The 140,943-nt window shown below is 48.9% G+C and overlaps 2 protein-coding genes across 4 annotated transcripts; both read left to right on the top strand.

The window, feature by feature from the left end:
- Positions 1-26,688: 26,688 nt before the first annotated feature.
- On the top strand, positions 26,689-114,668 carry ARFGEF2 (ADP ribosylation factor guanine nucleotide exchange factor 2). 3 transcript variants are annotated; one of them, XM_040981351.1, is made up of 40 exons: positions 26,820-26,965; positions 38,143-38,173; positions 39,025-39,148; positions 46,273-46,419; positions 47,590-47,769; positions 48,496-48,740; positions 50,765-50,775; positions 58,203-58,271; positions 60,145-60,296; positions 62,831-62,961; positions 63,943-64,177; positions 64,691-64,790; positions 65,475-65,614; positions 66,786-66,894; positions 68,500-68,683; positions 70,884-70,995; positions 71,493-71,698; positions 73,594-73,678; positions 73,778-73,949; positions 74,562-74,713; positions 75,895-76,023; positions 77,820-77,978; positions 78,869-79,016; positions 80,004-80,103; positions 83,601-83,641; positions 83,736-83,905; positions 88,160-88,311; positions 92,450-92,622; positions 94,125-94,285; positions 96,435-96,565; positions 96,684-96,813; positions 99,406-99,541; positions 101,173-101,311; positions 101,419-101,473; positions 103,707-103,821; positions 105,768-105,898; positions 107,868-108,036; positions 109,974-110,112; positions 110,922-111,039; positions 112,032-114,668. In XM_040981351.1, exons 1-40 carry the CDS (start codon positions 26,845-26,847, stop codon positions 112,206-112,208), a joined length of 5,379 nt encoding a protein of 1,792 aa, XP_040837285.1. In that variant the 5' UTR covers positions 26,820-26,844; the 3' UTR covers positions 112,209-114,668. The 3 variants fall into 3 exon arrangements, with proteins under 3 accessions (XP_040837284.1, XP_040837285.1, XP_040837283.1); XM_040981350.1 differs by lacking the exon at positions 50,765-50,775 and having other exon boundaries at positions 26,689-26,965; positions 48,496-48,738; positions 58,211-58,271; XM_040981349.1 differs by lacking the exon at positions 50,765-50,775 and having other exon boundaries at positions 48,496-48,730.
- Positions 114,669-117,746: 3,078 nt separating this feature from the next.
- Positions 117,747-140,658, top strand: CSE1L (chromosome segregation 1 like). Its single transcript, XM_040981339.1, has 25 exons — positions 117,747-117,864; positions 122,237-122,332; positions 122,796-122,938; positions 123,556-123,657; positions 123,816-123,961; positions 124,280-124,370; positions 125,072-125,179; positions 126,367-126,459; positions 127,427-127,594; positions 127,697-127,826; positions 128,627-128,692; positions 129,016-129,218; positions 129,890-129,974; positions 130,393-130,454; positions 132,443-132,579; positions 133,233-133,336; positions 134,769-134,866; positions 136,048-136,198; positions 136,278-136,486; positions 136,742-136,839; positions 136,922-137,007; positions 137,971-138,052; positions 138,776-138,922; positions 139,249-139,480; positions 140,283-140,658. The coding sequence occupies exons 2-25, from the start codon at positions 122,248-122,250 to the stop codon at positions 140,370-140,372; spliced, it is 2,916 nt and encodes a 971-aa protein (XP_040837273.1). The 5' UTR covers positions 117,747-117,864; positions 122,237-122,247; the 3' UTR covers positions 140,373-140,658.
- Positions 140,659-140,943: the final 285 nt, after the last annotated feature.

Here is a 140,943-nt window from a genome sequence, read left to right as displayed (position 1 = left end):
AGCAAATGGCAAGGAACATTAGGTCTTGGAATTAGGGGATACCAGAGACTACTGAGGACTGTGACAAACTGGAAAGCCCAAATTCTCCCATGAGGCAGCTGGGTCACCTTTTCCCCCACTGCCATCAGTACAGGGGTTTTATTTAACATCAGGAGATCTTACATGTATTTTCATGTAGTAGTTGCTAAGTACTTAGTCATTTAGTTCTTACATTGATTTGATGATCAGGTTTTTCGGGTCTCTGTTCCATAAATGAGTAATCTGGGGTTAAGATGCTTACCCAAGCTGGGAGTGGGCCTCATAGGGGATTTATGGACACTCCCCTGCTGGTGATCAGGAGAGCTAGGGCTGGGAGAGGACCAAGTTGGTCAAGCTATAACCATTGGCATATGTGTGGGCTGGGTCTGAGAGTGGGTTGGGCTGAGTTAAGCTAAACTGCAGCACCTATGGATGTGCACAAGAGCTGAATAGGATGTGGGCTGGGCTGGGCTTGGCCAGAACACATGTGGGCACACACAAGCACCGAGGCTTGGGACAGGCCTGGTGGGAGTTATTGGAGACTGCTCTAACTAGTATGCCTAAGGACCAGGCTTATGGAAGGCTGGGCTGAGTAAGACAGCAGCACCTGTCAGTTCACGTGAGAGATGGGGCTGGGGTACAGTGGACCAGGCAGTTGGCTGGTGCGGATGATGCACTGTACCTGACCCTGAACTAGCTAAAAGCTGACCATGGGGGCAGCAGTTAAGAGGCTATCTGGGGTATCTGCATCTTACACTGCAATGCCTAGTTCAAGTTCTGGTCCTGTTCCCAACCCTAGCTTCCTGCTAAGCCACACCCTGAGGAGTAGCAGGTGATGGCTCAAGTATTCAGGTTCTTGCCCCCCTGGGTGAGAGATCCAGATTGAGTTCCTGGCTCCTGTCTTCAGCCCTGCCCAGTTCTAACCACTTCAGGCATTTATGGAATAAACCAATGGAGAAGGAGCTTGCTCTCTCTCTCTCTCTGCCTTTTTAATAAGTGAAAATAATTTTAAAGTAATAATAAAAGCAAAAGCAATTCCCCAAAGACTGTAGTCAGAGAACACAGAGCTTAGAGATGGGTGGGATTTAGGGAAAGGAGAGCAAGGTGGTCAGCTTGATGGGCATCAGGAGGTAACAGAACACTTCTCTTTCCAGTACTGGGGGCAATGTGTGTGTGTGTCCGGGGAAGAAATGCTGGCAGCGTGCAAAAAGCTAGAGAGCAGGAAAGAGAGGTGCTGGAGGTTAGGGGAGGAAGAAGTGGGGTGCTGCAGCTGAGCTACTGTTGGGAGGCCAGGCAAAGGCAGAGAGGTACAGCGTGGGCACAGTGGGGGCCAGCACACCACAGTGCATCCCGCCCACCTGGGAGGATGACTTCTGGAGCATGTAAGAGGTCCAACCAGGGTAGCCCAGGGTCGGTCCCCAGGAAGGGCCTGAGTGGGTCCCGTGTAAGCCAGGGCATGATTCTGGATATGATTGCTCAGATCTGCGGGTCTCAAAGATGCTTCTGAGGAGTGAAAGCCACTTTCTTTCCATGGGGTTTGAGCAGAGCACAGAAGACAAGCTAGGTGAACTTGGGGTGAGGGACGAGGAGGAAATAGGGGAGCTGGTGGCTGAGCAAGGACAGGAGGGACAGGACCCGCGATGGGCATAACCACGGTCCAGGCAGGGCATTTGGAAAGTGCCCAAGGCCAGGATGGGGGTTGGAGAGGAAGGCTCCAGGGAAAGCCGATGGTTCACCTGGGGACAGAGCCTCTGCCTCCAGACACAGGAACTGGGGAGCAGATGGCGGCCTCACCTCCTGTACCCTCTTACCCCAGGGACCAGGGCATGGCATCTGAGCCCTTCCCCCTCTTCCTCCTTACAAAGAGACACCTTTTGGGGAGGTCCCAGTGGCAGATGGGGGTGATGGATCCTGTAACTCTATCTCAGCCTCAGAGTCAGGGAGCCTTTTTCCTTAGTGGGCACCAACCCAGGCCCGCTGTGAACACCAAGGTTGGAAAACTGTTTTCTCGTCCACCTGCTCTCAGGTGGGAGGGAGGGCAGCCAACCGGAGTCCTGTGTGGACGGGGCTGGCTGTGGGATCGGCCCCTTGTAGGATGTGAATGAAACCCAATGCGGCATCAAAGATGGCAGGAGGCAGCCAAGCCCTTATCTGCCCGGCCAGCTCCTGTGTGGCATCATAGAGAGGGGATCGAGCTTGTTTTGCTTTCTCTCCTTTTACTTCCTGCGTAGTTGCTGGCCACAGCGCTGCCGTGGGGTGACGAGCCTGGGGAAGCGAGCAGCTATCTCAGACACCTAAGGTAAAGCATCAAGCACTGTTCAGGGAGCAATCACCCAACAGCTCCACAAGGGACTCAGAGAGGCTTAATGCTCTTGCTGGGGACAGGAAAGGGAAATGGGCATAGTTGCTATAAAGGAGTCTGTAATCTGGTTGGAAGCAGGATCTTTCCCTGATGTGTTTCCCATGTTTTATTTATAGTTTGTTTTGTCCATCTCTTTCACTTGTCTGGGAGCTTGCTGGGAACCAGAATCCAAGCAGAGCCATCTCAGTAGCTGTCTCTGGAACCCAGGACCAAGCAGGGCTCCACTTGCATGTCACTTCCTGCAGGACTCTCCTGATTTTGATATTAGGAATAAGCCATCTCAGAGGGCTTAACTGCAAAGTGAAACACATTGACTTACGGCACTGAGACATGACTTGAGGAACAGGTGGATCTGTGGTCCACCAACGTTGTCAGGGTGAGACTTTACTTTCTTCCTATTCTGTATCCCTATTTTCTTGGCATTGACCTCCTACCCAGATGGATTCTGTGGTGGCACTTGGTGGAAAATGTCTCAGCCACACTTGTAGAGTTTCTCTCCTAATAGTTCCAGTTCAAGTGCTGGGACTGGCCCTGCTGGCTAGTTGTGGGTCCTGTGTCAATCATCCCTGGTCCAATCACTGGCCATTGGTCACTCTGGGTCCCTTGTCCATTTTTGTGTTTATCACAAAGATTAGAGAGAGCCAAGCTGTACCTCAGACCTGAGTGAGCCTTTCTGGCACACACATCAAACCCTCCAGCCCACCACCCCCACCGACCTCCCACACCCTCAGGGCAGAAGCCCGGGTCCCTACAATGGCCCTCAAGCTCCTCTACAATCGGCCCCCAACCCACCCCTTATTCCCCACGGAGGTCTCCTCCCTGTGCCCCCACCAGGCTATTCTGGCAGGCACACAGGAATGCTGGAATGAGTTCACATGAGGCACATATCTGAGGTTCTTGCTTCCCCCTTTTCCTGACAACTCAGTGGCATCTCCCCCCATGCATTTTAGGATGTGTTGGCCCTCCCCAGCTCATCCAGAGTTGGACATGTGACCTAGGCCTGGGCGATGGAAGCATCTAGAAGCATATAGAACTTTCACATGGTTAAGTTCAGGGACAGATATACACAACCCAAGACAATTCAGTGACATATAATCCTAACTTCCTTTGTTAAAGAATTAATTTTTTTTAAATTGGAAAGTCAGATTTACAGAGAGAAAAAGAAATAGAGAGGAAGATCTTTCATCTGCTTGTTCACCCCTTGAGTAGGCACAATGGCTGGAGCTGAACTGATCCTAAACCAGGAGTCAGGAGCCTCCTCTGAATCTGCCATGTGAGTGTAGGGTCCTAAGGCTTTGGCCCATCCTCTACTGCTTTCCCAGGCTACAAGCAGTGAGCTGGATGAGAAGTGGGGCAGTCAGGACACAAACTGTAGCCCATATGGAATCCCAGAGCGTGCAAGCCAAGGACTTTAATCACTAAGCTACCATAATCCTAACTTGCACTGAAACTATTATAACTAACAGCTCTTCTTGAAATTATCAGAAATATAAGATAAGCCTTGAGCCTCTAGAGCGACCACATGGAGAGTACATGCATACTGTGAGTGAAAGCATAGGCAGAGAGAGCAGAGCAGGGCAGGAAGGGGAGATCTGGGTCCTACTGTGAGCACTGCACTGCTGGATTCCGCTATGCCCGAATCCCATCGGCCAGCCCAGGTACCCATCTTGGAGGGGTCCCTTCCTTGCTCAAGCCGGTTTGAGCCGAATTTCAGTCACTTGTCATCAGAGAAATGACGCCGAAAGCTGCTGGGTTGTAGGAATTAGATAAGACGAGGAGAATAAAGTGGTAGCAGAGAAAGCACTTCCTCCCCAAAAAGGCGTCATCATTGTTATTACTGTTTCATGATTCCATCTTTCACCCATTTATGCTTAAATCTGTTCCTGCCTTAAAAATCTACATACGAAAGTGTTAAAACTTGTGTATAATCTGGGCTGATCTTTGCTGGATTCCAACATAACCCTGGAGGTTATCTAAATCCGGAAGCACCTCCATTGGGAGTTGCTAAAGAGCTCGCACATTCTCTGTCTCCCACGAGCTCCCTGGCTTTCTGCACCCATCTCCTCCCTTGGAAGCTTCTGGTCCATTCTGCAGTCCAGCACCTACAGGGTTAACACCAGGCTCCGCAGTGGCCTCTGGGACCTTGTCTGTGAGTGTGGCCTCATCCATGCTACATGCTTTTCATATCACCTCTGGTGACATTATCAGCTCTTCACTCTGCATGCGTTAGATGATCAACAGCTCCATGACGTCACCACCTCAGCCTCTGCCAAATCGCCAATTATTGTGCCTCTTCTGACCTCAGGGATAGCAGAGAAAGAATTTTGTGCAGTGGTGACGAAGCAGGTGCGTGCGACACAAGGTCATATCCGTCTCTCCCCACCAGCCTGTTACCCATGTGGTGCCCCTTGCCTTGTTTCTGCTGCCTGGTCATCTTTGTCATCCCCATGGCAACCCCATGGCCCTTTGTCGTAATGCCCTGTGGCTGGCCCGCTCTTCCCCTGCCCTGGGACATATGTTCCGTTTTTGTTCAGCTTTTCAAATTTTAAAGACTTGCTGTGTTGCAAATTGCATTTCCATGTGGTACCCATCTTTCTGGTAATAAGCAACGTATTTCCTTCCTGACTCAAACTTCAGTTTTGCAAATCACAAGACACAGCTTAACGTTTTCATCTGCAAATGTTTTTGTTGCTCTTTGAAATAGGAATCCGTGGGCTTGATTGTGTAATGCTTTCGTTTAATAAATTATTTATTTTGACTCTAAATCCATAAGGGATTCAAAGTGTTTTATAAAATATATACAAAAATGAATCAATACACAAGGGAATCAGAGGGAAGGAAAAATAAGGAATGAGCTGATTGGTAATGGATTCAACCACTGCTGAGGCAGACCAAGAATAGCAGGGGCCAAACAGCATCAACATTTATCTTCAGTTACCTACGTGGGATCTGGAGGGAGGAAGTCCTGGCTGTTGGGGTACTGACACAAAATTAAAGAGACAGGCTCCTAGTGGTGTCCCACTTCACTATCCTGACAGACTTCTCCCATCTGCTCACTCACTCTCCAAATGCCTGCAGTAGCTGCGCTGGGCCAGGCCAAAGCTAGACGTGAGGAACTCAATCCAGGGTCTCCCAAGTACTTCACCCATCACTGCTGCCTTCCGGGTGTGCATTTGTACGAAGCTGGAATTGGATGTGGAGCCGCACTCAAACCCAGGCATTCCCATATGAGTGTCTTAACTGCTCAGCAATAGTCCTGCCCCATTATTATTATTATTATTATTATTATTATTATTATTATTACTTAAATGTGAGAGGCAAAAAGAGAGGGAGAGGGAGCTCCTTTCCGTTGCTTTGCCCTGCAGAAGCTGGGGCTGGGCTTGGGGATGGTAACTCAACTCCGGTCTTGCACATGAAATTCAACTCCTTGAGCTGTCAGCGGCTCTGTCTCTCCCCAGATGTGCCTTAACAGGAAACCAGAAACAAGAGTTTAAACCAGGCATGGAACTCATAGGATGTAGGACACAGGTGTCCAAATAGCATCTTTTTTTAAGATTTATTTTTATTAGAAAGTCAGATATACAAAAAGGAAGAGAGATAGAGAGGAAAATCTTCCATCCAATGATTCACTCCCCAAGCAACAATAATGGCCAATGCTGCACCGATCCAAAGCCAGGAGCCTGGAGATTCTTCCCAGTCTCCCACGCAGGTGCAGGGTCCAAAGGCTTTGGGCTGTCCTTCACTGTTTTTCCAGGTCACAAGCAGGGAGCTGGATGGGAAGTGGGACTGCAAACCAGTGCCCATATGAGATCCTGGTGCATGCAAGACGAGAACTTTAGCCACTAGGCTACCATGCCGGGCCCTCCAAATAGCATCTTAATCACTAGGTCAAACACTCACTCCTCTAAGGGCTTTAAGGTGTCCTGTTGCCAACTTATCTCTGAACTTCTCAGCAGCGATGGCAGAGGCAAACCTTGACTGAATACAAAGTGCATTTTCTTAGCAGAGAAGGTAAGCCCTGGGCAGGTGTTCAGGCTGGTGAAGATGCCAGTTAGGGTGTTCACATCGCCTCTGAAGTGCTTGGTTTCAAACCCCATCCCTGCTTTCAGTACCAGAGGCCTGCTCATGCACATCCAGTGCTTGGTTACTGCCACCTACTTGGGAGACCCAGAAGGAGCTCTGGGGCTTTTGGCTTCCTCCTGCATGGCCCCACCCCCTCTGCCTTGTGGACCTTTGGAGAGAGAACCACCAGAAGATCTCTCTCTCTGCCTTTCAAATAAAAATAAATAAAAGTGAGAGAGAAACAAACCCGTAGCTCAGAGGAAGCAAAATCCAGCTTTAAAAAGAAAGTTTGGAGGCTAATGTTGTGGCCCAAAATAGTTTTCTTCCACCTTCAAGAGTCAGCATCTCATATGGGCACTGCTTCGTGTCCCGGCTGCTCCGCTTCCCATCCAGCTCCCTGCTTGTGGCCTGGGAAAGCAGTTAAGTTTGGCCCAAAGCCTTGGGACCCTGCACCCGTGTGGGAGACCCGGAAGAAGCTCCTGGCTCCTGGCTTCAGATTGGCTTAGCTCCAACCATGTGGCCACTTGGGGAGTGAATCAGTGGACAGATCTTCCCCTCTGTCTTTCCTCTTTTCTGTACACCTGACTTTCTGCCGGAGACCAGCTCTAAACGAGTTCAGAGCCCAGGAAAGGTACATGAATCAGTGGGAAAGAAGAAGACACTCGGACCACTACGGCTTGATGCTCATAATGGACAACTCAAAACAACTATCTTCTTTATTTATGCAGAAATCATCGCAATTTTTTGCACAACATCCCATTGTTTCATTTTTACTTCATGGTTAAAAGAATGGTTACAAAAATAATTCTAAAAACACTATAATTATTTTACTTTAAAGAGAACATTTTCAGCAAGTCATTACTCATTCAAACCTGCAGTGACCCGGCTGAAGCCAGGAGCTCCACGTTGGCAGCACATTGCGGTTACATAGCGACAGGTGGTTTATTTATATCCAAAATCAATTTCCACTAAACCTAAACTAATGTTACTTAAAATATCAAGAATACAGAATTTAAAAAGAAAGCTCATAAATGAAAGGAATTTTTAAAGGCATATATCCTAGATTCTTTAGTAAATCTTATAATCAGTCCTATGTTAATTACCATCACCTTCACCTACTACTGATTCAATTGTTTTTTGTTCTTTTGTTTAAGGGCAGTGAAAAGGATCAGGGCAACTCAGCCTTTCTACGAATGAAGGGCCTTTACAAAAAAACTTCTTTTTATCTTTTCAAACTATTTTCTTTCCCTAAATGTTAAGTGCCGACATAAAGTGAAAGTTTCAAACCATTTTCCTCTAGAGGCTCACAGCATTTGTCTCCCTTTAGAACATGCCCCATATTCTTTCTGCTTTACGTGGTGGGAAGCCAAAATGCGTCATCTCATGTGTTGTAACAGTTCGAGGCTGCACGGTAAACAAACTCTTTGTACCTCCATGATTGCCGTCTATTCCAAGATGTTATCAAGCCATTTCTTACAGAGAACATCACAGGTCAAAAGTAGACACACAATAAGGCATTGGGAACAATATAGGCTCAATCGTGTGACTGTATGCTTTTAGCTGTGCTTCATTGTCTTAAGCTGCTAAAGACCCTTTTACCAAAACATGATTGATAAAAATCAGTTTCTGGCATTAAACCGGTTACAGAAATCATTTCACATTTGCAGAAAAAAACAACCACACCCTCGGGAGAATTCCATGAAATACCAGAGGGGTGATTGAGTGTCGATACGATGAATGGGGTGAGGCAGCAATGAGGTGACCGGAGACCGTCTGCCGGTCCTTGGCTTGTAGCCGGAAACTCCTCGTAGCCTTGCTATCCGAGGAGCTATGCTCATCACGCTCCCATTCCATCTGACCCAACTGCTTGGCCCCCCACAACCTTCCAATAAAAATAAATAAATACATACATAAGTAAGCTTCTAAGTTCAATTGACAGGCATTTTCTCTCATCATTTCATCCTCACATTTTGGGACCACAATAATCTACATTCCTTATGTATTAATATCAGTGTAACTCCCTCATGGAGCTCTAACTCCTGTGTCATACAGTTCACCGTGCTGAAGTGTGCCATGCGATGATGTGCCAGCTGTGCATCCATCGTCGCAATCTAAATTAAAGCAGAAACTTCACAGCCATGGGCACTCCCACCGCGCCTCTGGGTGACAAGGCATCCTCTCCTTGTCTCTAAGCATGTCTATACTTTATATGCCTTCGAAGCGGTATCAAATCATGCTGGGGTTTGTTTTGTTTTGTGATTCACTTCTACCACTAAACGCCTTGACTTTCAGGCTTTTCCTGGCTGCCACATTGGTCAGTGCTTCATACCCTTCTACAGCCAAAGAAAATCTCGTTAAATTGATGGGTACCCTGCATGGTCCCTGTCAGTCTTGGGGCATCAATTTTGGCTTCTGTGAATAACATCACAATAAGCCTTCATACACAATTTTCCGTGTGGATGCACCTTTTCATTTTTCTGGGCACAGGGTGGTATGTTTACCTAGGAGTGGATTTCTGGGTTACTCTGCATTTAATCGCGGGAGGGGTTGCCACACTGTGTTCCAAAGTGGACTGCACCAGCTTGTATTCCTACACAGCAGTAGAGTCTAGCCAACACTTACTGTTCTCTATCTTTTCTTTCAGCTAGTGGGGGTGAGGTGGTATCCCACTGTGGTTTTGATTGGCATTTCTCCAATGACTAAGGCTAAGGATTTCTGCCATCTTTTAATGTGCCTATTGGCCATTTGGATAGCAACTCTAGAGAAACATATGTTTAGGTTCTTTGTCCACTATTCAGCTGAGCTGTCTTTTTATTATTGGATTATACATGGTTATGAGATATTTTGATCATAATTCTCTCTCTCTCTCCCTCCCTTTTAAGGATTTATTTATTTTTATCAGAAAGGCAAAGAAGGAGATACAGAGAAAAGATCTATCTGCTGGCTTACTCCCCAAATGGCTGCAATGGTTGTGGCTGAGCCAATCCAAACCCAGGAGCCAGGAGCTTCTTCTGGGTCTCCCATATAGATACAGGGTTCCAAGGACTTGAGTCACCCTCCATTGCTTTCTCAGGCCACAAGCAGGGAGCTGGATGGAAAGTGGAACAGCTGGGACATGAACTGGCACCTGTGTGGGATTCCAGCCCTTGAAGAGGTTGGATTAGCTGACTGAGCCATTGCATCAAGCCCTGAACACGGTTCTCTTGCAAATATTTTCTCCTATTCTGTATAACTTGTCTTTTGACTTTCTGGTTGATATCTTTTGACACACAAAAAAAATTCATTTTGGTGAACTCCAGGTTATTTATTTTTTTTCCTTTATCACTTGTGTTTTTTAGCTTCATATCTGTGAAGGCTTTATTCTACCCAACATCACCAAGATTTGTCCCAGTGTTTTCCTCGAAGAAACCATACAATTCTTTAGGTCTGTGATTCATTTTTAGATATTCTTTGTGTGATGAAGGACTCTAAACCATCTTTTGGCATGTGAATCCATTTGCCCCAGCACCATTTGTTGAAAAGATTATGTTTCTATATAGAATTGTCTTGATGCTCTTGCAATGAATCAACTGAATATAAATTACAGTTTCATCAGCTCTCTAACTGTTCGATTAACTTGTATGCCATTCTACACTATCATCAGTCCTGAAATCAATAGTCATGAGTCTTACAGCTTGATTGTTTCTCAAGATTTTGCTTTGGAAAGTCCCTTGCATTTTCACATAAATGTTAGGGTCATTCAACATTTTTTAAAAAGCCAGCTGGGAACCATATTCATATATTAAGTCTGTGAGACTTAATGCTATCAGTGTGGTAACACTCCCCAAATTGGTCTACAGATTCAAAGATACTTCGGGTGCAGTTTTCTGCCTTTGTTGTATCTTTGGCCTTAGTATCAGTTTAAACCTGGCCTTATAGAATGTGTTGGAAGATGTTCCTTCCCCTTCTAATTTACAGAAGAGTTTGTAAATAATTGGTATTAATTCTTCCCAGAACACGTATTCGTTTGAGAGTCAGAGTGATGAGAGAGTGAGAAGCAGAGACAAGATTGGCCCTCATGGGTTCCCCAAAGGGCAACGACAGCCAGGGCTGGTCCAGGCCCAAACCACGAGCCCAGAACTCTATCTGGGTCCTTCACATGACTAGCAGGGGCTCAAGAACCTGCACCATCACCTGCTGCCTTCCCAGGAGCATCAGCCGGGAGCTGGATCGGAAGCAGAGCAGCCAATACGCAAACTGGCGGTCCAATATGGAATGCTGGTGGTGGCTTTACCTGCTGTATTGCAGTGACACAGAAACATTTGTTTAAAGATTTGTTTTAATTGGAAAGTCAGATTTACACAGAGAGAGGGAGAAACAGAGAGGAAGATCTTCTGTTCACTGATTCACTCCCCAAGTGGCTGCAATGGATAGAGCTGATCTGCTCCAAAACGAGGAGCCAGGAGCTTCCTCCAGGTATCCCACGCAGGGGCAGGGTTCTAAGGCTTTGGGCCATCCTCAACTGCCTTCCCAGGCCATAAGCAGGGAGCTAGATGGGAAGTGGAGCTGCTGGGACATGAATTGGTGCCTATATGGGATCTCAGTGTTTGCAAGGCAAGGACTTTCACCACTAGGCTACTTTGCCAGACCCTACAGAGAGAATTTTTAAAACAGTGAAACTATTTTGTATAAGACTACAATGCATATCCTTATATAACTGTCCAAACTCATAGAATGCAACAGCCACAATGATTCCCAACATGAGCTATAGACCTTGGGTAACAGCAATGTGTCACCTCACCAGTTCTAGCAAACATACCACTGTGGTCCAAAATGCCCATGGAGTGGAAACTGTGTGTATAGGGACAGGAATATGTGGGAACTCTCTGATCTTAATGTTCAATTTTGCTTTGAGCCTACAAAAGTCCTCAAGGTAAAGTGTATTAATTTAAAGATATACATTGAGAGGAAACTTTGGAGAAGCTGTTAAGATGCTACTTGGAAGGCCTACATCTCCAATCAGAGTTCCTGGGTTCAAGTCTCAGCTCTTCTGATTGCATCTTCCTGCTAATGTCCAACCTGGTAGGCAGCAGCTGATGGTTCAGGTACTTGGGTCCTTGTCATCCTGTGGCAAACCTGAATTAACTTCCGGGCTCCGGGGCCAACTCAGTGGCTCAATAGGCTAACCCTCTACCTTGAAGCTTTGGTATCCTATATGAACATTGGTTCAAGTCCTGGCTGCTGCATTTCCAAACTGCTTCCCTGCTTAGTGGTCTGGAGAAGCAGTGAAGGCTGGCTTAAGTCGTTGGGCACCTGCACCCATGTGAAAGACCTAGAAGAAACTCCTGGCTCCTGGCTTCAGATTGGCTCAGCTCTGGGTCATTGTGACCAGGTAGTTTTTTTTTTTTTTTCCATAGGAAAGTCAGATTTATAGAGAGAAGGAAAAATAAGAGAGAAAGATCTTTTATCTGCTGGTTCACTCCCCAAGTGACTGCAACAGCCAGAGCTGAGCTGATATCAAACCAGGAACAAGGAGCTTTTTGGGGGTCTCCCATGCAGGTGCAGGGTCCCAAGGCTTTGGGACGTCCTCTACCGTTTTCCCATGCCACGAGCAGGGAGCTGGATGGGAAGTGGAGCAGTTGGGACATGAACAGAGCCCATATGGGATTTTGGCTCATGCATGGTGAGGATTTAACCACTGAGCCATCGCACCAGGCCCCAGGTAGTTCTTTCTCTCTCTTGGTCTTATCTTCTCTGTGTAAATATGCCTTTCTAATAAAAAAGAATCTTTATAAAAAATGATACCAAGCTGCATGGTGATACATAAATGGCCCCCAAACCTTGAAACCTCTCCCTGCCTTCCACCTTGTAGGAGGCCACTCTCCCAACAGGGCGAAGAACATGGCCTGGCGTTTTTCCTGCTCCATCCCAGCCTGTGTGCTCAGGAACGGGCTTGGGTGAGCCCTGTGCCACCCTCCCCAAGCCACTGCTCAGCTGGAGCCCATGCCCAGGAAAACTCCCCAAATTCTGACTGGGTGTGAGCTAGCCCTCATCTCTCCAGGTCCTGCTGTGACTCTGCCTAGGGAAGGACCAGGTGCTAGGCCCTGGCAAAATCAGTGCCCATGGTGCCAGAAAACATGGCTGGCATTGATAATGAGCTAGCCCCTGGTTCCAGCTGCTCTGGGCCAGCTACTTGTAATGGCAGGGCAGAAACAGGAATGGCTGTTCTAAAGCCCTCAGCCAGTGCAGCACCTTGCAAAGTTTTATAAACAGAAACTCATTTGCTTCTCACCACAGTCCCATGAGGTTGGTGCTATTTACAGATGAGACAACTTTCTTTTATGTTTATTTATTTATTTTCATCCCTTGAAAGGCAGATTGATGGAGAGGGAGGGAGACAGATATTCCATCTGCTGGTTCACCCTCCACATCTCTGCAAAAGCTGAGGCTGGACCTAGCTGGAGCCAGGAGCCTGCACTCCATCTAAGTGTGTCACATGGGTGGCAGGGACCCAATTCCTGGGCCATCGCCTGCTGTTGTCCTGATGCATTGGCAGGGTTAGCTGGACCCAGAGCTGGATAAGAAGTAGAGCAGCTGCGATTTTGTCCCTATTGTATATGGGATGCCGATAGCCAAAAAGTCAGAGCTCCATCATGAATTAACAGCCTTGCCCTGTGCTTTCCAGCCCCTAGCATCTTATTGAAGCATGTATAAAGCCACAGCCATCTGAGGTAGATAGGATGAGTATTCCTGATCTGTGGGCAGTGGCAGTGAGGAAGCTGAGGCCCAGACAGAGTCAGTGATTGGCCCAAAGTCACATGACAGACAGCAGAAGATCTGAGGCAGCCACAAGACCCCAAAGCTCGGCTCCGTTGACATCTAGTCACATGACCTTGAACAAGGAAATACATACCTCTGTGCCCCAGTTTCCCCACTTTTTTGGAGTTCTTACGAAGCATCAGTAAACAATATATGGAGAACACTTCATTTTAAATATTGGTATTTTTCATTATGAATTATCTGTGTTTAGATTTTTAAAAATGATTTATTTTTATTTGAAATGCAGACTTACAGAGAGAAAAGAGATGGAAAGAAAGGTCTTTCGTTCACTGGTCCACTCCTAAAATAGCCACAATGGCCAGAGCTGAGCTGAGCTGAAGCCATGAGCCAGGAGCTTCTTCTGGATCTCCCACTTAGGTATAGGGTCCCAACACTTTGGGCCATTCTTTGCTTCTTTCTCAGGGTACAAACAGGGAGCTGGATTTAAGTAGAGCAGCCAGAACTTGAACCAGTGCAGGGGCTTAATTTACTACCCCAAGGCACTAACCCTGTTAATTTTTATTTTCATAAACATTGGATTACAAAGATTATCTTGATTCTCTTGTCTTGCTTGCCTCACCCTCATCCAGGGCCTGATTTGCATACAGGAAGTGCCCAATACATGTTAGCTATGCTGATTGCCACTGTTTATTGAATGCTACCTGCCTACAAGGAATCATTAAGAGTTTTATAAAAATGCACACATCACCTCAACAATAGCAAGAAGAAAAATTGGAAACTAACTTGAAAGGCAAGTGACAGGATGGGAGAAAATATCTGAAACTCCTCCAGGCAGAAGATGGGTGTCCAGAGTATGGAAAGACCTTTGGGTTTGTCTTCCAGAAGACAAGCGCAGCAGGCAAGGGATGCAAGGATAGCTCCCCTAGGTGGAGAAGCAGCTGGCCAGCAAGCATGACAACACATCAACCCCGCTGGTTATCAGATACAAATGTTGATGTGTGATATTATTGGGTTTTGGCGAGAGTGTAGGGAAACAGGATTATGAAGTGGTGAGAAACCGATACAGCCTTTTGAAGGGCAATTTGGCAGATCTACTCAATTAAAATTGTGTATGTTCTCCCGCTGAGCTCTTCCACTCTTGTCTACCCCTGGGGAAGGGACACATGGACACGTGGCTCTTTGCTGGGAATGGCATCATATGTTGGAAACAACCAAAATACCCCTGAGAAGGGAACTGATGAATAAACCCAGGATGAGCCACACCGGGGCAATGGCAGCTGTGGGGCTGCGGCAGATCTGTGGAGTTGACTCTGGTGGGGAGGGGAGCCACGGAGCCTTATGTTCAGTATGTCACCCCTGGTACTGCCTCAATGAAGCAGGGAACATGGTTTTCTGCAGAAGTGCCTGTGGCCTCACCACCCAGTGGCCAATGCTGTTTCTCTTTTCTGACCATGCCCATGCCTGGTCTGGGATACATTGAGCCCATGCCATGGAAGAAACCACGTTGGTTCTCAGCCAGCCGTGGCAAGCCCATGCCTCCTGGGGAGTCTTTCATCAGCCCCGGTCCATATAGAGCCAGCCATCCCTGAAGCTGTCTCCCACACATCGCTTGAGAATGTGGTAAGGGCCAGAGTTGTGGTCCGTGACACTGGCACCCCATATGACTACCTGTTCTGGTTCTGGCTGCTCCACTTTCCACCCCTCTGTGCCCTCTGCTCCCAGATCATGGTGGCACCTTTGAAACTGATCCTGTGGCCCCCCCTCTGCTCGGCAGTCCTGGACATCCCTGAGCCGCTGCACTGACATCACTCCTGTTATTGGTCTGCAGTCCAGTGAGGTGCCTGGCGGTGGGTCCCGCCCATGAGTCTCTATCTTCTGCCCAGAGATTGAAACGGTCTTTGGCAAAGCGGGTTTTGACTCTAGCCTCTGGAACCCTGAAGCCCTGGAGTCAAGTCACTGCTGCAGCTAGCTTGCTGGCATTGTCCTCCATGGGCTTCTGCCTATGAATGACAGTACCTGCATGGTGGTCAGACAAGGTGGGAGGGACTGGAGGGGTGGCACCTGGGCAGGGTGTGGCCAGGATTGACATTGTGCCCTGAAAGCTCCTCAACAGAGAGCCCTGCTGGCTGGGCCAGGCCACTCAGAGGGCTCTTTCCCAACCTGGGATTCTATAAACAGAAAGAAAGCCTTCTCAGAAACCAGAGGGGAATTGAAAATAGGGCTCAGAGGGGGGCGGGTAAGGGAAGCACAGTGCCCAAGGGGGAGAGGAAATAAACTGAGTGCAGCTGTGCAAGGGTGCACAGGGTGCCCCCAGGGAGAGTGCCCGCCTCCATGGGAAAGCAAGGTGCTGGTGTGCACAGTGGGGCAGTATAGTGGGACGGGCATGAGCTGCGATGCAGGCAGAGCCGAGCCGGCTCAGCCCCTTAGGAACATGGAGTTTTATGAGAATCTCTACAGCAGAGCTACTCAGGTATCTCGCTCTCTCTCTTTTAACAATTAAGTAATTTATTTGAAAGGCAGGGTGACAGAGAGGAGAGACAGTGGGGGAAAGAAGAGATCTCTGTCCTTTGGTTTATTTCCCAAAGGGCTGCAACAGCCTGGGGCTGGCTGACGGCAGGAGCCTGCAACTCCATCGGGATCCACAGTGCTGGCCCTGTGCCATGGCAGAGCCAGAGAAGTCTTCCCTGGGAGTTTTGTCCTGGGCATTGGGGAATGTTTAGTAGCTTCCTGATCTCTGCCTATTGGATGCCAGGAGCAGCCTCTCCTGGCTGCAGAGTATCCCCAGGCACTGTCCCCTGGCCTGGGAGACCAAGATTTCTCCCAAGTTGACAGTCACTACTGGAAAACCCACTAGGATTACCACTAGAACTGGGATGATGGTGGTTATAATCTCACCTTATTGCCTGCAGCAAAGATTGTTGCTACTTTAAAAAAAATTTTTTTTATTCCTTTTTTTTGGAAAGGCAGGTTTATAGAGAGAAATTGAAAGAGAAAGAAATATTTTCCATCTGCTGGTTTACTGCCCAAATGACTGCAAAGGCCAGAGTCTAGTCAGTCTGAAGTCAGGAACCTGGAGCTTCATCCGGGCCTCCACGCAGGTCAGGGTCCCAAGGCTTTGGGTCGTCTTTGACTGCCTTCCCAGGCCACAAGCAGGGAGCTGGATGGGAAGTGGAGCAGCCGGGATTGGACCGGTGCCCATATGGGATCCTGGTGCATTCAAGGTAAGGATTTAGTACTCTGCAGGGTCGTTCCTTCAGAACATGACTGACTGCAGGGGCAGGATGAGCCTTTGCTGTGAGGCCGTCCTGTGGCTCGTGGGATGTCTAGCAACATCCCTGCCATCTGCTCATGAGATGCTCGCTGCTCTCACCTCCCCCTATTCTTACAGCCCCCACTGATTGCCCTCTGGGGCATGGGAGCCCTCCCCCTTACTGGAGTACCAGGGCAGAGCTAGAAAATGAACTCCAAGAGAGCAGAGCCTGTTTGTTGTCTCACTGCTGCATCCCCAGCACATTGTACCTGCTCAGTGAAGAGTTCTTGAGTTGCAAGCATGACTGAATACCTGCCTTCCAGGACATTTAGAGTGTGTGCTGGCAGGTGTAGCTCCTATTGTGAGGCTCATGGCCCACACTGGAGTGTCTGTGTTTGTGTTCCAGCTCTGATCCCGACTCGGCCCCAGGAGGCAGCCTGTAAGAGCTCCAGCACCTGCAGGATCCCTGGCACCTGCATGGGAAGTCTGGATCAAGTTCCCAATTCCTTGCTACATCTTGGCCCATCCCTAGCTATTGCTGGTATGAGTGTGACCCAGATGCGGGAGCATGCTCTCTGTCTCTCCAATAAACTAAAAGCTTGAGGTCTAATAATGGAAGCCCCCAGATCTTAAAAAAAAAAAAAAAAAAAAAGGAACCTTAGGCTGCTCCACAGCATCAAGTGCCAGGAACTCACAAGTCATCAAGCCAGAGGTCATGCTGCTAAACTATGGTATGTCTGACAGAGAGACTAGCCACTGTGGAGGGTGACAGTCATAGAGGGAACCAGGCCGTAAGGCCAGCTCCATGGCGAAACCACTGGGAAAAATTATTTCAGTAACTCAAAGGCAATAATGCAATGTTTGTGGGTTGTTTTTGAGATATCATTAAAATGTTTAAATTCACCTTTTTGGGGGCCCAGCATGATGGCTCAACAGTTAAATCTTCACCCTGCAATTCACCTTGCAAGAACTGCTAGGATCTCAGATGGGCACCAGTTCTAATCCCAGCAGCCCTGCTTCCCATCCAGCTCCCTGCCTGGGACCTGGGAAAGCAGTCAAAGATGGCCCAAATTTCAGAACCCTGCACTCACATGGGATACCTAGAGGAAGCTCCTGGCTTCTGGCTTTGGATCAGCTCAGCTCTGGCCATTGAGACCATTTGAAGAGTAAACCAGTGGATGGAAGAGTTTTCCTCTGTCTCTCCTCTCTGTAAATCTGACTTTCATTTCTGATAAAAATAATAAATCTTTTCTTAAATCACCTTTTATTTATTTGGGGTTTTTCAAGATTGATTTATTATTTTTATTGGAAAGGCAGAGGTACAGAAAGGAGAGACAGAAAGATCCGTTGTCCTCTGGTTCATTTCCCAATTGACTGCAATGGCCAGAACTGAGCTTATATGAAGCCAAGAGCCAGGAGCCTGGAGGGAGCCTCTTCTTCTAAGTGTCACATGTGGAAGAGAGTCCCAAGACTTTGGGCCATCCTGTTCTGCTTTCCCAGGTCATAAGCAGGGAACTGGATAGGAGTTGCTAGGACATGAACCCAGTGCCCATATGGCCCATATGGGATCCTGGCACACGCAGGGTGAGGATTTAGCACTGAGCCATCATACTGGATCCCTATTTAGTTATTTGAAAGGCAGAGTTACAGAGATAGAGAGAGAGGGAGGGAATGGTCAAGACAGACACACACACACACACACACACACACACACACACACAGACACACTTTTATCTGCTGGTTCACTCCCCAAATGATTGCAACAACCAGGGTTGGACCAGGACAAAACCAGCAGCCTGGAACTCTACCACAGTCTTGCATGTTGATGCAGGGGCTCCCAGGCACATTAGCAGGGAGCTGGATCAGAAGTGGAGAGATTGGACTCAAACCAATACCCATATGGTATCTCGGTGTTTGCAAGGCAAGGATCTAGTCAGTCGGCCACAGCATGAGTCCCGCCCCCCATCACCTTTGAAAATGTATCATTCATTGGTTTCTAGAATATTTACAGAACTGTGGCACCAGCACCACAGTCAATTTTGGAACATTTTCATCACCCCATGGACACCTGTGCCCATGAGCACTCACCTCCACTTTGCCCTGTCCCTTGGGCCCTGGCAACCACCATCGGGTTTTGTCATGGCAGAGCTGCCACTCTGGGCATTTAACACTAAGGAAATCATGCACCATGCAGTGTTTTTGTGAGTGAAAGACCATCCCTTTTTAGGGCCACGTACCATGTCATCGTGTGGATGGACCACATTTTGCCTCCCCATTGATGTGATGACTGACATCAGGGCTGTGGCTAGGGTGTGGCTTTGGTGAATACGGCTGCTGTGAACATGTAATTACAAGGTTTTTGAGTACCTTGGTTTCAGTTCTTTTGGTTATAGTCCTAGGACTGAAATTACTGTAGCATATGGAAATTCAGGGTTTTCTCCTATCTCTTCTGCTTTGGGGATGGTGCTAGGTTTCTAGCCTTTTGAACTTCTCAGGGCCAGAAAAATTTTTAAAAGTAAAATGGCACAACATTGTAACCCAGTAGGTAATGCCTGCAATGCTGGTTCATATGTCAGCTGCTCCACTTCCGATCCAGTTCCCTGCAAACAGCCTGGGAAAAGCAGCAAAAGATGGAGTGTTTGGGCCCCTGCCATCTATGTGAGAGACCACTGGAGCCATCAGACAGCAGGTGGAACAATCTCTCTTTGTCTCTCTGCCCCACCTCTATAACTCTGGCTTTCCAATAAGTCTTTAAAAACAAACAAACAAAGCCTACAAATATTGAACAACCAGCATACAACAGTCTGCTTTTGCTGTTGCCCAGCCAAGAGTTTTGGGTACTTCACAAAGCAAGAACATTTTAACCAACACCACTACCCCCTAAAGGGGAAGAGGAACAAAATATTAGAAGAAACAGCAGTTAAGTGTAATTTTATGGAAATTGGAGTACATGGCTGTGCTTTCCCCCAGTGTACCATGAATTGGGAGGGGAAAAAAAAAAGCAAAAACAACAAAAGACAAAATTTCTCTCTCCCACTTCTCCCCGAGCTCTGTGTGTGTTGGAGCGGTGGCGGTGGAGGGGTAATGCGACAATAACAGCGCCCTAAGGAGCTCCGGGAGGTGTACAGCACGATCTTGCTCTCTGGAGCCTGGCAGGATCTGAGAAGAATAAAAAGCAGGGCCGACTGCTTTAATCAAGGCCCAGGCAACAGGGAACCTAGAGACATAAATTAGGTCTGAGCGTGGGAAAGCCAGGTGGGGAGCACAGATCCAAACAGCCGGGAATGACTTCTTCTTGCCCACCAGTCTGGGAAATAATTCTTCCCAGACCAGAGGGCACCGGCGACTCCCAGTCCTGCTACCTTCAGGAACAGAGGAGAGATTTGCCAAATAATCTCTTCCAGTTGGGGCATTAACGCAAGCAATGGAGAGGTTGGAGGCCTCGGAGCTCTGGGAACCATCACCGTCCATGGCATCTGGTTTGGGAGGCGCCTCAAGGGCTGGCTTAGGATGTAAGGCAGGTGGAGGAGGGACCCCGAGGGTCAGGAAATGAGCCATCCTGAAGGCGTGGATGTGGTCAGTGGGGAGGAAACAAAGGGAGCTGTGCCACAGGCTGAAGACATCCAGCAAAAGGGTCTGAGAGGCCCTGAGACCCACCTCGCTCCACCTCACCCCCACCCTTGGAGGGTGAAAACCCTGGGAGGGCACACCCCATCCGGTCCCCCTCTTTCCGCTAGGTGTGGGAGCACGGTTAAGAGCGAGACTGCAGCTAACGGGGCTACAGGGAAGCCGAGGTGGAGGTGTGAGTGCGCGCGGCCCTGGCTGGGGCTGATCCGGCCAGCTGGGCTCTGTCAAGAACACCTGCGCAGTCGTTGCCGATCAGCTCTGGGGGGTTCCATGTGCTCCTAGCAAACCTGAGCTCACACAGGACACGGCTCTCAGATTTCACTCCAGGGACAAGGATTCCAGGCCAAGGTGAGGAAGCAAGCCTTCCCTCTGCCCCCACCTTACATTAAAAAAAAAAAAAAAAGACTAAATTCTGAACTACCTGCACATTAGTGCCCTCTGGTGGCTGATACATAGCAACATTAAGGTTGAGGGCCTGGGGCAGGCTCAAAGTCTTTCTAATTTGGGGGGCAAAGTCTTTCTAATTTTTTGGGAAAGAGAAAACTTGCGGGAGGGTGGTACTGAAGAGTTCCAGACCCCAGCCTTGCTAAAGAGGTGGGTGGGGAGAGGGCTGGTGTGGTGCACAGCTATGCCAGCATCCTGTATATAAAGTAGGGACCCTCTGCTTCCTATCTAGTTGAAGATAACCCAAAGACATGGGCCACTGCCATCCATGTGGGAGATCCAGACAGGGATCCCAGCTCCTGCTTCTGTCTGGCCCAGCTTTTGTGGCCACCTGGGGAGCAAATCAAGATGGAAGATTTCTGTTTATCCCTGTCTGCCATTCTGCCTTTCAAATAAATACAGTAAAAAAAACAAACCACGGGTCACAAACACTAGCAGGGAGCTCAGGCAGCCTGTGGGCAGGACCGGTGTAGGATTCCTGTTCCCTGCCACAACAGGCCTTATACAGTGACTGAGGAGAGCTCAGAGAAGGGACACATGGCAGCCTCGTCCCCTGCTGGGATCACAGTGAGGGATACGCACTGGCTCCCAGAAGCCCTCTCGGAGGTAGCTGGCCTTGGTCATGGCTTCCTGTCTGTGTGTCCAGTTGCCCTGGAAGAATGGCAATGAAAGGTCAGTTTGAGGGCTGCTGTTCGCCCTTACCATTGAAGACACTTAGGTCCCCAGTTGGGGTGCCTGGATTTGATCCCCGGCTCCAGCTTCCTGTTCATGCAGAGCCCGAGAGGCAGTAGTGATGGCTCAGGTACTTGGGTTCCTGCCAGCACCCAGGTGGCACACCGGGGCTGAGTCCTTAGCACTCAACTTTGTTGCAGACATTTGAGGAAGGTACCAGTGGAAAGGGGTAGGAGTCATTCATTCTCTCTCTTTCTCTCTTTCAAATAAAAAATAATCTTTAAAAGATTTATTTATTTTTATTGGAAAGGCAGATATATAGAGAGAAGGAGAGACAGAGAGAAAGATCTTCCATACACTGGTTTACTCCCCAAGTGGTCACAATGGCCAGAGCAGAACTGATCCAAAGCCAGGAGCCTCTTCTGGGTCTCCCACGTGGATACAGGCTCCTAAGATCTTGCACTGTCCTCAGCTGCTTTCCCAGGCCACAAGCAGGGAGCTGGATGGGAAGTGGAGCAGTTGGGACTAGAACCGGTGAGCACCATCTGGTGAACCCTCTTATTGAAGATAACATTCAGAGGAAAGCTGGGAGTTGGCAAGGCTATGGTGGGCTTCCAACTTTATCAGGACCAGGGTCCGCTGCAAAGGATGGAGAACCAGCAGTCAAAGGTATTTATTTCAACTTCACATTTAAGTTGATAGGCACAAGCCCCAAAATGGGCATGGCTGTTCAAGTGATTCCTCTTGTGTTACTCTGGGAAGAGCAATTTGTATTTTGTGGAGACCATCCCTAGTCTGGGACAGAGTTGAGAAAAGAGAAGAAGATGGCCTGAAGTTGGTGTTTGGGATAGCTGCATCCCATATCTAGCTTTGGCTACTCAGCTTCCAATCCAGCCTCCTGCTAACACACCTGGGAAGCAGCAAGTGGTGGTTAAAGTGGTTTGGGTCCCTGCCACCCCCAGTGGGAGTCCCAGATGAGGTTCCAGGTTCCTGCTCTCAGCTCGGAGCAGCCCTGTTTTAAGGTTTGGGGGCAGTGAGCCAGCAGATGGAAGATCTCTGTCTCTCTCTCTCTCTTTGCCTTTCCAATAAAAACAAGCAAATGTATAAAAAGTAAAGAGGAGATTGGGCCCAGGGCAGTAGCCTAGTGGGTAAAGTCCTGGCCTTGTCTGCACTGAAATCCCATATGAGTGCTGGTTCTAGTCCTGGCAGCCCCACTTCCCATCCAGCTCCCTGCTTGTGTCCTGGGAAAGCAGTTGAGGACAGCGCAAGGTCTTGGGAGCCTGCTCCCACGTGGGAGACCCAGAAGAGGCTCCTGCCTCCTGACTTTGGATCGGCTCAGCTCCAGCCATTGTGGCCACTTGGGGAGTGAATCATCGGATGGAAGATCTTTCTCTCTGTCTCTCCTCCTCTCTGTATATCTGACTCTGCAAAAATAAATAAATAAATCTTGAAAAAAGTAAAGAGAAGATAACAGGGTATCATCCAGGACAGAGTTGGAGCACATCCAGCCAAAATTCCAGCCCCTAGGTGAGCAACAGCAGAACACCTGAAGCATAGAGGTCATTGTCTACTCACAATCCAAAGTTGACCCCAAGCCAGGAAGGGGAGAATCAAGAGGAGGGCGAATGAAAAGGAAAAAATGCTGCTGGAGCTCCAGCCATTAAGTTCATGTCCCAGCCAACAGAACCCAGGGAGAACAAAAGAGAAGCATTATCTGAACGTCTCCAGTAGGCCAGAATTTATGAAGCTGTTAAAAAAAAATATGCAAGAGTGGTCAAGAAGTGTGGTTCGCGTAAGATCAAATACTGAGTTCCCATTATTCAGAAAGAGAATTGATACAGACCCTGTCACTTCATCCTGCTTGGTGATGGTGGCATGTTTCCCAGAACTATGACATCTTTTGGGACGCTTACTGTGCCTTTCATGGAAACACAGAAGTCCCTCCCTTCCAGGTATCACTGAGTGAATATTAAACGCTACAAAGCCCAACTGCGCCCTATCCACCCATCTCACAAGCAGTCACAGAGCACCAGCCATGGGTTCTGAGCTCAGAGCTGCGGAGGAGATGCACGCTGTTGGCGTGGGCGCCGTGGCATAATCGGTAGAGCAGTGGCATCTCACATGGGTGCCAGTTCAAATTCCGGCTGCTCCACTTTAACCACTGCAGTGAATTAGAAGATGGGAAATCTCTCTCTGTAACTTTATTTTCAGAAAGAGAGAGAGAGAGAAAACGCACATTTCTTCCCCTGTAAAATTCATGCTTCACTCGGGGGCTGAGGAAGGAAATGGCCAGACACGTGGCAAAAATGCACCTTTCCTCTTACAGGGGGAGCTTGGTTATTGTCCCCTGTGTGTGGGCTGGACTTGGTCCCTCATTTCTATTGCAACTGTTGATGAAATCAAGGGGAACATGCTTTTTGTTTGGAACTTGACCACACACTGCTCTCCTTACTAAGAACCCAGAGCCAGCACCTGTGTCTACCACAGTCTTCAGTCACCAGTGTCTTTGATCAGCTGGGCTCGTGAACCCCAAACTACACCTGCTCCCTAAAGATGCTCTCTCAGGCCCAGCCTATACAGGTGCCGATTCATGTCCTGGCTGCTCCACTTCCCACGCAGTTCTCTGCTTGCGGCCTGGGAAAGCAGTACAGGACGGCCCAAAGCCTTGGGAGGCTGCACCTGCGTGGGAGATCTCCACTGCTTGGCTGAGAGCTCATGACAGCTCCTGAGCCAGAATCTGGGAGATAATAAAGATGTATTTGTAGGCCACCCCATGCTGAGATGGACACTTCACCTAGCAGTTAACACAGCCACACCCCACATCAGAGGAACCGAGATCGACGGCCGGCTCCCGACTCCAGCTTCCTCCTGATGCACGTGAGAGGCCTCAAACAGTTGGGTTCCTGTGTCTGACTTGGGAGACTGGGATTGGGTTTCTGAATCTGGACTTGGGCCCAGCTCAGCCTCAGCTGTGCAGGCATTTGGTGAGTGAACCAGCAGATGACAGCTTGGACTCGCTCTCTGTCTCTAATAAATTAACCGCTGACCACTGAGTCATTTGTTTTGTAGCAACGGGTAACTAATGCACAGATAAGTAATCACAACCATTTCAAATTAAGCTGGGTACAATTAAGAAATAAATTAGAGGGGAAGGCATTGTGGCATCTTAAGCCACCACCCATGTGGACACTGGTTTGTGTTCTGGCTGCTCCGCTTCCGATCAGTTAGTCGTCTGCTAACGTGCCTGGGGAAAGCAGCAGAAGATGGCTCTGCCACTCACATAGGAGGCCCGGAAGGAGTTCCGGGCTCTTGGTTTCAGCCCTGCCCAGCCCTGGCTATTGTAGCCATTGGGGAAATGAGCCAGCAGGTAGAAGATACCCTTTTTCTGTAGTGTCCTCTCTCTGTAACTCTGCTTTTCAAACAAATAAATAAATAATCTTTAAGAAGGAAGAGCGAGAGGAGAGAGTAACTGGGATGACGTGGCAGCAACTGGTGGGGGGGTGGGACAGATCAGGAGGGCAGGTGAGGGCCTCCCCTGCAGGTGGCCTGGAACTGAGAAGTGGAAGCCAGGAGCGCTTGGCACCTCAGCAGGTGCTGCACAGTCTTCTGTAAGCAGGAAGGCTCCATGCGCTCTCCCGAAAGGAAACCTGTGCGAGGTAAAAATCCTCCTGCAGTCTTTTTTTTTTTGTCATACCTTTTCTCTTTCTCTTAAAGATTTATTTAGCTTTTTTCAAAAGGCACATTTACAGAGAGGACAGAGAGAGGAATCCTTCACCCGCTAGTTCACTCCCCAACTGTGACAGCCAGAGCTGAGCCAACCTGAAGCCAGGGGATTCTTCTGCGTCTCCCACATGGATGCAAGGGCCCAAGGAGGTGGGCTGTTCTCCCTTGCTTTCCCAGCCAGTCACAAATTGGCTCCCACATAGGATGTGAGTGCTGCGGGTGGAAACTTATTAGTCTGCAATGTCATCTTTTGATGTGGGGATGGAATGCAAACTGTCTTGGGGCCGGAGTGCCCGTTCTCTCACACTCAGTGCAGGCTGGGCAACTCTGGTCATCTCCCTTTCTCGCCTGCCCAGTGGCCCTGAAGTCCGCTTGTCTTGCTCCCTGCTCTGTGGCCAAGCAGAGTGGGTAAGCTCCAGAGGGAGGTGAGTTCCCTGGCAGGCAACACAGCACACTGCAACGGCACTCCACAGGGCGGCCAGCACCAGCTTCACTGCCGCGCGCCGGGGCTGTGTGGACGGGAGTGCTGTGGGTGGGAAGTGTCCTGGATGAGCTGCCCCCTCCTCTCTCTCAGCAACCTTTGGCCTCTGCTCTCTCCAGCTCCCACTTCCTCCCCCTCTTCTTCAACTGCCCCACCCCCGTCACACACCCGCCCCCCACACCATTGTTCCTCAGTCCTTCCTTCCTCCCTCTTTCTACCCCATCTTCTTGCTCTCCTTCTTAGCTCCCCTCTTCCCCCTTCCTCTCCCCTCTCCTTATCCCTAGCTCTTTTGTTCTCATCTTGATGACCCAACCCCCACATTATTCTATACCCCATCTACTCTTAAAAAGAAGAGAAAAGGCCTGGTGCAGTAGCCTCGTGGCTAACGTCCTCGCCTTGCATGCTCTGGAATCCCATACAGGTGCTGGTTCTAATCCCGGAGGACCCACTTCCCATCTGGCTCCCTGCTTGTGGCCTGGAAAGCAGTTGAGGATGGCCCAAAGCCTTGGGACCCTGCACCTGCGTGGGAGGCCCGGAAGAAGCTCTGGGCTCTTGGCTTCGGATTGGTTCAGCTCCAGCCATTGTGGCTATTTAGGGAGTGAATCAGCAGACAGAAGATCTTCCTCTCTGTATATCTGACTTTCCAATAAAAATAAATACTTAAAAAAAAGAAGAGAGAAATATTTATTTGAAAAGCAAAGACACACAGAGATCTTGCCCACAGCAGCCTAGGCTGAGGCAAGCCAAAGCCTGGAGGCAGAAACTCAACCCGGCTCTCCCACATGGGCGGCAGGAACTCCAAGCACCTCCCAACTGCATTAGACTGGCTGGATCAGAAAGGGGAGTCAGGACACGACCCCAGGCACCCGAACGCGGGGTGTGGGTGCCCCAGCACCAGCTTAGCCACTGAGCTACAACACGGCCGGAAGCTCCTCGTTGAAGCCCCTTGCTTCCTCATTTTACCCACACCCCCTTCTTCCTCGCATCTGTCATTCCCTCCCAATCTCCCCTTCGATCTGATCTCTCCGTTCCCTCCTGCTCTTGCTAGCCTACTCCCACTACTTCTTTTTCCCAATCCCCTGCTCCTCACCTCTCACCCCATCACCTCTATGCTCAGTCTGTTTCCTCCTAGCCTGTCTCTCTCCCTCACCTCTTCAGCTGTCACCTCCACCCTCGCCCCACCCCTCGCGTCCACCTGGCCCCGCCCCCCGGGGAGGTCACGGGGTCCACGGACGTGCGGCGGCCGTAGCGGCCCTGCCAGTCACGTGGTCACGTGACGCGCTCCAACATGGCGGCGCCGTGGAGCCGCGGCGTCGCTTCCTGACGGGGCGGCGCGCACGGACTCGGCCGGTGCCGGCCGGGACGCGGGGACCCTAGCCTCGCTCGCCCGTCCACTCGCTCGTGTCGCGCGCCCGCGGGGCTGCCAGCCCCCGCTGGGCCGGGGCCATGCAGGAGAGCCAGACCAAGAGCATGTTCGTGTCCCGGGCTCTGGAGAAGATCCTAGCCGACAAGGAGGTGAAGCGGCCCCAGCACTCGCAGCTGCGCAGGGCCTGCCAGGTGGCGCTCGGTGGGTGAGCCGCCCCGCGCCGGCCTCCCTACGCCGGCCGTTACCCTCCCCGGCCTCCCGGCCTCCGCTCCCCCTGACCCCGAATCCCACCTTTCCGGCCTACTGGGGATTATCCCCCCAGGGGAATGATGTCGGGCTGCTCCAGACTGGCCCAAGGTCACCTGGCAAGTTGGTGACAGCCGAGCCTGTTTGGCTTCCCTGCTGAAGGCCCTTGCCACGACTGCCTGCCCGTTTCCTGGTTCCTCCCCTCACCTACCTCCAAGCCCTCCATGGTCCTAGTCCCGAGTGTCCACATTACCTGGGCTCTGGCTGGTTGGGTTTTCCCCAGGTGAGCAGAGCAGGTGGAAAGAGCTGCTAACCTGGTGTAGGGAAACCGCTGAGGCTCGCTTTGGGGGTGTCTGACTGGACAATGTTCTTTTCGTGGGGGTGGGGATGGGGGTGGGGGAGTGTTCCCATAGCTGTTCCCTGCGAGGGTGAGCCTTATGTCCCAAGCATGGTAATGCTTTGGGGTGGGCGAGACATATTCTGGGTTGTCCACTAAAATGTGGGGGTCTGTGGAGCAGAAAGAGGCGTCCACTCTTATCCGTATCCCTTGTGACTGCAGCAGTGCCTGGCACATAGTAAGGCGCTCAGTGCATATTTGCTGGTTGCCTGGGCCCGCGGATTTCAGAAAGAGGAAGAGGAGTCTAGCTTATCGTTCGTTACAAGCTTGGTAGTTAATGCCAACAGCAGTGTCCAATCTTTCCGTTTTAATCATTCAACAAATATTTGTCAAACGGCCACCGCGTCTCAGGCACAAATCAGACAGACGAGGTCCTAGCCCCTGTCGAGTGTAAACTCTTAGTAGAAGAGACAGAATAGGTCAGTAAGCAATGAGGTGAGGCGTTTGTGAGCACTGACAAACCCCACGGTGAGAGCTGGAGGGGCAGGGGCTGATGGAGAGGCAATAAGGACCCACTGCTGTAGTTAGGGTGCTCCGGAAAGAATTCCTCCCCAAGGAGGGAGGAGGTATCCAGTGTGCGAAGTTTCTGGGCGAAGAGGATCAGTGTGTCAGACCAAAGCTGTCTCTAAGTTCATCCCACCCCAGGGCTTTGGGTTTGGTCTTGGGGAAAGGGCCAAGGGAGTGGGAGGCTCGGTTTGGTGCAAGGTTCCGCTGTGTCGGGATCCAGGAATCCGCCTGTGCCCTTCGCACTGGCTGTCATCACGTCGGTCAAAGGGCCGGAGGCTCCGTGGAGGGTCAAGAACTCGATAGGAACGTGGTTGTTGCCTAGATAATCCAGAAAGTGCTAGTTCGGTGAGATTCAGGATTAGTGGAAGGATTTTCCTGCGATTTAGATTTTTAAAGCTTCTCTAGGCAGAGAACTGAGGCCGACTGTGGAGTGTTGTTTTCACGGCAAAGCAGTTTGTTGTGGTGAGGCCAAAGTCTGCCGTTTGTAACTCCACGCTCAAATCTGCCTGGATTCTGTGCGCTCGGCATCGCCTCGAGGCCTGTTGTGGGAGCTTTCGAGTAGTTGTTTGCCCTTCAGGAATCTTCTGCACAGAACATATTTCACCAGATTGTATGAGTATTCTTCAAATAATTATTGGGTAATACCTATTATGCATGACTTTGAAAAAAAAAAATTTTAACGAAATAAGCTCAATTCCATTTTCTGTGACCACTATGAAGTATCTTGGTATTGTTAGAACCCTCTTAGAAAATTGGCGTGGCGGTTGTGAGGCGCCGTAAGATCAAGAGCTTATTAGATTAAATTTCTGCGTCATCTCTTTGTGTAGTTAAGATTGTCTAACGCACTGTGGGATTCACGTTTTAAGTGTTTAAAGAAATGGCCCATATAGGAAGTAACTTGACAACAGGCTATATGGCTCGTTCGGGAGGTGCCTGCCCCCTTCTCAACGTTATGACTCACCATTCCAGTGGTGTAACAGGGAATGCCACAAGGGACCCTGTCCAAGTGGCTGTCGTCATTAAGAAAGTCATTGGATGTTGTCGCTGTTTAACAGAGATGATGGCTTTTCTTGCGCACCAAGGAAACAGTTAAGTACCTGTTGATATTTTGTTATTTCCAGGGCCAGGTTATGTCCAGGAATCCAGTTGAAGAAGAGAATTTTAAGGAATCAGTATAGGTGAAGTGTTGCAGTGTGTTGCAAAGGTATCTTAGAGATTGCTCAGCGTGGGTTACCATTCATTCTGATAAAAGAAGCCATAAATGACTGCTCAGAGTTGCCATGCTTGTCTGCTGGAGCACTCTTAGAAGGAGCAGTCTCCGTGATAGGATTCTGCTGGTTGCAGCAGGCTAGGGAGTGGACCAGGGCTGCCAGGCTGTGCTGGATGCTCCTGGCTCTCAGAAGATAGGAATGTGACCTCTGGTACTTAAGCCTTCCAGTGTCCAAGTCCTCCGTCTCCCTCTTGCTATCTTTGTGACCCTGGATAGTTACTCAATCTTACATGTTCCTCATCAGGTTATTATAAAGATGTAGTCGACATTTCCAAGAACTCAGCACATGGCAGGTGCTCAGTAAACAGCTGAATAGATATAGATATATAGGTATAGATACATTTTTTTTTTTTACTCTGTAGCAACCAAATGCTCTGATTTGATATTTTTTATCTTTCTGGAATGACATTGTTGTGTTTGGTTTGTAGAAGCAATAAATACGACTATAACTACGTAACTGAAAGACTTTATTAGAGTGTGAACTTGACTAGGTGAAGACAGAGGCTGTCTCCTGTAAAGCAGTGATGATCAGAATGGAGCAGTTTGGGGTGATGTCAAGTGTAGGTAAGGATCGCGCAACCACAGGATGGTGTCATTCTACCCTCCTGTGGACAGTGCCCATGAGAGTGTTTGTTGCTCCAAGAACAGCACTGCTCTTTAACTTGTTAATGAAGCTATACTATTAATCATTTTCAATCCTTCAGTCCACTGTAGGGGACTATGTTTACATTCTCTCTCTCTTTTCTTTTTATTGGAAAGTCAGATTTACAGAGAGAAGGAGACACAAAGAGAAAGATCTTCCATTCATTTATTCACTCCCCAAGTGGCTGCAGCACCTGGAGCCGAGCTGGTCCGAAGCCAGGAGCTTCTGAGTCTCCCACGTGGGTGCAGGGTCCCAAGGCATTGGGCTGTCCTCAACTGCTTTCCCAGACCACAAGCAGGGAGCTGGATGGGAGGTGGAGCAGCTGGGTCACAAACCAACACCCATATGGGATCCTGGAGCATGCAAGGAGAACTTTTAGTGACTATACCTTCCTGCTTAGCCCTGTGATTACATTCTTAACCCTTCTCCTTTTTAAAGGTTTATTTATTTGAAAGCAAAGTTATTGAGAGAGGGAGATACAAAGGGAGAGACCTTCCATCTGCTGGTTCATTCCCCAGGCGCTTCACCCTGTGCAGGGGCCTGTGGACTTTCCCAGACGAATCAGCAGGGAGCTTGATTAAAGCAGAGCTGCCGCAACTCAAGCCATCACCAATTTAGGATTCTGGTATTGCAGGTGGCAGCTCAGCTGGTAATGCCATGACACCGGCACCAAAATCTGCCTTTTGTAATTGTTTGAAGACCCATCTCCTCAAACTATAATATAGCTTTAAATTATACTTTGGCGTGGAGACTTGACAAGATAATCTAAATGCTTTTAAATTGAATATGCAGAAATTTGTCTTTTCATGTATGTGTGAGATGTGACATCTTAATAATATGCACAAAGTCGTAAATATACTTTCATTGCTAGCTGTCATTTTCAAGGAAGTCCAAGAACAGGAAACATGTAAGTTTCTCACATGCCACTGAGTGACATTTAAAATCCTGTGTTGTGTGGTACCTGCCATGTACCATGCAGTTCCAAGTGCCTGGCGATGCCTTAGTGTAGTTCTTCATGTTAGTGTCACCATAGAGGTCGAGAGATGTGAAGCCTGAGGGCCTGGGCGCCTGAGTCAGGCATCTGATGGCGCCAGCGTGTGAGCTCGGGCAGTGGGGCTGCACTGGTCCAGCAGCCTCATGGGTATCGTTGTGCTCACTTGCTTCTCCATGCAAAAGGTCTTTCACCTGGTCACTGCACTGTGTGCTGCTTTGTTAGAAGCCGGCCTTTGCTTTGAGTCAGGAGATGTGTTTGGAAGCCTCCGGAGGCAAAGAACCTGCAGCCTTATGCTGGGTGTGTCCTCAGAGTACTTCAATTTAGAGACCTAGAAGGAAGACATGATGGTGAAGAGCTGGTGGGGCGTGAAGCCGTATTTGAGTTCAATTTTGCTAATTTGTGCCATCCCCTCTGCTGCAGTGACTCCGCTCAGAGTGCTCGAGTGGTGTCCATTAGGGAACAGCGGCAGTGGGAAGCCAAGGCTCGGAGAGCAGCTCCCCCACAGCCGCCCAGCCTGTTGGGGAGCCAGCTGCAACACGATGTGCAGATCTGCAAACCCAGCTCCAGCTCTCACGTTCATGGGGTCTTAAGACATTGCTGACCTTGGCTCGAACACGTTGGGTGGCATGAGGCAGGTGAAGTGAGGCTGAGTGGGCTGAAACAAGGGCGGGAGCGTGGACAGATAGACCGAAGCACAGACGAGGCTTCCTCCGGGGGTGGCTGCATCATGGACAGGAGCAGGTGCACATCTGTGGAGGAAGGAGGCTTGCCTGCTTGCTTCTTTGTGTAAGAAACCACTTTAACTTGTTTACCTATCATTGGGAGGGGAGCCAGTGAAGGGAATACATTCATAAATCTTGGTTGTACATTAAACTTTGTAAAACATTCCGACATTGGCACGTCCCCATGACATATGGCAAATTGTTTTTTGACATGATATTGTTCTAATGTTGATATTTTCAAAGACACTAGTCTTATTATTATGAAGAAACTTACATATAAAATTTGGAAAGTATTTAAAGAAAATATCTAAATTGATATAGCAAATAGAACAAGACTTTCAATTGGCATATGGAATAAAGCTTTTAATTTTAGAAAATTGGCCAGACATTTTGTTTACAAGTGCTGCATATCACGATAGTTTTGAAGACTCTGTTGAAAAAGTTCAGGATGATTCTTCAGGAAGAAGGTCAGCATTCTAGGAACAGCGTCTGAAGATTATCAGTTAATGGAAAGTGCTTATCAGGGCTGGCATCCTGTATGAGCCTGGTTTGAATCCCAGCTGCCGTACTTCTGGTCCAACTTCCTGCTTAGACCCTTGGGAATGCCAGGCAAGATGATCCAAGTCCTTGGGCCTGTGGGGAACCCAGGATGCAGCTCCTGGCTCCTGGCTTCAGCCTTGTGCAGACCTGATGTGGCCATTTGGAAAGTGGACTGCTAGATGGAAGAGTTACTCAGTTTCTCTCTCTCTGTAACAACCTTTCAAATCAATCAATCAATCCTTTTTTTTTTTTTGATGATGATTTAAAAAAAAAAAACAGGTGGGAAATTTGTTGAAAGCTGTTGAAATTTTGTTTCTTGAACGTCTTGTGATCCTGGACTGGTAATTCCTCATCTTTGAGTTTCAGTCTTTTGGGGTGGTAGTGGCTCTCACCCCCACGACACAGGCTCATGGTAAAGGTTCAGTGAAGAGCTGGCACCTCCTGGGTGACCTGGAGTCACCATGTTTGCAGAAGGGACCGAATGGTGCCCTTCATTGCCGCTGGGCAGCCTGGCAGGCCTGTGCTGTTTCCCTGCGGTGAAGGCAGCGGTGGGATGGAGGAGCTTAGAGCCCCATGCTGCGCTGGGCGCCTCTGGAAGCAGCGCCAGGGACAACAGGGAGTCCATTCTTGGTGGAGAGGCGTAAACTTGCAAAAATATGTCCTTAATCATCAGGAACATGGAGTCTCCTGTTTAAAAAAAAAATAGCTCACTGCTGTGTTTAGTTCTCACTGTTTCACCAGGCCCGGGGTGGGGCTGCCAGAAAAATCCCTGACTTTCTTTCCAGCTTGGCTGACTGAGAACAGTTTCACATTTGCTGATTCATTCCTGGAGTCTTCCTGTAGGAAGCATGTATGGCTTTACTGTCCTGGCTGACAGTAAGTCTTTGAGCTTGGGATTTTGATCGTTTTGGCAGGTTTCTGTGGGAGAAGAGCCTTCGTGTGCTGGAAGGGGAAATTTCCCTTGGTGGCTTCTGAGGAGTGGTCAGCGAGTGTGGGGTGACCCGGTGAGGAGGTGTTTGTTTGGGTATCACCCCCGCGTCCAAGTGCTAAGGGGAGCAGAGTTCACAAGGACCCTGTGGGCATTACTCAAGGGGAGACAGTGCTCTCTGGTCAGAGCAACCACCTGGGTGGTCCTAATGGAGGGACATCTGTCCCTGTGAGGGAGTGAAGGCAGGCTTCCCTGGGGGGGAAGAGTGTGTGTGTGTGTGTGTGTGTGTGAGAGAGAGAGAGAGAGAGAGAGAGAGAGAGAGAGAGAGATCTTTCATCTGCTGGTTCACTCCCCAAATGCTCCAGCAGCCGGGGCTGGGCCCTGCTGAAGCCAGAAGCTGGAAACTGGATTGACATCTCCGACATGGGTGTCAGGGCCCAGGCTTTTGGGCCATCACCTGTTTCCTTCCCAGCCACATTAGCAGGGAACTGGATTGGAAGTAGAAATAGCTGGAACACATAGCAGCATGCTGTATCACATGTGCCATCTTCACACGGCGGTGCCACAATGCCATCTCTTCTGTCTGCATGGAAATCTTCACATCTGAAGAGTAAGATCTGAGTAGGTGGGGGTGTGTGGTGGAGGGAGCCACCTAAGCATGGGCCCTGTGGCAGAGAGCAGCACCACTTGGAAGAAAACTGCAGGAGGCCACTGTGTGCTTGGATCATGGTAAATGGGAGGATCCAAAATCCCCTGAAGTGCAGGATCTTAGAAGTTATGATGGAAAGTTTGAATTTTTTTTAAAAGATTCATTTATTTTTATTGGAAAGGCAGATTTATAGAGAGAAATATCTTCCATCCACTGGTTCACTCCCCAAATGGCTGCAGTGGCTGAGGGTAAAGCTGATCCAAAGTCAGAGCCAGGAGTTTCTTCCAGGTCTCCCACATGGGTGCAGGCTCCCAAGGCTTTGGGTAGTCCTCTGCTGCCCTACCAGGCCACAAGCAGGGAGCTGGATGGGAAGCGGAGCAGCTGGAACATGAATGGTGCTTGTGTGGGATCCTGATATGTGCAAAGCGAGGATTCAGCCCCTGAGCCACCATGCCAGACCTGGAAAGTTTGATTTTTTTTTTTTTCAGTTTAAAAGCAAAAGGTGTGACACTAGAGGGGGGAAAGTTAATAGATTGACCAGCTTTTATTTTGGAAACACTTTAGACTGCCATGTTCAGAGTATTTTAGAGGAAGACCAAGGGGAATGCCTGGAAGAGAGAGTTACTGTCATGCAGGAAAGAATTCTGGGCTAGAAGAATTCTGGTGACAGTAGGAATAGAGTCAAAAGCAAAAATGCCCAGCTGGTTGGGAGGAAAAGCTGAGAACCTGGCGGTGCGTTAAGAGCGTGGGAAAGAGGATCGATGAGGTCTTCCATCCCCGGGTGACTGGGATGGCTAAAGCCAGGAGCCTGGAACTTCGTCCAGGTTTTCCATGTGGGTTGCAGAGGCTCCAGGTACTTGGACTATCTTGGATTGCATTTCCCAGCCCGTTAGCAGGGAACTAGATCAGAAGTCGAGCAGCCAGGACATGAATCGGCAGCTATCCAGGGTGTTGGTGTTGTAGGCGGTGGTTTCACCTGCTGTACCGCAAGGCTGGCCCCAGGCGCTTAGATTTTTTTCCCACTGGATGGGCCTGTGGGAAGAAGACCACATAATCTGAACTGGAACTGGCTTTGTCTTTCAGCACTCAAAGGACCCATGAAGTCAGCAGTGGCTGCATTGATAAGCCCAACAGTCCCAAGAGAAGCGGAAGCTGGCAATAGGAGGCCCTGAGGGTTTCTGTGGGAAGAGAGACTACAGAGAGGGAGAATCAGGGCCCAGGCCCGGGGCTGCCACCCTCCCTAGCTGGCCAGAGGAGAGTAAGTCTGCAAGGGAAAAGGCAGAGCCGGGCACAAAGCAAGCTGAGGAGGAAGTCCGAGTAGAGAACATTTCCAGGAGGGGTGAGGGGAAGTGCATGGCAGAGCAAGACTGGAAAAAGGCCCATCAGATTGAGACACAGTGGGTCATTGGTGGCCTTTGTCTGGGCAGCCGAGGTGACGTACTATAGCTGGCAAATGCCAGACTGGGCCGGGATAGGAGCCGGCTAAAAGAAACCAGACCTCAAACGGGGAACCTTCCCTGGTTTTTTTTTTTTTTTGTCTGCGCTGCATAGAGGAGAAGGCACTTGCGTCTTGTGCAAGTTTTGCATTTGCTTGAAGGTAGAAGTTTGAATTTGTGTCAGTGCCTTGAGGGAGAAGCCAGAGAATGCAAGGAAGACAAAGGGCAGAATGTTCATCCACTCAGCTACTATTGATTGCCTCCTGATTGGAGCTGAGCCTTCCCAGTGCCTTGGAACTCAGTAGAGAATCCACAGAGGAAGGCAGATAAATAAGGAGCTGCTAGATACTCGGAAAAAAGATTAGAAAAATAAATAGGGTGCCAGCTTTGTGGTGTAGTGGGTTAAGCCACCGCCTACAGCACCAGCATCCCATATGGACACCAGTTCAACTCCTGGCTACTCCATTTCTGATCCAAATGCCTGCTGTTCCTGGGAAAGCAGTAGAAGATTGCCCAAGTGCTCGGGCCCCTACCACCCATGTGGAGACTCAGAAGTAGTTCTTAACTCCTGGCTTTGGTCTAGACCAACCCTGTTTGTTGAGGGCTTTCTGGGGTGAGTCTGCTTAGGTAGACACAGGTGAGACGAGCATGGTGAGTTTGGTTTGGCCACCTCCAGTCATCTAAGCAGCCATCCTGGCAAGTGATTGATTGGCTGTGGGTCCGGTGTGTGTGGCATTCCAAATGAGATTATTTTAGAGCTCAGAGGCTAGCACGGGCCTGTTTCAGGGATATTAACACTGAAACTCAGCTGCAGTCAGGTGACGCTGGTGGAAAGGAAGATGTCCACGTGGGGGGATAGGCAGCATTGCCGCTGCAGTGTCATGGGGTAGCACCGCATCTTATCACGCAAGCAGGGCCTTGGTGTCACAGGCGTGGGTTCCTGTAGGTTTCTGCAGGCTTGACCAGCCCCGTAGGCCGAATCTTGTAAGCTGTTCCCACAGCTCTGTGGGCCTCTGCAGGGGTAGGGGGAGCTGCTGCTTGTCCCCAAGGGCAGGATGTGTGCCACGCGGCTGCCTTGACAGACCTGCTCCGTTCCTTATGGTCTAAGAGCCGAATGCTAGCTGTTAAGTCATCTGGGCACTTCTCTCCTGTTTGCTTACGCCTGTAATAAGATATTGACATACCAATGGGAAGTTAGAAACTGCCATTATTTACTTGATTTTTCACCTCCTCAAGATCAGTCCAGGATAAGATCACCAAAGAAAGGGAAATCTGTCATCCCCTGAACCGAGTCCTGGGCCTGCTGGGGTGCCTGAGGCCATGTCCACACCTCTGGCTCCCAGGAGGCCCAGGGAAGGAGGCAGTCCTGTGGGAGGTAAGCTGTGTGTGGTGTTCGTGCCCACGCCCTTCCCTTGCTGGTTCTGAGGGTGCCCGGAGCCCGTGGGCCTGCCAGGGGCACATTCAGCCAAGTGGGTGTAAGGGCCATGTGTTCAGACACTGAGGTCTGTTGCTCTAAGCACAAGCCATTTCTCCCAGGAGGAAGGCTGTGTCTGAGATGATGGGTTCTGAATAACACCATTTTATTTTCAGATCTTCGCCTGTGTAGTTATTGCAACTTTTATAGTGAAGATTTTTTAATTCATTTTAACTCATCATTACATATGCCTTAATATGCTTGCACTATACTTTTTATGATCAAAATGGTAAATGTTAGGTATGGATACTTTACCACAGTTGTTTTAAAAGTGTCATTAAATATATATAAATATATTTGTAATAGAAAATGTGAAAAAAAGATGAAAAGAATCAGCATCCCCACCACTTACATAGTTTTCTTCAATATTTTGTTACTTTTGTTTCACCATTTTGCTGTATTTATTCCCAGTCTTTTTATGCATATTTTTGCGCAGTAAAAAAATGCTACGGTTTTGCAAGTTAGCCATGGTTTTCCTGAGCTGTTTGGAACCAGAAATGTTTTTGAATTTGGTATTCTTTTCAGATTTTGAAATAGGACCCAAGTCTAAGCACACATTTCTCTGTGTGTGTGTGTGTGTGTGTGTGTGTGGTTGTTTTTGTTTTGTTTTGCTTAAGATTTATTTTATTTGGAAGTCAGAGCAGAGAAGAGAGAAAAAGAGAGCCTCCATCTGTTGGTTCACTCTCTAGATGGCTGCAATGGCCAGGTTGAAAGCAGGAGCCTCGTCTGAGTCTCCCATGGTTCTTCACCCGCTGTGCCACAGCACCGGCCCCCATTTGTGTCCATGTACACCTGTCACACAGGCTGAGCACAGTTTAAAGTGGTCATTTTCACGCACCTGTGTTTTGACTGTGTCATAAAGTCAGATGTGGAATTTGTCCCTCACTGCATCATGTTGGCACTCAGGAAGGCTTGAGTTTTGGAGCATTTGAGGGTTTTGTGTTAGGCGCACTCAGCCTGTGCCACGAGACCGTGGGCCAGGGGCTGCAGAACCCGGGGCCTAGGTCCACGTGGTGCCACGGCTCCTGCTGTAGGGCAGGGAGGGTTTCCTGACCCTCTGGGTCTGGGATTCCCCACAGAAACTGCTGGTTCTCACCAGGGACAGTTTTCCTCAGAGGACACCTAGCAGTGTCTGCAGGCATTCTTGGTTTCTCAGGACTTAAGGGGCATCAGGGCATCTGCTGATGTTCCGTGGGTAGAAGATGGGGTGCTGCTGAGCACCCCACAATGCATAGAAAGGCCCACGGCAGTTACCCCATAGTTCATGGTTGAAGTTAATAAGCAGCTGTGTTCTGATAAGATGGAAATAATAATAGTCTCCCCGTGTACCATTGTGGTGCAGGTCACATGAGTTAACACACGTTTGTAGCATCATGCCTGGCACGGAGTAACTACCCTGGAAGTTAGGTGATACTCCCCTTGATGCCATTATTTCTTTGAATTTCTACCAGCATTACTGTATTTAAAATTCATATCAACATTCTTCTTAATAATTTCAGGGTATCTTACAACTGAGTTTTCTTTTAGTAAATGTATCCTGCTTCTAATATGTTTTTCCTTCTTCCCTTCCAGATGAAATTAAAGCGGAAATAGAGAAGCAGAGGTGAGTGACAGCACTGTGTCCTTGTGGGAAGACAGCAGGCATGCGCAGGCATGCTCACACATGGCTAGGACCCCTCCTCTGTGAGTCCTGTTTCCCTGGGCAGCACCCTCCATACTGGGCACATGGCAGGACGTGCTGTGTTTGAACCAGTACGAGGTTAGCAGGTTACTGCTGCGACCCTGGGGGACTTGACAGAGGGAGTGTTAGTGAGTTTTACCTTTGGCTCAGGTGGTTGAGAGGAGCTCCTTGGAAGCAGGTGGGCTTGGTTTGGCGTCTGAATCCATGTGGGTGAAGGGCCGTGCGGAGAGTTGAAAGCATTCCGCTCTCCTGAGAGCCACCTTCAAGGGCGCACTCCAGGGACCCAAACACCCCCGTGGGCTTACCTCCCAGATGCTGTAGCCGGGTTGGCCTCTACCCTCAGTGCATCAACCATCACCATGTACCTGTTAACATAAGGCTTTGGGGTTTAAATGGGTTCGACATGAGTTCGGCTCTCTAGGAGTCAGAGCCTGTGCGTACGCTAACACAAGGGTCAAGAATATGAAGTGGGAGGGGTTGTATCGTCCCGACACTGTCTCTCGTGTGAGGGCCTCACCGTCGGAAAGCACGTGGGAGGTGCAGAAGTGAGGCTGTTGCATGGCTGGCAGCAACCTTCACCACACTGGGCAGAGACCTCTCTGTGTTGTGCCACTGTGGTGTTCCCTCTGACTGTGAATTGTCTGGCTTGGAGGTGCAGATGGCAGGCTGTTTCATTAAATGGTTGCTTTTGGGAAGGTGAGTGAATCAGGTACAGAAAAAGCAGCCTCTTGTTTTTATTTCCCCTTTCTCGGCCCTCTCCTGCTTTGTCTTAGGCTCGGCGCTGCCGCACCACCGAAAGCAAACTTCATTGAAGCTGACAAGTATTTCCTTCCATTTGAGCTGGCTTGCCAGTCCAAGTCCCCCCGGGTGGTCAGCACGTCCCTCGACTGCTTGCAGGTAACGCATCCTCACTGGATCCGTGCTGGGGCCTGCCCGGCGCTCCGTGTGCTCAGAGTTCGCAGTGAGAGGAGCCGTTTAGCTGACTCTGCTTGGTCTCATGAGGCAGGATAAGGAGAGGGACTAAGCTTAATGAAGCAAGAATTAGTTTCCCTGGAAATATATTCATTGATCTGTTTCTGTGTTTTTCTAAATGAAGCTCAGCATTAATTGCACTTTTTGGTCTATGTGGGCACACAAAGCCTTTGTTTTGTTTTTTTAAAGGTTTATTTGTTTGAAGGAGTGTGTCAGGGAGAGAGAGTTCATCTACTGGTTCATTGCCGAGTGACTCTAACAGCCGGGGCTGGGGAGGGACCAGGTTGGAGCTGGGAGTCTGGAACTCCATCCACTTCTTCCCCCTGGGGGCTGTAGGACCCACACACAGCAGACTGTCATCCGCTGCCAGATGCACGAGCAGGGGCCTGGACTGGAAGCTGAGCAATTGGCACGCAAATCGATGCTTGACATTGTTAGGTAGTGGCTTTTTTTCAGCCTCCTCTTTTTTTTTTCTTCTAAATATTTATTTTTTATTGGAAAGTCAGATTTACAGAGAGAAGGAGAGATAGAAAGATCCTCCATCTGCTGGTTCACTCCCCAAGTGCCCACAATGGTCGGAGCTGGGATGATCCAAAGCCAGGAGCCAAGAGCTTCTTCCAGGTCTCCTATGTGAACACAGGGTCTCAATGCTTTGGGCCATCCTTGACTGTTTCCCCAGGCCACAAGCACGATGCTGAATGGGAAATGGAGCATCCGGGACATGAACTGGCACCCACATGGGATCTTCGTGCGTGCGAGGCAAGGACTTTATCCACTAGGCTGCTGCACTGGGCCTGCAGCCTCCATAAAGACCCTCACAATATTATCTAGTCAGTTATCTCCCAGGGCCCAGTTCCTCGTGTGTACACCATGGGTGTTAGAGTGAATGTCAGGCCAGGAACATGGAGCCATGTGTATAGTCAGTCCCTAGCAGCTGTTGTGCTGTTGGCTGGCAGGTCCCTGTGGCTGAGTTGAGCAGTGCCATAGAGACCCTGTCATCCCAGCACCCTAAGTATTGAGAGTGTGTTCCTTTGTGGAAGGAAGTCGCTGGCCCCTAATGTCAATTCTGAACCCATACTTTGGGCCCCTGGTCCATTGCTGGAGCCATGCATGTGCCAGAGTTTTATAAGGGCGACACCATTGTGCTGCTTTTATGGTAAGTCCATGGCAAGTTTATGGCCCGTGGCTGTTTTTAGAATGAAGTTCTGTGGAGTTGAGCCTACAAAATTCAAAATGTATCCTTTTCATGACATCAAGAAGTGACAGGGTGCTCCCTGAACTAGTGAAGGAAGAACTTGCCCTTGGTTGCTGTCCTGGCCAAGCCTGCTGGACTGGCTTTTCCCAGAGCCAGCCAAGAAGCTTCTGTCTCAGAAACAGGGCAGACACCTTGGAGTCAAGTCTGGTTTTGTGAGAGTTGGAGCCAGCTGCACACATGCTCTGGGCACTCGGCCTGTCTGCTGGAGCTTGGGGAGGAGCTAGGGGCAAAGGTGCTTTGGGGAGCTGGGTTGGTCTTGAGCCCAGCTGCCCAGGCTGCTTTCCCCCCTGGGGAGAAGCTGCAGCCTCCCAGCTGCTCCCTGTGTCAGGAGAACCCTGGGTAGTCTCACACTTCCTCAGGGCAGCTTAAGGGAGGAGAGTCTGATTGTCTTCTCTAGGCTAATGAATGGTTTTCTTTCTCTGATATATTTGAATGATAGAAAGACAGAGACACTGAGAGCTTCCATCCTCTGATTCACTCCCCAAAGAGGTGCAATGATCAGATCTGAGCCAGGGGCCTGGAACTCCATCTGGGTCTCCCATGTGAGTGTGAGGCCCAAGCATGTGGGTCATCCTCCACTGCCTTCCCAGGCTGTAAGCGGGGAGTTGGCTCAGAAGTGGGACAGCTGGGACTCGAAATAGCTCTCTGATACAGTAAGCCAACATTGTAGGCTGCGTGGCTTAACCTGTTAGGTCACCACACTGGCTCCTAAGGAGTGTTTTTTTTTTATTTTATGATTTTATGATTAGTTTTTTTTAATATTGACGATGCTTGCATAGTTGATTAGGTTGGGAAGGGTTGCGGGTTAGAGAGCATAAAGTGAGTGAGACCATTGTTTCCACATTTTCTTCTTCCTGTATGTGGTAGAGGGGGCAGACAAGGGAAGTAGTTGCATCCAGCCTCCCAAATGCCTCAGTACGCAGGGATGGGGCATGGCCACCCATGGTCATCTCAGGGTCCCTGGTATAGAACATGCTTGGAGGGTTCTGCCCAGGAGGTTCCAGTAGTTCTGAAATGCTGCCGATCTCGCCACTCCAAGGATGATGAAATCCGTTGGCTGACATAGTCGACCTTAGAGTCTCCATTCACCCAAGTATTTGCTGCCAACGCTTCTCTGGGGGTAGCTGGCCAATTTGTTCTGCCCTCCTTCCTCTGTTATGGTACCAGATGTCTTCTGTAGGCTCCAGTGGATTGCCATATCCTCCATGTGCATTTGGGTATGTCATCCACTGCTCCACCCAAACCACTGAGAAGGACTAGCACTACACATGCACTATAGTAAATAGTTTTAAATAGTAAAACTAATTTAAACAGACGTTAATTTAAATTTTGCAGACATTTGCCCAATATATGTAAATTTTTTCATTTTGAAATTATATACTTGTACTACTCTTACTGAAGTGCATACATTATGAAACATACACAATAGAACTCTAAATGAACGAACACAAAATAGAGGTAAATGTAACATTTCGTTCCTGCCTCCCAGTGGAGGCTGCAGGAAGTTATTGGTCTGACCCGTCCTGGTCATATCACCAGCATCAGCTTTAGTACTTATTACTAGAAAACTAGATTTTTACCACACATTTTAAAGTTAATTTGTAGTTGTATGAGTTGTGCACACCTGTGTTATTTGTTAAACTCTACCTGAATAGAGGTGTTCTGTTCTCTAGCTCCTTCCCCTAAACGGCCAGAATGACAGGTCAAAGCCAAAAGCCAGGGACTCCATCCAGGTCTCCCACAAGAGTGGCAGGGGCCAAGTGCAGGAGCCATTTCCTGCTGCTTTCCCAGGCACTGTAGCAGGGAGCTCATTTGCAAATGGGGCAACCAGCACTTGAACCAGCACTCATATGTAGGATGCCAGTGTCATGGGCTGTGGCTTAACCTACCATGCCACCATGCTGGGTCCTGTCAAAAACATTTTTAAAGCTCTACTGAGAGCCCAGCATGGTAGCTTAGTGGCTAAAGTCTTTGCCTTGGATCCCATATGGATGCCGGTTTTAATTCTGGCGGCACTGCTTCCCATCCAGCTCCCTGCCTGTGGCCTGGGAAAGCAGTTGAGGATGGCTCAAAGCCTTGAGACCCTGCACCTGCGTGGGAGATGGAAGAAGCTCCTGGCTCTTGGATTCAGATCAGCTCAGCTCTGGCTGTTATGGCCACTTGGGGAATGAATCAGAGAATCAAAGATCTTCCTCTCTAAATCTGACTTTCCAGTAAAAATAGATAAAATCTTAAGAAAGAAAGAAGGAAGGAAGAAAGAACGAAAGAATGAAAGAACGAAAGGAAGGAAGGAAGGAAGGAAGGAAGAAAGAAAAAAGAAAGAAAAAAAAAGAAAAGAAAAGAAACAGAAAAAGCTCTGTGCTTCACCAAGAAGGCTGGAATCCTTTGAGCTGCTGGCTCCAAAACCGGGTGCTTGTTTGTGTTTTTCCTTTTTCAAGACATAGTGTTCCGTGTGCAGATTTTGCTGCAGTTCACTTTCTGCACCTAGCAGTGTTTCTAATGTCAGCTGGCTTGCTCTAGCTGGTATGCCACGGGTTTCATTGCTGCTGCTGTTCTCCTGGCCCTCCTGAGAGGCACGTACACTTGGGGTTCCGGTCCTTGTGAGCAGCCCTGTGCCAGCGTCCAGGGCTGTGTGCCTTGCTTTCTCTGGGTGAGAGGTGATTCTTCTGAGGCAAAACACAGGGCTAACCTGGGGAGAGCAGGTAGACCAGTGAGGTGGAAGACTGTATTTGTATCAAATTAATCACACCACCTTGGTGGAGTGGTTTAGAACAGTGCAGACTTTAACTTCTTGCTGAATGCGTCTTGTTTTGCAACAGATGGACTTTTTGCAGCTCCAGTAAGACTGCAAAGGCCTAGTGGAGGGTGTTGTGTTTTCTCTTCTTTCTTGCCATGCCAGAACACCCCTAAACAGGCCTCCTTGGGTCGTGTGGCAGCAGGCCAGGTGCCCGCAGGCTCCCACCTCTGCCTACTCCCTCATTGCATCAGCGAAAGTAAGGCAGGAATGTCAAGCTGGGGCAGATGGGAATTGGACAGGGAGCCTGCAAATCCCACAGGTCCCTAAAGGATCCCTCCCAGATGTGTGGCTTTATTGTGTCTCTCCCCGATTCCTTCCCACACTCCCCAAGAATAAACTCTGAGATGTGGAGTCATGAGTGTCACTTGCTGTTTTATCCCCAGCACCCAGAACTGTGTCTGGTCCGAGGAAGGGTGAGAAGGCCCACAGGACCCTGGAGCTCTCCTGTCTTCCTGACCCCTCTCACTGCACAGGAGGCTGGAAGCCCTTTTCTCGTGGAAAGGCCATGTACCCTTTGTGGACTCGACAGGAGAGAACACTTGCCAGCCCAGTGGTGCATCTCTTTCTTTGCATTATAGCTTCAATATAGAGCTTACTTTTATTTTTCTTAAAGTGATTGCAAGGCAGAGAGACAGAGAGCTCCTGTATGCTAGTTCACTCCCCAAGTGTCACAACCATCTAGAACTGGGCTGGGTCAAAGCCAGGAGGTTTCCCATGTGGATGACAGGGACCAATTACTCAATTGCTGCTGCCTCCCAGCACCCACATTGGCAGGAAACTGTTGTCAGGAGCCAGAGTATTGAACTCAGGCACTCTGATGCGGGAGACGCACACCTGAGCCACCAGTCTTAGTGTCCCCAGGAGCATGCTCTTCAGCATCCAGGTCTAGGCAGTTCATGAAGCATAGCACTCTTTGCCCAATGCTCAAGCCAGCCCGAGGCCATCAGGAGTGAGAGGAAGCAGGCTGCTGGGCTGCCTTCTTGGGAAGTGGCTTGTGTGGCAGCAGTGAGAGGGCACCAGGAAGGCGCTGCGCCTAGTCCTCACCCTTGTGTCCGTCTGGAGGTCACAGGGCCTGGACTTGAGCAGCAGGGTGTGCACAGTCCCCACTCCTGCCCGCTGAGTCACTTGACTGAGCAGGGTCTTGGTCTGCTTTTCTCTCTGCTTGTTGAGTGGCAGTGCTTTTGTAGCTAATGATAGGGAGGGGCTGTTGAAAACCATGGTGGCAGGCTTCCGCAGAGTGGCTGGACAAAGGACCTGGGGTCCTTTGGGTCTGGGCAGAGGGGAGAATGACACAGCCCAAAGCTTAGGAGTGTGAAGTCCAAGCCAGCATTTTTTTCTAAGTCCTCACCAGCTCACTCAAAGCAGAGTATGCGTCGGAATCCACTTGGGCTTCGGTCTGCCTTCCCAGTGACTGGCGAGTTGCGAGCAAAATCCTGGATCCTGGGCTCTACTCCAGCATTTCTGCTCCAGCAGGTGCGGGTTGTGGCCCAGAAATCTGTAATTGTAATGAAATCTATCAGGCAAAGCCAGACTTGGAAGACATCTTGACCTTTTACCACTCCTTCCACTCTTTGATTCTCCACACTGAACCTCAGGTTGTGAGTCGGGTGGCACAGACAGCCCCTGTCCTAACTGATGAGTAACCTGGCAGAACCCACGTGTTTCTCCAGCCATGTGGCTGACAGATACAGTTTGAAAGTCTGGTGTGGAATGCTGTTACTAGTTCCACTTGAATTTTTGGAATAGAAAATGCACTGATATGACTCACATTGAACAAGAATGAAGAAGGGTGGGAGTTTGGCCCCATAGCTGAGGCACTGGTTAGGAGACCAGCATCGCCAATTGGAGTGCCTAAGTTCAGTTCCTGGCTCCTGTCCCCAGTCTCAGCCGCTAACTGATGCATACGTTCAAGGAGGCAGCAGGTGATTCTTGAGGGGTCCCTGCTCCCCATGGGAGAGACCCGGTTCAGTTCCCTGTCCCCAGCTTCAACTGGATTCAGGCTTGGTCTTCGTGGACATTCGGGGAGTAAACCGGAAGATGGGAACGTTTCTCTCTTCGTTTCTCTCTCTTGAATAGATTTGTTTTAAGTTTAGAAAATAGAATGAAGTATCTTAGTCCTACCCTGCCCACACTGCTCCGTTCTCTTCTCAAGCAAGACATGTTGTTAGTTTTTTTCTGTATCTGAACACTTTAAAATTTTATATATAATTATGTTTTTAATTAGCATACACATATTTTACTTTAAAATTTTGAGAGGCACAGTGTTCCCATCCCCTTCATCGAAGCCAGGACTTGGACCAGGCCAGAGCCAGCAGCCAGGAACCCAGTCCAGATCGCCCACATGGGTTGGTGGGAAGAACTCGATCAGCCAAGCCATTTCCACTCTGTCCCGAGCGAGAAATAGGAGTTAGGAGGGGGAGCCAAGGACTGAGCCTAGGTACTGTGATGTGGGGTGTAGAATCTTCACCTGTGCCTTAACCACTAAGCTGGACGCTTGCCCCAGTTCACCTGTACTTGAAGTGCAAGTGTGATTTTTGATTCTGTTGACCGAGTTGTACAGCCATTACCTCAATCTAACTTTGAAATATGTTTTAATGACCTTAGAATGAAGCAGTGAACACACGTAACCTGTCACTTTCGCTCTTCCTCTAGCTACCCTCCCCTGAGCTCTAGACAATCCCCGACCACTTTCTGTTTTGTATTATGTGTGGTTTTCCTTCGTGCTTCTGCACGACTAGCTGCAAACTGGCTGTATTCTGCACCCTGCTTTTCTCATCCGACATTGTATTACCATCACGGGGAGTGTTTGCCATCAGGAGGCAGGAAGGAAGGTGTGCCCACACAGACTGGCTGTGTCCGCCTTGGCTCCTGGGAGCTGGGGCAGCTGCAGGAACCGGAAGTTCATGACCACGCTGACTGCCTTTCTTTGGCTTCTGTGGGCAGCCTCAATGCCGGCCAGGCAGAACCATCTCTCATCTGTGTTCTTTCTGTGTTTAGAAACTCATCGCGTATGGGCACATCACGGGCAATGCCCCCGACAGCGGTGCCCCGGGAAAGCGGCTCATCGACAGGATTGTGGAAACCATTTGCAATTGTTTCCAGGGCCCTCAGACTGATGAAGGGGTTCAGTTGCAAATAATTAAGGTATTTCTGTTTGTTTTCCTGGCTTGGCTTTTCAGTCAGAAGGCTGCAGCAGTCTAGCTTACCCTGTGTTCAGGCCCCAGGTGATGCTGGGCTGGCGCAGAACAAGTTAAGTATCGCTTAGCTCTTTGGTTAAACGTCAGAATGTATTAACTGTATTAACGTGGACAGAGACAAGAAGAGCAGAACCAGGAGTGTTTATAAAGTTAGTGGTTCCGCTAATAGCGATACAAGTCACTTGTGAATTAAATAGGCTTGAAATCCTATGGGTTTTTTCTTTTGTTTTGTTTTGTTTTTTTCTCCCTTGAAATGTTGGGTTCCCAGCCTGTCACTGGTCAGGAGGTCTTCAGTCCCCTACTGGAGCCTGGAAATGGCTTATCAGCGAGCAGCATCAGAACATCTGTGGCCAAGTTCTGAGTATGTTGGCTTTATGAAGGATGGCTATGTGTGTTAGCTGCACCTTTCTTTTTTCTTTGCTAAAATTTTTGAATTATTTTATCTGAGAGAGAGAGATGGTGATAGATACAGATGAGCAGGCCTTTCACTTGCTGCTTTCCCTCCCTGGGTGCCGTCAGCAGAGGGGCCCAGGAATCCGAGCCGGGTCTCCCACCAAGGGGCAGCGAGCCCCGTGCTTGAGCGTTCACCTGCCATCTCCCAGACTGCACATCAGCAGGAAGCTGGATGTGAAGCAGAGGAGTCACATCGCTGACCGGCACGGGTAGCATAATGTGCTGTGCCACAAGTCCTGCCCCGTGGATTGCTGAATGCCTGCCCTGACTGCAGCTTTCCTGAAACGCCGCCTCCCACCAGGCGCTGCGCCTGGGAACCCCGGGCACCGTGTGACTGCCAGGGGAGCTCAGGGTACAGCACATGTTCTCCCTAGAGAAGCATCTTTTCCTTCCAGGGTTTTCAGTCCATAGTAACATTCATATGTTGGACTTTTACCAAAACAAGGCAATAGGAAGCCCATTTCAACACAACCAATTTCTAACGATCTGGGTTTTATGGAGTTAGTAATTGTTTTTAAACGCGCAGCACTGGGAAGCTGGCTGTTGGTAGCAGTCACCCAGTTTAGTGTATAGGACAAAATCAAACCCTCCAGAAGTTTCTTCAGGGGAGGGCAGAAGGGGGATGGGTGTTGGAGGAGCTGAAGGTTTCTGGTTTCTGTTTTAGGCCCTGCTGACGGCGGTGACTTCTCCGCACATTGAAATTCATGAGGGCACCATCCTGCAAACAGTGCGGACCTGCTATAACATCTACCTGGCCAGCAAAAACCTCATCAATCAAACCACCGCCAAGGCCACCCTCACCCAGATGCTAAACGTCATCTTCACCCGCATGGAAAACCAAGTGGTGAGTGACAGGTGACAGCTCCTGGAGCCACTGGGGGCGGGACACCCTGGCAGCCCTGAGTTGTTGTGCGTGGCCTCGGAGCTGCTGAAGATCTGGCACTTCAGCGTTTACCCTGCTTTCTGTGAATATTCGTTCCTGTGCCTTGGTCATGTTTTCAAACCGGAGAACATCGGGCAAGGGGTTTATCATTTGCGTTGGGAGTTCTCTTTGAGTTTCTCAAAGGAATATATTTCCTGTTTTAAAATTTTTTTTTTTAAAGATTTTATTTTTATTATTTTTTCATTGGAAAGGTGGATATACAGAGAGGAGAGACAGAGAGGAAGATCTTCCGTCCGATGATTCACTCCCCAAGTGAGCGCAACGGGTCGATATTATGCCGATCCGAAGCCAGGAGCCTCTTCAGGGTCTCCCACGCGGGTGCAGGTTCCCAAAGCTTTGGGCCGTCCTTGACTGCTTTCCCGGGCCACAAGCAGGGAGCTGGAAGGGAAGCAGGGCTGCCGGGATTAGAACCGGCACCCATATGGGATCCCGGGCGTGCAAGGCGAGGACCTTTAACCACTTGCGCCACCGCGCCGGGCCCTCCTGTTTTAAAATTTTATCCTTTTGATTGAGGTTTTTTTTTTTTTTGGTTTTTTTTTTTTTTTAGGCAGTAGGCTGGCATGTTTTTCCTCCTCACCAGAATCCTGGAATTGTTTTAGATTAAATGACTTCCTTGTTTCCTTTTAGTTGCAGGAGGCCAGAGAATTGGAAAAACCAGTCCAGTCGAAGCCCCAGTCCCCGGTGATCCAAGCCGCAGCAGTGTCCCCCAAGTTCAGTCGCTGGAAGCAGAGTCAGGCACAAAGCAAACCGACCACTCCAGAAAAGGCAGATCTAACCAACGGGGAACACGTCGGGGACGGTTCCGGAAGAGTGGGCTCCGAAAACGGCGACACACACAGAGACAGAGCCGTGTCACTCTCAGGTACGGTAGTGTGTCATGAGAGCCATCATCCTGTGGCCCAGGGACCAACGAACAAGGTGTTGGGGACTGCTGGCGCAGCTCTTCTGTTCCTGGCCTTCCCCACGACTTCCTGTCCACTATCTTAAGGGACACAGCCAGCAAGACATGATGCGGTACACTAGTGTCTGTTGTGGCCTGTGTCTGGCCACTGCTCCCTCGTGGTGGCCTCCGTGCTGGGGGCTCCGTTTTGGGGATTCAGCTTCGGTGACGTCATCCCGTGTCTGTCTGATCTGTGCACAGGAGGACAGGGGCTCACTTATACTTCTTCTTCCAGATCTCTACCTTGTCTAATGCCTGGCAGCTGGAGCCGCTCAGATCCTGGGAGGAGTCAGAGGTGGGTGGGTGGATAGATGGCAGAGGGCAGGCGCTTTTGTGTTCTTCTGAAGCCAAGTACTTCACTTGTTTGGGTTTGCTTGTGTTAAAGGAAAGAATGTCCCACACCTGATTGTAGTTTTGAAGTAAAAGGGGATTGCCTGAGATTGTGGATGCTTTTGGCACAGATGATTTCTGAATGCTTGCCTCTTCTGAGGAGTTGCGATGAAGCAGAATCAGAATTCTTGGTTTTTTTTTTTCCCAGAAACTTGCAGATTACTTTTTTCTAATATATTTATTAAAAAAAAGAAAAAAAGGAGAGTGGTTTGTTACTTATTTGAAAGGCAGAGTCAGAGGGAGAAATTAGCAATGTGTTAGAGTAGCTTTCCACTCAAGCCTGTTGTCCTGCACTGACGCTGCTCTCCTCTCATTACTGACCCTGTTCGTGCTGGGTCCCCTGCTCGAGTACATGCACGTGAGCAGCTTTTACTGTTAATTTACCAGAGTGCTCGGTCTGCATTGAAACAGGCCACGCGTAGTTACTGGAATGCTGTCCCGTTTCCATTTACTCAGAGCCGTGTGTGTCTCAGGTTGGGAACGTGTGGATGCGTGCTGATATCCCTGCGCCGCCCGTGTCTCAGGGTGAGCGGCACGTGGACGTGGGTGGTCGTGTGCTCACCCCTCCCTCCGTGTCTGCAGGAAGACGCCCGGACACCTGTGGCCGTCCTGCACACCTGTCATCACCTTTGCCTTTGTGTTTTTGTTTGCTTGTTTGTTTTTACCTGGGAGGTTCTTTATTCCAGAGGGATAGGGATGGGAGCAGAGGGGGAGAGAGAGAGAAGGGGAATGTCTCCTGCCAGTGGGGCAGGAGCGAACTAAAAGGAGAAAGGAACAAGATGAAGGAAGTTTGGGGGAGAAACTGGGCCGGAAGCCACAGCACATGCATGGGGAGAGAGAAGAAAAGTCCATCTTGCAACCCTCCAGGGCGAGAGCCATGTTTTTACCATAACACTCATTGAGCTGTGGGCAGCCATCAACATTAATTTTTAAGCGCATGGTCGTGAGCAAAGCTGTGCAGGCAGGAAAGCAGCTCCCTCTGGACTGCCTGAAAGTGGTTTGGCCCTAGCCCACTTTCTGCAGAACTGCCAGGGTGATCTTCGCGAAGTCTGGATTCTGTCGTGCTCCTCCCCAGCTCGGATGCTTTGGTGATTGTGTGTCCCACCCATGCCCACTCGGCCCCCTGCTTCCAAGCCCTGTTGGGGCAGGGTCCCCGTCCACCCTGCCGCCTGCTTCTTGCACCTCTTGTTTGCTGCATGATGCACAGGCATTCCTGGCTCCCAGAAGTGCCCTGCTGGTTGCGGCCTCAGTGCCATGCTGTCTCTTCTCCTGCCCCTCCCCCGATCTTCACAGCTCCCAGTTTACACTGAGTAAGACTTCCCTGATGACCTGGTAATTCTCATGTTTGTCTTCCTTTGTTCCCCCCTCTTTTTTTTTTTAAGATTTGTTTATTTATGGGTGTTCAACACAGTGGCTCAATTAGCTAATCTACCTGCAAATGCTCCATCTCATGTGGATGCTGGCTTGTGTCCCAGCTGCTTCACTTCCCATCCGGCTCCCTTCTTATGGCCTGGGAAAGCAGCAGAGGACGACCCAGAGCCTTGGGACCCTGTACCTGAGTGGGAGGCCCAAAAGAGGTTCCTGGATCGGATCAGCTCAGCTCTGACCATTGCGGCCACTTGGGGAGTGAAACAGTGGGTAGAAGATCCTTCTCTCTCTACTTCTCTCTGTAGGTCTACCTTTCCAATAAAAATAAATAATATATATGTAATTTATCTATATATATATAAAATTTATTTATTTGAAAGGAAGAATTAGATTGAAAGAAGGACAGACCCGCAAATAATCACAGCAGCTGAGGCAGAGCCATGCCATGCCATGCCATGCCAGGAGCCAGTAGCTTCAGTCCTGTCTCCCACCTAGGAGCAGAAGCCTAAGTTCTTGGGCCATCTCACTGCTTTTTTCTGGGCCATTAGCAAGTAGCTGGATCAAACGTGAACATGAACTGTCATGCACACAAAGTACCAGCATTGCGGTAGCGCTTGACTGGCTGCATCTCACCACTGTCTCCTGTCACTTATCACTGCCCCAAATTGTGGAAGTAGTTACAGTTCTGGCCTAGCCCTGAGCCTTTAGTTCCCCTGTGTGCTCAGCACCTAGAAATGCACTTCCAGTAAACAGCGCAGTTCTTGAATAAATAGAGGAAAAACATGATTTCTAAGTACCAATTTGCAGAAGCAATAAGCTGAAATTCCACTGTAATGAAAATGATTGGTAGTATATTGCTGTGAATTTTTATTTTATGTATTTTATTTATGTATTTTCTTTGGAAGTCAGAATTACAGAGAGAGTAGACCAGAGACAAACATCTTTTATCCGTTGCTTCACTGCCCAAATGACTGTGATGGCCAGAGCTAGGCCTGTCTGAAGTTGGAAGCCAAGAACATTTGAACGTCTCCCCTGTGGGTGCAAGGGCCCAAGGACTGGAACCATCCTCCACTGGCTTCCCAGACCACAAGCAGGGCGCTAGATCAGAAGTGGAGCAGCCAGGACTCGAACTAGCACCCATATGGGATACTGGCACTGCAGACAGGATTAGCAGAATATGCCATCCTGCAGGCCCCTATGGTGAACTTTATTGCCAGCATTTAGTGCATCTCTGGAGGCTCCTCCCCGACCCTGCAAGAATCCAACTGCAGACTTGCAAATGGTGGATCTGATGGGTGTGCCATCACAAGTAAGCAGAGTGAAAGGGCCAAGTGTCTGACGGTTTTGTCTCCTGTGGGAGGGCTTGGGTTCCTTACCCACCTCTGGCCTCAAAGGCCAGCTTCTGTTCACATGGACCGTAGGAAGGCAGCAGTGATGGCTTCGTGGTCGGATAAGACCTGCAGTGAGTCCCTGACTCATGGCTCTGGTTGGTCTCTGCCCTAGCTGTTGTTGGCATTTGGAGAGCAACCCGGCAGGTGGAAGCTCTCTCTTTTCCTCAAATATGTAAATAAAAAGTAGAATAAAGAGGATCAGACAGCTGCCAGTTCTCAGCATTTGGCTCTAGAGAAGGAGTGTGTCCTTTAGAAGAGGGAGTGAGCTGCCCTCTGGAAGCCCAAGAGGAAGAGCAGCCCAAGAGACAGGTGAAGTGGGGGGAGTTGGGAGGTGCTGCACACAGCTGTGGCTCACACAGCCCTCTGCTGCAGCAGACACCAGCTGGGCCAGGTGCGTGCTCCCGCCTGCTGACTCAGCACTCATATCTGTTTTGTTTAATTAACAAGGAGCCTCCCACAGCTTCCCCTTGTAATTTGTGTCAGCGGGGAGGATTTCTTTCCCTTTAGCAGTTTCTCATCCCAGTTTGATGAACTCACAGTCACTGAAAGTCTTAGCAGGCTGTGTGAGGAAGTGGATAGGACTGCTGCTTGTGAACCAAGGCAGGCAGACATTTGAGCCTCAGGTGTCCTGGCTTGTATCACCTTTGAGCTCAGCCAACCAGCCATTCCTAGGGGAGCCCACGCTTTATCCATTTGCACTCCCCTGGTTTCCCTGCTTTTTTTCCTACCCCACCCCCCCCCCTTTTTTTTTAGCTTTCCTTGAGCTCTGATTCCCAGCCCACACATTCTTCTATTTTGGAGGTATAGTTCTGCAGCAGTCATCACCCTCCACTGGATCTCTGCCCCTTTGAGCAGTTACTGCCTCATTTTCTTATTGGAAAGGTAGACTTACAGAGAGAGGAGAGACAGAGAGAAAGATCCTCCACCTGCTGCTTCACTCCCCAAGTGGCTGCAAAGGCCAGGGCTGAGCCCATCCGAAGCCAGGAGCCAGGAGCCTCCCTGGGTCTCCCATGTGGGTACAGGGTCCCAAGGCTTTGGGCCATACTCTGCTGTTTTCCCAGGCTATGAGCAGGCAGCTGGATGGGAAATGGAGCAACCAGAACTTGGACCGGCACCCACATGGGGTCCTGGGTGTGCAAGGCAAAAATTAGCCACCTAGCCATCGCGCTGGACCCAGCTGTTAGCATTTTGATGTTCCTACAGGTAATGTATAGAATTGTCTGATTATGCAGTTCTTAACACAGCTTTGTTTTTTGCTTTTCATTCTTGAAAAGGAAAACACCCACTCTTAAATGCAGTGAAACAGAGTTATCTTCTCTCAGCCCATTCAGAAGTTCTGATCGGACAGTCTAGATTCAGATCCTGGCAACTTGCAGTAGCTTTGTGATGCTAAGCAAGATGTTTAATGAGATGGAGAGTCAGTTTCCTCTTATGTGAAAGGGATGTACAACTGGTACTTGAAGGTTTGAATGTATGAGTTATTATTTAGATTTCAACTAAAACTATGTTGATTCAAAAACAGGACATATTTCAGACAGTAATCAGATGTGTGTGTGATAGGAGGGTGCGGTAGGCTGAGCTGAGCTTGGCTGTTTTTCGTGTTAATCCCAAATCTGCTTCAGAAGTTTCGTTATTTTTGTTTTGTTTTGTTTTTAACAGAAAGAGGAAGAAGTTTCAGATGGACACTTGATAAAAATAACCGAGTGCGCTGTTGCTCCTTCTGACTTCCGGCAGTCTGGGCAGGAGCAGAAGCCCAGCGGCTCTTGAGTGCTTTGCTTTGCAGTGCTCTGCTTAGCTGCACCATGGGGACTGGGAGTCGCCTAATGTGTCTCCTGCCAGAGGGCCCTGTGTGCTCATGGCTGGAACATGTCCCAAAGAGCCTTGCTCTCTGGTTTTTCCCTTTAGTGCTCTTCTGGGTGAGTGAGTGCTCTGACTCACTGGACACACTCAGACCTGTTCCTAGGAAACAAGGCGTGTCACACTTCATTGTCACCATCTGTTAGCCCCTGCTGCTCTAGCCCCCCCTCCCCCCCTCATGATGACTTCCCTGGCCCCGTGGCACTTAATGAGATTTGCTCACTTACTGTTCCCGGGATTAAGATAAAGATCTGTGTTGTGGACAGCGATGTGTTCCAGATCCCGGACGGTGCCAGGCAGGCACTGGTTTTGATGATTGAATTATGCGTGGTTGCTGTTGCTGCGTCCTCTGCCCCATCGCCCATGATCCCTGCCTCCCTCCTGTGGACAGGGACCTGGGAGGGCATGGCATCCAACTCCGATTTTCCAAGTTGTTCTAGGTGTGTGACTTCATCACCAGGGTTGGCCTTGGTGCAGGGTGCTTCCAGTTTGTTCCAGGAGGGAAGAAGGGAGAGGAAAGGCCGCAGAGCAATGCTGGAGGCTGTAACCCCACCCCGGATCCCGCCCTTACCCAAAGGTGGCTAGGATTCAATCATATGACCCCTCTTTCTGCAAGGAAAGCTGTGAAATGCAGGCACATTCCCTTCCAACATGACATCATGGATCTGTGAGGAGGGCAGAAGGCTGTTAGGGAGGGCTCTGGGCATACCTGCTACTGGGCACGGGGTCTTCTAGCTGGCTGGGACAGCAGGGACATTTCCTGTCCAAGCCTGCTCAAGGTGACCATCTTACTTTTCCTGGAGACAGAATCTGTGGAACCTGTGGGGTCTGGGGGCTCCACAGCAGGTCCGATGCTTTCCGAACTTGCTCTGCTTGCTCCATTCAAGTGCTTGGGTTAATTTGGCTATCATTTTCACGGGCTGCATAAAAGTTTGACACAACAGATTTGCCATTAGTCAGCAAGAGCAGTTGTCCTGCATGGGGTGGGGGAACAAGTCCTGCTGCTTCTTCCCCATGAGCATTCTTTGGGACCCCACAGCTCCTCTGCAGAACATTCTGTGAGAATTAAGGCTTCCTGACCCATCGTACTGTTGTGTTTTTTTGTTTGTTTGTTTGTTTGTTTGTTTTTAAGAACATTTTGGTTTTGCCCAGGCTCTATTGCGGTTGCAGCCTGGGTCTTGAGAACCTGCTGAACAGAGTGAGGAAGATGCTGCTTGTAGCACAAACCAGAGCTCCTGCGGCTCCTGAAGGCAAAAACTACAGTGAGGACAGCGGAACCCTTGCTGAATAGAGATTTTTCTTTTTCTCAGGACCAAAAGATAGTGATGACTTTCACAGATGTTACTTTTAGTGTGGCTGGTTGAGAAAGTTCATGATTGACTCAACCTGCAGGACTGGGCACATGACGGAGGAAGCAAGCTTCTCTGCTGAGGCCCTCACAGAGCCTTCTCATAGGCGCCCGCTGCACCACAGCCCCGCAAAACTCAGCTGTGAGCACTCGCTGTTTCCAGGCACTGACTTGAATGCATCCTGTGTCAGAGAGGACTTGAGAAGGTGTGGGAGATGACATTAAAAGCCGTGTTTGTTTTGGGGCTGGCATTGTAATATAATGGGTAAAGCTGCCGCCTGCAACACCAGCATCCCATTTGGGATCCTGTTTGTGTCCTGGCTGTCTCCCATTTCCGGTTCAGCTCCTTGCCAGTGACCTGGGAAATACAACAGAAGATGGCTCAAGTGCTTGGACCCCTGCCACCATATGGGAGATCCAGATGGTGAAACTCCTGGCTTCACTGTGACCCAGGACAAGCCACTGAGGCCATCTGGGGAGTGATCCAACCAACGGGAGAACTTTCTATGTGTTTCTCCCCCCTCTCTCTGTAACTCTTAACTTTCAAAGTAAATAAATAAATTTATTTCTTCAGTTGAACAAGTTATAGAGACAGAGGGAGAGACAGAAAGGGAGAAATATTCTATCAGTTGGTTCACTCCCTAGATGCCCAAAGTGGCCATGGCTGAGCTGATCTGAAGGCAGGAGTTTCATCCGGGTCTCCTATTTGGGTGCAGGGACCCAAGCACGTGGATCATCCTCCCTGCTGGTTTCTCAGGTCATTAGCAAGGAGCTAGATTGAAAAGTGGAGCGCTAGGTCCAGTGCAGTAGCCTAATAGCTAAAACCCTTGCCTTCAATGTGCCAGGATCCCATATGGGTGCCAGTTTGTGTCCCAGTGGCCCCACTCTCCATCCAGATCCCTGCTTGTGGCCTAGGAAAGCAGTTGAGGACAGCTCCTGGCTTCAGATCAGCTCAGCTCCAGCTATTGTGGCCACTTGGGAGTGAATCATTGGATGGAAGATCTTCCTCTCTGTCTCTCCTCCTCTCTGTGTGTCTGACTTTCCATATAAATAAATCTTTCAAGAAAAGTGGAGCATATGAACTAATGTTCTTATTAGATGCCAATTTTGCAGGTGAGTGCTTTTCTGCTATACCACCACCCCTCCAAGTTCTGTTTTTATTCACTTGAAAAGCAGAGTGAGATGACTGATCCATCTTCCATCCACTGATTCACTCCGCAGTGACTGCAGCCTGGGTGCAGAACTCTATCCGGGTTTCCCATGTGGGTGTCGGGGGCCCAGGTGCTCAGGCCATCCTCTGCCACTTTCCCAAGCGCATTAGCAGGAGAAGAGAAGCAGAAGCAGAGCAGCTGGGAACCACAGCCATGTTCAGATATGGGATGCTGCTAGTGTAAGCAGCACTTCACCTGTGCTGCCATAGCACAGATCCTTCTCATGCTCTTAAATCATCTGACCAGTGTCTCCCACTTTTCGTATTCCTAGCATTTTATTTTCTTTATTCTTTAATTTATTTATCTGAGAGGCAAAGAGAAAGAGCTCCTATTTTCTGGTTCGTTCCCTTAATGTCATTAGTGGCTGGAGCTGAGCCAGAGCCAAGAGCCAGGAATGCAGGCCAGGCCTCCCACGTGGGTGGCAGGAATTCCATTGCCTCCCTGGGTCTGTGTTGGTGGAAAGCTGGTGTGAGCGCAGGGATTCCCGACCAAGCTCCCGTTGTGGACATGTTACTTTCTTATTCACTGCAGAGGAGCAGTATCAGTCCAGTGTGGTGGTACTAAGGGCTGTCCTGGAAGGGAGACCCTCATTGGGCGTGGTGAGCACTGAGGCAGCAGGGCATCCACGAGTGCTCCGGATGCTGGCTGAAGAAGACCGCTGCTGGTGTGGCCAGGGTTACCACGTGGTCGAATTCTTTAGCTAGAAGCTAGATCTGGCTTTTCTTCTTTTTCTGTTCTTCCTTTCTTCCTCCATCTCTGCCTCCCTCCCTCCCTCCCTCTATTATCTCTCTCTCTCTCTCTCTCTCTCCTTTCTTCCTTCTATCCTCCCTCCCTTCCTCCCTCCCTCCCTTCCTTTCTTCCGTCTTTCTTTTTAGTTTCTGAGTATATAAATGTTGATAGCTAATTCAGAAGTCTTAAAGAGTCAGTACGGGAAAATGATACATTCTGTAGGCCAGGTGACAGTCACCTGTCAGTCACTATGTGTTAGCTTCTGGGTTCACTCTCTGGGCTAGTAGCATCTTGGAAAAAAAATGAGTGGATGTTTCCTGTGTTTGAGTGTGAACAGGCCATGTTGTCAGGTCATGTTGTCAGTGGAATGGACACTACGGATTGGAAACTCACCAAATTTTTCTAACTTGTAGCATCAGAGAAAGTTGAAACAGGATGGGAATTCTTGGAAATATTTGGTCAGATGTTTGCCAGATCAGATGAGATGATTTTAGGTGATTCATAGGTGAACAGTTTTGATCTTAATCATGGCACATTTATTTTAAAATACATTCAGGAAATATAATTAGAACATTCAGAATTATTTTGCAGATTTAGTTGCTTACGATGAGTTAGCTTAAAGAGCACCGTGCAGTGTACGTACGTAACGCAGATGGTAAGTGGTACATTTGAATGGCACGGATTGTGAAGGTGATAGGGCAGTGACGTAGCAGATCCAGCTCATTGGTTTTGGTTTTGCACCCTAACCACAGGCACAATCTTTTTACCAGTTGGTATTAACAGGCACAGCTGGAGGATATCCAGCTCCATCCCCTAAGTCAGAAGCCGTGGGGAGTTCCTGGACCAAGCATCTGGGCTGGAGAGGTGGCAGGGCCATGCCCAGGGCCTTGTGTGGGCCCCCAAGCAGACCTTGACAGCACAGCAGGTGCTGTGTGAGGCTTTTCAGGTTTCTGGGGGTGTCGTCTGCCATAGCATGGGGCTTGTAGCCTCTGCCCTCGGAAGCAGGACTTCGGAGGAACACTGCTGTAATCTTCTTCCTTTCCTTTGTCTTCCCTGGGAATGTCCCCGTGTGTCCTTGTACTTGGCTGTGCGTGGTATAGGCCTGGAGGATGGAGCCCAGGAGGTGGTGAAGGACATCCTAGAAGACGTAGTCGCTTCAGCCGTGAAAGGTAAGAGGCGAGGATAGCCCAGCCCCTCCTGCCCAAATGCGTTAATCCCAGAGACCCCTCTTCCCAGCCCGGTGAACCTCCGGAAACTGAGGGGTTTCAGGAAGCACCTAGGTTTCAGGATTGATTCTGTTGTCATCAGGTTGGGTTTGTAGAACACAGTCTGGTTGCTCGATGGAGACGTGAGGGCCACTGTTGGCCCTCCAGAGCAGGGGTATGCCGGTTCTCCCAGAGTGAGCCCTGGGCCCTGTGATCTGCTCTGTTGCTGGTGAGTTCTCACAGCCGGCCCTTGGATGTCAAACTTCAGTCATAAGTCTCTCAGTGTCATGTTGTGGTTTCAAGTGGAATTAAAATTGGATGGCTCCGAGTGACGATTAGATGGTGTTTTCTTTGTCTTTGCTGCATTATCTCAGCTCAGTGATTTAGTGTTGAACACTTGATTCCAGTGCCAATAGACCACTAATTGCGTGAAAAGGAAGACTTTGTGGGTTACAATCAGTATAGTTAAATGAAAGGAGAAAACAAGAGTGCAGGTAGTCCGAGTGTTTCACACAAGGTGATGGTAACTATGTGAGTGCCATTGCCAGTGTTAGCAGTGTCAACAAATTCTGTATATGCTGAGGCACATTTTAAAAAAAGATTTTTTATTTATTTATTTGCAAATCAGAGTTAGTGAGAGAAAGGGAGAGATTTTTTCCATTTAGTGGTTCACTCGCTGAACAACCACAGTGGCTAGGGCTGGACCAGGCTGAAGCCGAGATCCTGGAATGGCGCTCGGGTCTGCTCCGTGGGTGCAGGGTTCCAAGCGCTCAGGCCATCCTCTGCTGCACTCCCAGGCTCATGAGCAGGGGGCTAGATCGGAAGTGGAGAAGCCAAGTCTTGAACCTGTGCCCAAACGAGATTCTGACGTACACAGAGGCTTTTTACCCACCAGCCATAATGTCAAGGGGAGGGGAGGAGGAGGGTGTTGTGTGCAGTTTAAAAAAATTTTTTTTACTAATATCATGATTCAGAAGCCAATTTCCTAAGCCCTGTTTGCTTCTTCAGCTTAGGGTACCACAAACTGTAGGTGGATTTTATTTTTTTTCTTCCCTGTGGAAATAGCTTTAAGATAGAATATTTTTGTTTCGTGCCTTTTGTTTTGTTTCTGGATGGCTTTATGAGACGTCATCTCATGATGGAAGCTTGTCCTGGATGCGGTTGCACACTTGCTCCCTGTCATAGGGTCTGGTGTATAGCAGGACTCGCTAAACATTTGTTGCATGAACGTGTACTATGTGAAACTTACTGATTTTAATGCTTATTAAATCTCTCAAAGCTGTTTGTCTTTGAAGATCCACATAATAAATGCCACTTAGAGTTTTATTGTTCTGTTAGTGAACAACTGCACTTTCCTTTATTAAATGATGAACGCTATAATTCCTTTTAGAATTCTTTCCTTTTTTCATGTGGCTGGCCAGGAAGCGCAGGTCTACATTTTTCTTTGTAATTAATGTTTTTTGTCATAAGTTGCTCTTCTTTAATTCCAATAGTAACAACTGTGTAAAAAAAAAATGTGCTTCAGATGTTCAGTAACTTCTAATCATTTTCAGTTGAAACTGTCTGGGGTGGGCAGGGTTGCTGCAGTGTACTGTTTCAGGGGCGCATTGGCCTGGGTGGTAGTAAGAATGGAGTCCCTGGAGCGGGCCATGCATGCTGTGGCCCCAGCAGTGTGCTGTGGATAAGAAGCAAGCATCCCAGTGGCCAGTTCTTTCTCCGTGTTGGATCAGTCCTGGGGCAGTAGCGGTAGCAGGTGGGTGGTCGGGTGAGCTATGGGCTCAGGCAGCCACCAGGGCACGAGCCAACTGGGTGATGACTGCTGTGCTTGTGTTTTCAGAAGCAGCGGAAAAGCATGGTGTGACAGAACCCGAGAGGGGCTTGGGAGACCTGGAAGGCCAGGACAGTGGCGGTCCCCCCGGGGTTGATGAGAACTCACAGACCAACGGCATCGCAGACGACAGGCAGTCCCTGTCATCAGCAGATAACTTGGTATGTTGGCGACTCTGTCCTCACTCATGTCTGTCGTAACCTTCTTGAGGGCTGCATGATTGATCGCTGTCAGGAGAAGTGAGAGACGTCTCCCCTGGTCAGTGTTCAGTAGGCGTCATCCTGGGCTCTCACTTCTTGGAATGTGTTCAGTTTGGTTGGTGTTACGTTGTGATTAAATCCTGTTTACCCAGAATTTTTAAAAATTTGAATTTCTGTCCATTTCCTTCTTTCAGAATAACATGCAGTCATTATGGGAAAACAGAAAAATCTAGAACAGGCTTTCCTCTCTAGTTGGAAAGTCAGTATATGAGGGAAAAGTTATTCCGAGTCTCATAACCCAAAACTCACCCCGGTAACATTTTATGTAGATTCTTCTAGATTTTTCTACTTCTGACATACTGACATATTCCTCCATTTTTTTTAAGATTTTTCTTTTTATTTGGAAAGTCAGATATATAAAGAGAAGAAGAGACAGAGAGAAGGTTCTTCCATCTGATGATTCATACTCCAAGTAGCTACAACAGCCGGAGCTGAGCTGACCCGAAGCCAGGAGCCAGGAGTTTCTTCCAGGTCTCCCACGTGGGTACAGGGTCCCAAGGCTTTGGGCCATCCTCCACTGCTTTCCCAGGCCACAAGTAGGGAGTTAGATGGGAAGTGGAGCAGCTGAGACGTGGACTGGCACCCATATGGGATCCTGGCACATGCAAGGTGTGGACTTTAGCCACTAGACTACCGCTCCGGGCCCATATTACTCCATTTAAGCGGAGTAACTGTGTATGTGTTGTGTAGCAACATGCTTGGTAACTTTGATGTGTACCGTTCTGTATGTCTGCCATGTTATTTTTGTAAAATGACTTCATTATACTCTTGAAATTGTGTATATCAGCATATGGAACATGGAGTCATATGACATGATTATCCAGCCAGGTCCTGCTTATCTTCCCCAAGGTTTCTCAGCCTTTGCTTCTTTTTCAAGATTTACCTTTTCTTTTTACTTATTTATTTTATTCTTTTCAAGATTTACTTTTTTTTTTTTTTTGAATGTCAGAGTGAGAAAAACCAGCGGCACCTGCTCCACTCCCTGTCCAGCTCCATGCTCATGGCCTGGGGAATAAAGTAGCACATCTTCTGTGCCTGGGCCCCTGTGCCCAGGCGGGGGACCTGCATTGAGCTCCATGCTCTTGGCTTCGACTTGACCCGGCACCAGTAGTTGGACGCGTTTGGGGTATCAATTAACACACAGAAAAGCCTGCATTCTCTCTCTCCCCGGATCTTTCTGTTGTCTGCCTCCTGTCTCTCTCTTTCAAATAAAATGAAAGCAAATAGAAGAATGTGCTTAGAAAGTTGCTCTTAAATCCACACAAGGATTTGTGTGCAGGAGGCTGGGACTTGGCCTTGTCCCCTTGACGCCATGTCACAGACATGTTTCCACACTAACTCAACTCTGTGTAATGACCTTGTAAAATCGTCCTTGGATTATCTGTTACAATCTATTGAACCGATTTCCTGTTAGGTCTCAGATGACCTAAGTTTGTCATTGGGAACAGTCTCAGTAAGCCTTCCCTACATCCTTACTTGCTTCTTCAGAATAAATTCCTGCTGGAGATAAGCGTGGGAGCAGGATTTAGAGACTTGGAAATTTTTCCTGCTTGTCGCTGAGGCAGCCGTGAAGAAGGTGTGATTCAGATTCTGGCCACCTTCGCAGGGCATTAATCACTGCTTTTCTGTTCCTGATTACATCCGGCCAGTAGCATTCAAGTGTTTGCTGGTCTGAGTGGAGAAAGATCTTGTCTTAAGTCATTGGTACTAGTCATTTAGAGGTCTTCAGAAAGTTCATGGAAAAAAATGTATTGTGAAAAAAACCGTGCATGGATTTCTCTCTCTCTCTCTCTTGCTTTTTTTTTTCTTTTGCATAAAAATAAACTTAGTTCAGAGGTCAGCCTTGTGGCAAACCCGGTTAGGCCTCCACCTCTGCCACTGGTATCCCATATGGGTGCTAGTTCTTGTCCCGACTGCTCCGCTGCTGGTCCAGCTCCCTGCTAATGCACCTGGGAAAGCAGCAGAAGGTGGCCCCTGCACCCATGTAGGAGGCCCCGAAGCAGCTCTGGGTTCCTAGCTTCAGTCCGGCCCAACCTTGGCCTTTACAGGCCTTTGGGGAGGAACCCAGTGGGTGGAAGATTCTCTCTGCCAGTGTCTTTCCTCCTCTATGATTCTGCCTTTCAAATACATTTTTTTTATTGAAAAAAAATAAGTTTAGTTAGATTTTCTGTGATCATGAGATGCTCTGTTTCCTCCTTTGGTTGGTATTATTTAACTTGGATCACTTATTTTAAACCGTCCATGCCACCTTTCTGAGGAACAAGGGCCAACGTTTGGAACCAGCTGCTGTGGCCCCCCACCCCTTAGGGCTCTCTCTTCCTCCCCTCTCCCCTCCCTGTGATGAACTCCCCATTGAAATCAGGTTTCTTGTTTTTGAAGAGTTGCCCTTTGGTGTTTCCCATCTGCTTTTTGTTTTCATCTGTTTCTAACCTCAGGAATCAGATGCACAAGGACACCAGGTGGCAGCTAGGTTCTCCCACATTCTGCAGAAGGATGCCTTCCTCGTGTTCCGCTCCCTGTGCAAGCTGTCAATGAAGCCCCTCGGGGAAGGTCCTCCGGATCCGAAGTAAGCAGACAGTAGTTTGTGGCCAACTACAGAAGCACATGCTGCCAGTTCCCACCCTCCCCTGATGTCCTGGCTCCTGGGTGGGGGGATGGTGGCAATGGTGGCAATGGTGGCAATGGTGGCAATGGCCCATAGCTTTTCCAATCCATGAAGTCCGTACAGTCCTTTCATGCTCACTGTCTGTATACCCAGTCACCAAGATTTGGCCCTGATGTGTTCTGCTGAAAATGGTCAGTGTATGTAGCTAAATACCTTCTTTAATCTCCTGATTGGGAGGTGAGAAAGGGCGGGATACCTGTGGATGCAGTTCCCTGCCCTACTTTGTAGGCACAGGTGTAAGACCAGTTTCAGCTCAGGGAAAGCAAACAGTTCTTCATAGCAAATGTGCTACTGCAAGGCTGAGGAGGGCCCTGTGGGGTGCCGACAGCAGGCTTTAGAGCCAGAGCTGTGTGTACTCCAGTTCCTCTGCTTGGGAGCAGCTCTGTGGCTGTTGGCTGAACTGCACCTGCACAGTGGGACTATGAAACATCACCTTCCAGGAATGAGTGGAAAGATGAGATGCTGTTAGCCTGAGCACAAGGTCTTGTCCATTACTAATAACCACTGTTGTTTCTGCAATTATTATTCATCGTTAATGCTAGTCTTGAGGTCTTTTATCAGGGATGCTGCCATGAGGGAAAGGCTGATGAGCATTTTCCATTTCTTAGCATCCCTGACCTTGGGGTCTTCACACGTAAAGATGGAGCAGGCAGGGGCCTAGGGCTCACGCGATACCAAGCCTGTTCCCAGGAGGCCTGCAGACGCCAGGAAGACCCAGCTCACCCCAGGGCAGGTCTCTCCTGAACAGATGCTTCTCGTTAAGTCTTAGCTCACAGGCTTCTCAGCAGAGGGCCTGCTGCTAGAGGAGCGAGACCACCTGCAGTAGTGTCCTGCCACGGTCTGTCCTCCTGCGCTCTTACTGCCCTCCGTGTTCCTTGCCAGATCCCACGAGCTGCGCTCCAAGGTGGTGTCGCTGCAGCTGCTCCTGTCCGTGTTGCAGAACGCTGGCCCTGTCTTCCGGACGCACGAGATGTTCATCAATGCAATCAAGCAATATCTCTGCGTGGCCTTGTCCAAAAACGGCGTCTCTTCGGTGCCTGATGTCTTCGAGCTCTCTCTCGCCATTTTTCTTACTCTTCTTTCAAATTTCAAAATGCACTTGAAAATGCAGATAGAGGTAGGGACTCAATTTGTGGTTGTTGTTCAATCACTCATTTCAGCTGAATCAACTGTTGGCAGCACGGTCAAGGGTTACATGGTTTACTGATTCTGCTGAGTGATAAGGAGAGCACCTTTTCATGAAAACTTTGTTTTGCAGATCTTGTACGATCTTTAGTTTACCCAAAGCTTTGACATTACAGTCTGTGCTGAGCTCAGTCTAAACATATTTGTGTGGTCTGTAAATTGAAGTCATGTGGATTATTAGTTGCTAAATTAGAAAATAATATTTCAGCTGAAAATCCACATTTCCCCTTTCTTTTGCATCCCTATGTGGCTGGGCAAGGTGGGAGCCCAGGGGTGACTTCCCACAATGGGACTGTGTGCAGCCATCCCCTCTCTGAGGGTGGATTTGATGCCGTCTCTTCCTTCTGCCCAGTCCCCTTGGCTTACTGTAGGGAGGAGCTGCCGGGCTCCTCTGTGAGCCCTAATGGTCACTGCCAGTTGTCCTCTTTGTCTTCCTGTCATACAGGTCTTCTTCAAAGAGATTTTCCTGAACATCTTAGAAACATCCACTAGTTCTTTTGAGCACAGGTGGATGGTCATTCAGACTCTGACGAGGATCTGTGCAGGTAGGTGCCCTGAGGACGCCCAGCCACAGGCAGGTTCAGCTCAGCTGTGGCTACTTCATTTGCTGAAACCCAGATTAAGACTTTTAGCCCATCTTTGTAGGGTTTAAATGATGTGTTAGGATAAGTCATGTCCCAAAAGGCTCGCTCTAACCTAGTGACTTGTCCTTTCCCACTTTTTCTGCTCTCTCATAGGACCACCAGTTCAAACTTTCTGGGACTTTCTGGGTTTTGCATTTCAAAGCCCACACCCCAGAACCCACCCCTGATCCTATCAGTCTGGGACACATGGTCACCGTACCTGTGTACCAAGCACTGTGCGTTCATCACAAAACCCAGAGCATTGGTGCTGCCCACCCTGGACCGGGTCCTGAACTGCGTTTGCATGTGCTTTACACCTTACAGTCATGGGCTTCCAACAAAGCATCCATGTGTCTGTTCTGTAAGGTGATTTCATGAGAGTGACACACTTTTAGAGGTAGATGGCATATCATTAGCCCCTTTCTGACAAGGAAGGTGAGCTGTGGAGGGGTGGGATGAAGAACCCGGGGTTACAGTTAATTGGGGGGCAGACCTGGAAACAGGACTTCTGATAGACCGTCCTGAATGAAGTGTGGCCTCCTGAGTTCTTGTCAAAAATATCTCATTTAGAGAAAATGTAACTGCTGTTTGTCTTTGTTTTCCCAGACGCCCAGTGTGTTGTGGATATCTATGTCAACTATGACTGCGACTTAAATGCTGCTAACATTTTTGAGCGCCTTGTAAATGATTTGTCCAAAATCGCTCAGGGACGAAGTGGGCACGAGCTGGGCATGACACCTCTGCAGGTAAAAATACCAAGGCCGTGCACTTACCTTGGGAACCCACTCATTTCAGGAAAGCCTGGGGTGAGCACCGCCACATGCCGGGCTCCGTCCTCGGTGCTGTGCACAGAGCGGTGAATGAAACAGAAGCTCAGTGTATGTCCTGCCCCACAAAGCAGCAGTAAAGAACTGAGTTGGCTGGTGTGGTAAGGGCTGCAGAGAACAAGAAGACAGGGACAGCAGGCAGTGCTGCAGCTGGGCAGTGGTCACTCAAAGGGCTGTTCGAGAGGCTCTCGTAGAAGGTGACATCTGAGCTGAGACCAGCTGTACGATGCTCATTGAATCGCATTTCCCTTGCCAGAGTCAGTGTGGAGAGCAGGACCCCGCACAGTTCCAGTGCAGGCAGGGGAGGTTGCCCTGTGGGGTGCTGACAAAGCCAGCAGAGCCGAAGGGCTCTGAAGGAGCAGGCCAGCCTGGTGAGCGCCTCAAGTTAGGTGCAGGGTTTTCTCTGCATGGACATTTTTCTTAGAAGAAGTTCACAGTTATCCAAAATTCACACAGTCTCTGCTGCCTCACATGCTATTCTGAATATATATATATATATTTACATATATATATTTATATATTTAGATTATCTACAACTCAGTTTCTTATTCAAGAAATGTTTTTAAAAATTGGTTGTTATTTTTATTATCAAGTAATCCTTAAAGTTTAATGTAGTATATTTGGGGTGTTTAGAGGATAAGCTATATCCAGAATCATTCATTTGCTGAATAATGTTTTATATTTTTTTTGTTTTTTAATCACTGTTTAGGACCTTATTTTTAGGACCCACGTTTTCCACTCTCTCCCTCTCTCATTCCACCCCCTCTGTCTCTCGCTCCCTCCGTTCCTGCCTGCCTTGTTTTCCATAGGAATGAATGGGAATGCTCTTCACAAATACCTGACTCCCAGATTAGGGAGGTTAGGCACACTGCCCTCTCTTCTGTGCCAGGATGTTTGTAGTGATCCCCTTCAGCCATGCCCAGGCTTTCGACAGCCCTCGATATGTGTGTCCTTGGGAACTGGTCCTCGGTCATTGTCCCTAATAGCACCAAATGTCCGTGATTGTCGCCCTGGATGTGCTGGGAGTCCCACACCTGCGTGTTATTAATGTTTCTGCTGAGTCTCCATGCTGTGCCTCTTGGTCCAACAGGAGCTCAGTCTGAGGAAGAAAGGCCTGGAGTGCCTCGTGTCCATCCTGAAGTGCATGGTGGAGTGGAGCAAAGACTTGTATGTGAATCCCAACCACCAGACCAGCGTGGGTGAGAAAGCTGCGTTTCTCCATTCCTGATGGACTACTGTTAGGAAAAGTTGTCTGGGTGTAGTTGGCTTCGAATTGAGCAAAGATTAGTTTGCTAGTCTAGTATTTTCAAGGTTCTGTTTCTCTCTTTAACTACTTTAAGATTTAAATTTTATTTTTGTTGGAAAGTCAGATATACACAGAGAAGGGACAGAGAGGAAGATCTTCCATCCACTGATTGACTCTTCATGTGGCCGCAATGCCCAGAGCTATATCGATCTGAAGCCAGGAGCCTGAAGCTTCTTCTGGGTCTCCCATGCGGGTGCCGGGTCCCAAGTCCTTGAGCCATCCTCAGTTGCTTTCCCAGGCCACAAGCAGGGAGCTGGATGGGAAGCAGGACCTCCAGGATTAGAAGTGGTCCCCATATGGGATTCCAGTACATTCAAGGCAAGGACTTTAGCCACTATACTACCACTCCGGGCCCGATTCTTTTTTCTTTTTTTAAGATTTATTTATTTTTGTTAGAAAGTCAGATATACAGAGAGGAGGAGAGACAGAGAATAAGACCTTCCATCCGCTCACTGGTTCACTCCCTAAAGGCCGCAACGGCCGCAGCTAAGCCTATCCAAAACCAGGAACCAGAAGCCAGGAGCCTCCTCCAGATCTCCCACATAGGTGCAGGGTCTCAAGGCTTTGGGCCATCTTTGACTGGTTTCCCAGGTCACAAGCAGGAACTGGATGGGAAGCGGAGCTGCCAGGATACAAACCAGTGCCCATATGGGATCCCAGCACTTGAAAGGCAAGGACCTTAGCTGCTAGGCTACCACACCAGGCCTGAAGGTTCTGTGTTTGAGCTATTTGTAAATTTTAGGAGAAGAGTAGGAAGTTATTCTCTCACTTCATTGTGACTTTTTGCCAGTGGTCTCTTTCTTGTTAGTTTGAGGCACCACTCTGATATACCAAATTCTCCTGTGTCCCGATGGCTGCTTCTTGATTTTTGACTCTATGCTGTTGAACACTTTTTCAAATTATTAAAGTTACGTACTAAATGCATTTTTGTATTTATTTGTAAGAGAAAGGGGAAGCTGTAGCATTGAGGGTCAAACTGCCGTTAATGACATCTATGTCTCAGGGGAGTGCCAGTTTGAGTCCCATATGCCCCACTGCCAACCCTACTTCCTGCTCATGTGCCTGAGAAACCAGTGGATGAACACCCAGATATGTGGGACCTTGCCACCATGTGGGAGACCTGGTTGGCGCTTCTGGCTCCTGGCTTGCCTGGCCCAGCCCTGAATGTCGCGGGCATTGGGGAGTGAATGGACCAGCAGCAGGATGACTGAACTCTCCTTATTTCTCTCTGTTACTCTGCCTTTCAAATCAATAAAATCTTTAAGAGAGCGAGACAGGCAGCAAGCACTGCCGTGAATTCAGCGTGGGCTCCTCAGGTGGTTGACAGGGACCCTGCACTTGAGCCATCACCTTTTTGTCTCGAAATGGAGAGGAGCTGCAAATCCGCGAGCCCTCGGCCCTTCTTGCCTCTGCTGCCAGAGGCCCGGGGAGCCAGACTCAGCTCCGCCGTGTGTGCTCCTCTGCCAGTTTGTTTTCCTTTGCTTTTGTATCACTGCAGGTCAGGAGAGGCTCCTGGATCAGGAGATGGGGGACGGGAAAGGCCTGGACATGGGCAGGCGGAGCAGTGTGACGTCCATGGAGTCCACAGTGTCCTCCGGGACCCAGACAGCCGTTCAGGATGACCCGGAGCAGTTTGAGGTCATCAAGCAGCAAAAGGAGATTATCGAGCATGGCATCGAGCTGTGAGTGTGCTGGCGACACGGAGGGCGACATGGAGGGCGGTGCTGGCCGTGGGTGGGCCCGGCTGAGCCAGCCGGGCAAATGAGCGTGTGCGCATGGATGTGAGCCCAGAAACCTGGATGGCTTGGTGTGGTTGGTGCGAACTTCTTCCCTTTCCAATGGGAAAAGTAAAGCAATTTAGAAAATAGAGGTGAAGACAAAGCAGGAATGCAGACATCACTCATGAAACAGCTGCCTGCAGGAAAGAAAATTGCCAGTGACCGTGTTTCTTTTTTTTAATTATAGATCAGGAAAACTTCGAGCATGCAGAAGTTTGTATTTATATTTTAAATATATATAATATATTTTTCTGAACATTTGAAAGTAATTTGTAAGCTGTCATGAGATTTTTAACTAAACATCTTTGGAAAATAATCTTTCCCCCATACAGCCATAGGGTTGGCACAATTATTAATAAGTCTTAGTATGTTTCTTTCTGGTCTTTTCCACACATGAGTGGGGACACACACTCTCTCTCTCTCTCTCTCTCTCTCTCTCTCTCCATCCCTCCCCTCTCCGTCCTGCCTGGCCTTTAGTGATTGGACAACCTCATGAGTTCAGTGTGTAAAGGTTGGAGTCACAGGATCATTCATCCACTGAGTGATTTCTCCTCATTTCTCCTTTCACCATCTGCACCTCCCCACAGCAGCTGAAGTCATCTTTTGTTTTTGTTTGTTTCAGTAGATTGGATTTTTAAAAAAGTGTTCCTTGTTTATTATCTGGCAGCATGAACGATAGAGAAGGAGGGAGAAGCAGAGTTCTTCCATGTGCTGGTTCCCTCCCCAGATGCCTGCAACAGCCAGATCTGGACTAGGCTGAAGACGCAGCCAGAAACTCCATCAGGGTCTCGTGTGGGTGCTGGGGATGCAGGTCTTTGAGTCATCTGCTAATCCCAGGTGCCTTAGCAGGAGCCTGAAATGGAAGCAAAGATGGAACTCAGACCCAGGCACTTTGCCGTGGGTGTGGACACCTCAAGTAACCTGCTACCCCAGGACACTTGCTGCTAAAGTAATTCTAAAAATGATGAGGTGTTTCCATGGCCCTGCCTAAGGCCCTTCAGTCCAGTTTGCTCTGCTCCTTTACTGACCTCGTTTCCTGCCAAAGCTCACATGGTCCACAGGATTTTCAGTCCGCTGACCACCTTCACCTCTGTTCACTGAGGTGTTCCCTGCTTGAAATGCTTGGGGCTCTTTTTCATCCCTGAGTTGGTAAAATATGTCACTCAGCAGAGGCATGCTGTAACTTTGTTACCTAAACAGATCCCGAATCAGTCTGTTCTTACCCCAAGGTGCAAAAGCTACATCCATATTTGTCTCTTGAGTCAAGGCAGTCCAAACATAGACAGACTCAATCAGTCAGAGGCTTCCAGGGGCGCTGGTGCACATCCGGGAGCCAAGCTCCTGGGATCTGTCTGCTTCACGATCCCCAGCACAGGGTTTTCATGGAGGGTTTCTTGTGGTCCAAGATGGCTGCTGGAGCTGAAGGAGTTGGCTTTGCTGAAGGATCCTACCAAGGGGCACTGGCCGGAACCTCACGTGACAATGTGCTTTGCCTAAGGGAGGACAGGAAAGTATCGTCTTTTGTTCCAGGTGGTCATGGGCCCGGCAAGTCACTAAGCTTCCATTAGTAGTAGAAAGGGGATGGATGGAAGACAGTTGTCAGACTGTTTTAGCTGGCTTGGAAATTGAGAATGGCACCAGCATTACGTGTTAAGCCACTGCTTATAATGCCAGCATCCCACATGGCTACTGGTTCAAGTCCTGGTTGCACCGCTTCCAATCCAGCACCTTGGTAATACTCCTGGGGAAGCAGCAGTAGCTAACCCAAGTACTTGGGTTCCTACACCCACATGTGAGACCCAGATGAAACTTTAACCTCCTAACTTTGGCCTGCTGGCTCAGTCATGGCTGTTGTCACCATCTGGAGAGTGAATCAACGGATAGCAAATCTTACTGCTTTTCCCTCCCTCTCTCTAACTCTGCCTTTTAAATAAATAAGTCTTTAAAAAAAATAAGGTAGAATTGTAGAATTCAGAAAAGCTAGGAAGGCACGCAGGATTTTGCTAGCTTACATGTGAGGGCTTGTTTACGGTATTCAAATACTGGCTTTTTCTACCCTCTAGATTTTGAAATCTGCAACCTGTGTCCCATCTCTTTGAAACAGATTCAACAAGAAACCCAAGAGGGGGATCCAGTTTCTCCAGGAGCAGGGCATGCTGGGAACGTCTGTTGATGATATTGCCCAGTTCCTACACCAGGAGGAGCGCCTTGACTCTGTAAGGCTGGGGCTTTAAGGGTGTCGCTGGGTTCTGTCAAGGTCCTGAGCTTGACCTTGAGATTGGGGGGCTCTGCATACTGTGTCTGTTATGCACGCCTGACTCCAACAGTCCTGCTCATCTCAGCCCAGCGTTGGCAAAAAGGGTTCTTGAAGGGAACACATCAGGTCTCTGGCGGGTGGTTACACACTCTTGTTTGGTAAGACACTGGCAGAGCTGGGAGAGTCTGTGACTGTTGAGGTGGTTTGCTGGCTCCGCCCTTCTCCAGTGTGCTTCCATTTTGAAGTCCCTCACACTGCCTGTTCTTCCTCTGTCCGTAGCAGGACATCCTGAATCTGGAACAAGTGGGTGGGTGGGCTACTTAGGAAGTCCTGTGGTCTTTCTAACCTTCCAACGTGTCGTGAGCATCTGGAGTTGAGTGTCCTGACCCTCCTCTAACAGCCAGGTCTGGGTCTGATCCATGTTTGACAGTTTATAGACATAAGTGTGTGTTTCAGACCCAGGTAGGAGATTTTCTGGGAGAAAGCACAAGGTTCAACAAGGAGGTGATGTATGCCTACGTGGACCAACTTGACTTCTGCGAGAAGGAATTTGTCTCAGCCCTGAGGACATTCCTGGAAGGTTTCCGTCTACCTGGGGAAGCCCAGAAGATCGACCGGTTAATGGAAAAATTTGCTGCAAGATACATAGAGTGCAACCAAGGGTAAGCGCTGTGCTGAGGTCTTGTCACAACGTTGCTGCTGCTGCTGTTTGCTCATCTCAGAACTCCCATCTGCAGCTGCTTGGGGTTTGTTTGATCTTCCTGTTCTGTACCAATTAACTGAGCTGCTGTTGCCTGTGTGCCAGGCCTGTGCTAAAGGATTGTCCCGCAGAAGACTTCGGAGCAACACAGTTTGTGTGCCTAGCCTACAGATAAACAGGTTGAGGATCAGAAGAGTTAAGGTCACATGACTAAAACCCATGCTGTTAGCTACTGTAAAGGAGCAATCTTAGGAGCTAAAAGAGGCATTTGGACACTTGTTTCCTAATCAAGAACAATTCTTTGATTTAATTTGTAGGATGGATATCGAGAATTTAGATTTTTCTCTGATTGTGTCCTGATAACAGGTTACAGAAATGGCTATGTTACTAATAAAGCAACTCCAAGTATGTCATTGTATCTCCAGGCATTTTTAATGGGTAGTTTTTGGTTTTGTTTTAAGATCTATTGATTTTTATTTGAAATGCAGGAGAGACAGAAGCAGAGGAAAAGAAACAGAGAAATCTTCAGTCTACTGGTGTTCTACTCCCCAGAGGGCCACAGTGGCTGGAGCTGGGCCGGTCTAAAGACAGGAGCCCGTAGCTTCTGGGTCTCCCACTTGGGTGCAGGGGCCCAAGCACTTGGGGCATCGTCTGCTGCCTTCCCAGTGCATTAGCAGGGAGCTGGGTCAGAAGTGGATCAGCTGGGACTCAAACCACTGTCCATATGGAACGTTGGCACTACAGGTGGCACCTGCTAAGCCACAGAGCCAAAGCACTGATGCTCTGTGTTTTTGTAAGATGTGGAGAGAAATAACAATTATTAGAACTCTCCTGTGTGTCAGCTGTGCTGTGTATTCTGCATGCTTTTTATTTAGTTAATGGTAAACCTGGGAGTTGTACCCCTTTTCTGCTTTTATAAGGAAACAGACTGAGAGATTGAACAGCTTGGCTATGGTCAGACGGCTAGTGAGTAACAGAGCAGGGTCTCATTCTAAGTTTCACTGAACAGGAAGTGGAGAACATGTGCAAATTCTGTGAGCCTCAGGTTGGAAGTGTCCAGTGGAAACTTTGCACCACAGTTTTGGCTCAAGGCAGTTGCAGTTTGGTGTGGTGTTCGTTGGTCCCAGTCCTCCAAGTGTGTGGCAGGCAGTCCCCAGGAAATGGCCTGGTCAGCAGAGACAGCACCTGCTTGCTGTAACCGCGTGAACATTGGAGTTCTGGAGGCGTGAAGACATATTGTTTTTATAAGCAAGTCTCCTGTGTGGGCCTGGAGACCTTGGTCTGACCTGTAAATCTCTCTTCAGATTAGACAGCTTTCCTTGTAATTCTTGAGTTTCCCCTGTTAAGGCCAGCTGGGATGGACCCCTGTAGACTCATCCAGGTTCCTGTGTTTCTTGCTTCTGGCCTAAACCAACAAAAGCACTTACTTAGTTTTACTTCTCGACCATTCAGTATTTAACTGGACACTATGAAGTGCCAATGGCCAATACCAGCGGCTTTAGGTATCTCTGTGTCTGGGATGGCGCCGAGCGGGTGCTGTTGAGGCCCGTGGGGCACTTAGCCTGGGCAGTGTCAGGAGTGCCAGCACCAAGGGAGAGCATGCTGGCATCCCTGCTCACTTGCCTCACTCTGCCTCAGTCTTTTCTAAAAAGATTGAGAGTCGCCTGGGACCTGACACACACCTTAGTTGGCGTTTTCTGGGCTGTGGGCCGTTGGTTCAGGGATGGGGAGAGAGTGAAGTCTCTCGCCTGGCAGGGTTCTGCACGCGTGTGCCCTGGGAGCGGACCGGCCCTGCCAGTGTTGTCCTTGCAGCCATGGCTGTGTGAGTGCTCATTCCCGGTGGCTCTTTTGTTGTAGGCAGACACTGTTTGCTAGTGCCGACACGGCCTATGTCCTCGCATATTCCATCATCATGCTGACCACAGACTTACACAGTCCTCAGGTAAAGATTTTTTCATGATTTAGGCATTGTTGTAGCTAATTAAGCAGCTTTGGGCGTTTCAATGTCTTTTAAATGGCTGTTAACGTTTTAAACCCTCAGGTAAAAAATAAGATGACAAAAGAGCAATATATTAAAATGAATCGAGGCATCAACGACAGTAAGGATCTGCCAGAGGAATACCTCTCCAGCATCTATGAGGAGATAGAAGGCAAGAAGATCGCCATGAGAGAGACGAAAGAGCACACAATTGCATCCAAATCCACTAAGCAGAGTAAGGCCCGGTAGCAAATTATCTCCCTGAATTTGGGGTTTGGAGTGTCAGAACGCGTGATTAATGACTCTGGTAAATCTCATTTGCATATGTAGGTACCCAGATAGCGTGATTTGCATTAATCATTGTGATTTGGTTGGTGTTCTCTGTGACATCGCCGTCTTGTGAAATTTGTGATTAGGAGAAAGAGGAGATTTAAGATAATTAATCTGAGAGCTAAATTCCCCAAAAAGAATGTTCCTTAAAACTTGGCTTCAATTCAAGCCAAGTTTTGATTGTGATGGAATTGATTAGGACTTTGTGGTGGGGGCGCCTTGGCGCTGTCAGTTTCCATGTCTGAGAGGACGCAGAGGTCAGCAGGTTAGAGCCCTGGCCCTGGAGGATGCTACCTTGGACCCAGCTCTGCCACTCATCAGCTGTGTGACCAGAGCCACGTAACTTAGCCTCTCTGCCTCGTTTTTCCCACCTGCAAAGTGATAATAATATTTGTAATACACTCACAAGAAGGTTGGGAGGATTTCTGAGCTCATCACTGTAAATCTTCCAGAACTGTCCCTGGCATATCCCTAGCGCTCAGCGAGTGTTCCTGCTGTGTCCCGCCCTTCCTTGCAGGTGTAGCTAGTGAGAAGCAACGGCGGCTGCTCTATAACCTGGAGATGGAGCAAATGGCGAAGACAGCCAAGGCCCTGATGGAGGCTGTGAGCCACGCCAAAGCCCCTTTTACGAGCGCCACTCATCTGGACCATGTCCGGCCCATGTTCAAAGTGAGTATCCTGAGAAGTCAGAGGGCGGCTGGTAGAGTCTGGTTGTGGAGGTGGCCAGCTGGGGCTCGCCAGCAAGAAGGCAGTGGTGGAGAGGATCAGAAGAGGAAGGGGAAGGTCTGGTGCTTCTGTGATGACAGCAGCTAAAGTGAGTCCTTTCTGCACATCCTTTGAAGTGCCAGCCTGGCCCTGCACTCTGGCATCAAAGTATGTGGGTTTGAATCCTGGCTTTGCCACGTGGTAGCCCTGGGGCCTGGGTCGGCTTACTCCACCTGCCTCTCTTCACCTCTGTGCAATGGGGATAGATGCGAGGCTGTTGGGAGGGCTGCAATGGACCCGGAAGGAACTGATGGTTGTTTAGGCAGAGGTTAACGGACATTGTACTTGGGACATCCTGCTGCGGTGGCCACAGGCTTGCATCATCAGGCGAGGTTGGGTGGGAGAAAGAGTCGTTCCTGCGGTCCCCGTTTTGAAGATGTTAAGAAATGGTCCATGAACTACGTCTACAGCACTCCATTTTCTTCCTAAGATGCCTTTTTAGTATCTTAGAGTGTTGTTAGGTGGTTGCTTTTCTATTTTGAAACCTTTTATTTCTGAAAAAGTCACAAGACAATTGGATGAAAAAATAGAAGCCAATTAATTTGAGTTAGGAGCCTTTCAGTAGCAACCCGATGTCGCTGGTGGGTTTTCCTCTACAGGTGGGCCTCTGCTTGGCAGTGGCCACCCACAGAGGGGGCACAGTAGCCACGTTTGGACCATCTGTCTTTTCAACTGTGTGTTCAGTGAAGAGCATGTCTGGTCTGGTGGCTTTAACCATAGTTGCAGGGGTGGGAAATCCCTGGCATGTGGGCTGTGAAAGGCCCAAGAAATCATTTGATTTAGCCCTGCCAAGGCAGCTGCCGGCAGGACTTGAAATTTAGTATATCCGTAACAGGCTAATTTCTAAGTTAATTTTGTATGACCTGCAAATGATGTCATAAATATCTAAAGGTATCTAGATGATCCTTGGCAAAAAAAAAAAAAAAAACAGTTATTCCTCAGCCTTGGCTTAGCGAAACTATTCTATGTTGTGAGTAGAATGGACTAAAATAAAGATAGCAGTGACCTGGGCATACTGGTGTGGCCTTTTGCAACTGTTCTCATACTGTGACTCTCATGTCTCTGAAAACGTTCTTTCTTGGTAGCTGGTGTGGACACCGCTGCTGGCAGCCTATAGCATCGGCCTGCAGAACTGTGATGACACGGAAGTGGCCTCCTTGTGCCTGGAAGGCATCCGCTGCGCAATCAGAATCGCCTGCATCTTTGGCATGCAGGTAGGTGGACATCCATAAGGCACTGGCAGTACTGGGCTCTGTGTCTTTTAGATTTGGGCACATGGTGAAGCTAGCAGAAATTGCTGGTTAACCGTGTGTCTCAGCAAATAACTCATGTTCACTGAGAAGAACCAATAGCTTTGTGCTGGCACCAGCCTTGTTACAGGGGAGAAAAAAAAAGGTGATTTAAACTGAATCCTTTGTAAAGGTAGGTACAGCCCAAGCCGGTTAACTGAATTTGCCCCAACAACCCATGCCTTTTTCACTTGCCTACCTACTTAGAGTACTTCTTTAATTCTTGAATCAGATTTTTTTTTTTTTTCAGTTCCTCAACCTTTTGGGCTAAGATCAAGTATAGATTTTTTTTTATTATTTTGTTTTTGAGATTTATTTATTTATCTGAAAGAGTAAGAGAGAAATTTTCCATCAGCATGCTCACTATCCTGCCAGGCCTGGATCAGGCTGAAGTCAAGAGCCTGGAATTCCGTGTGGCATCCCACACGCGTGGCAGGTGCCCCCACACGGGTGGCAGTGCCCAGGCTCTTGGGCCGTCTCATGCTGCTTCGCCAGGCACATTAGTAGGGAGTTAAATCAGAAGGTGAGCAACAGGGACTCGAACCAGCATCCATCTGAGCTGCTGATGTGGCAGGTAGCAGCTCCACTGTGTTACAACACTAGCCCCCTCACATCCAGTTCTTCTCTGGCGAAACAAGTAGGTAAGTGCAGACATGCAAATAGAATCTTGAGAACTTCAAGCAAGCAGATGAAGTATAATTTCTAGACTGTTAGATCTGAAAACGGTTAACAATCCTTTGTATCGCTTTTATTTCTTAAAGAGGATGTATTCGGCCTTTTTTTAAAACAAACATTTTATTTTGTATTTATTTGAGAGGAGAGAGGGCATCTTCCCTCTACTGGTTGACTACAACAAGGGCCAGACGAAAGCCAGGAGCTTCTTCCAGGTCTCCCACGTGGATTATAGGGTCTGAAACACTTGGACCATCCTCCCCAGCTCTCCTCAGGCTGTGTGTGTAAGCTGTCTGTAAAACATAAGTAGATTTTGTATTCGGTTCGGTTCTCATTTTGACTTTAGCTCGTTTATATACAGATATTCAGGAATCAGAAAAGAATCCAAAACACGAGGTCCAGTGTGGTAGCCTGGTGGCTAAATTCCTTGCCTTGCACATTCTAGAATCCCATATGGGTGCTGGTTCATGTCCCAACGACCCCACCTCCCATCCAGCTTCCTGCTTGTGGCCTGGGAAAGCAGTAGAGGATGGCCTAAAGCCTTGTACCCTGCACTCACATGGGAGACCCAGAAGAAGCTCCTGGCTTTGGCTTTGGATCAGCTCAGCTCCAGCTGTTGCGGCTGCTTTGGGAGTGAACCAGCAGATGGAAGATCTTCCTCTTTGTCTCCTCCTCTGTGTATATATGACTTTCCAATAAAAATAAATAAATCTTTTTAAAAATCCAAAACACTGGCATTTTGATTAAGGGATACTCAGCCTTTGTTAGAATTCTGTGGTCTCAGCACTCAACAGAGAGAAGGGAACACAGGACTCATGAATTTGGTTAATGCTAATTGGAAAGGAGAGAGCCAGTTTCCAGATGGGTGGCAGCGCCTAAGGCTGTCCGCAAGCACAAGGACTCCAGGATGGAATGACTGGTGTGTGGCTGTGCAGAAAGCCTAGCGGTCTGGCTGTGTAGCGTCCGAGGCACCCAGGGCCCAGCCCCACAGGTGTGGGAGTGGCTGTGCCCAGGCTGGGGTCAGCATGCCTCCTGGTCTTGTGTTGCAGCTGGAACGAGATGCCTACGTTCAGGCCCTTGCCCGCTTCTCCCTGCTGACAGCCAGCTCCAGCATCACCGAAATGAAGCAGAAGAACATCGACACCATCAAGACGCTCATCACGGTGGCTCACACGGATGGCAACTACCTGGGGAATTCCTGGCACGAGGTGTGTATCCCTCCTAAGTGCTTTTGCTCAGGGTAGCTCCTGGCGTCCCTTCTTTCTGTTCAGTGGCTAGCTCTCTGTCCATTCTGTTTTTCTTAAGGCTTGACTTGACTTCTGGGGCTGCAAAAGGCAAGGAAAGTTCAGATGCACCGAAACCTGTGACCCCCACCCCCAGTGGCCGGTGTCCACACAGGAGTTCACATCTGTTGGGCTGACTTTCTCCCCGTGTTGTTGCCACATTTCCCAGGTCCTTACATGGCCTCCGGAAGCTCTCACAGTCACTGCATACATCTGAGACAAAGCTGAGCCTGCTTTCTCCCAATTAGATCTTAAAAGAAATGGTCAGTCTTCACAGCAAGCCATCTGTTAGGGAGAGTGCCAAATTCCCACCTAAGGCAGTAGACGCAGGGGCTTGCGTTGTGGCATAAGCAATAAAACTGGTGCCTGCCATATAGGCACCAGTTTGGGTCCCAGCTGCACCACTTCTGATCCAGCTCTCTGCTGATGGCCTGGGGAAGACAGTAGATGATGATCCAAGTCCTTGGGCCCCTGCACCCACCCATGTGGGAGACCCAGATGGAGCTGCTTGCTTTTTGGCCCAGCCCTGGCCATTTCACCCATCTGAAGAGTGAATCAACAGATGGAAGATACTTCTCTCTCTCTCTGGGGGCAGAAAAACAGTATTCATCAGTTTTAGTTGCTTCAGGGAAAAAATTGGATTCACAATAGCTTAATGTATCAATGAGAGGTCATTTGTTTTAAAACCAGTTATGGTAGGAGAGATGGGATTTGGAGAGGGGTGAAGGAAAATCCCAGAGCCTTTGAAACTGAATGATAAACTCAGGATGGCAACATGGAAACACAGGTCTTTTTTTTTTTTTTTTTTCATTTAGATCCTGAAATGCATCAGCCAGCTAGAGCTCGCTCAACTAATAGGAACTGGTGTGAAGACACGCTACCTATCTGGGTCTGGCCGGGAGAGGGAAGGGAGCCTGAAGGGCCACACGCTGGCAGGAGAGGAGTTCATGGGCCTTGGCCTGGGTAAGTGAGCAGCCCGCAGACCTGGCCCTCGAGGGAGAGCGGAGTCACCAGGAACACCGTGCCCCTGGTCTGCCATTGCCAGGGCCTTTATGGCTACAAGTGGACATGCTGCTTCCACTCTCTGAACTGTGTTCAAACTACCGAGTAAACTTTCTCTATCCCCCAGATTGGCAGAGTGCCTTTCCTTCCCATTCTTGTGCTTGTCCTGCAGGACAGGGAGCCTTAAAAAGGCTGCAGTGTTTGTGCCTGAGTGAGAAGCGCACGTGTGTGTGTGTGTGTGTGTGTAGAATCAGAGGGTAGGGTAGGTCCAGCAACTGTTCCATATTCATCTGGGGAGCTTTCAGGAAACAGGGCAAGCAAACGTGCCAGGCTGCCTTCTGGACACTATGTTTATGTTTGTTTGCTCCCCTCATCCTCTGAACAATCCAATTCACTAAGGATCCATGTCCTCATTTTGTGATTGAGAACACTGAAACATAAAGTGAACTGAGCAAGGCTACCCCGCAAGAAGTGGCAGAGACAGACGCAGGATCCGAGCCCAGACTGTCTGCTTGTGGCCTTCTGAGGCCCCGGGCACAGGGGTTGGAACCTACAGTGTGATGCTTGCGCCTGTTGGGGCATCTTAGTTTAGAATGTTTCTGAGGAGAACCAAGATGCAACAAGGTGAAGAAGCGTGCCGAGCATTCAGCAGGAGGGAGGCACGATGCTTTTCTAGAGACAGGCCTTTTATCATATACAATTTAAAAGACTGTAGAGAAAAGAAGTGGGTATAAATGAGAACTGGTGAACAAGCATGTATTTTAAATGGCAATACATACTTACCCTGTCATTGGTGGGGTTTTGTTGTTTTGGTTTATCTGTGGAATCATTTTCATTGACATTCCTTGTGCCACCCTGTGTGTTGACACAGCAGGGCCCTTTGTTCCTGAAGTTGTCTAAGTTCCTGACTGTTTCTAAGTGCAGCTGATGGAGCACGTCATGTTTCAGGTACTCTGGTGAGTGGTGGAGTGGATAAAAGGCAGATGGCCAGCTTCCAGGAGTCTGTCGGGGAGACCAGCTCGCAGAGTGTGGTTGTAGCTGTGGACAGGTAATGAGTTCATGCTGCAGTACGGTTAGGCTTCCCAGAGGTGGGATGGCCGCCTCCGTGTAAGGCCTAAGTGATTCCTCCTTTCTTTGACGGCACCCGTATGGGATGCCCGCGCTGCAGGTGCTGGCTCCTGGACTGATGTTTTAAATTACCTGGTTTTCTTTCTGCTAGTTTCCTTTAAAATAAAGATTTGTTTATTAGAAAGACAGACATTGGAAAGAAAAAGAGGAGCAAAGAAATATCTTCCATCCATTGCTTCACTCTCCAAGATGCTGTAACACCCGGGGTAAGGCCATCCAAAGCCAGGAGCCAGGAACTCCATGCAGTGGCCCAAACAATTGGGCTGTTCTCTGCTTCCCTCCTGGGTACACCAGCTTGAAAATGGGATGTTGGTATCCCAAGCTGCGACCTCCTGGTTTTAGAAACATCTGAAGAGTTTAGGCTCTTCTTCCCCCCGGCCCCCCAAGACTTTTCCATTGTGTCTATTTTTTTTTTTTAAGATTTATTTTCATTACAAAGTCAGATATACATGGAAGAGAGACAGAAAGGAAGATCTTCTGTTCAGTGATTCACTCCCCAAGTGAGTGCAACGGCCGGTGCTGTGCCGATCTGAAGCCAGGAGCCAGGAACTTTCTCCAGGTCTCCCACAAGGGCACAGGATCCCAAAGCTTTGGGCCATCCTTGACTGCTTTCCCAGACCACAAGCAGGGAGCTGGATGGGAAGTTGAGTTGCCGGGGTTAGAACCGGTGCCCATATGGGATCCTGGCACGTTCAAGGCAAGGACTTCAGCCGCTGGGCTATAGCGCCTGGCCCCTTAATTAATTAATTAATTAATTAATTATATTGCAAAGTTAGATACACAGAGAGGAGGAGAGACAGAGAGGAAGATCTTCCATCCCATGATTCATTCCCCAAGTGACCAGAATAGCTAGAGCTAAGCTAATCCGAAGCCAGGGGTCAGGAACTTCCTCCAGGTCTCCCTCATGGGTGCAGGGTCCCAAGACTTTGGGCCATCCTCAGCTGCTTGCCAGACCACAGGCAGGGAGCTGGATGGGAAGTGAGGCTGCCAGGATTAGAACTGGGACCCCCACTTCCTGGCATATTCAAGACTACGTCTTTAGCCGCAAGGCCATCATGCTGGGTCCTAAGGATGATCTTAGTTTGTAACGTTCTAGTTGAGTTCATCTCACTAACAGAACACCTTGCCTCTAATACTGCTCCAATGGCTCCCCTCCTCTCTCTCATTGGCTCTTTTCCATGTATTATATCTTTATAAATATACACCCATCAACATTGAGTTTTGAAGTTTCTGTATTTTTGCTTAGGTAGATTTAAGAAGAGTTACAAAGACATGTTAGTGTTTCTTAATTTTTAAGACTTATTTATTTTCATTGGGAAGTGGATTTATAGAGAGGGGAGACAGAAAGATATTCCATCTGCCCGTTCACTCTCCAAGTAGCCACAGCAGCTGGAGCTGAGCCAATCAGAAGCCAGGAGCTTATTGCAGGTCTCACCTGTGGGTGCAGGGTCCCAAGGCTTTGGGCCGTCCTCTGCTACTTTCCCAGGCCACAAGCAGGGAGCTGGATAGGAAGTGGAGCAGCTGGGACATGAACCAGTGCCCATATGGGATCCTGACACACACAAGGCAAGGACTTTAGCCACTAGACTACCGTGCCAGGCCCACATGTTAGTATTTCTATTTCATCTATAGTAACATTCATTAGTGTGCTTTATGTTTGTGTAGTTTTAATTTCATTTCAGTGTAAGAGACTTCCTTTACTATCTGCAGGACAGCTGGACCAGTGGTGAATTCTTTCAGTGCTCACCTACAGATGTCTTAGTTTCTCCTTCCTTTGTGGAGAATGACTTTACTGGGTAGAGAATTTTTGGTTGATAATCTCTTTTTCTTTTAGATTTATCTTATGTTATTTGAAAAACAGAATTAGAAAGGGAATGGGGGAGGGAGAGAAACGGAGAAAGTTCTTCCATGTGCTGATTCAAGTGGCCATAGTACCTGAGGTTGGGCCGTGTTGAAGCCAGGAACTCCATCTGGGTCTCACATCAGGTACAGAGCCCAGGCATTTGAACGTCCTCCACTACTTTCCCAGACTCATTAGTAGGGAGTTGAAGAAAAGGCAGAGCAGCTGGGATTCAAAACAACACCCACAGGCAGTGCTGGTGCTGTAAGCTGTGGTTTGACACGCTATGCCACTGTGCTGGTCCCTGTTGATTACCTTTGAGCATCTTGAACTTTCAGATAAATGAATGTGACAGGGAAAGAGTTCCTCCATCCGTTGCTTCTCTTCCTCAGATGGCTACAATGGCCAGAGCTGGGCTTACAGATAGGCCTTGGCCATCACTTCTTGTTCAGACAGAGCCCCAAGGGCAGCCAAAGGGGAGAGCCTGCCCTTCTCGCGTCTGCCCTGGGTGTGTGAAGAGCCTGTGTGTCGGCAGCTCTCCGGACTCCCAGGACACGTTGGAGCTTCTCAGCGCCTGCTGTGGATGTCTCATTTTGAGATTATCCTGCTGATTAGTTTTGATACAAACTCCACAGGGAAAGACCGTTGTTGAGCGAGGTCTGAGTTGGATTACATGATGTTAGTTGTCCAAGAATGGTTTTGGGGGGACTGCGGATTACCCTGTCACTGCGTCCCCAGGCCTTGGCTGTCACTTTACTGGGTTTACAGTTACCTTTATTGTGATATTATTGGTTTGTAAGGCTTCCTGTGCAGTTAGGTAGAAGATAGTGGAAATAGACGAAGCTAGTAAGATAGAGCTAGCATGTCACAGCTCTCACTGTTCAGACAAGGAGTCAACAATTTTTCTTAAAAAAAAAAAAAATGCACTCTTGGGCCTGGTGTGGTAGCCTAGTGGCTGAAGTTCTCACCTTGCATATGCTGGGATCCCATATGGGTGCTGGTTCTAATCCCAACAGCCCTGCTTCCCATCCAGAACCCTGCTTATGGCCTGGGAAAGCAGTCGAGGATGGCCCAAAGTTTTGGGACCCTGCACCCACGAGGGAGACCCGGAGAAGGCTTCTGTCTCCTGGCTTTGGATTGGTTCAGCTCCAGCCGTTGCGGCCACATGGGGAGTGAATCATGGGATGGAAGATCTTCCTCTCTGTCTCTCTTCTCTGTATGTCTCACTTTCCAATAAAAATAAGAACTCCATTTTAAGAAACTAAATTTTGATCATTTTTGCCAGTGTTCTTTTCTTACAGAGGATCAGCTACTTATGTTTTTAGTGGCGTTCTCACTGCAGCAGTCCCCACTGAGCTCATGTCCGGCCCCGACTTCGGGCATATTGCTTCCTCTTTCTCTCCATGTAGGTTTTTCTACTTCAGTTCATCACTCTGTCTTTGTGATGCCTGATCGTTTGTTGTGGTAGAGATGCCAGACCTAAAAATATTTTACACTCTGCCTTTTCTGAGAGTTTGAGTAGCTTCAGCTTCCAAAATCTAATTTTTATTTTATTATGTCTGGAATTGTCTTTCTAGAATCTTTACTGGATCTACCAGACTGGATGGAAATGCAATAGGTATGTGTCCAAGTTGCCTGTGACAACTGCAGAAGCCTCCCGTGTGGCCGCCTGTTACTAACGAGGCTTCCCGTGTGTTGGGTCTGGCCTGTAGTTGACTTTGTCCGCTGGCTGTGTGCTGTGTCCATGGATGAACTGGCCTCCCCCCACCATCCTCGCATGTTCAGCTTGCAGAAGATCGTGGAGATCTCCTACTACAACATGAATCGCATCAGGCTGCAGTGGTCCCGCATATGGCACGTGATTGGCGATCACTTCAATAAGGTAACATGGCAAATTTGAAAACCATTCCGTCAGCCACAGAAACAAAAAACTGGACATATATATCCGAAAAACAAGGAGTGAGAAAGGACTGGCCCTGTATTAAGTGCTTAGAATTAATCTTGCCTGTGCAGCATGCCAAGAGGAGTGGAAGAACTCATGTTAAAATTATCTTTTTACTGGAGATTTGGTTTTTATATAGACAGCTACATACACACATATACTAAACAAATTCAAAGTTAAGTATGTATTTTAACAGAATTTCACAAATATGAAGAAAATTAAAATATATGTATATAATGTATGTATTTGTGATGTCATTCACTTCTTGAGGGAAATGCATTAGCTTAGTGACATGGTTGCCTACCAACACACAGTTCTTGATCTCAGGAGAATTACCTCAGAACAGGAGAGAACTAGAGTTACAATACAAATATTTAAGAACAGGCCCGGGCCCACCACATTAGCCTGGTTGCTAAAATCCTTGCCTTGCATGCACTGGTATCCCATATGAGCGCCATTTCATGTCCTGGCTGTTCCAGTTCCTGTCCAGCTCTCTGCTTATGGCCTGGGAAAGCAGTAGAGAACAGTCCAAAACATTGGGACCCTGCACCCATGAGAGAGACCTGGAAGAAGCTCCAGGCTCCTGGCTTCAGTTAGGCTCGGTTCCAGCCATCATGGTATTTGGGGAATGAACCAGCAGATGGAAAATCTTTCTGTCTTTCCTTCTGTCTGTAAATCTTTTTAATAAAAAGAAAAAAGATAAATTAAAAAAAAATAGAAAACAGTACCAGTGAGGGGCCAGTGTTGTGGGGGCAATGGATTAAGCCACCAGTGGCAATGCTAGAGTCCCGTGTCAGAGTGCCAGTTCAGTACACGGCTGTTCTGCTTCCAGTCCAGCTCCCTGCTAACGCACCCGGGAAAGCAGCGGATGTCACCCAAGTGCTTGGGCCCCAACCATCCATGTGGGAGACCTGGATGGAGTTCCCAACTCTGGCTTCAGGTTAGGCCAGTCTCGGGAAAGGAACAAGCAGTGAAGTGAGATGTGTGGTTGGGGAAGTCTTTTCAGGTGGTCTTCTATGGAAGTCCTCAGGGACGAGCCAGAGCCCCCTGGAGCCCGTGACTGGCAGCGTGGAGCTGTCTGCTGAATGAATAGCAGCACTTTGCAGTCTTCAGGCTGACATGGCATCACCCTCTCCGCTGTTCAGGGTAGACGGAGTCTCAGAGAACAGTTGAAAAAATTGAGGGGCATGCCTGGGGACAGTGGCATGGTATTGCATGCTAGCCTCTGCCTGTGGTGCCAACATCCCACATGGATGTGGATCAGAGCCTGACTGTTCCACTTCCCGTCCTGCTACCTGCTTGTGGCCTGGGAAAGCAGTGGAGGATGGCCCAAGTTTTTGGACCCCCTCCATTCACTGGGAAACCTGGAGAAAGCTCCTGCCTCCTCGCTTCAGACCAGTACAGCCCCATTGATCCTGTCTAAGGCGTGACCCAGCAATGAAAGATCTCTGTCTTTCCTTCTTTCTCTGTAATTCTGCCTTTCAATAAATAAATAAATTTTTTTAAAGAAAGTAAGCTACTGTGCTGCACACGGGTATAATTAACAAACTCGGTATTGACCAGGTTCAGAATGCCCACCAGCTACTGGCTGCTTTTCTCTTAGCATTGCAACACTTGCCTAGGTACAATACAGCCTAACAGTTTTAGCAGCTGGATAAATTAGTCTTTAAAAAAAAAAGGAAAAAACATTGAAGCAAATTTCCCTAAGAAACCGTGAGCGCTTCCTGTTACCGCAGTTTGCGTTCTTATCCATGCCCCTGACAGCTGAGCTCAAACACATGTTCTTCGCTTATTCCTCAAAGGTTCTTCCCAAAATGATGATCCAAGCCTACTTTGCCAAATTCTGTCCCAACAAAATCCAGCAAGCCTGCTGATTTGGGAGGGAGGGAGGGGGTTCATCAGTTTGTAGCAACTGCTTTTCCCACCTGCAGCTGTCTTATCCAGCCTCTGCATGCCAGGCCTCAGTGATCCCAGCAGGCTCGGGACAGGGGCTGGCAGGCAGCAGGCAGGCTGCCGAGCTCTGCTGCAGCAGCACGGCCTGGGGACTATGCTGGCTTACTCCAGGGCGCTCTGGCTCTCCGTCATGGACAATCTTCTGCTGGCCCAGGGCACAGGTGCCATGTGTCCTGGGAGAGCCAGAGCTGCACTCGGTGTGGAGCACGTGCCTGAAGCATCTGCCTCCCCTGGGCGGTTGGAATGGAAAACGCTGTATTAATTAATCTCTAACTCATGGCTAGGACATGGGCACGTCAACTTGCTAAGAATATGTAGGGCTCAGCACAGTAGCCTAATAACTGAAGTCCTTGCCTTGCATGCACCGAAATCCCATATGGGCACCAGTTCATGTCCCGGCTGCTCCACTTCCCTTCCAGCTCCCTGTTGCAGCCTGGGAAAGCAGTAGAGGACAGCCCAAAGTCTTGGGAGCCTGCACTCATGTGGGAGACCCGGAAGAAGCTCCTGGCTTTGGATCAGCTCAGCTTAAGCTGTTGAGGCCATTAGGGGAGTAAGCCAGTGAGCAGAAGATCAGTCTCTCCTCTGAAAAGCCGCCTTTCCAACAAAAGTAAATAAAACTTAAAAAAAAAAAAAAAAAAAAGGCGGGGGGGGGGGAGAGAAGAACCACAGAACTCCATGCACATTGAGACACCTATGCACGGTCCTTCGCCATCCCCATTGTGCTGTTCTACCTCTGTGAATTTTACTGTATGTATGTCATGATTGCTTCACTTAGCAACAGCTGGCGCTGAGCCAGGCTGAAGCCAAGAGTCAGGAATTGCATCCAGATCTTTTGTCCTGGTGGGGAGGCCCAAGCTTTGGACCATCCTTCTCTGCTGTCCCAGGTGCATTAGCAAGGAGCTGGATTGAAAGTAGAGAGCCAGCACGTAAACTGTCATTACTATATGGAATGCTATTGTCATAGGAGACTGCTTAAACCATTGTGCCCCAGTGGTGTCTCCCCTCTGGGTGAACCCAAGAACCTGCGAGGGTCCACATTAGCAGGAAGCTGCACTGGAAGCCAAGCAGCCAGGACTTGGAGCAGTCTGACACTGAATGTGGAGCTTAAGCTGCTGTGCCACAGTGAGGAGATTGATGAACCTTAGAGCTTCCCCAGGATTTTTCACACCTGGTAGTTTTTTTTGGTTTGTTTTGGTTTTTTTTAATGTATTTTTTATTGGAAAGTTAGAGGAGGAGAGAAAGGGAGAAATCTTTCGTCCGTTGACTCTCTCCCCAAGCAGCTGCAGTGGCCAGAGCTGAGCCAATCCGGAGCCAGGAGCTGCTTCCAGGTCTTCCACGCAGGTGCATGTCCCAAATCCTTGACTGCTTTCCCAGGCCACAAGCAGGGCTGCCGGGATTAGAACCAGCACCCATATGGGATCCCGGTGCATGCAAGGTGAGGACTTTAGGCACTAGGCTACCGTGCCGAGCCCAGCTGATAGTATTTTTTTTTAAGATTTTACATAGAGCAAAGGAAAGAAAGAATTTCCATCTGCTGGTTCAATCCTCAGAGGGCCACAATAGCCAGAGCTGAACTGATCTGAAGCCAGCACCAGAAGCTTCTTCTAGGTCTCCCACATGGGTGCAGGGTTACAAGGATTTGAACCATCCTCCACTACTTTCTCAGGGTATAAACTAGATCAGAAGTAGAGCAGCTGGGACTAAAACCAGCACCCGTATGTTATGCCAGTGCTAGCAGGTGAGAATTGGCTTGTTATGCCACAGCACGGGTCCTAGTTGTAACACATTGGTAATCAGTGCTTTTGGTGAAAGACACTGGGAAAGGGTGGAAAGGCCTTCCATAGATTATAAAGGCTCTTGAGCCTTCATATGTAATTGGGTAATATTAAATTGTATCTGAGAATGACAGTTTAATGGATAGAGAGGTTCAGTTTTGCTGATGGGGTATTACAGCAGGGTGAGTGTGCTTACCAGCACTAAACTGTGTACTTAAAACTGGTTAGGATGATGAATTGTGTGGTATGTTTTATAACTTTAAAAATTACTTCATAGCACATTTTTTGGAAAGATTTTTCCTTGAATGTGTCATACTGCTTCTTCTTCACTAAAGTAAAACTGGGCAGATCTGGCCGAGGAGTGACCTCTCTTCCCCGAGGGCGTGTTTTCCCAGGACGTGCGGCATGGAGCTGGGCGTGTCTGCAGTGTTTCACCCTGTTTCATTGCATTTCTGTTCTTGCTCAGGTGGGTTGTAACCCCAATGAAGATGTGGCTATTTTTGCTGTGGACTCATTAAGGCAACTCTCCATGAAGTTTCTTGAAAAGGGTGAATTGGCCAACTTCCGTTTCCAGAAAGATTTCCTGAGGCCCTTTGAGCACATTATGAAGAAAAATAGGTAGGTGCATTGTGCATTGCTTTGGGAACCCCTTGTTCAGCATCTCCTTTGGCGGCCTCAAGGCCCTCCCAACACTAAACCTCCGCTTCCTGTTTCCCTCCATTGAGGGTGGAACAAGGCAGAATGGAGAGACTGAGATTCACCCGACTGTCCTTAGTAGGATGTGTGTGCAGCCCTTCCAGAAGCATGGCAGAGCCCGTGCTGAGCGACAGCCTCCCGAGGCCTGGCATCTGCTGGTGCCGAGAACACAGCTTTGAGGTCTCCGCTCCGTGGGGTCTTGTGCTGGCCATGGTTGCAGCTGGGTATGAGCATACAGGAGTTCCTCACACCCCTTCTCTGTGGTGCTCCTCTGTTCTGAGTGAGATACAAGTTCCTGTGAGCCCGGGTGGAATCCACAGGGAGCCTTCTGCACTTAGCAGCAGTGGTGCTCTGGGGGCCGTTCCGTCAAGGGCAGGGATCTGGAGCTGTCCATCATACAGAGCAGCTCCTAAGGTGAGAGCCGAGCTACAGGAGTAGCAAAGCCAGAGCAGTTCTTTGCTGTCTTGGTGGGAGTGTGATAATGAGGGACAAGCAAGAGCAGAAGCCCTGTGACAGTAGGTGAGTGGCGTGCTAAGGGGCCCTGAAGAGGCCAGTCAGTCGGGGCAGGGTGAGCAAGGCCAGAAGCCCAAGGTGAAGTCCTTTCAGTGGTAGCAGGCCACCAGTCTGCAGAGGAGCCATCAGCCACTGCGAGGGAGCTGTTGGAAGAAGTTTTTATAAAGAACTTGTTAATTTGAAAGTAAGAGGTACAGAGAGAGAATGAGAGAGATGTCTTCCATCTGCTGGTTCACCATCCAGATGGCTCTACAGCCTGTGTTAGACCAGGCTGAAGCCAAGAGCCAGAAGCCAGGAGCTTCTTCCAGATCTCCCACATGGGTGGTAGAGGTCCAAGTTCTTGGGCCGTCTTCTCCTTTGCCATTAGCCGGGATATAGATCGGAAGTGGAGCAGATAGGACATGAATGGGCACCCATACGGAATGCCAGCTTTGTTGTGCTCCAGTGCTGGCCTCCTGTGCAAAGATTTTAAGCCATAAGTGAAGTGGTTTGAAATATTTTCAAGCTCAATCGGCGTGTAGCCATGGCTGAAGCTCCTGGCTGAGGTGAGAGCCATGGTCGTTGTCCAGCGTCAGAGCTGGGTGGTAGTGGCAGCTTGGATCCTCTGTGATTAAAAGAGAATCTGACAGCATCTGCTGGTGACTAGGCAATGCAAGAGGACTCTTAGGCATGAGCCTTTGCGTCTGTTCCTCCCCTAGAAGGGGTTCTTCTGTCGGCAAAGAGCAAGAAAGCCCACAGCAGAAGGCCAAAAGCCACAGTGTGCCTTGGAACCGTGAAGGAAGTGCTTAACAGTGTGGTGAAAGGGCAGTGTAACAGGGTGATATATGGAGCACCTGTCAGGCCCGTGATACGTGTGCACAGGCCATCAGGCCATACAAATCCATCAGGCACATGAGTGACCTGTGTGTAGGATGTACTGTACCCTCAGGCCCATGGCACACCTGTACCTAGGATCTACTATGTCCCCAGGCCCGTGGCACACCTGTGCTTGGATGTGCTGTGTCCTCGGGCCCATGGCACACTTCTGCACCTCTGCCATCATACAAAAGAAATTTTAAAGGATTTATTTATTTATTGTATTAGAAAGGCAAATTTACAGAGAGAGATGCCATCTGCTGGTTTACTCCCCAAATGGCCACAGCAGCTACAGCCAAGCCAGTCAGAAGCCCAGAGTCTCTTCTGGGTCTCCTACATAGGTGTACAGATTCTCAAGTACTTGGGCCATCCTCCACTGCTTTCCTGGGCCATAGGCAGGGAGCCGAATGGAGAGTGGAGCAGCTGGGACATGAATCAGCCCATTTAGAATGCCAGCACTTGAGGGTAGAAGATGAATAGTTTGAGCCATAGCACTGGTCCCTAAAGAATTTTTTAAGTTATATTTTCCCTGTAATTTAACCTTTACTGTCATTATATATGTAGTTGTATCAGGCAAAATCCACTTTTTATAATTTTGCAAATATATTGACTTATTCTGCAAGGGAAACGTGTTGATAACCTGGATATATTGTCCATGTTGTCTGTAGGTGGCATGTCATGGACTTTAGCTGATTCTTAACTCTGACTTGGTGCTTGCCCCCTTGGAATGGCCTTCCTTTCCTGTCAGCATGGCAGACCAGCCCTTCATGCTAAGCCTCATGCCGTGTGAATGACTCCCACAGCTGGTGCTGTAGAAGCAGTAGGTTATTTTACATGAGCACACGTGTGTGTGTGTGCATGCACACACACAGCCACGCTGTTGGTGAGGCAGTAATCCCCCTTAATCATATATGTCACAAAAGTTTGCCGAACATATATACCAGTCTGTTGCATATATTTGATAAGTGCTTTACCTCACAGCTCTTTCAGAAGAAAAGACCATTCTTTCTATTGTCAGATTTGTATAATAGTTGCATTTACAATATTACATCTTAAATTGTGTATATAATCTCTGACCCAGGCATGCATGTGCTTATTGTGTACATATATTCTTGCTCAAAAATCTAAGAATGGTTCTCTCTTGGTAAATATGATGTGTTAGAATATTTTGTGCTAGAAAACTGACCAGTGATTTAGATAGCAATGTTGCAATGTTACTGTACTGTATCTTTTTTTTTTAAAAAGATTTATTTTATTTTTTATTGGAAAGGCGGATATACAGAGAGAAGAGACAGAGAGGAAGATCTTCCGTCCAATGATTCACTGCCCAAGTGAACGCAACGGCCGATGCTATGCCAGTCCGAAGCCAGGAGCCTCTTCTGGGTCTCCCACGCGGGTGCAGGGTCCCAAAGCTTTGGGCCGTCCTCGACTGCTTTCCCAGGCCACAGGCAGGGAGCTGGAAAGGAAGCGGGGCTGCCGGGATAGAACCGGCGCCCATATGGGATCCCGGGCGTGCAAGGCGAGGACCTTAACCACTGCGTCACCGCGCCGGGCCCTGTATCTTTTTTTTTTTTTTTAAGATTTGTATTATTGGGACCTGCCTGCATTGTGGCATAGAGGGTTAAGCCATGTCCTGCAATGCCAGCATTCCCTAAGAGCACCTATTTGAGTCCTAACCGCTCCGCTTCCAATCTAACGCCCTACTAATGTGCCTGGGAAAGCAGTGAAAGATGGCCTGAGAGACAGAGCACAGAGGGGGATAGAGGGATCTTCCATCTTCTGGTTCACTCCCCAGATGGCCACAGTAGCCACTGCCAGGTTAGGGATGAGCCAGGCCAAAGTTAGGGTCTCCCACATGGGTGACAGGGTCCTAAGTACCTAGGCCATCTTTTATAGCTTCCCAGGTAAAATAAAACTGGATTGAAAATGGAGTAGCTGGGCCCGGCGTGGTAGCCTAGCCTTGAAGTCCTTGCCTTGAACACGCCACGATCTCAACTGGACACTGGCCCTAATCCCATTGGCCCCGCTTCCCATCCAGCTCCCTGCTTGTGGTCTGGAAAAGCAGTCGAGGACAGCCCAAAGCCTTGGGACCCTGCACCTGTGTGGGAGACCCAGAAGAAGCTCCGGGATCCTGGCTTTGGATCGACACAGTTCTGGCTATTGCAGCTGCTTGGGTAGTGAATCAGCGGATAGAAGATCTTCCTCTCTATCTGTCCTCCTCTCTGCATATCTGACTTCCTAATCAAAATAAAATAAATCTTTTTTTAAAAAGTGAAATAGCCATTACTCAAACTGGCACCATGTGGGATTGTGGCTTCGCTCACTCTGCCACAGTGCTAGCCTCTGCTGTGCCATTTCCTCGGAAGCCGCGTGTGGACTCCTTTGGCTATAGAGTGCACGTTGTGACAGCAAACCCAGGCTCTTTTCCATGCTGTGGTTCTGCTGGTCCCCAGAGCCAGCTCTTCAGCCTTGAGTGTAGGCGTCCTGCCTGTTGCTGGGTGACTCGGACTCCAGGCATCCTGCATGGTTCTGGAGGGGAACGGGAGGAAAGGGGTCCGAGCGCAAATGACAGAGGGTTTCTGTGCGTTTTTATCTTTAAAGTGCTTGCTTGTATGGTGGCGTGAGTGTGTCCCTGTCGCTTCCCACCCTCCCTAGCATGCATGACATGACTGGCCCGTTCCTCCTTCCTCAGGTCCCCCACCATCCGGGACATGGTGATCCGCTGCATCACCCAGATGGTGAACTCCCAGGCAGCCAACATCCGCTCCGGCTGGAAGAACATCTTTGCCGTGTTCCATCAGGCTGCCTCTGATCATGACGGGAACATTGTGGAGCTGGCCTTCCAGACCACGGGCCACGTCGTCAGTAAGTGCACCTTCCCGTCAGGTCTAGAAAGCTGACTGCTCACTTGCTGGTTTCCTGCCCAAAGCCTCTTGCTTGCTTTAGCCCTGCTGGAATCTAGTCCTGGAGCCAGCAGTGTTCCCAGCGTGACTCATATTAATGCTCACAAAAGCCCCCTGAGGAAACCCCATGGGGAGTGTTGATGCGTGAAGTCCGTGTTTGCCAGTTCACCTACCCAACCGTTATTTGCCAACACATGTATGCACAAAGCAGGGGGGAAGAGAAGACTGGAGCCACCCAACACTCACATTGCCAGCTGAGGGGCAGCTGGTTGGCTGCTCCCTGCCATTCCCTCTCTCAGGAGCCTGTCCTTCCTGTCGAGTGCCATGTGCTGCACATTTTCATGTTTTCCCTTAATGACTCCTGAGCCCGCTGCCACCTGCCAGCTGTTGTTCCAGTGCAGCCAGGCTGCAGTGGGCATCACAGAGGAAACCATGCCCGATAAACTTCCTTCAGGCAGGAGTCAGAGGGCTGGTGGCTGTGGCTTCTGTGTTAATGCCTCAGCAGTGTGTGTTAAATTCTCTGTCTGATTCTTTTAAAGGATTCATTTATGCATTTTGAAAATCAAGCTTAACAGAGAACTCTTCCACCTACTGGATCAGTGCCCAGGCAGCTGTAGCCACTGGGACTGAGCCAGGCCCAAAGCAGGAGCAGTCTTGAGGTCTCCCCAGAGGTGGCAGGGGCCCAAACAATTGGACCATCTTATGCTGCTTTTTCCAGTTTAGTGTCTACAGAGAAACACGCGCACCACAAGGTTGTCTGTTGGATGGTAGGTGAACGTTATGACCAGGATCTTGTGGAGAACTAACCCCACATGGTTAGCAGTGCTTTAGTTTTCTCCACTTACCTGTACACAGCTACTTTGTAGAACAAAGCCACCACTTGTGGCAAGAGCTCACTGTAGCACTCTTCCTCCATTTCTCCACAGAGGGAATTGAGATACAGAGAAGCAGAGTAGGACAGCTTGCCTGTTGTCACACAGCTAGGAAGTAGTAGAGCTAGGACACATGCCAGGTGCCCAGTCCGGAGTGGGCACAGAGTTCCCTTGGCTGGCCAGGAGAGCTGGTCCTGCCCGTGATCATGGAACAGGGTGTTTGTGTGATAACCACAGAAATGCTAAGTAAGCACTCGATAAGGAGATGGCTTTCTGGGCCTTGCATCATTGCCTAAGCTCAGGAGAACAGCCGAACCCCAACAGTATTCAGGGCTTTCCTCCCTGAACAGAGGCTGACCTACTTAGAGCCCCACAAAGGTACTCACATCCTGGGGGGTGATATTCCTATTCAAAATCTATTATCAAACATGTGCCGTGTGTCTGTCTGTCTGTCTGTCTCTCAATCCCCACTCTGAATCCAGGTCCTGCTGAATATGTGGTGGTGCTGGTGGCGTGTATCTGTCTGTCTCTCTGTCTCTCAGTCCCCACCTGCATCCAGGTCTTACAGAGCATGTGCCATGTGTTTCCACAGCCAACATTTTCCAGCACCACTTCCCTGCCGCCATCGACTCCTTCCAGGACGCGGTCAAGTGCCTGTCAGAGTTCGCCTGCAATGCCGCCTTCCCAGACACCAGCATGGAAGCCATCAGACTCATCCGCTTCTGCGGCAAATACGTGTCGGAGAGGCCTCGGGTGGGTTTCTATTCTGCTTCCCAGCATGAGCAGTGATCAGAAATGGGGTCATGGGCCGTGGGATGAAAAACCAGGACCAGGAGTTTCCTGCGACACTTTTAGAAGCCCATGGTTATCCCAGAGCAGGCTGTGATCTCAGAATGCTGCCTTGTTGGCATTATACCACCTCATGATTTTGCATGTAGGAAATTATCAATTTTATTCTTACTGACTTTTTTTTTTAAAGATTTGTTTCAAAGTCAGAATTCCAGAGAGAGGGAGAAAGGCACAGCACCCTCTACTGGGTCATTCCATTTAAGGTTGCAAAGGTCAGGTCTGAGCTAGGCTGAAGCCAGGAGGCTGGTGCTTCATCCAGGCTCCTACATGGGTGCCAGGGGTCCAGACACTTAGACCATTGTCCACTGCTTTTCCCAGGCCATTAGCAGGGAGCTGGTCAGAGGTTAAGCAGCCGGTCCTCTAACCAGTGCCTGCGTGCGATGCCAACATGTCCTCTAACCAGTGCCCATGGCAGGCTGCAGATTTACCCTCTATGCCACAGTGACCCCTATATGCACTTGTTTTTTTAATCTTAAAGGCAGGTCCCGGCAGCCCTGCTTCCCATCCAGCTCCCTGCTTGTGGCCTGGGAAAACAGTCGAGGAGAGCCCAAAGCCTTGGGACCCTGCACCCATGTGGGAGACCTGGAAGAAGTTCCTGGCTCCAGGCTTTGGATCAGTGCAGTACTGGCCGGTGCAGTCACTTGAGTGAATCATTGGACAGAAGATCTTCCTCTCTGTCTCCCCTTCTCTATATATAACTGACTTTCCAATTAAAAAAAAAAAACCTGAAGAACAATAAAAAAAAAAAAAAAGAAATTACCTTTTGCTTTTCCTGAAAATATGTTCCTGAAAGTTTTTCTGGTGTCTCTCACCTTTGTGAAGAGGCTCAAAGCCTAAATGATAGAGTCACACAGCTCTGAAGCTGGGCGATATGAGACATGTAAATTGTGATACCTGGAGCTAGCACAGTGGCTCAACAGGCTAATCCTCCACTTGCAGTGACAGTGTCCCATATGGGCACTGGTTTATGTCCTAGCTGCTCTACTTCCCTCCTGGCTCCCTGATCGTGGCCTGGGAACACAGCAAAGGATGTTCCAAAGCCTTGAACAAATCCTGCACCCACGTGGGAGACCCAGGAGCTCCTGGCTCCCAGCTTCAAACTGACGTGGCTGTGGCTGTTGTAGTCACTTGCTGGTGTGAACCAGCAAATGGAGGCTTTCCTTCTCTGTCCCTCCCTCTGTAACTCGGTCAGGTAAAAATGAACTGAATCTTTTTAAAAAAGTTTTGTGAGAGGCACACAGCCCCTTCCTGCAGTGCTCGTTGGAGCCCTGAGTGCCACAGTCCTGTCAGTCGGTGCTGCTGCCAGTCAGTCCTGATGGCACTGGGAGCTGTCAGGCACCGCCGTAGCTCCCCTGTTTCTGCTCTCCACTTATTCCCCGTCAGACCTGTGAAGTGGGCGCTTACATCGACCGTACAGGGCAGCTAACCGGAGTAGAGAAGCTGCCACATGCTGCATTGGGGTAAGCTGGGTACCGCCAGAGGCGAGCTTACGCTGCAGAGAGGGCCGAGCCTGGAGGCAGGGCAGAGTAGAGCACCATGGCCCCATCTAAGACCTCCTCCCCGGGCTGTGCGGCTTTGCACTGCTTATGTGGCTCTTGACACCCCAGTTTATTCATCAACAAAATGGGATCATATCTACCTGCTACTCAAACCTGTTGCCTTTAACAGTTCCTGGTCCATCACAAACTCTCAGTGAATAGTGACTGCTGGTGTTGTATGTGTCCTCGTGACATTTCAGAAATACCTGATGTTGACTCCTCCTGGATAGCTAACCTGTAGTGCTCTTGTTAATGTAAGAACTCCTGACCCCAGCGCTCTGTGATCTCCCTAACTTGTTCTTAAGCTTAACAGCATCCACAGCTTCATTCAGGGGACCATTCATGTCCGGGGACCGCCCTTGTCCAGTGACTGCCCCTGTCCCATTCTCTATTGTACCCTTAGTAGTGATGATCTTCAAGAGAGGAAAATGTGTGGAGCCCTCCCTGTAGGATTGCCTTTCGATTCCTCCTTCCCGCTTTCTCAATCCACATCTGAGATGGGACTTTCATTCCAGGTGCTGCAAGAATACACGAGTGATGACATGAACGTGGCTCCTGGCGACCGAGTGTGGGTCCGAGGCTGGTTCCCCATCTTATTTGAGCTCTCCTGCATCATCAACAGGTGCAAGCTGGATGTGCGGACGAGGTAACACATCGTGGGCTGCTGGCCCTTTCCCTGCAAGCACACTCGTCACCTACTCACCCTCTCTGGCCCTCTTCGTTGTCTCCCTTCCGCCTCCAAATCTTTCTTTGTTTCCTACAAGGGGACTCACGGTCATGTTTGAGATCATGAAAAGCTACGGCCACACATTTGAGAAGCATTGGTGGCAGGACCTGTTCCGAATTGTGTTTCGGATTTTCGACAACATGAAGCTGCCTGAGCAACAGTCGGAGGTAAGCCATGCCAGTGGTGCTATCTGGATGCCGGGGAGAGGAGAGCCCCAGGCCTGTGGCTGCCTCTGGTGGAGAGAGGGCGTGTCATCTTCTACCCAGAGGTTGAATACTAAGTAGGTAAGGTACATTTTATTCATAGGGACAGGCATTCGGCCTAGTGGGTAATGGTCACACCACGTAGTAGAGTGTCTGGGGTGTCTGGGTCTCATGCTTGCCTTTGGCTCCTGCTGGTAGCTTTCTGCTAACACAGACACTTGACATATCTCAAGGAGGACAGGATTGAGTTCCTGGCTCCTGGCCTTGGCTTAAGCCTAACTGTTGATGGCATTGAGAAGTGAACCAGTGGATGGGAGCTCTCTGTGTTTAGTCGGCCTCTCTAATTAATTAACTGGAATAGAAACTTCCTTCCTTTCACTCTTGCCCCAGTGCCGGCTGGTTGTTAGACTCTGTCTGGGAGTCAGCAAGGCCTGCTTGCTTGGGTCTCAGGCCTCGGGTCTCACACCTACCATCTCCCAGGGCTCCTGGGAGGTCACCTTGGTTGTTCCAGTCATGATGGTTTCTTTTTTAGATTTATTTTGTTTGCGCTACAAAGAGAAAAGGAGAGACAGAAAGAGATCCTCCGTCTGCTGGATCACTGTCAGCTCTGCTCCAGCTGCTGCGACCATTTGGGAGTGAACCAGCAGATGAAAGACCTTTCTGTTTTTCCTTCTCTCTAAATCCGCCTTTCAAATAAAAATAAAATACGTATTTAAAAGAATATAGCAAATCCTTAGAAATATTAGGAGTTATTTCACCTACTTTGTTATTTTTACTACTTTTGATTCTGAAAATGTTACCTTTTTTTGAGAGAGAAAGATCTGCCATCTGCTGTTTCATTCCTCAAATGCCCACCGCAGGTACTGGCGTTGTGGTATAACAGGTGACGCTGCTGCCTTCAGGGCCAGCATCCCATTTGGCTGCTGGTATGAGTCTGGCTGCTCATCTTCCAATCCAGCTCCCTGCATATATGCCTGGAAAGCAGTGGAAGATATCCCAAGTCCTTGGACCCCTGCAGCCACATGGGAGACCCAAACAAAGCTCCTGACTTCAGCCTGACCCACTCCCAACCATTTCAACCATTTGGAGGATGAACTAGCAGATGGAAGATCTCCCCGCCTCCTCTGTAAATCTGCCTTTTTGAATAAATAAAATATTTAAAAGGAAGAAAAGAAATTCCATAACAGCCACAACTGGATCGGCCAAAGTTGGGAGCTGGGAACTCAGCAGTCCTTGGGCTGTCCCCTGCTGCCATCCATTATTTCCTTAGCAGGACACTGGAATCAGCAGCAGAGCTGGGATGTGACCCCTGGCCCACCAGGATGGATGCAGGAATCCCAAGTGGCAGCTCAGTGCTACCCAGAATACCTATCCTGGATAGGTGTTAAATTAAGTCATTTTATATACACTTACTTATAATTAAATTTGATGCAGACATTGGTTGGCATTGTGTTTTATCCATTTTCAGTATATGAATGCTATTGTGATAAACATCATTATTCGTAAACTTTTGAATTATTTTTTTTTTTTGAGAGAGGAAGAGAGTGCACACACACACCCATCTGTTGGTTTACTCGTAAATACCCACGAGAGCTGGAGCTGGACTGGGAGGAAGCAAGGGGGTCTCCATGTCTCCTACATGACTGGCGGGGTCCGACTGCCTGAGCCATTACTGGAGATGGGAGCAGAGTAGGCATTCTAATGCAGGAAGCTAATACACTCTAACCTGTGTCCTAACTGGTATTTTACTTGCTGGACTAAATGTGTTCATGAACTTGTACACAAAAATCTTTGAGAGTTTTTTCTTAACAGTTTTATTTATTTTTATTGGAGAATCAGATATATCAAGAAAAGGAGATATAGAGAGAAAGTTCTTGCTTCTGCTGGTTCTCTCCCCAAGCAGCCACAATGGCTGGAACTGAGTTGGTCTGAAGCCAGGAGCCAAGAGTGTCTTCCCAGTCTCCCATGTGGGTACAGGGTCCCAAGCCTTTGGGCCATCCTTGACTGCTTTTCCAGGCCACAGGCAGAGAGCTGGATGGGCAATAGAACAGCTGGGATTAAAACCGGCGTGTATATGGGATCCTGGTGCATGCAAGGTGAGGATTTTAACCAGTAGGCTACAGCACCAGACCCAGTGAGAGGAGGAGAGACAGAGAAGAAGGAGAGATCTTTCATTTACTGGTTCATTCCCCAAATGGCTACAATGGGTGGAGCTGGGCCGGTCTAAATCCAGGAACTTTTCTAGGGTCTCCCATGTGGGTGCACGGGCCCAGGGATGTGAACCATCTTCTACTGCTTTCCCAGACCATAAGCAGGGAGTTGGATTGGAAGTGTGGTAGCTAGGGCATGAACTACTGCCCATATACCATGTGGGATGTTGGTGTTTGTAGGTGGAGGATTAGCCTGTAGAGCCTCCGGGCCAGCCCCTGATTATTGAGAATTGATTCTGGGAAGTGGTATTGCCAAGTGATTGTGAACATCTTTAACACTGGTGAGACATGTCACCATATTGCTTGCTGGAACTATACAAATGTTATCTTCTTACTGCTTTTCCAGAAATCTGAGTGGATGACAACAACCTGCAATCATGCACTTTATGCTATCTGTGACGTGTTTACACAGTTCTATGAAGCATTGAATGAAGTCCTTCTTTCTGATGTGTTTGCACAATTGCAGTGGTGTGTGAAGCAAGGTATTCTTTCAATCCCAAGGGGTCCTTGTTCCTCCCCTGTCTTAGCGGAAGATTAACTTCTTCAATATAGAACACCATTTAGACAATGCCATTTAGTATGTATATGATGTTACTTTACTCTTATTTGAAAGGCAATTACAGAGAGAAGGAGAGAGAGGTCTTCCATCCAGTGGTTCACCTGCCCAAATTACCACAAGGACTAAAACTAAGCCAACCAGAAGTCAGGAGCCAGGAGCTTCCTCTGGATCTCTCACATGGGTCAGGAGACTGCTCCCCCATTCTCCACTGGTTCCCCAGGCCACAAGCAGGGAGCTGGATCAGAAGTGGAGGAGCCAGGACACAAAGCAACACACCTATGCAATGCCTCTGGCCTCCCAAAAATATGTATTTTAAAATCTGTTTAGAACAGAAGAACAATTCCTTCAAGCCAGTTTAAGCATTTACTTTTTTTCAGTTTTATTTACTTATTTATTTGAAAATATTATGTGAAGAGACACAGAGAACTCTTATCCAAGAGTTCACTCCCTAGATGGCCACAATGTCCAGTGCTGGACCAGACCAAAGCCAGGAGCCAAAAACATCTACATCTCCCACACGAGCACTGGAGTCCAAGCAGCTGGACCATCTTCTATTTAGCAGCAAGCTGGATGAGAAGTGGAGTAGCTGGGACTTGAACCAGTGCCCATATGGACTGCCTGTAGGCAGTGACTTTACTCACACCACCACAACACTGACTGCTGTAGAACATTTAAGATGGAATGTAGGGTCTTGTGCTGTGGCTCAAAGGCTAATACTCCACCTCTAAGCACTGGCATCCCATATGGATGCTGGTTCATGTCCTAGCTGCTGCACTTCCATCCAGCTCCCTGCTTGTGGCCTGGGAAAGCAGTAGAGGATGACCTGTAAGGTTCTTAGCGTGCTGCACCCAGGTGGGAGACCTGTAAGATGTTCCAGGTTCCTGGCTCTGGCTGTTGCGGCCACTTGGGGAGTGAACCAGCAGAGGGACAGTCTATCTCCTCTGTAAATCTACCTTTCCAATAAAAATACACCACGGAGGGGATGGAATGTAGGATTTATTTTGTATTTTAAAAGATGTACCTTTGTGTGTGACGCTGTTTTATATTTTCTATAGTAAAATTTTTTAAATTGATCTTGCAGTCAAAATCAACTTCTTGAGAGGAATTTTTTGTTTGAATAGTAACATTTATTTTAGTGTGTTCAAGAAAATACTGTGCGTGTTGGGCCTGGATTGTCTTGGAGCAAGGTTTGTCAAAAAGTGTCACTGCTAAAAAGTAAGTGACAAAACAGTTGCTTGGTTTAGATGCCAAAAAGGAAACAGTCTTGGACTGACTTTCAGCAAGCTGTTTAATATTGTCCATCTCGGTTAGCTATTGCTCACATATGAGCCACTTAATTAAAAGTAGCAAAACACGGACCTCTTTCCATCCCTGGGAATAGACGTGTGACGAGCAGTCCCACCTCCTTCTGGCCCACTTTAGTGATAAAGCTTTTATTGTTTTTGTGTTATTGTCTCCTTGGTTAAAAATTTAGCAGCCTGGGCTGGGAGACGGTCGTGGGGACGGTCCAGCAGCAGGGCAGGGGTTCCTAACGGCAGCTGCTTGGCTTTGCAGACAATGAGCAGCTGGCTCGCTCTGGTACAAACTGCCTAGAGAACCTGGTGATCTCCAATGGGGAGAAGTTCAGTGTCGCTGTGTGGGATGAAACGTGCAGCTGCATGCGGGACATATTCCAGACAACCATCCCACACGTGTAAGTGCCGGGGCACTGGGCGCAGCTCTCTCATGGCCAGCAGGTGCCCCAGGGCTCCTGGCTGTCTGACACGGTTCCTTCTTCTCATCCTTGCCCATTCCCTTCAGTTTGCTGACGTGGAGGCCTGCAGGAATGGAGGACGACTCGACAGAAAAGCCCTGGGTAGGACTGGGTTTTTGGTTGTCTCTTCTCTCTCCTCCTATCCTAGTAAACGGTTAAACATCCTATGCTATTGTTTTGATGGGAAGTGAGTTTTAAAATAAAAAAGCAATCTGTATTAATTATTACGTTCTTAAAAAGTACAGGCCAGCTGTGGCCTGGCGCAGTAGTCTAGCAGCTAAAGTCCTTACCTTGCATGCGCCGGGATCCCATATGGATGCCGGTTCTAATCCTGGTGGTCCCACTTCCCAACCAGCTCCCTGCTTGTGGCTTGGGAAAGTAGTAGAGGATGGCTCAAAGTCTTGGGAATCTGCAACCATGTGGGAGACCTGGAAGAGGCTCTGGGCTCCTGGCTTATAGCTTCACACTGGTGTAGTTCTGGCCATTGTGGCAGTTTGGGAGTAAACCAGTGGACGGAAGATCTTTCTCTCTGTATATCTGAGTTTCCAGTAAAAAAATAAAATAAAATAAATCTTAAATAAATAAAGTACAGGGAAGTATTAAGAGAATAAGTCACATCACTGGCAAAAAGCAATTTGCATTTCTAGCTTTTTCTTGGTATGAGCATGCTCCACTGGTTGACCCACACAGGTGTGAATCTAGGGTCACTTGGCACATAATATGTTAACAACACTGGGAGCCAGCCATTGAGATAGGATTTTCAGTGGCTGCACTGTATTCAACTTTTTAAAGTTGTTTTCTTTTAAAGATTTATTTATTTTTATTGATACAACTAGAGAAAGATCGTCCATCTGCTGGTTCACTCCCCAAGTGACTGCAAAAGCCAGAGCTGAGGCAATCTAAAGATAGGAGCCAAGAGCTTCTTCTGAGTCTCCCACGCGGGTGCAGGGTCCCAAATCTTTGGACCATTCTCTACTGCTTTCCCAGGCCACAAACATGGACTGGAAGAGAAATAGAGCAGCCGGGACATGAACTGGTGCCCATATGGGATCCCGGCACGTGCAAGGCAGGGACTTTAGCTACTAATCCACTGCTCTAGGCACCAAATTATTTTTTTAAAGATTTATTTATTTATGGAACCCAGAACAATGGCTTAGTGGCTAAATCTTCATTTTTCAGGATCCCATGTGGGCATCATTCATGTCCACGTGGGAGACCTGGATGAAGCTCCTGGCCATGGCTTCAGATCAGCTCCGGCCCGTGTGGCTGCTTGGAGAGTGAACCAGCAGATGGAAGAGCTATCTTTCTTCTCTCTGTAAATCTGCCTTTCCAATAAAAACAAATAAATATTTAACAAAAAAATTACTTATTTTTAAGATGTATTTATTTATTTGTAAGGCAGAACAGAGAAAGAGAGTATATTTTTTATTTGTTGGTTCATTCCCCAAATACCCACAAGGGACAGAGCTGGACCAGGCTGAAGCCAGAAGCCTAGAACTCCATATGAGTCTCCCATAGGATCCAAGGACCCAAGTGCTTGTGCCATCACCTGTTGCCTTCCCAGGCGTGTTAGCAGGAACCTGGATTGAACGGTAGTACCTGAGACTGGACTTGTGCTCTGACATGGGATGCCACGTGTGCTTACAGTGTCATTTCAGGAGCTAGTTTCCCTCCCGTGGCATCTCAGGTCAGTTCCAGGGTGGCATTGTTAGGGACAGTGCTTTGATGTCATTTCTTCTGTATTGCTCTCCTAAATAAATAGTACAGTTCTCTGCTCCAAAATAAGGGTGGCTCTTGTCTGTTACATGTGCCATATTCAGATGTTCACATTCAGACCCCAGCGACATTTTGGTTTATCTGGGCAGAGGGAGGTGAATTACTCAGTTTTATTCCCAAATACTCTGAGACCTTTAGATTTTAAAAGGCATTTGGGATATAGCAACTTTAAAAAATGAAATGCAGAGCTGGGTATTGGGGCTAGCAGTTGAGCTTCCACACCCATGTCAAGAGTGCCTGAGCTGGGCAGCCAGCTCCACTCCTGACTGCAGCTTCCTGTGAAGGAATTCCTAGCGCTTGGCTCTGTCCCTGGCAGGGCCACTGCAGGCGTCGGGGAGTGAGCCAGCAGTGTACACATTTACGAGGGGACTGGGAGGGACTTGTAGTTGGAATTTGTAGTTGGAATTCTCCATCACCGCAGGGCAGACTTTGGGAAAGGTTGCCTAAGCTGGGCAGTGAGCTGAAGTAGCACTTAGGTTCATGCTGAGCCAGCAGTGTTGAAGCTGGCACATCTGCTGCAAACGAGTGAGCCTTGTGTATGTCTCTGATTGGCCCTCAGGACGTCGACCTGGACCGCCAGTCTCTAAGCAGCATTGACAAAAACGCCTCCGAGAGAGGCCAGAGCCAGCTCTCCAACCCAACCGACGACAGCTGGAAGGGCAGGCCGTATGCAAGTAAGGCACTTGCGTTTGTTCTCCTTGGTTCTTTATGTGTTCATTTTCGGTAGATGGCACACAGCCATGTGGTTCAGATGTTCAGAACGCACCAACAGTAGGCCCCAGGCCTCTGACCCCTGCGGCTGTGGCGTGACTGTTTGTCACGTGCGTTTCCAGTGATTTAATCTCTGTGCCAGCAGATGCAAACAGAACTGCTTCCACACACGTTCAGTACAAGCACACACAGTGACTCTCCTTACAATTACTGCCTAGGCATGTACTGTGCATTATTCTGTTCTTGACTGCTTCTTAGGGGTTATTCAGCCTCGGCGCATGAAGCACTTTCACTTGTTTAATACTATTAACAAAGTATGTAGATGTGTTTATTAATGCTTAATAGGGCTCCTACTAATGGACATTTATATGACTTCTAACCCTAGCACATGTCATTTGTGAATATATATAAAATTCTTAGAACATGGGGTCCACAGATTGTCACATTTGCCAGTTGAACATTTTTGCAGATTTAATGTGCATTGAGTTTATGCCTATTTACTTACTCTTTGGCAGCACCCAGAGGGAATTTGATGCCTTTGGGGTCATTGCAATTTGCACTTTCCTAATTGTACATGGAGCTGAGCAGTTTTTGTGTGTTTAGAGCCATTTCTGAGTTCTCTGTGGTCTCCCTATTGGTGATCTTTGCTCATGCTTTGGTGTCTCTGGGTCCTTTTCCTTCTGGTGGGTGGAGACTCCTGAAGGGTTAGAAATCCTTACACTAGATGCAGGGTTCAGATTACTTTTGCCGATTTTTCAGTGTTGCTATGGTATCTTGCACTGCTGATCAGTCATTTTTAGACATAGGTGTAACAGCTGTAACATGCAGACACTGCACTGTGTTTCTGGTATGTGTGATTACCAAGAATTGTTGACGATGCCATTAGGGTGCCAGAATCCCACAGGGGGACTGTTTCTGTCTCAGCTGTTCCAGCTTCCTGCTTGTGGCATGAAAAAGCAGCAGAGGATGGCCCAAGACCTTGGAACCATACACCCATGTGAGTGACCTGGAAGCTCCTGACTCCTGGCTTTGAATGGCTCAACTCCAGCCTTTAACAGCCACTAGGCAGATTTACAGAGAGAAGGTGAGACAGAAAGCTCTTCCATCTGCTGGTTCACTCCCCAAGTGGCCCCACCAGCTGGAGCTGAGCTGAGCCAAAGCCAGGAGCCTGTTTCTGGTCTCCCACACAGGTGCAGGGTCCCAAGGCCTTAGGCCATCCTTGACTGCTTTTCCAGGCCACAAGCAGGGAGCTGGAAGGGAAGTGGAACAGCCTGGATACAAGGCAAGGACTTTAGCCACTGGCAGCTACTACGCCAGAACCCAAAATAAATAAATCTTCAAAAAAGTATATTGATTTGTCAAAAGTTGCTGCAGTCTAAAGGGTAAATAAGTGCTCTCATGAACTGCTAAGCAGAACCTGTGGAAGGCAGTTACTGTGGCCCCTAGAAAGGTGAACAAGTGATCAGGAAACCAAGAACGAAGGAGCCGCAGCCCACACTGGGGTTCTGGCTTCTTTGGGGTCTGTCTGCTCCCGAGGACCTGCAGACAACTATGGTTAGGGAGTGCAGAGCCGATCTGTAGGGGCAGAATAGAACCTACAGAGTACCCTCTGGAGAACAGGGGACCTTGCAGGCCGAGTCCCTCGCCTTTTTCCAGGTCTTTGCACAGGTAGTGTATCTGCAGAGTAAGCTTTGCTGATGTGTGAATATTTAAGCTCACCTCCCACCCTGCCTGGATGTCTACCAGGTGCTCATCATTTGACTTGCTGTACCTTGCACTTAACTATGTGTCCACACCATGAGACCAGTAGATTCCTGGCTATGCCATGGCATCAAGCAGTAGTCTGTCAACGTTACTCAACATTGTTGGCTGAGTTGTTACTAGGATTCCTCTCTGTCATCCAATACAGATCAGAAGCTGTTTGCCAGCCTGCTCATCAAGTGTGTGGTCCAGCTGGAGCTGATCCAGACCATCGACAACATCGTGTTCTACCCTGCAACAAGTAAAAAGGAGGATGCTGAGCACATGGTTGCTGCCCAGGTAACAGTGGCAGGCCTCACCTTAACCGCCCTCATCCACAGGCAGGAGGCTCCAAGTCAGTGGCCTGCTGGAGCCAGCGAGCACTGGCTTTCCCAAACCTGGTGTGTCCATGTCTTTACAATGCTGAATTCAGGAATCAGTGGCCTAAAATTGGCCATACAGGGGGTTGCCCCTCAGAAATAAGCAGGCTCTCAGACACTACCATCTAAACTGTGCTCCTGATCCCTGTAATTGGTGTATATTCTAACTGCAAATGACTGAGAAGGAAAAGATATCTCTAAAGATCTTAGCTTTTCATTCAGAAAGTTGACTTTGTTTTGTACCTGGGACTGAGTGTCTAGAACTTGGATATTGCCTCCCAGCCAGGGTTGCACACCGAGCTCCTCAGAGGCCAGCAGCAGGCCCAGCGGAGTGTGTGAGGCACGCAGGGTGGCACCAGGGCCAGTCAGGGCTCTCAGCCCTTCCACCTGCCAGCCTCAGAGCTGGGTGGGATTTCCAGTTTCTCAAGAAGAACCAGAACCATCCCTTTTTCCACATAAAAATCACCTGTTTTTTAATACTGGCTGTTCATGTATGTCTTTTGATTACTGCTGATCATTGATGGGCTAAAGCCAGCTCAAATACCGACACTTTCTTAGGTGTATAATGCAGTAATTTTAGCATATTGCAGAGTTGTCTAACTTGGGAGTATCTTTATCACTGCACAGAAAATACAGGAAACCATGAGCTGTGACTTCCTCCTGGCCTCTTAGGACCACTCATCTACTTCTTGTCCTGTGGATTTGCCTGTTCTGGATATTTCACATAAATGAGATCACACAATGTGTGAACTTTTGTATCTGCTCCCCAAACTCACTCAAGTCACCGCTTCTTTCCTCTGCTACGTGGCTAAATAACCTTCCATTATACAGATGTAAATGTTGAACAAACCCAGTCCAAAACTCTGAGACGCTGTGAAATCTGACATTATGAGCACTGATAGTACAAGTGGAAAAGTCCTCCCCTGACCTCATGTCATACCAAGTCCAGGGACATGCAGAACATTGTACAAATGCACCTTTAGGCTGGAAGGCATAAATATGAAACACAAATGAATCCTCGTGAAGATTTGGGCCTTGCCCCCAGCGTGTCTCCATGTTTATATACAATGTTCCAAACCCCAAAGAACACTGTGGTGCCAAGCCTTTTGGATCAGGCGTGCTCAGCGTGTACTGTCCCCAGCAGCCGTGTATGAAGCCGCCCTCACCCAGTGGTTATCACTGCTCTTTCAGAATCACAGCCATTGTCTTGGGTGTGACATGGCATCTCATTGTCGCTTTGATTTACATTTCTGAGGTACCAGTGAAATCAAATATCTTTGATATGCATCGGTCATTTGTTTGTCTTTGGAAATGCCCCCTCGAATCCCTTGCCTGTTTTTACATTTTTTTTTTATTGCTGAATTGTTGGCATTTTTATTTATTCTAGGTATATAATTCCTTATTAGATATGTGACTTGCACCTGTTCTCGCTCATTCTGTGTGTTGTCCTTTCAGTTTCTTGGTGGTATCCTGTGAAGGACAAATGTTCTAGTTTCTTGTTTTTAAGGTTTATTTTATTTATTTGGAAGGCAGAGATACAGACAGAAGGAGATCTTTTCCTTCTAGTGGTTCCCTGCCCAAGTAGCCACAACAGCTGGGGCTGAGCCAGGCCTAAGCCGAGAGCCAGTCAGGTATTACCTGACTGAGGCAAGGATGCACTGGGGCTTTGTCAGCCGATCTGCCCTTTAGTGAAGCTACTGGAGACACATGCACAGCTGTCTAGTGTCCTCAGACCATGGCAGGGGCTGAATGGATAGAGTTCAGGGCATCCAGGACGCTGTGTTCTATAGAGGTGACCGTCAGAGCAGCAGACCTGCCTTTGCCTGCCAGCAGAGTGCCCAAAGCCACTCCATCTCCTTCACTCAGCTCTCCTGTCCTCTGTCCTCTAGCAAGACACACTGGACGCAGACATCCACATAGAGACAGAGGATCAAGGCATGTATAAGTACATGTCTTCCCAGCACCTCTTTAAGCTGTTGGACTGCCTGCAGGAGTCCCATTCCTTCTCGAAGGCCTTCAACTCCAATTACGAGCAGCGGACCGTCCTGTGGCGAGCAGGTATGGCCACACAGCAGGTAGACCAGGTTGGCTGCATGGTCACCAACCTAAAATGGGCATCTCCTGACGATCTCAGAGCAGCGAGAATAGCCTGCTGGTACTCTCCAGCCTGATACTGACTACATTTCGTCCTCGTCCCAAAGGTACTGTTTGACACTTGACAGTTTCTCAGAGCTAATCAGGACATTTTGCATTAAATAAACTGTAAAATAGGATATTACGAAAGTGTGATAGTCTTGGAGGAACAGAAGCATTCATTTCCTGAGATTTAAGATGTTTTCTGTCTTTTCTGCCTCCAAAAATCAATACATAAATCCCAGAAGTGAATTTATATTGTTCTCTGGGATGATATGGAAATTTTCATTGTTTTTGAATGTATCCAAAAGTTATACTTTATGTAGATGTTTTTTAAAAGATTTATTTTTATTGGAAAGGCAGATAACACAGAGAGGGGGAAATACAAAGGTCTTTTGTCCTCTGGTTCACTCGCCAAGTGGCCACAGCGGCCATAGCTGAGCTGATCTCAAGCCAGGAGCCAGGAACCTCCTCCGGGTTTCCCACACAGGTGCAGGGTTTCAAGAGTTTGAGCCATCCTCTACTGCTTTCCCAGGCACTATTGCAGGGAGCTGGATGGGAAGTGGAGCAGCCAGGACCCCATATGGGATCTTGGCAAATGCAATGTGAGGATTTAGCTACTAAGACTATTCTGTCAGGCCCTTTTATGTAGCTTTTTTTTTTAAAGGATTTATTTATGTTTATTGGAAAGGCAGATATACAGAGAGAAGGAGATACTGGCCCAGTGCAATAACCTAGCGCAAAATCTTCACCTTACACTCACTGGGATCCCATATGGGTGCCAGTTCTAATCCCAGCTGCTCCACTTCCCATCCAGCTCCCTGCTTGTAGCCTGGGAAAGCAGTCGAGCACAACCATTATGTAGCTTTTAAAGGTTGTTTGACAGGTGGAGTGAAGATGTCTTCCATCCGCTGATTTACTCCTCCTGATGACCAAAATAGCAGTGTGGAGCAGGCTGAAGCCAGCAGCCAGGAATGCCTTTAGGTCTCCCTACAAGTGGACAGGGGCCCGAGCACTTGGGTCATCTTCTGCCTTCCCAGGAGCACTAGCAGGGAGCTGGATCAGAAGTGGGGCAGGCAGAACTTGAACTAGTCCTCCAGTATGGTGGCTTAAGCTGTGCCACAACAGCTCCTTCCTACATAACTTTTGCATTGCCATCATTACTTTTTCTCCCCAAATGCCTACTTTTGCTCACAAGTGGCTTTGAAACACTGAGATGCTCTGTGTCTTTGTCTCTGGTAAGGTTGAGTTTGTGGGAGTGATTTCCACCTTGTGCGGCTGAATGGGATGCCTTTGTTCCTAAAGGTGTGTTCTTCGATGTGCTTTGCGACGCAGACGAGTTCTACTGGAGCAGATATTGTGGCACAGCAAATTGGGCCACCTTTAGGGATGCCCACACCCCAAATCAGAGTGTTGAGTTCAGCAGCTGGACATCTGAGCTGGCTTCCTTGTAATGTGCCTGGGAAGGCAGTAACTGAAACCTTAAGTGTTTGGGTGCTGGCCACCCATGTGGAAACCCAGATGGAGTTCCCAGCCTCTGGCTTTGTCCGGGCCCCATGCTAGCTGTGGGGTCGTTTGGGGAGTGAACCAGTAGATAGGGAAATCTCCCTTTTTCTGCCACTCTGCCTTTTTAAATTAAACCATCTCACTGGAAGAAAAGCACTAGAATTCTTGAGCACTGTTACTTTGAGCCGATGGAAGTGATGACGTCCCAGGCAGTGGGCCAATCCAAGTGGCAGGGTGAATACACGTGACACCGAGGAGGACCTCTGGAGTCATACCCTAAAGTAGCCAGCACACACATGGTCACTCAGCATTATACACCTAATACCGTACACTGCTAATCATTGTCTGATCTCCAGGTTTTAAGGGCAAGTCTAAACCCAATCTCCTAAAGCAAGAAACCAGCAGCCTGGCCTGTTGTTTGAGGATCCTGTTTCGAATGTATGTGGATGAAAACCGCAGGGATTCCTGGGAAGAAATACAGCAACGACTTCTAACGTAAGAAGACTTAAGGTCCACTATGGAGATGGTGGGAGAGCCGGGAGGGAGTCCCAGGCAGCTAATCAGAACCTTCACCCCAGAAGCTGCCAGTGTCCCATCGCCTCCCCCAGCCCCACCCCGCAGGACTCAGAAGCCGTGACACACAGTCCTGGTGGCATGGGCTTTCCTGCTGGGCTTAGATAGGGTCGGCGCAGCATGCCCCAGGACCCCAGAAGTGCTGCTTCTGTCTGACAGCTGTTCTACTCTCCCAGCATCTCCTCCAGAAGGTGTTTTAGAAATAGCGGGCTTCATACCAAATATACTGAGTGCAGGCATGCAGGAGAGAATGTGAACAGCTCAGCTCTGGAATGAGTAGATGACGGTCTAGCCTGCACAGGAAGAGGCAGTCATTGAAAAGTGAAGTTTAAAACATAATTTTCATAAAACTAAGTTTCACCCAGGCCAGGAAAAACAAAGCAATAGGTAAAACTGTACTTTCTGGCAAATTTCAAGAGTAGTTTTCATTTTTAAATAGAAGCCCTAGAAGGAAATAGGCCAGAACATTGTGGCTGATAGTTTTTTGTTGTGCTGCAGATGTTAGCTAAGCCCAGCCCTAGCCATGTGCCTGGCCTGAGCGTTGTCTGTCCGTTAGCATCCTGACTCAGCCTTCACAGCAGCCCCTTGAGTTTGGTGCAGTCATGTATCCCATTTTCTGGCTGAGGAAGCCAAGGCCTGGGAGTGGCGCACGGCAGGTGCAGCAGGCGGGAGGGGGTCACTCAGCTAGTGGCGCTCATCAGCTGTCTCCGGCCCTCTCGCATTTCTTGCAGGGTGTGCAGTGAAGCGCTTGCCTATTTCATCACAGTGAACTCTGAAAGCCATCGGGAGGCCTGGACAAGTCTCCTGCTGTTACTTCTAACCAAAACCCTCAAGATAAATGATGAAAAGGTAATAAGGCACCTGACAGGTGCTCTAAGACACACAGTTTGAACTGACTTCCTATCAAAGTTGGAGGCAACTCTTCCCTGGTGCTCCAGGGTGCTTGCCTAATGGGCCCATCCATGTTCATTAGAGAGAAGCGTCATTCGCTCACGCCGTGGGGGCCTGGGTGCAAGGGGCCTCTCTTGCAGAGGGCTGATGTTTGAATAAGTGTGCTGCTGGGAGCCGGGTGGTGATTTTCAGTGCATGTGGGGAGGGATGAGGTTGTGAAACACTGGCTGAGACCTCGGAACTAGCCTTACAAAACCAAAGGACTAGGGTGGGCCTTGGGCCCAGCAGGTAAGATGTCCACGCACCACCCGCGGGTGCCTACATCTAGCCCTCACCTGCAACTCCTGCTGAGGCGGACTGTGGCTTGCAGCCCCAAGTAGTGGATTCCTGCCACCTGCCTGGGGGACCGGTCTTCAGCCCCAGCTGCGGAATGAACCCAGTGAAGGAGAGCTCGCCCTCTCTCTCTCTTTCCCCTTAAAATTTTTTTGAAAGGAGAAGGAAGAGGTACTTTTGACAACCAGGCTATCCTAATGTACTTTTCTCAAAAAGAAGTTTAAACAACTTAAAAAAAATTTTTAAGGCATATTTACACATGCAAAGACAGATAAAAAGGAGTCTTCCATCCACTGGTTTACTCCCTACATGGCCACATTGGCCATAGCTGGGCCAGTCTGAAGCCGGGAGCTGCTTCTGAGTCTCCCACGTAAGTGCAGGAGCCCAAGGATCTGGCTTGTCTTCATCTGCTTTCCCAGGCACATGAGCAGGGAGCTGGGTTGGGCATATAGCAGCAGGACTCAAACAGGCGCCCATGTGGCATTCTGGCACCTACAGGTGGCTTCACAAGAAAAGGCACTGCTGCTTTCCACAAGCTTTAGGATAAGATGAATACATTTGGAAAACTGCTGTTTAAAAAAAAATTCATGTCTAATTTTGTCTGTTTCTTTCCCAAGTTCAAAGCACATGCTTCAAGGTACTACCCCTACTTGTGTGAAATTATGCAGTTTGACCTGATCCCTGAGCTCCGAGCAGTGCTGAGGAAGTTCTTCCTGCGGATAGGTGTAGTCTATAAGATATGGATTCCAGAAGAGCCACCGCAGGTGCCGGCGACACTGTCACCAGCGTGGTAGCTCTGGCCCCCGCGGCCCACTCCTGCAGCTCTGCAGCTCATCCCAGCGGGTCAGACGGGGACACCAGGTCAAAGGTCACCCAGGACCGAGGAGCCAGCGTGTCTGCTCGGCTCTCAGGATGGCCTGGAGAGGGATGAGCTCCGTGCTGGCCTCATCCATGTCCCCGACCAAGGCTTGTGGTGTGTCATTCACTGTCACCTCCCGGGCAGCTTCGCTCGTCTCTGCCATTTCACTTCACTTTTTGAACTGTCCAGTCTGTCCTCGTACGTCGTGCTGTCATCTTCCAGGAGTCCGTGATTGGCCGGCAACGTTGCGTCAGAGGAAGCCCGCACCTTGAAGATCCTGAACTTAGCTGTATAGGTTCACGATTTCTTAGAGAGTGTGTTAATAAAACTTTCTTGTAGTGGCGCCCTGCCCCCTGACACATGCTGGGCTGTTTTTGTTCGAGTGTCTCTCAGTCGTGAGGCAGCCACAGTTAGGTTAGCTGGGGGAAATGCAGGAATGGGAACCCTTGTGTTTTGTGCTTTGTTCATGTCAGAGTAAATTTTTTTTTAAGTATTTTACAAAAAAAAAGGAAAAACATTATTGGAGGCTGAATTTAGTCATTAAGTTAGTAGAATTAAAGAGCTATTAAGGTTAAACAGACAGAAGACACAGTGCCTCGTGGCTCTCTCCCTGTCCAGTAGCTCGGGGAAAATGTGCAGGACAATGAGCAGTGTGCTGAGGACGGTGAACTGTCCTGGGGTCAGTATTAACACGGGGAACACAGTGTCCCAGCCCAATCTGAAACCTACCTAGGAAGCAGTGATGAAAATGCAGCATTTAGCCAGAGTTCATGTTTCTTTGAGTAAAAAACCTTGCGTTTTTACCTCCCCCGAGTGCGTGTCCTAGCATGGCTGCTTTGCACAGTCCCTGTAAAGGGCCCCTGGGTGGGAGGACCCCCTCAGCCAGGAGTCATGGGTGGAGCCAGAGCCAGCCTGGGGCCGACATTGCTGGTCTGTGGCAACAGTGGAGAGGGCACTCACCCAGCATCTGCATTCATCGCCACCCAGGAGCTGAATGCCCAGGCAAGGTTGCCTTCCGGACTGCAGCTTGCGTACACACGGGGCTGTCATGCGTGGGACCCGGGGCCCACAAGCAGCATAGGTGGAAACTCGGTTTATTCTGAGTGTTGGAGAAAAACATGCTTCATAGTCTGCCCTCATCCACTGCTCACCTGGAGCACCAGGGAGCGTTTCAAAAGTGTTTGCAGAGTCCCTGAGCCCTCAGACTGCTGCCCCGCGCCCTTAGTCCCGGAAACTGGCTTGTTGGCTGTCAACTCTGGTGCCTTAGGAGTCAGTCATTTGGGAAGCTGTGAAATCAGCTGGTCTTTTTCCCTCTTCTGGAGGAGGATTTCTGGTGCTTTTGCTAAGAGGCCGCTTTCTTCTTAAGTTCTCGTTTTGTTCTGAACAGCCTCAAGAAGTATTTGATCTTATTAGCCAGCACTGCTCATCTGCTTTTTTTCTTTCCATTCCCCTCCCCTGCCAAAAAAAAGTGTTTTTAATTTCTCTACCAAAGAAAATGCAAGAGCAGGTTTCCATTCTTAATGTTCAAGAAAGGTGAGCTGCATGGTTTAGCTGGAAGGGAGAGCACGAGGAGACCTGTGCGTGGAGGGTGTGTTTGCTGAGCCTGTGGTCTCTGGCATCTGCAGTGACACTGGGACAGAAGCCGTGGGTCCAACGTGCAAACAGCCGCATCTCTGAGTGCTGGCTTCTCCCAAGGTTTAGGGGGAGAAGGGTGGCGTTTTCTAGCCAACACGTTCCCAACCTAACCCTGGCTCCTCTTGAAGCTTTAGCCGCCAGGAAGGGAGTAAAATGTTGACATTTTTCCATCACTTCCCAAAACATTTCGGCTTGGATTTCTTTTGGTCACTTAAAAGATGGAATTTTGTGAGGGAAGCATTTGAATCAAATCAGCATCAGACTTGGTAAAAACTGGACATAAAATTATCTGGGATCATTCTTGTTCGGTGGTCAGCTGGAGAGGGGAACTTGCCTCCAGTGATAAGCCAAGCAGCCTCGATTCGTGTTTGTGGGCACAAATCCATCAAACAGCCTCTGCCTGGGGGTGGGGGAAGCAGGGGAGCCAAGCGCCTGCCAAGCCTTGTTTCTTCCTCAGAAAGTGCCAGGTGTTCATTCTGTGCTCCGGGTCTCCAGAAAAGTCTTGATTCACACACAGTGCTGCTGCTTCGAGTGCGTCTCCTCGTTGTCTAAGGAAATCCCCGGTTCTGGCACCTTAACAGCAAGCACTGCACGGAAATCTCGTTTCTAATCTGCATCTTTACAGTCAAACACACCTTTTGCTTGCATTCTCCACGCATAACCAAAGAACGCATACGTTAGGAAAATGGTATGATAATAGCTGGAAACACATAGCACTTTGCTCTGGCAGGGGATTTTGTAAAAATGCAGAAAAAAGACCTTTACAGTGGTTAAAGGAACCGGTGCAGAGTTTGTTGTCATGGTGTAGCCAGACTCTGCTTTCAGCAGGAGCCGGGTCCTTCCTTCGCCTAGCATTATCTTAGGGTCTGTTGAGGGAGACATGTCACCTGAATTCCTGGAATTTTGCCATCCGCAGCTTTGCAGTTTGAGAAACTAAGAAACCGAAGCTGAATGTTTTAAAAAATGAATATATCTGGAAAGCCTTCCTCTTCAAGAAATAAAAAGACTCATCAAAGGTGTAGTTCTCAGTGTTCTAATTTTTAAAACATTTTATGTGTGTATTTGCACCAAATATTTCTTTATGTGCAAGATGTATGTTTTACTTCCTTAAAATGCCTAAAAGTCAATATTTACTTTGTTTTAATTATACACGATGATTAAGTGCATTTAATATAATTTAATGAAAAGCATTCTCTGCCCAACAGATGTAAACATTTTTGAAAGAATAAGCAGAATTATATATGAAATGCTATGTAAAGTTTTCTATGTAAAATAAAATTATGTATTATACTGTTAAAATATGCTTTGATCAGGTGGTAAATCAATAAAGTTTTAAAAATTACATGTTTTTTACTTTCTTTTAAAACTCTGTAGAAAAAAAAAAACCATATATATATTTATTTGAAAGGCAGAGCGAGCGAAAGAGACCCTCCCTGTGTTGGTTCACTGCCAAATACCCAAGCGCCTCGGCTGGGCCAGACGGAAGCCAGGACCCTCAAGCTTCCTCCAGGGTCTCCCATGTGAGTGCAGATGCCCAAGTGCTTGCCCAAGTGTCAGCTGCTTTCCCAGACCTGTTACCAGGGAGCTAGACCCAAGGTGGAGCAGCCGGTTTCCAAGGGACACCTCTACGGGATGCATGTGTTACAGGCAGCAGTTTTTACCTGCTATGCCACAATGTCAGCCCCAGGTTGGTGGTGGTTGGCATAGGAATTCTAAGTGAGAAGATAATCATAGGATTAGGCACAATATTGGAATTGGACCTTCACCGCCCCCCCCTTTGGGCTACTGGAAAACTTTGGATTGCCCTTGATTTGATTGAAGAGGAAACTGCCAGCTGCAGACCCACTTCCCCACACACCTGTTAAAACCTATGCTGGATGGAAACCAGCCCTAGGTACCTGCTTCCCTCAGAGTCCCAGGGGGTGCATGGCATGCGTAGGCCGCGGATGAAGCTCCCCAGTCCCTGGGTTCCGGCTAAAGTCACCCCCCAACTCCACCCCCAAGGCAGGGAAGAAGAAGATATTTTCACAACCTACCTTCTCACTGATTTTATTTATTTGAAAGAATTAAGGAGGGAACACAGAGCTGCAATAACGGGGTGCTGGGCCAGGAGCATGGAACTGCATCCGGGCTCTCTTGTGGGTGGCAGGCCATGCATCCGTTGCTGCACAAGGCTCCCTGAGCAGGGAACTGGGTCCTAAGGGGAGCACTGGGGACCAGCAGCGCTCAGGAAAGCACTCCCACTGGATCACTCTAGATACTATTCTCACTGTCTTTTGCAGGTTCTCCTGCCATCAGCACCATACCTTCATCCCCCATTTACGGTGCCTGGGGCTGGCTGGGGTCAGTGCCCTTGCCTGAGGCCTCTGAGCTAGACAGGAAGCTCCACAGTGACTCCAGAGCTGCCTCTTAAACACAGCCAGGCCCCACTGCCCACTCCTGCCTGCCTTCCACTGCAGCCAGAAAGGGCCAGTGGTCGGTGCAGACCCCAGGTGCTCTGGCCTGTGGGTAGATTGTATTTCACATGCTGTGAGTCTAAACAGTGAAAAGTTCTATGTCAGGCTAATAGGTTTCTAAATGCACAACATTCTACCTTTGTTCCTGTGGCCTAGGAAAGCGGTCCAGGACGGCCCAAACCCTTGAGACCCTGAACCTGCATGGGAGACCTGGAAGAAGCTCCTGGCTCCTGGCTCCTGGCTTCAGATTGCCTCAGCTGTAGCTGTTGCGGCTGCTTGGGGAGTGAATCTGCGGATGAAAGATCTTTGTCTCTTCGCTTTGTACTTTGGCCTTTCCGATTAAAATAAGCAAATTTTAGAAAATCTTATATCTAAAAAAATTAAAAGTGCCATGTCAGAGTTCCTGGCTTTGAATCCTGGCTGGCTTCTGACCCCAGCTTCCTTCTTGAAGCACACCCCAGGAGGTGACACACCAGGGCTGCTCGGGCTTGGGTTCCTTGTACCCACCCCCGTGGGGTCGGAACGCAGTTCTCAATGCCTGGTTTCAGCCTGGTCCAGCCCTGGCTGCTATGGGGACTTTGGGAAAACATCTATCTCTCCCTTTCAAATGGATAAAACCAAAATGTTAAATGTATAAAAACTCCACTTATAGGAAACACCAGTCAGCTACATCTCAATGTCAGCTACTGTCTCCGGTCGGTGGTGGCTCCTCAGGTTGAGCCGCCACCCACAATGCCACCAACTCATGTGAGCCCAGCTTCCACCAGCCCCCCTGTTGACATGGTCTGGGAGAGCAGCAGAGAAGGGACCAAGTGCTCAGGTCCCTGGCCACCCAGGCTCCTGGTTTTGGGCGTGCCCAGTCCTGACTGTCCAGCCACGCGGGGGAGTGAGCCAGAGGATGGAAGCGTGAGCTCTTTCTCGCTTCGTCCCTCTGCCTTTCCAGTAAATAAACACCTGCTCGGCGCCCTCCCATGGACCTCCCAAGTCACTGCCTGGCGGAGCATCGGAGCGTCCTGGTCTTTCCACCACAGCACTGCATGTCTTACTGGACGGTTCCTTTTGATTCTGTCAAACAGCATCTCTGGGCGGGGGGGAACTCTCTTTGGCCTGAGACGCTCCCCACGTGGCTTGCCTCCTGTCCTTCCACGGTTACTGAAGATCTACTATTTGCCAGGCCATGACACCCAAGTAGGTCACCGATGGGCGCCGGCCTGAGGTTTGCAAAGTGAGGGAAGCGGTTGGGGCGGCAGGCGTTGTCACCTGTGACGTCAGCGGAAGCAGCGCGGGGTCCCCATTGGCCGTTTGCGCCCGGCAGGACCCGCCCCCGAGCAGGACCCGCCCCCTCGGCCCGGCTCCGCTCGCGCATGCGCTCCGACCTCAGCCTCGCCGCCGCGCCATTTTGCCGGGGTTTGAATGTGAGGCGGAGCAGCGGCGGGAGTGAGCAGTGCTGGCAGCAGTCCGCGGCTGGGATTTCCTCCTCCGAACCCGGATCCCCACGAGGTGAGGCGCCGGCCGCGCACGACCTGGCGGGGGTGCTTCCCAGGGCCCCGCCGACCGAGCGAGGTGGCGCTCCCAGCAGCTCCGAGCGCCGGGCCCCTCGCACCGCACGCCGCCGGGCCTTGGCCTCGGGCCGTGCGCCCCGCGGAGGGAGTCTCCTGTCCCCCGCGACGAGCCTGGCCGCTCCCCCGGCGGCCCTGCGGGCTCCGGCCCGGGCCCCGCGGCCCTCGAGCCGGGCCAGGGCGGCCGAGCCGCGGCCTAACGCGAGCCTGCGTGAGCCCGCCCCTTCCCCTCCGGCGCCGCGCCGATTGGCTGTGCCGGCTGCCAGGGCCGCTGCTCATTGGTCGCCCGGGCGCGTCCGTCGGCGCCGCTGACCGCCGCGGCGTGCACGGGGCAGCGAGGCCGGGCTGGGCCCCGAGTGCCGGGCGCGGGTGGCGAGTGCCGGGGCTGCGCGCTCGCTCGCCGCCCTCCGTGCGCTTCGGCGTCCTCGGCTGCAGGGCGGGCAGCGGTCCCGACTCCCTTCTCTGCCCCCGGGTTGTCGGTGCACGTGTTGGGGTGGCCGTGGCATGAGATGGCCCGGGGTTCACGAATGCGCTTGGCTGCTGCCTGGGGAGTGTGGTTCAAGGATGGAGGCTTCGTCTCTCCACACCTTCATGTCTCTGCAGAATGAGGCTTGATAAGCTAACCCACCGTGGAAAGCGGTTCTGCGGACTCCCCGTCGTCGCGGCCGCTGTCCGTCTCCCCTCTCTCCCCGGTCCTCTCTTCCTTGGCTGCTGCTGCGGCTCTACCGACTTGACCTTTTTCTATCTTGAACTTTCCAAGCCCCTCCAAATCTTAAAATATTTGCATACATCCGTAATGGAAATTTGCAGCATCCGACTTTGCAGAGGTCCCCGCCCCCAGCTCTCCCTTGAAGACCTGCGGACTTTCCTTGTCTGTCCCTCCCTGCCTGGTTGCCTTGCTCTGTCCTGAGGGTAGGGGAGAGGGGTGCCCCTTCTCCTGAGGGCTGTCCCGGAGGCACACGGCCCCTCTGGTGACCAGCTTTCTTTGCTGGGCTCCCTGGCTCTGGATGTACCCAGGCTCTCCCACTTACCCTTCCTTGTCTTTCTCTCTCCTAGTGCAAGGGCCTTCCTCCCCTTCTCGTCACTGCGTGCTCCTACTTGGAGGCCCGGCGCTTCCTGCACAAGATGGGGCAGGGGGCTGAGAGAGAATCGCTCTTGCACAGGATTTCTCATTCTCTCTCTTTTTAAGATCTATTTATTTTTGTTTGAAAGGCAGATTTACAGGGAGAAGAAAGTGCTTTCATTCTCTGGTTCAGGCCGCAAATGGCCACAACAGCCAGAGCTGAGCCGGTCAGAACCTAGGGGTCTCCTCCAGGTCTCCCACGCAGGCGCAGGGTCCCAAGGCTCTGGGCCGTCCTCAGCTGCTTTCCCAGGCCACAGGCAGGGAGCTGGATGGGAAGTGGAGCAGCTGGGACACGAACCAACACCCTTATGGCATCCGAGCGCTTCCAGGGGAGATTAGCTGAGCCATTTTTTCCGAGCCCATTGCTCTTTCCATTTAATGACTTTATTGAGCCTGCACTTAATCTCTGGGACTACAGTGAAAAAGCAGCAATGAACAAAATCCCTCTCTTTGAGCAGCTTTTATCCTGTTGGGTGAAAAAGACAAGAACATGAACAAATGCCCTGGGATTATCTTGGATAGTGACAAGTGACAGAATGAAGGCAAAAGAGTTTTCTGAGAGGCTGACTTTTTTTTTTTTAAGATTTATTTTATTACAAAATCAGATATACAGAGAGGAGGAGATACAGAGAGGAAGATCTTCTGTCAAATGATTCACTCTCCAAGTGAGTGCAATGGCCAGTGCTGTGCTGATCCGAAGCCGGGAACCAGGAACCTCTTCCCACATGAATGCAGGGTCCCAAAGCTTTGGGCTGTCCTCAACTGCCTTCCCAGGTCACAAGCAGGGAGCTGGATGGGAGTTGGAGCTGCCGGGATTAGAACCTGCGCCCATATGGGATCCCAGCACATTCAAGGCGAGGACTTTAGCCACTAGGCCACGCTGCCGGACCCGAGAGGGTGACTTTTTAAAGATTTCTTTTTTATTGGAAAGTCAGATATACAGAGCGGAGGAGAGACAGAGAGGAAGATCTTCTGTCAAATGATTCACTCCCCAAGTGACTGCAATGGCCGGAGCTGAGCTGATCTGAAGCCAGGATCCAGGAGCCTCTTCCAGGTCTCCCACACGGGTGCAGGATCCCAAGGCTTTGGGCCGTCCTCGACTGTTTTCCCAGGCCACAAAGCAGGGAGCTGGATATGGAGTGGAGCTGCTGGGATTAGAGCTGGCGCCTATATGGGATCCCAGCGTGTTCAAGGCGAGGACTTTAGCTGCTAGGCCACTGCACCAGGCCCTGAGGGTGACTTTTAGAAAGATTTATTTCTGAAGAGAGACTGACACTTGATTGGCTGGCTTACTCCCCTGAGAAGTGTGACAGCTGTGGCAGGTGGCCAGAGCTGCCAGGGGAGCACAAGATTGGTTCGTTGCTTTAAAAGGAGCAGTTCCAGAGCTCTCTAATCTGGTTCACCCCACACATGGCTGCAAAAGCCATACTGAATCCAGGAGGTTCTTTGAGTCTCCCGAATGAGTGCAGGGGCCCAAGCATGTGTGCCGGCCTCTACTGCTTTCCTGGGTGCTACTGCAGGGACCTGGATGGAAAGTGGAGCAGCCAGGAGTAGAACCAGTGTCACAGGCCAGGAGCTTTACCCATTACACCGCAGTGTGAGTCCTGGAGCCTGGGACCCAGTGCAGGTCTCCACAGGAGTGTCGGCCCACGCATGTGGCCCTGCACCTGCGTGTCCCAGAGTACACAGTAGCTGGAAGTGGAGCCAGTGTTGGATTCCTGGCACTCAAGTATAGCGTGCAGGCATCCCAAGCAGAGGCTTTTTAAAGCTTTATTTATTCATTGGAAAGTCGGATATACAGAGAGGAGGAGACACAGAGAGGAAGATCTTCCATCCGATGATTCACTCCCCAAGTGAGCGCAACGGCCGGAGCTATGCTGATCAGAAGCCAGGATCCAGGAACCTCTTCCGGGTATCCCACACGGGTGCAGCATCCCAAAGCCTTGGGCCGTCCTCGACTGCTTTCCCAGGCCACAAGCAGGGAGCTGGACGGGAAGTGGAGCTGCCAGGATTAGAACTGGCACCCATATGGGATCCCAGCGCGTCCAAAGCGAGGACTTTAGCTGCTAGGCCATGACGCCGGGCCTGGGTGCTGGTTTTAATCCTGGCAGTCCCGCTTCCATCCAGCTCCCTGCCTGTGGCCCGGGAAAGCAGTCGAGGATGGCCCTAAGCTTTGGAACCCTGCACCCGCGTGGGAGACCTGGGAGTCTCTTGGCTTCGGATTGGCATAGCATGGGCCGTTGCGCTCACTTGGGGAGTGAATCATCGGACGAAAGATCTCCCTCTCTGTATATCCGCCTTTCCAATAAAAATAAAATAAATCTTTAAAAAAAAAAAAAGATTTTTGTTTTTATTGGAAAGGCACATTTACAGATAGAAGGAGAGACGAAAGGATCTTCTATCCACTAGTTCACACCGCAAATGGCCACGGCTGCCAGAGCCAATCCGAAGCCAGGAGCCTCTTGCAGGTCTCCACATGTGTGCAGGACCCCAAAGACTTTTTTCGGCCATCTTCGGGTGCTTTCCGAGGCCACAAGCAGGGGGCTGGGTGGGAGGTGGAGCAGCTGGGACTACAACTAACACACATATGGGATGCCAGCACTTTTTAAAAGTGGATGAATAGCCTGTTAAATCAGCAGCAGCCCAAAAGTTGGACTTGAGTCAATGCCCGCACGGACCACCAGTGTTGCCAGCAGAGGCTTAGCGTGATAAGAAAACTTTTTTTAAAAAGATGTATTTATTTTTATTGGAAATGCAGATATACAGAGAGAGAGAGGAAGATCTTCCAGCCGCTATGATGGGAGCTGAGCCAATCCAAAGCAGAGAGCCGGGAGCTCCTTCCGAGTCTCCCACGCAGGTGCAGGTTCCCAAGGCTTTGGGCCATCCTCTGCTATTTTGCCAGGCCACAGGCAGGGAGCTGGAGAAGTGGAGCAGCCTGGACTCAAAGCAATGCCCACAGGGATAAGGGCACGACAAACAGAGGCTTAACATGCTATGCAGTGGTGCCGGCCCCAAGGTTACCTGCTTCAACAACAGTCCCTGTTCCAGACTCCTCTCTAAACTCGGGGCAGGCTCATGTAGGCCATGTGGGAAGCAACAAAGAAGTGAGGGAGAGGAGCTGCCTAATGCACAGTGAGTGTCTGATTCACTGTGTCCCCGCGTGATTGATTACCCAACTTTTTTGTTTTAGATTCCATAGCAATGGAGCTCAGTGATGCAAATTTGCAAACGCTAACAGAATATTTAAAGAAAACTCTTGACCCCGACCCTACCATCAGACGTCCAGGTAAGAACAAATGCTGTTTGGGGTTGGTTTATTCTTTCTGTGCAGTCTGCCAGCTTGTACAGTTTGACAGCAGTCGGGGCGGTTGTACTTGGAGTGTCATGGATAGCTTGTGGTGTGTGATTGACTTTTTGGTTAAATATTTTTTTTTGTTTGGTGGGAGCCCTAGGCGGGCGGCAGGCCCGGGAGCTCGCTGTGGGGCGTGGATGTCTTAACTGCTCCCTGTCATCAAACTCTAGGAAGTCCCCGGGTCTCCCAGTGGCTGACATGAGTTAAATAATTTTACTTTCATTCCAGTATTTCTATGTTAAGTACCAGTAGTACTTTCTGGGCCAAGCTTTTTCCCAGAAGTCACGCTTGTCTCTGTAACGTAGAGGCCTAGAGCTGCAGACCTTCCCTAAGGAAGGTGGCCTAAGCTTCTGATTCTCTGATCCTTCAAAGGTCCGCACATGCTCTTCTTTTACAGCGGAGAAATTTCTTGAATCTGTAGAAGGAAATCAGAATTACCCACTGTTGCTTTTAACATTACTGGAGAAGTCCCAGGATAATGTCATCAAAGTGTGTGCCTCAGTAACGTTCAAGAACTATATTAAAAGGAACTGGAGAATTGTAAGTAGTTTGAAATACTTGTGTGATGTGATGTCCTGTATAAAGGTTCCATGCGGGCATTAAAGATAGAAGCTGCTGCTGTTTTTATTTAAATTCAGATAAACTTCATGTTCATAAGCTGAATTGCTTGGAAAGGGCATTATTTGGGTTTTGCCCATAACCACTATTATGGTTGGAATGTAACTTACACACTGTCTCGTGAAGAAGCACTGGGAAGTGAGAATGAGTAAAATAATTTTTGTTGGGGACTAGAAAAATTAGAGCTGAAAAATCTTATTGTAGAATGCAAAATAATTTGGAACTTTTTTAATTTAAATTTTTGATAAGAGATTTTGGCCTCTGGTAGGGTGTGGAATACTTTAAACAATTTATGCAAAGATAGGATAATAAAAGGTAACTTTGGGTGCAAAAAGACATTTGAAATTCATGCATAGTTTGTTCATAAAGCACATTTTTCCAGGAAGTGGATTTTGTTTTGTTTTGTTTTGTTTTTGTCCTTTGTTTTTTAATCAAGAGCAAGGAAGAAACTGTCAGCCCCCATCTGCTGAGGAAGTGCCTTTTGTGGGAAACAAGTTGGTTTTAAGTTACTTCCTAGTTCCCTGATGTTTTGCTTTAAGGTTGAAGATGAACCAAGCAAGATCTGTGAAGCCGACCGAGTGGCCATCAAGGCCAACATTGTGCACCTGATGCTTAGCAGCCCGGAGCAGATCCAGAAGCAGGTGAGGCTCACGGCCGTGCTCCCTGGGCGGGCCGCCTCACGCAGTGCTCCCCGGGCGGGCGGCCTCACGCAGTGCTCCCTGGGCGGGCCGCCTCACTGCCGAGCTCCCAGGCGGGCCGCCTCCCGGGCTCTGCGCTGACTCAGCCTTTCCTCTCGCAGCTAAGTGATGCTATCAGCATTATTGGGCGAGAAGATTTCCCTCAGAAGTGGCCAGATTTGTTGACAGAAATGGTGAACCGCTTTCAGAGTGGAGATTTCCACGTTATTAATGGAGTCCTTCGTACAGCACATTCGTTATTTAAAAGGTACTGATGTACTGACATCTGCTTTTAGAATGCTTGTATTTGCTTGTAGCACTAATTCCTGGTGTTCCTCCTGTGACCATGGTTACCTCGGAGTGAGCTTCTTGATTCGTTACTGTTGGTTTCCTCTCAGCTTAGAATGCTTGTTTCAGATTGCCCTGGTAACTGGAAAATGTGCAGATACGGTAAACTGCTTGGTTCCTTTAAAAGAAATTTCTCTTCTTTTAACTTTAGAAAAGTCGTTCAGTCACATATGTATCTAGTCCACATCTGGAAGACCTGAACAAAAAGTTAATTTGTGTTAATTTGTGCTTTTTCTAGATATCGCCATGAATTTAAGTCAAATGAGTTATGGACTGAAATTAAACTGGTTCTAGACGCCTTTGCTTTACCTCTGACTAATCTCTTTAAGGTACGAGACGGCGTCTTGACACAGTGCCAGGATTGGCATGAATTTAAGAGCATTCTTAAATGGTAAAAATGTCTTAATACCTTTTATGTTGAAAGGTAAAATTACATAAAAATAAATCTTTTTTTAAGCTTTCGGGTTAACGTTTTATTCAAATCATGCCGTAAGTCAGCCAGAGTGCAACGAAACACGGAGAAAAGCAGCATGTATTCCCTTAGTCCAGAAACGGGAACTAACAGCACCAGTAGACACGGTGCTGTCGTGTTTCCTCAGTCAGTGCTCTCAAACTCCAGATTTGTCTAATACAATAAGGAAATTAGGCTGTGGGGAAAATCATTCAGCTTTGTTAAAGAAATGCTTTTTAGTTGTGTGGAATTGGGGTCCAGTCCAGATCTGACCTCATGGTCACTTCTAGAATGTCAGGTGAGGTCTAGGAGACTGGCGGTGCGCGGATAAAGCCGATTCTTGCTTAAAGAACACTCAGCCAGCCTGTGTGCCTGCGTCAGAATTAACGGGGACATTTGAAGACAGTTTTGTATTATGTGGTTATATAGAATCACAAAGGTGATTAGAAGGAGTGTTAGTAGTGGGATTGAGTGCTATAAATGACTGCACTGCCGTTGGGATCCTTGGGAGGCGGCGGTCTGTAGCGTTGCTCCGTTTCCTTGCGATGGCCGTGCTAGCTTGCGCTCTGTCTCCCCAAGGCCACCATCGAGCTGTGCAGCACCCACGCCAACGACGCCTCCGCGCTGAGGATTCTTTTTTCTTCCTTAATTCTGATCTCAAAGTTGTTCTATAGTTTAAACTTTCAGGTAAGTCATCTTTTTTTGTTTTTGTTTTTCGTTTGTTTTTCTTCTTTGATGTTAAATGTGTAGTTTTCCTTTCGATGCAGATTGATTTTTCTGAAGCTGTTTTTTCTGACTCTGCTCACAGTGGCCCCTAGGGAAGCTAGTACGTGTTGCATAGGAAGCAATGTGGTGGTTGTTTTTTTTAAGGATATATTTATTTTTATTGGAAAGGCAAATGTACAGAGAGGAGGAGAGACAGAGAGGAAGATCTTTCATCTGTATTTACTCCCAAGTGACCACAACGGCCAGTGCTGCGCCAATCTGAACCCAGGAGCCAGGAACTTTCTGGGTCTCCCACATGGGTGCAGGGTCCCAAAGCTTTGGGCTCTCCTCGACTGCTTTCCCAGGCCACAAGCAGGGAGCTGGATGGGAAGCAGGGCTGCCGGGATTAGAACCGGTGCCCATATGGGATCCTGGTGTGATCAAGGCGAGGACCTTAACCACTATGCTATTGCACCGGGCCCAGGAAGCAGCGTTCTTACACCTAGTGAAGTTACACAGAAGGATTCTTAAGTGAAACTTCATGACGGAGACAGAATGGCGAAGTAGACTGAGAGATGTAAGAACCCATGGCAGCTTGGAGGTAACAGCAAGAAATAATAACGCTGTTCAGTAATTGTTTCTGTACAGTCAGGCGGCTTATGTCTGCTAAGTTACCTCCCAGATGGCCACTGTGGCCACAGCCAAGTCAAGGCCCAAGGAGGACACAGGAACACAATCTAGGGCTCCCGGGTGAGTGACGGAGGAGAGAGCCAAATTCCCTGAACTGTCACCATGCGGGAGCCAGGAGCCAGGAGCCAGAAGCCACCGCACAACCCAGCCCCAGTCAGGCATGTGCGTCTGGGCTGCTGGGCTGCGTACCATCCCCCAGAACCAAGAGAGGGGAGTTAATTAAGAGGGACAAGAAGCAAGGTCTGGTTTTTTCCTTATTCTTGTCCAGTACCTGAAGTTGTCTTAGAACATGGCTGCACTTGCTGTTGCAAGGAGAGCATTCCCTGAGGGAAAGCTGGGTTCTCTCAGGTACAATATTCAAAATGACAACCCCTTCACCTACCTTCACCTCTAGTGGTTTGACAGATTCTCTCCTAAATAAATCTTCAAGTAAATTTAAAAATGTTTTTTAAAGTCTCAAGTTAATATTTATTTGTTAGGATCTCCCAGAATTTTTTGAAGATAACATGGAAACTTGGATGAACAATTTCCATACCCTCTTGACACTGGATAATAAACTTCTACAAACTGATGTAAGTTTTTAAAATATTAACATAGTAACCCCTTTTTTTTTTAATTTATTAGGAATTATTTGGCTGTTACCTAGAGACTTACTAATCTCCCATTACCGATAAAATTCATTGAACAAAAATATTCTAATGGATATTCTATAATTTGGTTTATTCTATAATTGTGTTTTAGTATACAAAATTAATCTCTTTTTGAATATTTATTTGTATCTACTTGAAAGACTGGTGACAGAAATAGATCTTCCATGCAGTCACTTGAGGCAGGCTCTACTTGTCTGCCACTGTGGTCAGGTCAGCAAGAAGCAGGGTGGGAATCAGAGTAACCAAGCGCTCGGGGAAGATGCCCACCTGCCAGTAGGTGCCCCTCACCACCTGTCCTTGTAAACTCCAGCTTTGTGGACCATCTCACCACAGTGCTGGGGGACACCAGTCTGGAGTCCAGGGATGCCTGCACAGGTAGCATAGTAGGCACGATTTGCAGACCGAAGTTGACCCCTGTTTTAGATTGTTGTTTAATGTCTTGCAACTGAAGTATTTGTGACAATCCTATAGCATAACCTGTTTTGAGTACTAGTGTGTTTGATCAAAATAAGGCTTTGGGGAGGCAGCAAGATGATCCAGCTAGCCACACTAGAGAGAAGCGTGTGTGATCTTTGCATTCAGGTTTCTGAGGTATATTCTGTTTCGTGGTCTAATGTGGAAGGATTCATTGATGAGCCTGAAAGAAAGGCCTTAATGAACTTGGAAACATTGTGAGAGCTGCTTCCATTGGTCACTAAACAGGAAGTGTGTCTTCATTATTCCAGAGTCCTTGTGGCTGGGTTAATGATGGCGGAAATGTGGTTTATAACAGTTGATTTGAACTTAAATTGGGGGAGTTTTAGAAGTGATAGCTACTTTTATTTGTGGTAACATTAAATTTATATGTTTGAGTTTTCTCTCTCTCTTTCGTTTTTTTTTTTTTTCTGAGGATGAAGAGGAAGCAGGCTTGTTGGAACTGCTGAAATCACAGATTTGTGATAACGCTGCCCTCTATGCTCAGAAGTACGACGAGGAGTTTCAGCGGTACCTGCCTCGCTTTGTCACGGCCATCTGGAATTTGCTAGTTACAACTGGCCAGGAGGTTAAATATGATTTGGTAAGATAAGGTGGAGCCGAGCAGTTATAAGACCTTCTCTCCTTCTAAAAAGTAGGTATTCAGGTTTCCTTCTGAAAATGTTATTGTTGTGTTTTGTTCCAGTTGGTAAGTAATGCGATTCAGTTTCTGGCCTCGGTTTGTGAGAGACCTCATTATAAGAATCTCTTTGAGGACCAGAACACGCTGACGAGCATCTGCGAGAAGGTCATTGTGCCAAACATGGAGTTTAGAGGTAATTATGGCCAAGCATAGGGGACTTGTCACTTAAGGAAGGGCTCTGTTTTTCCAGTGTGTTCGTACAAATTTGATAAGTTATGCTGCTTCTTATCCTCAGGCAAGATACTTAACAGAAAGAGATCTTCCATCTGCTGGTCACCCACAAATAGCCATAGTGGCTGGAGCTGGGACATGAACCAATGGTCAAATGGGATGCTGGCTCTAGAGCTGGAGGGTTAAAGAGGCTTTTAAAATTATGTTATATTGAAAAGAAAGTGTATTTCAGTGAGAATTATTTTTCTTTGGTTTAGATGACCATGCAGATCACTATTGCTGAGCAGATGATTTGAGAGAAGTGACTGATAGCTTACTGCAAGTCCGAAGCTCACTTGGCTTGTGTTTCTGTGCGGACTGTGCCAGGAGCAGGAAGTAGTACATGGGAGAAGGGCTCAGTGTGTAGATCACAGGTTCTCAGTTGATCATTCTGCAACCAGACTACAGAAGCAGTGGACAGCGAAGTTTGGTCTGTTTTGTGCTTTCATTAAACTGCATGTAAGGACAGAGCTTGATTCTTACTGTCCTTCCTGGGTTTTGTTGTTCACATGACTCATGTGGAAGAATGGTATAATTATAGTTGTTGGTTTTTTTAATGTTCTTACCTGTCCAAAAAGTGGGAGTGTTCTTACGTTGGTCCCCGGCGTGTGCTTTTGCATGCTGTCGCCCAGGACCGCCCCAGCAGTGGCCGCTCTCGGGAATCCGGAGCTGCGCGCCGGGTGTGTCTTGGGAGGGTTTCTGAAATGTCACCTATCTTTGCAGCTGCTGACGAAGAGGCATTTGAAGACAATTCTGAGGAGTATATAAGAAGAGATTTGGAAGGATCAGGTGTGTGGTCTTGGTGTCTTCACTAACTGGTCCCTGAGCAAGCCCTTTTTAAGGGGTTCTCTGTTCAGTGCAGACAGTGTTACGGGTTGGGGTGAAGGGTGTCATTCCAGCTGTCTTATATTAAGAACTGTTTTGTTATGTAACACCCCAACAAGTAGCTTATGTACTCAGTACTGTTTATCAGAATCCTTGTCTTTTGGTGCTTGTGGTGGGAATTAAAGTTTTTGTCAGTACTGTTAGTCACGGTGCAGGGCGGTTGATTTTCTTGGAAATGGCTGGTTTGTGGAGGTTTCTCCCGTAACAAATTGCCTTTCGGTTCCTAGATATTGATACCAGACGCAGGGCTGCCTGTGACCTCGTGCGAGGGTTATGCAAGTTTTTTGAGGGACCCGTGACGGGAATCTTCTCTGGTTATGTTAATTCTATGCTTCAGGAATATGCCAAGAATCCGTCTGTCAACTGGAAGCACAAAGACGCAGCCATTTACCTCGTGACGTCCTTGGCGTCGAAGGCCCAGACACAGAAGGTGCGCTTGTCATGCGATTTGTCTGTAAACCTGATCTTGTTAACAGACTACAAGACAATACTAGCTTTATATGCATGTTTAAAATGTTTTTTAATGTATTAGTTTAAGACAGAGTGACAGAAAGAAACAAACACCCCCTGTTGACTGGCTTACTCCCTCAGTGCCACACAAGGTGGGCTTGGGCATTTGAGGACATTTCTCTTTCTTTTGCCTTTTTTTTTTTTTTAAGATCTTATTTATTTTTATTGGAAAGTCAGATTTACAGAGAAAGGGAGAGACAGAAAGATCTTTCATCCACTGGGACACTCCCCACATGGCCCCAGCAGCTAGAGCTGAACTGCTCCGAAGCCAGGAGCTTTTTCCAGGTCTCCTGTCGGGGTGCAGAATCCCAAGGCTTTGGGCCACCCTCAGCTGCAAGCAGGGAGCTGGGTGGCAAGTGGAGCAGCTGGGACAGCAGCCAGCGCCCATATGGGATCCCAGCACATGTAAGGCGAGGACTATAGCCACTAGGCTATTGCGCCAAGCTCTAAAGGCAATTTTTACTATCAAAAATGGTCTTTTGTATAGACTCAGTTTTTGTTTTGAAGTATTCATCTCCACTGTGAGCATGATTTTTTAAAGTGTTCCATTTTTAATATTTCCTATTGAACTGTTACAAATTTACTTTTCAGCATGGAATTACACAGGCAAATGAACTTGTAAACTTGACTGAGTTCTTTGTAAATCACATCCTACCTGATTTAAAGTCAGCCAATGGTAAGTTTTGTGGAATTTTTCATGCAATATGTCCACATAGTGTCACTGTGAAATAATAATATGGCAGAAATCATGAGGGCTCTATCACCATGACACTTAAAAAAACCCTCCTATTGTTAGTGAATGTGGTCTAATGGTTCTCTAAATCTTGTCATGTGAAATTGCTTCTGATAAAAGTGCTGTTTGGCATGAAGATGGGGTTACTGAGTTGTGGTCTGGAAGATTCTCAGTTAACTGAGGAATGCATGTAAAGACAAGGGTAAAAATTATCTTGCCAGGATTTACAGCTGTACAGCGTGTCACTGTGCTTTAATTTCCTTGACATTTTGGCTAGCTTTCACTGATAACGTCCTTAGTAGTGTGGGATTAACAGTCCTTAGCACTCGCTTAACCGCAAGCCATCCAATGTTTTTACCAGTGAATGAGTTTCCTGTCCTGAAAGCTGATGGCATCAAGTACCTGATGATCTTCAGGAACCAGGTGGGTGCCCTTTCTGTGGGCGGTGTGCCAGCCTCTTCCTTCATGCCGTTGCTTTTGTCATTCATTTCTGACAGAAGTATCACTTCTTAATTTATGATTTTAGACCATTTGTTGTTTTCTTCAATTATCTTAAATTGTCTTTTATAATGGTTTTATTTAAACAGGGACCAAAGCAATGTACAGATTTCCACATGTTGATATTGATTAATCAAGATGCAGTTAATAGCAGAAATGTTCTTCATTCATGCTTGTATTTTTACTTTAAGAGTTGGAGAGGGAGTTGGTTGTCTGCTTCACTCCCCCAAAGGCTGGTTGGCCGGTCCAGGGCCAGAGCGAAGCTGTTAGCAAGGAGCTCTTCCAGGTGCCATGTGGGGCGAGGGGCCATACCTGGAGGAACCACCTCTCCAAGGCAGGGATGCTTTGTCTAAGATTTACTTATTGGTAGGCAGGCACACGAGGTCAGAAAATACGCTGGTTTCACTCCCCAAGGGGCTGTGAGGGCCTGGTTGAAGCCAGGAGCCAGGAATTCCACTCAGGCCTCCCACGTGGACGGAAGTTGCTGCCACCCTTGAGCAGGATGTGCTGCCGTCCGGCTGGTTCCTAGGGTCGTAGGATCGGGAGCAGGTCAGCCGGAGCTCGGTCAGGACTGTTGTGGGCATCTCGTGGTGGCTTGCCTTGCTACACCACTGCCCTGTGGCGCGTGGGTGAAGGTCCATAGGTTATAAATAGTGCGCACAGTTTACCGTTCATATTTATGATTTCATCTTACTTTCACAGAGATCATTTTTTAAGATGTCTCTGTGAGGCAGAGTGTCCCCATCCAGGTCAGTCCCTCTCTGCCCATGACAGCTTGCAGCAAGGAATCCAGCATGCAGTCCAGGTCGCCATGTGAGGGGAAGAATTACGCGAGCCAGAGTCAGAAATTTTTTTTTCTTATATTTGAAAGAAGGAGGAAAGACAAAAATAGATATTTCATCCCCTTATTTAGCCAAAACAGCCACTGTGGAGCCAGACTGGAGCCAGGAGGCAGGAATTTAATCTGTGTTCCCCACATGGGTGCAGGAGTCCAGGCACTTGGGCCATCCTCTGCTGCCTTCCCAGGACATTAACAAGACGCTGAATCAGAAGTGGAGCAGCTGGGACACAGACTGGCACCCCTGTGGCATGCCAGCATCACAGGCAGTCCTTCACCTGCTACCCCACAGTGCTGATCCCTGGGAATCGAAAGCAGAGAGGGAAATTGCTGGTCCTGTGAACACCACAGGTGGCGAAACACTGAGGACATCCATGGCAGGCTGCTTTTTCTGGCAGTCACTGTGAACAGTGAAATGGTTTTACAAATGTCCAAACGGCACCTGGCCAGAAATCGGGTGCCCGCCCTGTACCCACTCTCCGGTGTGGTTTGCTCTTAATCTTTGCTCCTTTTTCTCAGGTTGTATGTATACCTAAAATTACTTGATTTGTTTACCTCTCCTAACGTATACATAAGTACCTTCAGGTTAATGTCAGCGTTCTTATAAAGGAAGTTAGGTAAGTTCAGTTTATTTGTGATCTTCGTCTCCTTAGGATATTATCTCGGTGGGTACAAACAACTTAAAAATGTCCTGCCTAAACTAACTTGAGGTTCTTCCCACCACATGAACCTGCCCTTTCTGCTCGGATGTGTCTGCTGATGCGCCTGGGAAAGCAGTACTTGATGGAACAAGATCGACTTCGTCTCCAATTTACTTCTTGAATGGCTGTGGCAGCTGGGGCTGTAGCTCTCCCTCCCATGTGGGGGCAGAGGCCCTGGCACTCGGGCTGTCTTGTGCTGCTTTCCCAAGAGCTTCAGCAGGGAGCTGAAGTTGAAGAGCCAGGATTTGAACCAGGACCCATACAGAAGGCTGGCATCTTGATCTGCTGCACTGTAGGCCATCCCTTTTCCAGTTGTCTTTGAGTCAAAAGTGTCATTATTAGATTAGCAGCATGTGTGTTATTCTATTTTTCAGGTGCCAAAAGAACATCTTTTAGTCTCTATTCCTCTCTTGATTAATCATCTTCAGGCTGAAAGTATTGTTGTTCACACGTACGCAGCGCATGCTCTGGAGCGGCTCTTCACCATGCGAGGGCCCAGCAGTGCCACTCTGTGAGTACTGGGCCCGAGTGGTCTCTGTGGCCTTAAGGGGGTGAGCCTGTGCCGTGTCTGTCCTCGGCGGCCCGTGTGTAACTGAGGGAGGGTCGTCAGGGAGGGGTGAGGAGAGTCACCTCTGACCAAGGAACAACTGTACAAGAGTGGCTGCTCCGCCTGTCTTTCAGGCCATTCTCCAGTGTGTTATTTCTTGACACAGAGGTTTGACTAACAAATGGGGAACAGTCTTTCATCAAGAACTTGATATACAGATTCTCTGCGCCAGGTGAGGGTGGAAGGAGGCATTTTTGAGGTGAAAAGCCAGCGCCTGTCTCCTAGATTACATTTTATGCAGAGACCCTGTCTACAGGACAAATAGATGACCAAGACCCCCTGCCCAACCTCCAGTCAGGCTTGGTTTCCATGGTGATGGAGGAAGCAGCTTTAGAGGATGGGATTGCATGGTTCTTGGGCCTGCTCAGCTGTGTCCCAGATTGCCTCAGCAGCTTAATATGAGCACATGTAAGGGGTTGTGTTCGGTCTGTCCGCTGGTGGCCAGTGGGAGATGGCTCAGTGTGTTGTCCTGTGAAGTGTGATTTAGTAGTGGCCAAGGGTATTTCTCAGGCAGCTCAAGACCTGGTAGTGACTGAAAGCTGTTTTTTCATCTATAGTTTTACAGCTGCAGAAATCGCACCGTTTGTTGAAATTCTGCTAACAAACCTTTTCAAAGCTCTCACACTTCCTGGCTCTTCAGAGAATGAATATATTATGAAAGGTAGGCCATTTCCGTGGTGTTGAGCTGTGTCAGTATACCAGCCCCAGAGATGTCAGGGTTACACTGAGTGCCACCGCAGCTTGGTACTGTTTGCTAAGGAAAGCTTCAGAGGCTTCACAGTAACAAGTACTGCTTGCTGGCTTTTTTGGGGGCAGTGTAACTTGGAATAGATGCCCTCATAAAGAATGCTGCCAGCTCCTCAGCGCGGGTGCAGACCCTGCCAAGACGTGGCTGCGGCGCCCTGTGCCCGGTGTCCCCACGTGCCTGCCCCGACTCCAGTCACTTTCCCCTGGGGAGTCCCAAAAAGCCAGCACAGAACCTTGGTCACAGGAAAACACTTTGCAAAGAAACTGTCTCTGGTCCGTGCGGCCAGAGCTTCCGGGGTGGGGGCGGTGTCCAGCACTCTCAGGGTCTCTGGGCTGTCATCCTTGTGCTGTGGTGTGTGTGCTGTCCTCCTGACCCCCTGCCTCTGCCTGGGTTTTGTCCGGCTGAGGTGTGAGGGCCAGGGCAGTCTCTGAAGGGTGAAGCAGTGTTTGACTCATCTGGAGGAGTTGTCAAGTGTAGGAAGCAAGAGAAAATCACTTTCTATCCTTTAGGCTTGGCGTCAGTAAGGGTGCTGCTTAGTAACATCTGGAATGTTTTTAGTGGAAAGAGAGCAGTTGTAGCTGGAAGCTGAGATACATCCTCTCCCCCCTTGCAGCTGCATTAGGCACCTGCTAGTTTTCTTGGGCTCCTAAGCCTCCCAGTCTGCTGTGAAGGGAGACAAGTAGGTGGTCTTCTCATTGACTTTACTGTGGGCTGGGGCGCTGCCTTCAGGCTGCAGTGAGCCCACGTTAGTGATCCCTGCTGTGCTGCCTTCACCTCTTCTTGGCCTGTGTTCACGGAGCCATTTTCTGTGTCCCCGCTTTGTCTGTGCTGCCAACGCGAGCTCTGTCAGCCCAGCTCTGATTCTCTAAGCGTTGAGGTCTCTGGAAGATTCAGTGTGTCCCTACTAAATATTACTGCCAGCTTTGTCCTGGTTTTTAAAAGGAAACGAGACCTAGGCAGATCTACAGAGAGAAGGACAGGCAGAAAGATCTTCTTTCAGTTGGTTTAATTGCCAGGTGGCCACAACGGCTAAAGCTGAGCCAATATGAAGCCAAGAGCCAGGAGCTTCTGGCTGGGTGAAGGTCCCAAGGCTTTGGGCCGTCCTCGACTGCTTTCCCAGGCCACAAGCAGGGAGCTGGATGGGAAGTGGAGCAGCTGGGGCATGAACCGATGCCCATATGGGATCCCAGCGTGTGTAAGCTGATACTTCAGCCGCCTTTGAGTGTGGAGTGCTGTCAGAGGGCTAAGCCTCTGAAAGAATGGTTCAGTGTAGGTGGACTAGTGGTTCTCTCGGTTGCTGCTCTGAAGTCTTAACTGAACGGTTTCCTGTTTTCCTGTGTTACAGCTATCATGAGAAGTTTCTCCCTCCTCCAGGAAGCCATAATCCCCTACATCCCCACTCTGATCACTCAGCTCACACAGAAGCTCTTAGCTGTTAGCAAGGTAACAGCCGATTGTGAACGTGCGGTTGCTTTTTAACTTGCTCCAGACTGGGCCTCCGAACGCACTGGCGCTGGGTGAGGCTTTGGGGGTCGTGAACTCGACCTGACCGGCCCCTAACACACTTGCTTTCAGTCACAGTTAAGTAATATACAAAGTTTTAGGGGGAAAAAAAACAAAGGAGTGACGGTTCTTGTTTGGCATCTACTTACTTTAAGAAAATGTAGAGATTCACAGGAAGTGTGAAGAGCATCTCAGGCACTGTGGCTTGGCGGGAAGGAACGGCCATCCTGCCAGGACGGGCTGCTTGACAGAGCGCTGGGCTCAGGACTAAAACATGGCACCTGCTGAGCGTGAAGGGCATGGCTGGTACTGCTGCTGCTGTTGGCACCCAGAGCCGGGTCGGTGTCACCAGCTCCTTCTGACTCCACGGTGAACAGATTTGCACAGTACACTTCTGGCCACTGGAAACAGCCAGCTACTCAGAGAGACTAGTACTGGTTTAGTGAAAGTTTTGTTGGTTTTTTTTTTTTCTTTTTGTCCTTGGCGGGGGTGAAATTTTATTTACTTATTTGAGGGCAGAGTTAATAGAGGAGAAAGGATGTTCCCACTGGTTCACTCCACAGATGGCGGGGAACTCGCGAGGCTGAGGCAGGAGCCCAAGCACTTGGCTGTGTTCCAGTGCTTTCTGGCACATTGGCAGGCAGCTGGGTGAGCGGTTGAGCAGCAAGATCTGAAACCAGAGCCTGTGTGTGATCCTGGTACGCCACAGTTCTGCCTACCCAAAAAGGATTTCAAATGGCTGCAGCAGCCAGAGCTGAGTTGATCTGAAGCCAGGAGCTGCTCTGTCTCTTCTGAACAGGAGCAGGGTTCCTAGGCTTTGGGCCATCCTCCACTGCCTTCCCAGACTGCAAGCAGGGAGCAGCCAGGACATGAACCAGCGCCATATAGGATTGCAGGCAGAGGATTAGCCAATTGAGCCATAGCACCGGTCCTCTGGTGGCATTTTAAGCAGTAAGGGCCTGGTGCAAGGCTAAATCCTCACCTTGCAAGCACCAGGATCCCACATAGGATCTAATTACATCCGCTTTAAATGGATTTTGCAGAAGTTAGATGTCTTATTTTAGACATTTAATGCAATCATTTAGATTGTTAGGGATTTTTTTTTTTTTTTTAAATTTCAGAATCCAAGCAAACCTCACTTTAACCACTACATGTTTGAGGCGATCTGCTTATCCATAAGGGTCACTTGCAAGGCCAACCCCGCGGCTGTGGTGAGCTTCGAGGAAGCCTTGTTCCTGGTGTTCACCGAGATCCTACAGAATGACGTGCAGGGTGAGTGCACGGACGGCTGCGCGGGCACAGCGGCTGCCGCAACTCCTGAAGCTCACTCTGCATTTCCTCTCATGCACAGAGTTCATTCCATACGTCTTTCAAGTGATGTCTTTGCTTCTGGAAACGCACAAAAATGACATCCCATCCTCCTACATGGCCTTGTTCCCCCACCTGCTGCAGCCCGTGCTGTGGGAGAGGGCAGGGAACATCCCCGCGCTGGTGCGGCTGCTGCAGGCCTTCCTGGAACGCGGCTCAAACACGATCGCTAGCGCGGCTGCCGACAAAATCGTGAGTTGTAATAGCAGTAGAAATTGTTAATGCTATTTGAGAACTTTGTGGTTATACCCATGATGCAGGAAATTTTAAAATTATAGGCAAGTAAGTTCATCTCGGGAACTTGCACCTCGTGTTGTGGTCTAATAAGAACCAGAGTGAGGGAAGCTGAGGCCTCATCATGACTCCTGCCAGAGGGTGGCTGGCCGGCTGGCGGGCGAGGGCACGCGGGCCTCTCACGGCCGCTCACTGCTGCTCTGATCCCCACAGCCTGGGTTGCTCGGCGTCTTCCAGAAGCTGATTGCGTCCAAGGCCAACGACCACCAAGGCTTCTATCTGCTCAACAGCATCATTGAGCACATGCCTCCGTGAGTGGGACGGCCCTGCGGGGCTCGGGAGGGCACGCAGGGCAAGTCCCGCGTACTCATGGTGACCTTGTTCACTTCCCAGGGAATCAGTCGACCAGTATAGGAGACAGATCTTCATTCTGCTGTTCCAAAGACTTCAGAATTCCAAAACGACAAAATTTATCAAGAGTAAGTGAAATTATTTGGAGTTCTATGGAAAGAGAGAAGTTCAAGTTCTTAGTCTGTTTGGTTAGGGAAGCTTTCGTATCAATTATAAAATTACTGTATAGCACCAGCATTGTGTCCCAGAAGTAGGTTTGGGGTATGTTCAAGTATCATTAAAGATGGGAATTCTGTGACCTTGTAATGGAGGGCTGGGCTGGTGGGTCATGTGGGTTAGGCTGCTGCCTGGGAGCCTGCATCCCTCAGGAGTGCCAGTTCTAGCTCCTGCTCCTGCAGATGTACCCCAGGAGGAGCCCAAAGTGGCTGACAAGCCTGGGTCACCAGCACACACAAGAGCTGGATGGAGTGCCAAGCTGCTGACTATTCACTGAGAATGTGAACCAGTTGCCGACACATAGCTCTCTCTGCCTTTTTTTTTTTTTTTTTCTTAACTGATTTGCAAAGCAGAGTGGTACAAGTGGGAGACATGGCTTTCTCTACAGTTTCCCTCCCACATGACTGCAACAGCCAGGGTGGGCCAGGCCAAATCCAGGAGCCAAAGACATAATGCAGGTGTCCCACGTGGGTGGCAGGGGCCCAAGATGGTTAGCGTGGACTGAAACCAGCACTCATGCAGGATGCTGGAGTCACAAGTGGAGGTTTATCCTGCTCTGCACAACACTGACTCCTGACCTTACATGTATTCTAAGCTTGATCGACTTGTTTATCACAGAGATTTTTTTTCAACCTGATGCAAGTCTCCACATGGCTGCAGTGCCAGGCCATCTTGCATTGGGCTTAACAAGGACCTGGATTAGAAATCCAGCAACAGCACCCAGGATGCCACAATCCTAGGTGGCAGTCCCTACACAGCACTGGCATTGATGCCAATTAGTGGCTTATAATGATTATGCATAGGTTTCAGTGGACAGACTGACTACATCACCACGTAATGCTGTAAATCCTCTGACATCTTGTGTCTTCTAACAGGTTTCTTAGTGTTTATTAATTTGTACTGCATAAAATACGGAGCACTGGCACTGCAAGAAATATTTGATGGCATACAACCAAAGTAAGTTTTGCTTATTATTGTTTGAAGGGAGAACGTGACTTGAGCACAGGTGACTGCAGAGATCCCAACATGGTGACAGCGCTGTGGCTTCCCAGACCTGCCGAGTGACTTGGTCCCCTGATAACCAGAGAGCCACCCCACCCTCCAGGGACAGGGCTCTGTGTCTTCTCCAGGAGCCTGGGCTCAAGCTGACCACTCTAACTTCAGAGCTGCCTGGTGCCGATAACAAAGAAAAGTACTTCCTGTTAGGATAAAGGAAATGATGGAGGACAGCTTGAAGGGCCAGCTCTAAAAAGGAAGTGAGATCCCAACTTAGATGAAAGTGTCTTCCAGCACTGGGACATTCATTGTGAGGGCAGGTTTGGCCATCGTCCCCGTGGCCACTTTGAAGAGTTTAATTTATTAAAGCAAATTATATGGGTTTTGCATCATTCAGAACTCAGAAAAACCTTACTTGTAGCATGTCTGGCTGAAACCTCTTTTAAGTCTCCATTAATACCTGGGCACTTACAGGTCTGGAAGCAGAGTTAGGGAATTTATGAGTAATTCAGAACTGCTTAAGCTCCAAATTGCTGGGTGAATGCTTTGGTAATTACTTGAAAAGCACCTGTGCTTCGCATGCAAGGACCAGCGGCTGCCGAGAGATGCTGCAGCCTTTCTGTTTAGTGCTTTGCTGTGCTAAGTGCTGGTACTCAAGATGTTGTGTGTATTTTGCTTTAATAGAATGTTTGGGATGGTTTTGGAAAAAATCATTATTCCTGAAATCCAGAAAGTGTCTGGGAACGTTGAGAAAAAGATCTGTGCAGTTGGTATCACCAAGTTACTGACGGAGTGTCCCGCAATGATGGACACGGAGTATACCAAGCTGTGGTGAGTGCTGCCTGCAGGGATGGGTGGCTCCAGCCAGGCCTCGCTGGTCCACATAAGCTCGAGAGACTGCTGACAAAAGGAACAGAGAGGCTGCCGGGGCCCCTCTGGCCTGAAGCGCCTGCCTTGGTCGGCTTCCAGGCAGCGGCCACTTCTTATGCTTAGCTCCTTGGTTGACACGGGTCTCTGCTAGTTTGGTCATTTCTGGAAGATGCCCTGGGGAGCGGTAGCCAGAGGGCTGGCAGTGGGTGGGCCTGCCCCCGTCCAGCTTGCTGCCAAGGGCCCGCCCTTCCTGACTGTGGCCCGCTTCTTTGGCTCTTCCGATGCAGGACTCCTCTCCTTCAGTCTCTGATTGGCCTTTTTGAGTTGCCTGAAGATGACACCATCCCTGACGAAGAGCATTTTATTGATATTGAAGACACGCCAGGGTACCAGACAGCCTTCTCACAGCTGGCATTTGCTGGGAAGAAGGAGCACGACCCGGTGGGGCAAATGGTGAACAACCCCAAAATCCACCTGGCACAGTCACTGCACAAACTGTCCACTGCCTGTCCAGGACGGGTGAGTGCCCCTGTCAGCCCAGAGCGCTGTCATGAGTGGAGACGCTAGGCAGGAGGACAGGGGCGTTCAGCCAGCCTAATCAGACTGTACCGTAAAGACAAGTGGGCAGGGCGCAACTTCTCTAACCACACTACCACTGTGACACCTGCCCGTGCATCTACTTTGTGGAACTTTCCAAGATGTACCACTTACTTGAAAGGCAGAGTTAAGGGGGAGGACAGAGTTCATCCAATCACCAAATGATTCTAGTGGCCTGGGATGGACCAGGCCAAAGCCAGGACCTTCACCCAGGTCTGCCAGGTGGGTGCAAAGGTCCATATGTTTGGGCCATCTTCCACTATTTCCCCAGGCACATGTGATGGCAGTTAATAGCTGGTGTGATGGCCTAGTGGCTAAAATCCTCACCACACAAGCACTGGGATCCCAGTTAGTGTCCTGGTTGCTCCACTTCCCGTCCAGCTCCTTGCCTGTAGCCTGGGAAGGCAGCAGAGGATGACCCTAAGCTTTGAGACCCTGCACCCGAGTGAAACCTGGAGGAAGTTTCTGACTCTTGGCTTTGGATCAGCTCAGCTCCAGCCATTGTGGCCACTTGGGGAGCAGGCCAGGAGATGGAAAATCTGTCCTGTTCTCTGTAAATTAGATCTGCCTTCCCAATAGAAATAAATATCTAAGGGGGGGGGGAAAAAGATTGGAAATGAAGCACCCAGTGCTCAAGTTGGTGCCCTCAGGACTCCCCTGCCTGACACGCTGAGTGGGGTGTGTCAGGCCCCCGCCGTCAGCGAGTGTGTCCCTTCCTCCACAGGTGCCCTCGATGGTGAGCAGCAGCCTCAACGCTGAAGCGCTCCAGTACCTCCAGGGCTACCTGCAGGCCGCTAGCGTGACGCTGCTCTGAGCACCAGCTCAGCCCAGGACGGTTTCTTCAGAAATCATGCGGCTTTGAGCATAGCTGTGTTCAATCAAGTTTCCCTCTTGAACTTGTCCCAAAGTCCATCTTGTAAAGGATAGTAAATGTTGCTTTCAGCTGAACCCTGAACACATCAGGTGGCTTGTGTGATCACAAATAGGAAACCGGACATTCCTAGTTTGCAGCTTCCAGACAAGCACTAATTCCATGTGTGACAGCGGTCATTGCTGACAAACACCTTCTGTGAAGACCTACTAAAGCCTTCTGTTTTGAAGCTGTTGCTGTTCGTACTTGTCCTTTGTATTTTTCTTTGAAGCTTTTATCAGAAATATCAGAACCCCTTGTGACGTCCCAGTGTCCCATGGTCCGCAGCCAGCCACACCCTCCGCCTGGCCTCTTGATGGTTCTCACAGGATTGCTACAGATTCTTTCCCAGGCTCCAAAAAATCCCACTTTCTAAACCAGATTAGTCTTGTTCTTTGTGGTTTTTACCAAGAACGGAGACAATGGCAGACTTTATGGCTTATCTGCAGAAGGTGACCCTTGGGAGGGAGGTCAG

Source organism: Ochotona curzoniae, unplaced genomic scaffold (assembly GCF_017591425.1).
Source record: "Ochotona curzoniae isolate NIBS_2020 unplaced genomic scaffold, NIBS_Ocur_1.0 contig_3520, whole genome shotgun sequence".
Classification (NCBI taxonomy): Eukaryota; Metazoa; Chordata; class Mammalia; order Lagomorpha; family Ochotonidae; genus Ochotona; species Ochotona curzoniae.
This window is presented reverse-complemented; position numbering and strand designations above follow the sequence as displayed.

Bases quoted from the DNA above. Each gene is read 5' to 3' on its own strand.
- ARFGEF2 (XM_040981351.1), top strand. From the start codon at position 26,845: ATGCAGGAGAGCCAGACCAAGAGCATGTTCGTGTCCCGGGCTCTGGAG. The intron at 47,770-48,495 runs GTGAGTGACAGG...GTTTCCTTTTAG, and splicing joins CCCGCATGGAAAACCAAGTG to TTGCAGGAGGCCAGAGAATT. The intron at 83,906-88,159 runs GTAACATGGCAA...GTTCTTGCTCAG, and splicing joins TTGGCGATCACTTCAATAAG to GTGGGTTGTAACCCCAATGA.
- CSE1L (XM_040981339.1), top strand. From the start codon at position 122,248: ATGGAGCTCAGTGATGCAAATTTGCAAACGCTAACAGAATATTTAAAG. The intron at 126,460-127,426 runs GTAAGTTTTTAA...TTTTTTTCTGAG, and splicing joins ATAAACTTCTACAAACTGAT to GATGAAGAGGAAGCAGGCTT. The intron at 127,827-128,626 runs GTAATTATGGCC...CTATCTTTGCAG, and splicing joins GCCAAACATGGAGTTTAGAG to CTGCTGACGAAGAGGCATTT.